Source organism: Nothobranchius furzeri, chromosome 10, assembly GCF_043380555.1.
Source record: "Nothobranchius furzeri strain GRZ-AD chromosome 10, NfurGRZ-RIMD1, whole genome shotgun sequence".
Lineage (NCBI taxonomy): Eukaryota > Metazoa > Chordata > Actinopteri > Cyprinodontiformes > Nothobranchiidae > Nothobranchius > Nothobranchius furzeri.
The window spans coordinates 12541531-12682259 of NC_091750.1; positions in this window are offsets into that span (position 1 = coordinate 12541531).

The following is a 140729-nucleotide window of genomic DNA, read 5'->3' on the forward strand; positions in this document are numbered from 1 at the left end:
ACATGTCAGCACTCGGTCTGACTGAGTGCCTCCAGGAGAGAGGCCAAAGCAAGATGCGCCCCGAGGAGCGTCTTGACACATGTCAACACTGGGTCTGACAGAGGGCCTCCATGAGAGAGGCCCAAGCAAGATGCGCCCCGAGGAGTGTCTTGCCACATGTCAACACTGGGTCTGACTGGGCGCCTCCAGGAGAGAGGCCCAAGCAAGATGCGCCCCGAGGAGCGTCTTGCCACTTGTCACCACTGGGTCTGACTGAGCTCCTCCAGGAGAGAGGCCCAAGCAAGACACGCCCCGAGGAGCGTCTTGACACATGTCAACACTGGGTCTGACGGAGGGCCTCCAGGAGAGAGGCCCAAGCAAGACGCGCCCCGAGGAGTGTCTTGCCACATTTCACCACTGGGTCTGACTGAGCACCTCCAGGAGAGAGGCCCCAGCAAGACGCCCCCCGAGGAGCATCTTGCCACATGTCAACAATGGTTTTGACTGAGGGCCTCCAGGAGAGAGGCCCAAGGAAGACACGCCCCGAGGAGCGTCTTGCCACATGTCAACAATGGGTCTGACTGAGGGCCTCCAGGAGAGAAGCCCAAGCAAGACACGCCCCGAGGAGCGTCTTGACACATGTCAACACTGGGTCTGACGGAGGGCCTCCAGGAGAGAGGCCCAAGCAAGACGCGCCCCGAGGAGTGTCTTGCCACATTTCACCACTGGGTCTGACTGAGCACCTCCAGGAGAGAGGCCCCAGCAAGACGCACCCCGAGGAGCATCTTGCCACATTACAGCACTCGGTCTAACTGAGGGCCTCCAGGAGAGAGGCCCAAGCAAGAAGCGCCCAGAGGAGCATCTTGCCACATGTCAACAATGGGTTTGACTGAGGGCCTCCAGGAGAGAAGCCCAAGCAAGAAGCGCCCAGAGGAGCGTCTTGCCACATGTCAACAATGGGTCTGACTGAGGGCCTCCAGTAGAGAAGCCCAAGCAAGACACGCCCCGAGGAGCGTCTTGACACATGTCAACACTGGGTCTGACGGAGGGCCTCCAGGAGAGAGGTCCAAGCAACACGCGCCCCGAGGAGCGTCTTGCCACATGTCGACACTGGGTCTGACTGAGTGCCTCCATGAGAGAAGCCCCAGCAAGACGCGCCCCGAGGAGTGTCTTGTCACATGTCACTACTCGGTCTGACTGAGCGCCTCCAGGAGAGAGGCCCAAGAAACACGTGCCCCGAGGAGCGTCTTGCCACATGTCAACAATGGGTTTGACTGAGGGCCTCCAGGAGAGAAGCCCAAGCAAGAAGCGCCCCGAGGAGCGTCTTGCCACATGTCCACACTGGGTCTGACTGAGCGCCTCCAGGAGAGAGGCCCAAGAAAGACGCGCCCGGCGGAGCGTCTTGCCACGTGTCAACACTGGGTCTGACTTAGCGCCTCCAGGAGAGAGGCCCAAGCAAGATGCACCCCGAGGAGCGTCTTGCCACTTGTCACCACTGGGTCTGACTGAGCTCCTCCAGGAGAGAGGCCCAAGCAAGACGCGCCCCGAGGAGCGTCTTGCCACGTGTCTACCACTGGGTCTGATTGAGCACCTCCAGGAGAGAGGCCCCAGCAAGAAGTGCCCCGAGGAGCATCTTGCCTTAGGTCAGCACTCGGTCTGACTGAGCGCCTCCAGGAGAGAGGCCAAAGCAAGACGCGCCCCGAGGAGCGTCTTGCCACATGTCACTACTCGGTCTAACTGAACACCTCCAGGAGAGAGGCCCAAGCAAGACGTGCCAGGAGGAGCGTCTTGCCACATGTCAACAATGGGTCTGACTGAGCGCCTCCAGGAGAGAGGCCCAAGCAAGACGCGCCCCGAGGAGCGTCTTGCCACATGTCAGCACTGGGTCTGACTGAGCGCCTCCAGGAGAGAGGCCCAAGCAAGACACGCCCCGAGGAGCGTCTTGCCACATGTCAACAATGGGTCTGACTGAGGGCCTCCAGGAGATAAGCCCAAGCAAGACACGCCCCGAGGAGCGTCTTGACACATGTCAACACTGGGTCTGACGGAGGGCCTCCAGGAGAGAGGCCCAAGCAAGACGCGCCCCGAGGAGTGTCTTGCCACATTTCACCACTGGGTCTGACTGAGCACCTCCAGGAGAGAGGCCCCAGCAAGACGCGCCCCGAGGAGCATCTTGCCACATGTCAGCACTCGGTCTAACTGAGGGCCTCCAGGAGAGAGGCCCAAGCAAGAAGCGCCCAGAGGAGCATCTTGCCACATGTCAACAATGGGTCTGACTGAGGGCCTCCAGGAGAGAAGCCCAAGCAAGACGCGCCCCGAGGAGCGTCTTGCCACATGTCAACACTGGGTCTGACTAAGCGCCTCCAGGAGAGAGGCCCAAGCAAGACGCGCCCCGAGGAGTGTCTTGCCACATGTCACTACTCGGTCTGACTGAGCGCCTCCAGGAGAGAGGTAAAAGCAACACGCGCCCCGAGGAGCGTCTTGCCTCATGTCAACACTGGGTCTGACTGAGTGCCTCCATGAGAGAAGCCCCAGCAAGACGCGCCCCGAGGAGTGTCTTGTCACATGTCACTACTCGGTCTGACTGAGCGCCTCCAGGAGAGAGGCCCAAGCAAGAAGCGCCCCGAGGAGCGTCTTGCCACATGTCAACAATGGGTCTGACTGAGGGCCTCCAGGAGAGAAGCCCAAGCAAGACGCGCCCCGAGGAGCGTCTTGCCACATGTCAACACTGGGTCTGACTGAGCGCCTCCAGGAGAGAGGCCCAAGCAAGACGCGCCCCGAGAAGTGTCTTACCGCATGTCACTACTCGGTCTGACTGAGCGCCTCCAGGAGAGAGGTCCAAGCAACACGCGCCCCGAGGAGCGTCTTGCCACATGTCGACACTGGGTCTGACTGAGTGCCTCCATGAGAGAAGCCCCAGCAAGACGCGCCCCGAGGAGTGTCTTGTCACATGTCACTACTCGGTCTGACTGAGCGCCTCCAGGAGAGAGGCCCAAGCAACACGTGCCCCGAGGAGCGTCTTGCCACATGTCAACAATGGGTTTGACTGAGGGTCTCCAGGAGAGAAGCCCAAGCAAGACACGCCCCGAGGAGATTCTTGCCACATGTCAACACTGGGTCTGACAGAGGGCATCCAGGAGAGAGGCCCAAGCAAAACACGCCCCGAGGAGCGTCTTGCCACATGTCAACAATGGGTCTGACTGAGGGCCTCCAGGAGAGAAGCCCAAGCAAGACGCGCCCCGAGGAGCTTCTTGCCACATGTCAGCACTCGGTCTGACTGAGTGCCTCCAGGAGAGAGGCCAAAGCAAGATGCGCCCCGAGGAGCGTCTTGACACATGTCAACACTGGGTCTGACAGAGGGCCTCCATGAGAGAGGCCCAAGCAAGATGCGCCCCGAGGAGTGTCTTGCCACATGTCAACACTGGGTCTGACTGGGCGCCTCCAGGAGAGAGGCCCAAGCAAGATGCGCCCCGAGGAGCGTCTTGCCACTTGTCACCACTGGGTCTGACTGAGCTCCTCCAGGAGAGAGGCCCAAGCAAGACACGCCCCGAGGAGCGTCTTGACACATGTCAACACTGGGTCTGACGGAGGGCCTCCAGGAGAGAGGCCCAAGCAAGACGCGCCCCGAGGAGTGTCTTGCCACATTTCACCACTGGGTCTGACTGAGCACCTCCAGGAGAGAGGCCCCAGCAAGACGCGCCCCGAGGAGCATCTTGCCACATGTCAACAATGGTTTTGACTGAGGGCCTCCAGGAGAGAGGCCCAAGCAAGACACGCCCCGAGGAGCGTCTTGCCACATGTCAACAATGGGTCTGACTGAGGGCCTCCAGGAGAGAAGCCCAAGCAAGACACGCCCCGAGGAGCGTCTTGACACATGTCAACACTGGGTCTGACGGAGGGCCTCCAGGAGAGAGGCCCAAGCAAGACGCGCCCCGAGGAGTGTCTTGCCACATTTCACCACTGGGTCTGACTGAGCACCTCCAGGAGAGAGGCCCCAGCAAGACGCGCCCCGAGGAGCATCTTGCCACATGACAGCACTCGGTCTAACTGAGGGCCTCCAGGAGAGAGGCCCAAGCAAGAAGCGCCCAGAGGAGCATCTTGCCACATGTCAACAATGGGTTTGACTGAGGGCCTCCAGGAGAGAAGCCCAAGCAAGAAGCGCCCCGAGGAGCGTCTTGCCACATGTCCACACTGGGTCTGACTGAGCGCCTCCAGGAGAGAGGCCCAAGAAAGACGCGCCCGGCGGAGCGTCTTGCCACGTGTCAACACTGGGTCTGACTTAGCGCCTCCAGGAGAGAGGCCCAAGCAAGATGCACCCCGAGGAGCGTCTTGCCACTTGTCACCACTGGGTCTGACTGAGCTCCTCCAGGAGAGAGGCCCAAGCAAGACGCGCCCCGAGGAGCGTCTTGCCACGTGTCTACCACTGGGTCTGATTGAGCACCTCCAGGAGAGAGGCCCCAGCAAGAAGTGCCCCGAGGAGCATCTTGCCTTAGGTCAGCACTCGGTCTGACTGAGCGCCTCCAGGAGAGAGGCCAAAGCAAGACGCGCCCCGAAGAGCGTCTTGCCACATGTCACTACTCGGTCTAACTGAACACCTCCAGGAGAGAGGCCCAAGCAAGACGTGCCACGAGGAGCGTCTTGCCACATGTCAACAATGGGTCTGACTGAGCGCCTCCAGGAGAGAGGCCCAAGCAAGACGCGCCCCGAGGAGCGTCTTGCCACATGTCAGCACTGGGTCTGACTGAGCGCCTCCAGGAGAGAGGCCCAAGCAAGACACGCCCCGAGGAGCGTCTTGCCACATGTCAACAATGGGTCTGACTGAGGGCCTCCAGGAGAGAAGCCCAAGCAAGACACGCCCCGAGGAGCGTCTTGACACATGTCAACACTGGGTCTGACGGAGGGCCTCCAGGAGAGAGGCCCAAGCAAGACGCGCCCCGAGGAGTGTCTTGCCACATTTCACCACTGGGTCTGACTGAGCACCTCCAGGAGAGAGGCCCCAGCAAGACGCGCCCCGAGGAGCATCTTGCCACATGTCAGCACTCGGTCTAACTGAGGGCCTCCAGGAGAGAGGCCCAAGCAAGAAGCGCCCAGAGGAGCATCTTGCCACATGTCAACAATGGGTCTGACTGAGGGCCTCCAGGAGAGAAGCCCAAGCAAGACGCGCCCCGAGGAGCGTCTTGCCACATGTCAACACTGGGTCTGACTAAGCGCCTCCAGGAGAGAGGCCCAAGCAAGACGTGCCCCGAGGAGTGTCTTGCCACATGTCACTACTCGGTCTGACTGAGCGCCTCCAGGAGAGAGGTCAAAGCAACACGCGCCCCGAGGAGCGTCTTGCCTCATGTCAACACTGGGTCTGACTGAGTGCCTCCATGAGAGAAGCCCCAGCAAGACGCGCCCCGAGGAGTGTCTTGTCACATGTCACTACTCGGTCTGACTAAGCGCCTCCAGGAGAGAGGCCCAAGCAAGAAGCGCCCCGAGGAGCGTCTTGCCACATGTCAACAATGGGTCTGACTGAGGGCCTCCAGGAGAGAAGCCCAAGCAAGACGCGCCCCGAGGAGCGTCTTGCCACATGTCAACACTGGGTCTGACTGAGCGCCTCCAGGAGAGAGGCCCAAGCAAGACGCGCCCCGAGAAGTGTCTTGCCGCATGTCACTACTCGGTCTGACTGAGCGCCTCCAGGAGAGAGGTCCAAGCAACACGCGCCCCGAGGAGCGTCTTGCCACATGTCGACACTAGGTCTGACTGAGTGCCTCCATGAGAGAAGCCCCAGCAAGACGCGCCCCGAGGAGTGTCTTGTCACATGTCACTACTCGGTCTGACTGAGCGCCTCCAGGAGAGAGGCCCAAGCAACACGTGCCCCGAGGAGATTCTTGCCACATGTCAACACTGGGTCTGACAGAGGGCATCCAGGAGAGAGGCCCAAGCAAAACACGCCCCGAGGAGCGTCTTGCCACATGTCAACAATGGGTCTGACTGAGGGCCTCCAGGAGAGAAGCCCAAGCAAGACGCGCCCCGAGGAGGTTCTTGCCACATGTCAGCACTCGGTCTGACTGAGTGCCTCCAGGAGAGAGGCCAAAGCAAGATGCGCCCCGAGGAGCGTCTTGACACATGTCAACACTGGGTCTGACAGAGGGCCTCCATGAGAGAGGCCCAAGCAAGATGCGCCCCGAGGAGTGTCTTGCCACATGTCAACACTGGGTCTGACTGGGCGCCTCCAGGAGAGAGGCCCAAGCAAGATGCGCCCCGAGGAGCGTCTTGCCACTTGTCACCACTGGGTCTGACTGAGCTCCTCCAGGAGAGAGGCCCAAGCAAGACACGCCCCGAGGAGCGTCTTGACACATGTCAACACTGGGTCTGACGGAGGGCCTCCAGGAGAGAGGCCCAAGCAAGACGCGCCCCGAGGAGTGTCTTGCCACATTTCACCACTGGGTCTGACTGAGCACCTCCAGGAGAGAGGCCCCAGCAAGACGCGCCCCGAGGAGCATCTTGCCACATGTCAACAATGGTTTTGACTGAGGGCCTCCAGGAGAGAGGCCCAAGCAAGACACGCCCCGAGGAGCGTCTTGCCACATGTCAACAATGGGTCTGACTGAGGGCCTCCAGGAGAGAAGCCCAAGCAAGACACGCCCCGAGGAGCGTCTTGACACATGTCAACACTGGGTCTGACGGAGGGCCTCCAGGAGAGAGGCCCAAGCAAGACGCGCCCCGAGGACTGTCTTGCCACATTTCACCACTGGGTCTGACTGAGCACCTCCAGGAGAGAGGCCCCAGCAAGACGCGCCCCGAGGAGCATCTTGCCACATGACAGCACTCGGTCTAACTGAGGGCCTCCAGGAGAGAGGCCCAAGCAAGAAGCGCCCAGAGGAGCATCTTGCCACATGTCAACAATGGGTTTGACTGAGGGCCTCCAGGAGAGAAGCCCAAGCAAGAAGCGCCCCGAGGAGCGTCTTGCCACATGTCCACACTGGGTCTGACTGAGCGCCTCCAGGAGAGAGGCCCAAGAAAGACGCGCCCGGCGGAGCGTCTTGCCACGTGTCAACACTGGGTCTGACTTAGCGCCTCCAGGAGAGAGGCCCAAGCAAGATGCACCCCGAGGAGCGTCTTGCCACTTGTCACCACTGGGTCTGACTGAGCTCCTCCAGGAGAGAGGCCCAAGCAAGACGCGCCCCGAGGAGCGTCTTGCCACGTGTCTACCACTGGGTCTGATTGAGCACCTCCAGGAGAGAGGCCCCAGCAAGAAGTGCCCCGAGGAGCATCTTGCCTTAGGTCAGCACTCGGTCTGACTGAGCGCCTCCAGGAGAGAGGCCAAAGCAAGACGCGCCCCGAGGAGCGTTTTGCCACATGTCACTACTCGGTCTAACTGAACACCTCCAGGAGAGAGGCCCAAGCAAGACGTGCCACGAGGAGCGTCTTGCCACATGTCAACAATGGGTCTGACTGAGCGCCTCCAGGAGAGAGGCCCAAGCAAGACGCGCCCCGAGGAGCGTCTTGCCACATGTCAGCACTGGGTCTGACTGAGCGCCTCCAGGAGAGAGGCCCAAGCAAGACACGCCCCGAGGAGCGTCTTGCCACATGTCAACAATGGGTCTGACTGAGGGCCTCCAGGAGAGAAGCCCAAGCAAGACACGCCCCGAGGAGCGTCTTGACACATGTCAACACTGGGTCTGACGGAGGGCCTCCAGGAGAGAGGCCCAAGCAAGACGCGCCCCGAGGAGTGTCTTGCCACATTTCACCACTGGGTCTGACTGAGCACCTCCAGGAGAGAGGCCCCAGCAAGACGCGCCCCGAGGAGCATCTTGCCACATGTCAGCACTCGGTCTAACTGAGGGCCTCCAGGAGAGAGGCCCAAGCAAGAAGCGCCCAGAGGAGCATCTTGCCACATGTCAACAATGGGTCTGACTGAGGGCCTCCAGGAGAGAAGCCCAAGCAAGACGCGCCCCGAGGAGCGTCTTGCCACATGTCAACACTGGGTCTGACTAAGCGCCTCCAGGAGAGAGGCCCAAGCAAGACGCGCCCCGAGGAGTGTCTTGCCACATGTCACTACTCGGTCTGACTGAGCGCCTCCAGGAGAGAGGTCCAAGCAACACGCGCCCCGAGGAGCGTCTTGCCACATGTCGACACTGGGTCTGACTGAGTGCCTCCATGAGAGAAGCCCCAGCAAGACGCGCCCCGAGGAGTGTCTTGTCACATGTCACTACTCGGTCTGACTGAGCGCCTCCAGGAGAGAGGCCCAAGCAACACGTGCCCCGAGGAGCGTCTTGCCACATGTCAACAATGGGTTTGACTGAGGGTCTCCAGGAGAGAAGCCCAAGCAAGACACGCCCCGAGGAGATTCTTGCCACATGTCAACACTGGGTCTGACAGAGGGCATCCAGGAGAGAGGCCCAAGCAAAACACGCCTCGAGGAGCGTCTTGCCACATGTCAACAATGGGTCTGACTGAGGGCCTCCAGGAGAGAAGCCCAAGCAAGACGCGCCCCGAGGAGCTTCTTGCCACATGTCAGCACTCGGTCTGACTGAGTGCCTCCAGGAGAGAGGCCAAAGCAAGATGCGCCCCGAGGAGCGTCTTGACACATGTCAACACTGGGTCTGACAGAGGGCCTCCATGAGAGAGGCCCAAGCAAGATGCGCCCCGAGGAGTGTCTTGCCACATGTCAACACTGGGTCTGACTCGGCGCCTCCAGGAGAGAGGCCCAAGCAAGATGCGCCCCGAGGAGCGTCTTGCCACTTGTCACCACTGGGTCTGACTGAGCTCCTCCAGGAGAGAGGCCCAAGCAAGACACGCCCCGAGGAGCGTCTTGACACATGTCAACACTGGGTCTGACGGAGGGCCTCCAGGAGAGAGGCCCAAGCAAGACGCGCCCCGAGGAGTGTCTTGCCACATTTCACCACTGGGTCTGACTGAGCACCTCCAGGAGAGAGGCCCCAGCAAGACGCGCCCCGAGCAGCATCTTGCCACATGTCAGCACTCGGTCTAACTGAGGGCCTCCAGGAGAGAGGCCCAAGCAAGAAGCGCCCAGAGGAGCATCTTGCCACATGTCAACAATGGGTCTGACTGAGGGCCTCCAGGAGAGAAGCCCAAGCAAGACGCGCCCCGAGGAGCGTCTTGCCACATGTCAACACTGGGTCTGACTAAGCGCCTCCAGGAGAGAGGCCCAAGCAAGACGCGCCCCGAGGAGTGTCTTGCCACATGTCACTACTCGGTCTGACTGAGCGCCTCCAGGACAGAGGTCCAAGCAACACGCGCCCCGAGGAGCGTCTTGCCACATGTCAACACTGGGTCTGACTGAGTGCCTCCATGAGAGAAGCCCCAGCAAGACGCGCCCCGAGGAGTGTCTTGTCACATGTCACTACTCGGTCTGACTGAGCGCCTCCAGGAGAGAGGCCCAAGCAAGAAGCGCCCCGAGGAGCGTCTTGCCACATGTCAACAATGGGTCTGACTGAGGGCCTCCAGGAGAGAAGCCCAAGCAAGACGCGCCCCGAGGAGCGTCTTGCCACATGTCAACACTGGGTCTGACTGAGCGCCTCCAGGAGAGAGGCCCAAGCAAGACGCGCCCCGAGAAGTGTCTTGCCGCATGTCACTACTCGGTCTGACTGAGCGCCTCCAGGAGAGAGGTCCAAGCAACACGCGCCCCGAGGAGCGTCTTGCCACATGTCGACACTGGGTCTGACTGAGTGCCTCCATGAGAGAAGCCCCAGCAAGACGCGCCCCGAGGAGTGTCTTGTCACATGTCACTACTCGGTCTGACTGAGCGCCTCCAGGAGAGAGGCCCAAGCAACACGTGCCCCGAGGAGCGTCTTGCCACATGTCAACAATGGGTTTGACTGAGGGCCTCCAGGAGAGAAGCCCAAGCAAGAAGCGCCCCGAGGAGCGTCTTGCCACATGTCCACACTGGGTCTGACAGAGCGCCTCCAGGAGAGAGGCCCAAGAAAGACGCGCCCGGCGGAGCGTCTTGCCACGTGTCAACACTGGGTCTGACTTAGCGCCTCCAGGAGAGAGGCCCAAGCAAGATGCACCCCGAGGAGCGTCTTGCCACTTGTCACCACTGGGTCTGACTGAGCTCCTCCAGGAGAGAGGCCCAAGCAAGACGCGCCCCGAGGAGCGTCTTGCCACGTGTCACCACTGGGTCTGATTGAGCACCTCCAGGAGAGAGGCCCCAGCAAGAAGTGCCCCGAGGAGCATCTTGACTTAGGTCAGCACTCGGTCTGACTGAGCGCCTCCAGGAGAGAGGCCAAAGCAAGACGCGCCCCGAGGAGCGTCTTGCCACATGTCACTACTCGGTCTAACTGAACACCTCCAGGAGAGAGGCCCAAGCAAGACGTGCCACGAGGAGCGTCTTGCCACATGTCAACAATGGGTTTGACTGAGGGTCTCCAGGAGAGAAGCCCAAGCAAGACACGCCCCGAGGAGATTCTTGCCACATGTCAACACTGGGTCTGACAGAGGGCATCCAGGAGAGAGGCCCAAGCAAAACGCGCCCCGAGGAGCGTCTTGCCACATGTCAACAATGGGTCTGACTGAGGGCCTCCAGGAGAGAAGCCCAAGCAAGACGCGCCCCGAGGAGCTTCTTGCCACATGTCAGCACTCGGTCTGACTGAGTGCCTCCGGGAGAGAGGCCAAAGCAAGATGCGCCCGGAGGAGCGTCTTGACACATGTCAACACTGGGTCTGACAGAGGGCCTCCATGAGAGAGGCCCAAGCAAGACGCGCCCCGAGGAGTGTCTTGCCACATGTCAACACTGGGTCTGACTGGGCGCCTCCAGGAGAGAGGCCCAAGCAAGATGCGCCCCGAGGAGCGTCTTGCCACTTGTCACCACTGGGTCTGACTGAGCTCCTCCAGGAGAGAGGCCCAAGCAAGACACGCCCCGAGGAGCGTCTTGACACATGTCAACACTGGGTCTGACGGAGGGCCTCCAGGAGAGAAGCCCAAGCAAGACGCGCCCCGAGGAGCTTCTTGACACATGTCAACACTGGGTCTGACGGAGGGCCTCCGGGAGAGAGGCCAAAGCAAGATGCGCCCGGAGGAGCGTCTTGACACATGTCAACACTGGGTCTGACAGAGGGCCTCCATGAGAGAGGCCCAAGCAAGACGCGCCCCGAGGAGTGTCTTGCCACATGTCAACACTGGGTCTGACTGGGCGCCTCCAGGAGAGAGGCCCAAGCAAGATGCGCCCCGAGGAGCGTCTTGCCACTTGTCACCACTGGGTCTGACTGAGCTCCTCCAGGAGAGAGGCCCAAGCAAGACACGCCCCGAGGAGCGTCTTGACACATGTCAACACTGGGTCTGACGGAGGGCCTCCAGGAGAGAGGCCCAAGCAAGACACGCCCCGAGGAGCGTCTTGACACATGTCAACACTGGGTCTGACGGAGGGCCTCCAGGAGAGAGGCCCAAGCAAGAAGCGTCCCGAGGAGTGTCTTGCCACATTTCACCACTGGGTCTGACTGAGCACCTCCAGGAGAGAGGCCCCAGCAAGACGCGCCCCGAGGAGCATCTTGCCACATGTCAGCACTCGGTCTAACTGAGGGCCTCCAGGAGAGAGGCCCAAGCAAGAAGCGGCCAGAGGAGCATCTTGCCACATGTCAACAATGGGTCTGACTGAGGGCCTCCAGGAGAGAAGCCCAAGCAAGACGCGCCCCGAGGAGCGTCTTGCCACATGTCAACACTGGGCCTGACTAAGCGCCTCCAGGAGAGAGGCCCAAGCAAGACGCTCCCCGGGGAGTGTCTTGCCACATGTCACTACTCGGTCTGACTGAGCGCCTCCAGGAGAGAGGTCCAAGCAACACGCGCCCCGAGGAGCGTCTTGCCACATGTCAACACTGGGTCTGACTGAGTGCCTCCATGAGAGAAGCCCCAGCAAGACGCGCCCCGAGGAGTGTCTTGTCACATGTCACTACTCGGTCTGACTGAGCGCCTCCAGGAGAGAGGCCCAAGCAAGAAGCGCCCCGAGGAGCGTCTTGCCACATGTCAACAATGGGTCTGACTGAGGGCCTCCAGGAGAGAAGCCCAAGCAAGACGCGCCCCGAGGAGCGTCTTGCCACATGTCAACACTGGGTCTGACTGAGCGCCTCCAGGAGAGAGGCCCAAGCAAGACGCGCCCCGAGAAGTGTCTTGCCGCATGTCACTACTCGGTCTGACTGAGCGCCTCCAGGAGAGAGGTCCAAGCAACACGCGCCCCGAGGAGCGTCTTGCCACATGTCGACACTGGGTCTGACTGAGTGCCTCCATGAGAGAAGCCCCAGCAAGACGCGCCCCGAGGAGTGTCTTGTCACATGTCACTACTCGGTCTGACTGAGCGCCTCCAGGAGAGAGGCCCAAGCAACACGTGCCCCGAGGAGCGTCTTGCCACATGTCAACAATGGGTTTGACTGAGGGCCTCCAGGAGAGAAGCCCAAGCAAGAAGCGCCCCGAGGAGCGTCTTGCCACATGTCCACACTGGGTCTGACTGAGCGCCTCCAGGAGAGAGGCCCAAGAAAGACGCGCCCGGCGGAGCGTCTTGCCACGTGTCAACACTGGGTCTGACTTAGCGCCTCCAGGAGAGAGGCCCAAGCAAGATGCACCCCGAGGAGCGTCTTGCCACTTGTCACCACTGGGTCTGACTGAGCTCCTCCAGGAGAGAGGCCCCAGCAAGAAGTGCCCCGAGGAGCATCTTGACTTAGGTCAGCACTCGGTCTGACTGAGCGCCTCCAGGAGAGAGGCCAAAGCAAGACGCGCCCCGAGGAGCGTCTTGCCACATGTCACTACTCGGTCTAACTGAACACCTCCAGGAGAGAGGCCCAAGCAAGACGTGCCACGAGGAGCGTCTTGCCACATGTCAACAATGAGTCTGACTGAGCGCCTCCAGGAGAGAGGCCCAAGCAAGACGCGCCCCGAGGAGCGTCTTGCCACATGTCAGCACTGGGTCTGACTGAGCGCCTCCAGGAGAGAGGCCCAAGCAAGACGCTCCCCGAGGAGCGTCTTGCCACATGTCAACAATGGTTTTGACTGAGGGCCTCCAGGAGAGAGGCCCAAGCAAGACACGCCCCGAGGAGCGTCTTGCCACATGTCAACAATGGGTCTGACTGAGGGCCTCCAGGAGAGAAGCCCAAGCAAGACACGCCCCGAGGAGCGTCTTGACACATGTCAACACTGGGTCTGACGGAAGGCCTCCAGGAGAGAGGCCCAAGCAAGACGCGCCCCGAGGAGTGTCTTGCCACATTTCACCACTGGGTCTGACTGAGCACCTCCAGGAGAGAGGCCCCAGCAAGACGCGCCCCGAGGAGCATCTTGCCACATGTCAGCACTCGGTCTAACTGAGGGCCTCCAGGAGAGAGGCGCAAGCAAGAAGCGCCCAGAGGAGCATCTTGCCACATGTCAACAATGGGTCTGACTGAGGGCCTCCAGGAGAGAAGCCCAAGCAAGACGCGCCCCGAGGAGCGTCTTGCCACATGTCAACACTGGGTCTGACTAAGCGCCTCCAGGAGAGAGGCCCAAGCAAGACGCGCCCCGAGGAGTGTCTTGCCACATGTCACTACTCGGTCTGACTGAGCGCCTCCAGGAGAGAGGTCAAAGCAACACGCGCCCCGAGGAGCGTCTTGCCTCATGTCAACACTGGGTCTGACTGAGTGCCTCCATGAGAGAAGCCCCAGCAAGACGCGCCCCGAGGAGTGTCTTGTCACATGTCACTACTCGGTCTGACTGAGCGCCTCCAGGAGAGAGGCCCAAGCAAGACACGCCCCGAGGAGCGTCTTGCCACATGTCAACAATGGGTCTGACTGAGGGCCTCCAGGAGAGAAGCCCAAGCAAGACACGCCCCGAGGAGCGTCTTGACACATGTCAACACTGGGTCTGACGGAGGGCCTCCAGGAGAGAGGCCCAAGCAAGACGCGCCCCGAGGAGTGTCTTGCCACATTTCACCACTGGGTCTGACTGAGCACCTCCAGGAGAGAGGCCCCAGCAAGACGCGCCCCGAGGAGCATCTTGCCACATGTCAGCACTCGGTCTAACTGAGGGCCTCCAGGAGAGAGGCCCAAGCAAGAAGCGCCCAGAGGAGCATCTTGCCACATGTCAACAATGGGTCTGACTGAGGGCCTCCAGGAGAGAAGCCCAAGCAAGACGCGCCCCGAGGAGCGTCTTGCCACATGTCAACACTGGGTCTGACTAAGCGCCTCCAGGAGAGAGGCCCAAGCAAGACGCGCCCCGAGGAGTGTCTTGCCACATGTCACTACTCGGTCTGACTGAGCGCCTCCAGGAGAGAGGTCAAAGCAACACGCGCCCCGAGGAGCGTCTTGCCTCATGTCAACACTGGGTCTGACTGAGTGCCTCCATGAGAGAAGCCCCAGCAAGACGCGCCCCGAGGAGTGTCTTGTCACATGTCACTACTCGGTCTGACTGAGCGCCTCCAGGAGAGAGGCCCAAGCAAGAAGCGCCCCGAGGAGCGTCTTGCCACATGTCAACAATGGGTCTGACTGAGGGCCTCCAGGAGAGAAGCCCAAGCAAGACGCGCCCCGAGGAGCGTCTTGCCACATGTCAACACTGGGTCTGACTGAGCGCCTCCAGGAGAGAGGCCCAAGCAAGACGCGCCCCGAGAAGTGTCTTGCCGCATGTCACTACTCGGTCTGACTGAGCGCCTCCAGGAGAGAGGTCCAAGCAACACGCGCCCCGAGGAGCGTCTTGCCACATGTCGACACTAGGTCTGACTGAGTGCCTCCATGAGAGAAGCCCCAGCAAGACGCGCCCCGAGGAGTGTCTTGTCACATGTCACTACTCGGTCTGACTGAGCGCCTCCAGGAGAGAGGCCCAAGCAACACGTGCCCCGAGGAGCGTCTTGCCACATGTCAACAATGGGTTTGACTGAGGGTCTCCAGGAGAGAAGCCCAAGCAAGACACGCCCCGAGGAGATTCTTGCCACATGTCAACACTGGGTCTGACAGAGGGCATCCAGGAGAGAGGCCCAAGCAAAACACGCCCCGAGGAGCGTCTTGCCACATGTCAACAATGGGTCTGACTGAGGGCCTCCAGGAGAGAAGCCCAAGCAAGACGCGCCCCGAGGAGCTTCTTGCCACATGTCAGCACTCGGTCTGACTGAGTGCCTCCAGGAGAGAGGCCAAAGCAAGATGCGCCCCGAGGAGCGTCTTGACACATGTCAACACTGGGTCTGACAGAGGGCCTCCATGAGAGAGGCCCAAGCAAGATGCGCCCCGAGGAGTGTCTTGCCACATGTCAACACTGGGTCTGACTGGGCGCCTCCAGGAGAGAGGCCCAAGCAAGATGCGCCCCGAGGAGCGTCTTGCCACTTGTCACCACTGGGTCTGACTGAGCTCCTCCAGGAGAGAGGCCCAAGCAAGACACGCCCCGAGGAGCGTCTTGACACATGTCAACACTGGGTCTGACGGAGGGCCTCCAGGAGAGAGGCCCAAGCAAGACGCGCCCCGAGGAGTGTCTTGCCACATTTCACCACTGGGTCTGACTGAGCACCTCCAGGAGAGAGGCCCCAGCAAGACGCGCCCCGAGGAGCATCTTGCCACATGTCAACAATGGTTTTGACTGAGGGCCTCCAGGAGAGAGGCCCAAGCAAGACACGCCCCGAGGAGCGTCTTGCCACATGTCAACAATGGGTCTGACTGAGGGCCTCCAGGAGAGAAGCCCAAGCAAGACACGCCCCGAGGAGCGTCTTGACACATGTCAACACTGGGTCTGACGGAGGGCCTCCAGGAGAGAGGCCCAAGCAAGACGCGCCCCGAGGACTGTCTTGCCACATTTCACCACTGGGTCTGACTGAGCACCTCCAGGAGAGAGGCCCCAGCAAGACGCGCCCCGAGGAGCATCTTGCCACATGACAGCACTCGGTCTAACTGAGGGCCTCCAGGAGAGAGGCCCAAGCAAGAAGCGCCCAGAGGAGCATCTTGCCACATGTCAACAATGGGTTTGACTGAGGGCCTCCAGGAGAGAAGCCCAAGCAAGAAGCGCCCCGAGGAGCGTCTTGCCACATGTCCACACTGGGTCTGACTGAGCGCCTCCAGGAGAGAGGCCCAAGAAAGACGCGCCCGGCGGAGCGTCTTGCCACGTGTCAACACTGGGTCTGACTTAGCGCCTCCAGGAGAGAGGCCCAAGCAAGATGCACCCCGAGGAGCGTCTTGCCACTTGTCACCACTGGGTCTGACTGAGCTCCTCCAGGAGAGAGGCCCAAGCAAGACGCGCCCCGAGGAGCGTCTTGCCACGTGTCTACCACTGGGTCTGATTGAGCACCTCCAGGAGAGAGGCCCCAGCAAGAAGTGCCCCGAGGAGCATCTTGCCTTAGGTCAGCACTCGGTCTGACTGAGCGCCTCCAGGAGAGAGGCCAAAGCAAGACGCGCCCCGAGGAGCGTCTTGCCACATGTCACTACTCGGTCTAACTGAACACCTCCAGGAGAGAGGCCCAAGCAAGACGTGCCACGAGGAGCGTCTTGCCACATGTCAACAATGGGTCTGACTGAGCGCCTCCAGGAGAGAGGCCCAAGCAAGACGCGCCCCGAGGAGCGTCTTGCCACATGTCAGCACTGGGTCTGACTGAGCGCCTCCAGGAGAGAGGCCCAAGCAAGACACGCCCCGAGGAGCGTCTTGCCACATGTCAACAATGGGTCTGACTGAGGGCCTCCAGGAGAGAAGCCCAAGCAAGACACGCCCCGAGGAGCGTCTTGACACATGTCAACACTGGGTCTGACGGAGGGCCTCCAGGAGAGAGGCCCAAGCAAGACGCGCCCCGAGGAGTGTCTTGCCACATTTCACCACTGGGTCTGACTGAGCACCTCCAGGAGAGAGGCCCCAGCAAGACGCGCCCCGAGGAGCATCTTGCCACATGTCAGCACTCGGTCTAACTGAGGGCCTCCAGGAGAGAGGCCCAAGCAAGAAGCGCCCAGAGGAGCATCTTGCCACATGTCAACAATGGGTCTGACTGAGGGCCTCCAGGAGAGAAGCCCAAGCAAGACGCGCCCCGAGGAGCGTCTTGCCACATGTCAACACTGGGTCTGACTAAGCGCCTCCAGGAGAGAGGCCCAAGCAAGACGCGCCCCGAGGAGTGTCTTGCCACATGTCACTACTCGGTCTGACTGAGCGCCTCCAGGAGAGAGGTCCAAGCAACACGCGCCCCGAGGAGCGTCTTGCCACATGTCGACACTGGGTCTGACTGAGTGCCTCCATGAGAGAAGCCCCAGCAAGACGCGCCCCGAGGAGTGTCTTGTCACATGTCACTACTCGGTCTGACTGAGCGCCTCCAGGAGAGAGGCCCAAGCAACACGTGCCCCGAGGAGCGTCTTGCCACATGTCAACAATGGGTTTGACTGAGGGTCTCCAGGAGAGAAGCCCAAGCAAGACACGCCCCGAGGAGATTCTTGCCACATGTCAACACTGGGTCTGACAGAGGGCATCCAGGAGAGAGGCCCAAGCAAAACACGCCTCGAGGAGCGTCTTGCCACATGTCAACAATGGGTCTGACTGAGGGCCTCCAGGAGAGAAGCCCAAGCAAGACGCGCCCCGAGGAGCTTCTTGCCACATGTCAGCACTCGGTCTGACTGAGTGCCTCCAGGAGAGAGGCCAAAGCAAGATGCGCCCCGAGGAGCGTCTTGACACATGTCAACACTGGGTCTGACAGAGGGCCTCCATGAGAGAGGCCCAAGCAAGATGCGCCCCGAGGAGTGTCTTGCCACATGTCAACACTGGGTCTGACTCGGCGCCTCCAGGAGAGAGGCCCAAGCATGATGCGCCCCGAGGAGCGTCTTGCCACTTGTCACCACTGGGTCTGACTGAGCTCCTCCAGGAGAGAGGCCCAAGCAAGACACGCCCCGAGGAGCGTCTTGACACATGTCAACACTGGGTCTGACGGAGGGCCTCCAGGAGAGAGGCCCAAGCAAGACGCGCCCCGAGGAGTGTCTTGCCACATTTCACCACTGGGTCTGACTGAGCACCTCCAGGAGAGAGGCCCCAGCAAGACGCGCCCCGAGCAGCATCTTGCCACATGTCAGCACTCGGTCTAACTGAGGGCCTCCAGGAGAGAGGCCCAAGCAAGAAGCGCCCAGAGGAGCATCTTGCCACAAGTCAACAATGGGTCTGACTGAGGGCCTCCAGGAGAGAAGCCCAAGCAAGACGCGCCCCGAGGAGCGTCTTGCCACATGTCAACACTGGGTCTGACTAAGCGCCTCCAGGAGAGAGGCCCAAGCAAGACGCGCCCCGAGGAGTGTCTTGCCACATGTCACTACTCGGTCTGACTGAGCGCCTCCAGGACAGAGGTCCAAGCAACACGCGCCCCGAAGAGCGTCTTGCCACATGTCAACACTGGGTCTGACTGAGTGCCTCCATGAGAGAAGCCCCAGCAAGACGCGCCCCGAGGAGTGTCTTGTCACATGTCACTACTCGGTCTGACTGAGCGCCTCCAGGAGAGAGGCCCAAGCAAGAAGCGCCCCGAGGAGCGTCTTGCCACATGTCAACAATGGGTCTGACTGAGGGCCTCCAGGAGAGAAGCCCAAGCAAGACGCGCCCCGAGGAGCGTCTTGCCACATGTCAACACTGGGTCTGACTGAGCGCCTCCAGGAGAGAGGCCCAAGCAAGACGCGCCCCGAGAAGTGTCTTGCCGCATGTCACTACTCGGTCTGACTGAGCGCCTCCAGGAGAGAGGTCCAAGCAACACGCGCCCCGAGGAGCGTCTTGCCACATGTCGACACTGGGTCTGACTGAGTGCCTCCATGAGAGAAGCCCCAGCAAGACGCGCCCCGAGGAGTGTCTTGTCACATGTCACTACTCGGTCTGACTGAGCGCCTCCAGGAGAGAGGCCCAAGCAACACGTGCCCCGAGGAGCGTCTTGCCACATGTCAACAATGGGTTTGACTGAGGGCCTCCAGGAGAGAAGCCCAAACAAGAAGCGCCCCGAGGAGCGTCTTGCCACATGTCCACACTGGGTCTGACTGAGCGCCTCCAGGAGAGAGGCCCAAGAAAGACGCGCCCGGCGGAGCGTCTTGCCACGTGTCAACACTGGGTCTGACTTAGCGCCTCCAGGAGAGAGGCCCAAGCAAGATGCACCCCGAGGAGCGTCTTGCCACTTGTCACCACTGGGTCTGACTGAGCTCCTCCAGGAGAGAGGCCCAAGCAAGACGCGCCCCGAGGAGCGTCTTGCCACGTGTCACCACTGGGTCTGATTGAGCACCTCCAGGAGAGAGGCCCCAGCAAGAAGTGCCCCGAGGAGCATCTTGACTTAGGTCAGCACTCGGTCTGACTGAGCGCCTCCAGGAGAGAGGCCAAAGCAAGACGCGCCCCGAGGATCGTCTTGCCACATGTCACTACTCGGTCTAACTGAACACCTCCAGGAGAGAGGCCCAAGCAAGACGTGCCACGAGGAGCGTCTTGCCACATGTCAACAATGGGTTTGACTGAGGGTCTCCAGGAGAGAAGCCCAAGCAAGACACGCCCCAAGGAGATTCTTGCCACATGTCAACACTGGGTCTGACAGAGGGCATCCAGGAGAGAGGCCCAAGCAAAACGCGCCCCGAGGAGCGTCTTGCCACATGTCAACAATGGGTCTGACTGAGGGCCTCCAGGAGAGAAGCCCAAGCAAGACGTGCCCCGAGGAGCTTCTTGCCACATGTCAGCACTCGGTCTGACTGAGTGCCTCCGGGAGAGAGGCCAAAGCAAGATGCGCCCGGAGGAGCGTCTTGACACATGTCAACACTGGGTCTGACAGAAGGCCTCCATGAGAGAGGCCCAAGCAAGACGCGCCCCGAGGAGTGTCTTGCCACATGTCAACACTGGGTCTGACTGGGCGCCTCCAGGAGAGAGGCCCAAGCAAGATGCGCCCCGAGGAGCGTCTTGCCACTTGTCACCACTGGGTCTGACTGAGCTCCTCCAGGAGAGAGGCCCAAGCAAGACACGCCCCGAGGAGCGTCTTGACACATGTCAACACTGGGTCTGACGGAGGGCCTCCAGGAGAGAAGCCCAAGCAAGACGCGCCCCGAGGAGCTTCTTGACACATGTCAACACTGGGTCTGACGGAGGGCCTCCGGGAGAGAGGCCAAAGCAAGATGCGCCCGGAGGAGCGTCTTGACACATGTCAACACTGGGTCTGACAGAGGGCCTCCATGAGAGAGGCCCAAGCAAGACGCGCCCCGAGGAGTGTCTTGCCACATGTCAACACTGGGTCTGACTGGGCGCCTCCGGGAGAGAGGCCCAAGCAAGATGCGCCCCGAGGAGCGTCTTGCCACTTGTCACCACTGGGTCTGACTGAGCTCCTCCAGGAGAGAGGACCAAGCAAGACAGGCCCCGAGGAGCGTCTTGACACATGTCAACACTGGGTCTGACGGAGGGCCTCCAGGAGAGAGGCCCAAGCAAGACACGCCCCGAGGAGCGTCTTGACACATGTCAACACTGGGTCTGACGGAGGGCCTCCAGGAGAGAGGCCCAAGCAAGGAGCGTCCCGAGGAGTGTCTTGCCACATTTCACCACTGGGTCTGACTGAGCACCTCCAGGAGAGAGGCCCCAGCAAGACGCGCCCCGAGGAGCATCTTGCCACATGTCAGCACTCGGTCTAACTGAGGGCCTCCAGGAGAGAGGCCCAAGCAAGAAGCGCCCAGAGGAGCATCTTGCCACATGTCAACAATGGGTCTGACTGAGGGCCTCCAGGAGAGAAGCCCAAGCAAGACGCGCCCCGAGGAGCGTCTTGCCACATGTCAACACTGGGCCTGACTAAGCGCCTCCAGGAGAGAGGCCCAAGCAAGACGCGCCCCGGGGAGTGTCTTGCCACATGTCACTACTCGGTCTGACTGAGCGCCTCCAGGAGAGAGGTCCAAGCAACACGCGCCCCGAGGAGCGTCTTGCCACATGTCAACACTGGGTCTGACTGAGTGCCTCCATGAGAGAAGCCCCAGCAAGACGCGCCCCGAGGAGTGTCTTGTCACATGTCACTACTCGGTCTGACTGAGCGCCTCCAGGAGAGAGGCCCAAGCAAGAAGCGCCCCGAGGAGCGTCTTGCCACATGTCAACAATGGGTCTGACTGAGGGCCTCCAGGAGAGAAGCCCAAGCAAGACGCGCCCCGAGGAGCGTCTTGCCACATGTCAACACTGGGTCTGACTGAGCGCCTCCAGGAGAGAGGCCCAAGCAAGACGCGCCCCGAGAAGTGTCTTGCCGCATGTCACTACTCGGTCTGACTGAGCGCCTCCAGGAGAGAGGTCCAAGCAACACGCGCCCCGAGGAGCGTCTTGCCACATGTCGACACTGGGTCTGACTGAGTGCCTCCATGAGAGAAGCCCCAGCAAGACGCGCCCCGAGGAGTGTCTTGTCACATGTCACTACTCGGTCTGACTGAGCGCCTCCAGGAGAGAGGCCCAAGCAACACGTGCCCCGAGGAGCGTCTTGCCACATGTCAACAATGGGTTTGACTGAGGGCCTCCAGGAGAGAAGCCCAAGCAAGAAGCGCCCCGAGGAGCGTCTTGCCACATGTCCACACTGGGTCTGACTGAGCGCCTCCAGGAGAGAGGCCCAAGAAAGACGCGCCCGGCGGAGCGTCTTGCCACGTGTCAACACTGGGTCTGACTTAGCGCCTCCAGGAGAGAGGCCCAAGCAAGATGCACCCCGAGGAGCGTCTTGCCACTTGTCACCACTGGGTCTGACTGAGCTCCTCCAGGAGAGAGGCCCCAGCAAGAAGTGCCCCGAGGAGCATCTTGACTTAGGTCAGCACTCGGTCTGACTGAGCGCCTCCAGGAGAGAGGCCAAAGCAAGACGCGCCCCGAGGAGCGTCTTGCCACATGTCACTACTCGGTCTAACTGAACACCTCCAGGAGAGAGGCCCAAGCAAGACGTGCCACGAGGAGCGTCTTGCCACATGTCAACAATGAGTCTGACTGAGCGCCTCCAGGAGAGAGGCCCAAGCAAGACGCGCCCCGAGGAGCGTCTTGCCACATGTCAGCACTGGGTCTGACTGAGCGCCTCCAGGAGAGAGGCCCAAGCAAGACGCTCCCCGAGGAGCGTCTTGCCACATGTCAACAATGGTTTTGACTGAGGGCCTCCAGGAGAGAGGCCCAAGCAAGACACGCCCCGAGGAGCGTCTTGCCACATGTCAACAATGGGTCTGACTGAGGGCCTCCAGGAGAGAAGCCCAAGCAAGACACGCCCCGAGGAGCGTCTTGACACATGTCAACAATGGGTCTGACTAAGCGCCTCCAGGAGAGAGGCCCAAGCAAGACGCGCCCCGAGGAGTGTCTTGCCACATGTCACTACTCGGTCTGACTGAGCGCCTCCAGGAGAGAGGTCAAAGCAACACGCGCCCCGAGGAGCGTCTTGCCTCATGTCAACACTGGGTCTGACTGAGTGCCTCCATGAGAGAAGCCCCAGCAAGACGCGCCCCGAGGAGTGTCTTGTCACATGTCACTACTCGGTCTGACTGAGCGCCTCCAGGAGAGAGGCCCAAGCAACACGTGCCCCGAGGAGCGTCTTGCCACATGTCAACAATGGGTTTGACTGAGGGTCTCCAGGAGAGAAGCCCAAGCAAGACACGCCCCGAGGAGATTCTTGCCACATGTCAACACTGGGTCTGACAGAGGGCATCCAGGAGAGAGGCCCAAGCAAAACGCGCCCCGAGGAGCGTCTTGCCACATGTCAACAATGGGTCTGACTGAGGGCCTCCAGGAGAGAAGCCCAAGCAAGACGCGCCCCGAGGAGCTTCTTGCCACATGTCAGCACTCGGTCTGACTGAGTGCCTCCAGGAGAGAGGCCAAAGCAAGATGCGCCCCGAGGAGCGTCTTGAAACATGTCAACACTGGGTCTGACAGAGGGCCTCCATGAGAGAGGCCCAAGCAAGATGCGCCCCGAGGAGTGTCTTGCCACATGTCAACACTGGGTCTGACTGGGCGCCTCCAGGAGAGAGGCCCAAGCAAGATGCGCCCCGAGGAGCGTCTTGCCACTTGTCACCACTGGGTCTGACTGAGCTCCTCCAGGAGAGAGGCCCAAGCAAGACACGCCCCGAGGAGCGTCTTGACACATGTCAACACTGGGTCTGACGGAGGGCCTCCAGGAGAGAGGCCCAAGCAAGACGCGCCCCGAGGAGTGTCTTGCCACATTTCACCACTGGGTCTGACTGAGCACCTCCAGGAGAGAGGCCCCAGCAAGACGCGCCCCGAGGAGCATCTTGCCACATGTCAACAATGGTTTTGACTGAGGGCCTCCAGGAGAGAGGCCCAAGCAAGACACGCCCCGAGGAGCGTCTTGCCACATGTCAACAATGGGTCTGACTGAGGGCCTCCAGGAGAGAAGCCCAAGCAAGACACGCCCCGAGGAGCGTCTTGACACATGTCAACACTGGGTCTGACGGAGGGCCTCCAGGAGAGAGGCCCAAGCAAGACGCGCCCCGAGGAGTGTCTTGCCACATTTCACCACTGGGTCTGACTGAGCACCTCCAGGAGAGAGGCCCCAGCAAGACGCGCCCCGAGGAGCATCTTGCCACATGTCAGCACTCGGTCTAACTGAGGGCCTCCAGGAGAGAGGCCAAAGCAAGAAGCGCCCAGAGGAGCATCTTGCCACATGTCAACAATGGGTCTGACTGAGGGCCTCCAGGAGAGAAGCCCAAGCAAGACGCGCCCCGAGGAGCGTCTTGCCACATGTCAACACTGGGTCTGACTAAGCGCCTCCAGGAGAGAGGCCCAAGCAAGACGCACCCCGAGGAGTGTCTTGCCACATGTCACTACTTGGTCTGACTGAGCGCCTCCAGGAGAGAGGTCCAAGCAACACGCGCCCCGAGGAGCGTCTTGCCTCATGTCAACACTGGGTCTGACTGAGTGCCTCCATGAGAGAAGCCCCAGCAAGACGCGCCCCGAGGAGTGTCTTGTCACATGTCACTACTCGGTCTGACTGAGCGCCTCCAGGAGAGAGGCCCAAGCAAGAAGCGCCCCGAGGAGCGTCTTGCCACATGTCAACAATGGGTCTGACTGAGGGCCTCCAGGAGAGAAGCCCAAGCAAGACGCGCCCCGAGGAGCGTCTTGCCACATGTCAACACTGGGTCTGACTGAGCGCCTCCAGGAGAGAGGCCCAAGCAAGACGCGCCCCGAGAAGTGTCTTGCCGCATGTCACTACTCGGTCTGACTGAGCGCCTCCAGGAGAGAGGTCCAAGCAACACGCGCCCCGAGGAGCGTCTTGCCACATGTCGACACTGGGTCTGACTGAGTGCCTCCATGAGAGAAGCCCCAGCAAGACGCGCCCCGAGGAGTGTCTTGTCACATGTCACTACTCGGTCTGACTGAGCGCCTCCAGGAGAGAGGCCCAAGCAACACGTGCCCCGAGGAGCGTCTTGCCACATGTCAACAATGGGTTTGACTGAGGGTCTCCAGGAGAGAAGCCCAAGCAAGACACGCCCCGAGGAGATTCTTGCCACATGTCAACACTGGGTCTGACAGAGGGCATCCAGGAGAGAGGCCCAAGCAAAACGCGCCCCGAGGAGCGTCTTGCCACATGTCAACAATAGGTCTGACTGAGGGCCTCCAGGAGAGAAGCCCAAGCAAGACGCGCCCCGAGGAGCTTCTTGCCACATGTCAGCACTCGGTCTGACTGAGTGCCTCCGGGAGAGAGGCCAAAGCAAGATGCGCCCCGAGGAGCGTCTTGACACATGTCAACACTGGGTCTGACAGAGGGCCTCCATGAGAGAGGCCCAAGCAAGACGCGCCCCGAGGAGTGTCTTGCCACATGTCAACACTGGGTCTGACTGGGCGCCTCCAGGAGAGAGGCCCAAGCAAGATGCGCCCCGAGGAGCGTCTTGCCACTTGTCACCACTGGGTCTGACTGAGCTCCTCCAGGAGAGAGGCCCAAGCAAGACACGCCCCGAGGAGCGTCTTGACACATGTCAACACTGGGTCTGACGGAGGGCCTCCAGGAGAGAGGCCCAAGCAAGACGCGCCCCGAGGAGTGTCTTGCCACATTTCACCAATGGGTCTGACTGAGCACCTCCAGGAGAGAGGCCCCAGCAAGACGCGCCCCGAGGAGCATCTTGCCACATGTCAGCACTCGGTCTAACTGAGGGCCTCCAGGAGAGAGGCGCAAGCAAGAAGCGCCCAGAGGAGCATCTTGCCACATGTCAACAATGGGTCTGACTGAGGGCCTCCAGGAGAGAAGCCCAAGCAAGACGCGCCCCGAGGAGCGTCTTGCCACATGTCAACACTGGGTCTGACTAAGCGCCTCCAGGAGAGAGGCCCAAGCAAGACGCGCCCCGAGGAGTGTCTTGCCACATGTCACTACTCGGTCTGACTGAGCGCCTCCAGGAGAGAGGTCAAAGCAACACGCGCCCCGAGGAGCGTCTTGCCTCATGTCAACACTGGGTCTGACTGAGTGCCTCCATGAGAGAAGCCCCAGCAAGACGCGCCCCGAGGAGTGTCTTGTCACATGTCACTACTCGGTCTGACTGAGCGCCTCCAGGAGAGAGGCCCAAGCAACACGTGCCCCGAGGAGCGTCTTGCCACATGTCAACAATGGGTTTGACTGAGGGTCTCCAGGAGAGAAGCCCAAGCAAGACACGCCCCGAGGAGATTCTTGCCACATGTCAACACTGGGTCTGACAGAGGGCATCCAGGAGAGAGGCCCAAGCAAAACGCGCCCCGAGGAGCGTCTTGCCACATGTCAACAATGGGTCTGACTGAGGGCCTCCAGGAGAGAAGCCCAAGCAAGACGCGCCCCGAGGAGCTTCTTGCCACATGTCAGCACTCGGTCTGACTGAGTGCCTCCAGGAGAGAGGCCAAAGCAAGATGCGCCCCGAGGAGCGTCTTGAAACATGTCAACACTGGGTCTGACAGAGGGCCTCCATGAGAGAGGCCCAAGCAAGATGCGCCCCGAGGAGTGTCTTGCCACATGTCAACACTGGGTCTGACTGGGCGCCTCCAGGAGAGAGGCCCAAGCAAGATGCGCCCCGAGGAGCGTCTTGCCACTTGTCACCACTGGGTCTGACTGAGCTCCTCCAGGAGAGAGGCCCAAGCAAGACACGCCCCGAGGAGCGTCTTGACACATGTCAACACTGGGTCTGACGGAGGGCCTCCAGGAGAGAGGCCCAAGCAAGACGCGCCCCGAGGAGTGTCTTGCCACATTTCACCACTGGGTCTGACTGAGCACCTCCAGGAGAGAGGCCCCAGCAAGACGCGCCCCGAGGAGCATCTTGCCACATGTCAACAATGGTTTTGACTGAGGGCCTCCAGGAGAGAGGCCCAAGCAAGACACGCCCCGAGGAGCGTCTTGCCACATGTCAACAATGGGTCTGACTGAGGGCCTCCAGGAGAGAAGCCCAAGCAAGACACGCCCCGAGGAGCGTCTTGACACATGTCAACACTGGGTCTGACGGAGGGCCTCCAGGAGAGAGGCCCAAGCAAGACGCGCCCCGAGGAGTGTCTTGCCACATTTCACCACTGGGTCTGACTGAGCACCTCCAGGAGAGAGGCCCCAGCAAGACGCGCCCCGAGGAGCATCTTGCCACATGTCAGCACTCGGTCTAACTGAGGGCCTCCAGGAGAGAGGCCAAAGCAAGAAGCGCCCAGAGGAGCATCTTGCCACATGTCAACAATGGGTCTGACTGAGGGCCTCCAGGAGAGAAGCCCAAGCAAGACGCGCCCCGAGGAGCGTCTTGCCACATGTCAACACTGGGTCTGACTAAGCGCCTCCAGGAGAGAGGCCCAAGCAAGACGCACCCCGAGGAGTGTCTTGCCACATGTCACTACTTGGTCTGACTGAGCGCCTCCAGGAGAGAGGTCCAAGCAACACGCGCCCCGAGGAGCGTCTTGCCTCATGTCAACACTGGGTCTGACTGAGTGCCTCCATGAGAGAAGCCCCAGCAAGACGCGCCCCGAGGAGTGTCTTGTCACATGTCACTACTCGGTCTGACTGAGCGCCTCCAGGAGAGAGGCCCAAGCAAGAAGCGCCCCGAGGAGCGTCTTGCCACATGTCAACAATGGGTCTGACTGAGGGCCTCCAGGAGAGAAGCCCAAGCAAGACGCGCCCCGAGGAGCGTCTTGCCACATGTCAACACTGGGTCTGACTGAGCGCCTCCAGGAGAGAGGCCCAAGCAAGACGCGCCCCGAGAAGTGTCTTGCCGCATGTCACTACTCGGTCTGACTGAGCGCCTCCAGGAGAGAGGTCCAAGCAACACGCGCCCCGAGGAGCGTCTTGCCACATGTCGACACTGGGTCTGACTGAGTGCCTCCATGAGAGAAGCCCCAGCAAGACGCGCCCCGAGGAGTGTCTTGTCACATGTCACTACTCGGTCTGACTGAGCGCCTCCAGGAGAGAGGCCCAAGCAACACGTGCCCCGAGGAGCGTCTTGCCACATGTCAACAATGGGTTTGACTGAGGGTCTCCAGGAGAGAAGCCCAAGCAAGACACGCCCCGAGGAGATTCTTGCCACATGTCAACACTGGGTCTGACAGAGGGCATCCAGGAGAGAGGCCCAAGCAAAACGCGCCCCGAGGAGCGTCTTGCCACATGTCAACAATAGGTCTGACTGAGGGCCTCCAGGAGAGAAGCCCAAGCAAGACGCGCCCCGAGGAGCTTCTTGCCACATGTCAGCACTCGGTCTGACTGAGTGCCTCCGGGAGAGAGGCCAAAGCAAGATGCGCCCCGAGGAGCGTCTTGACACATGTCAACACTGGGTCTGACAGAGGGCCTCCATGAGAGAGGCCCAAGCAAGACGCGCCCCGAGGAGTGTCTTGCCACATGTCAACACTGGGTCTGACTGGGCGCCTCCAGGAGAGAGGCCCAAGCAAGATGCGCCCCGAGGAGCGTCTTGCCACTTGTCACCACTGGGTCTGACTGAGCTCCTCCAGGAGAGAGGCCCAAGCAAGACACGCCCCGAGGAGCGTCTTGACACATGTCAACACTGGGTCTGACGGAGGGCCTCCAGGAGAGAGGCCCAAGCAAGACGCGCCCCGAGGAGTGTCTTGCCACATTTCACCAATGGGTCTGACTGAGCACCTCCAGGAGAGAGGCCCCAGCAAGACGCGCCCCGAGGAGCATCTTGCCACATGTCAGCACTCGGTCTAACTGAGGGCCTCCAGGAGAGAGGCCCAAGCAAGAAGCGCCCAGAGGAGCATCTTGCCACATGTCAACAATGGGTCTGACTGAGGGCCTCCAGGAGAGAAGCCCAAGCAAGACGCGCCCCGAGGAGCGTCTTGCCACATGTCAACACTGGGTCTGACTAAGCGCCTCCAGGAGAGAGGCCCAAGCAAGACGCGCCCCGAGGAGTGTCTTGCCACATGTCACTACTAGGTCTGACTGAGCGCCTCCAGGAGAGAGGTCCAAGCAACACGCGTCCCGAGGAGCGTCTTGCCACATGTCAACACTGGGTCTGACTGAGTGCCTCCATGAGAGAAGCCCCAGCAAGACGCGCCCCGAGGAGTGTCTTGTCACATGTCACTACTCGGTCTGACTGAGCGCCTCCAGGAGAGAGGCCCAAGCAAGAAGCGCCCCGAGGAGCGTCTTGCCACATGTCAACAATGGGTCTGACTGAGGGCCTCCAGGAGAGAAGCCCAAGCAAGACGCGCCCCGAGGAGCGTCTTGCCACATGTCAACACTGGGTCTGACTGAGCGCCTCCAGGAGAGAGGCCCAAGCAAGACGCGCCCCGAGAAGTGTCTTGCCGCATGTCACTACTCGGTCTGACTGAGCGCCTCCAGGAGAGAGGTCCAAGCAACACGCGCCCCGAGGAGCGTCTTGCCACATGTCGACACTGGGTCTGACTGAGTGCCTCCATGAGAGAAGCCCCAGCAAGACGCGCCCCGAGGAGTGTCTTGTCACATGTCACTACTCGGTCTGACTGAGCGCCTCCAGGAGAGAGCCCCAAGCAACACGTGCCCCGAGGAGCGTCTTGCCACATGTCAACAATGGGTTTGACTGAGGGCCTCCAGGAGAGAAGCCCAAGCAAGAAGCGCCCCGAGGAGCGTCTTGCCACATGTCCACACTGGGTCTGAATGAGCGCCTCCAGGAGAGAGGCCCAAGAAAGACGCGCCCGGCGGAGCGTCTTGCCACGTGTCAACACTGGGTCTGACTTAGCGCCTCCAGGAGAGAGGCCCAAGCAAGATGCACCCCGAGGAGCGTCTTGCCACTTGTCACCACTGGGTCTGACTGAGCTCCTCCAGGAGATAGGCCCAAGCAAGACGCGCCCCGAGGAGCGTCTTGCCACGTGTCACCACTGGGTCTGATTGAGCACCTCCAGGAGAGAGGCCCCAGCAAGAAGTGCCCCGAGGAGCATCTTGACTTAGGTCAGCACTCGGTCTGACTGAGCGCCTCCAGGAGAGAGGCCAAAGCAAGACGCGCCCCGAGGAGCGTCTTGCCACATGTCACTACTCGGTCTAACTGAACACCTCCAGGAGAGAGGCCCAAGCAAGACGTGCCACGAGGAGCGTCTTGCCACATGTCAACAATGAGTCTGACTGAGCGCCTCCAGGAGAGAGGCCCAAGCAAGACGCGCCCCGAGGAGCGTCTTGCCACATGTCAGCACTGGGTCTGACTGAGCGCCTCCAGGAGAGAGGCCCAAGCAAGACGCTCCCCGAGGAGCGTCTTGCCACATGTCAACAATGGTTTTGACTGAGGGCCTCCAGGAGAGAGGCCCAAGCAAGACACGCCCCGAGGAGCGTCTTGCCACATGTCAACAATGGGTCTGACTGAGGGCCTCCAGGAGAGAAGCCCAAGCAAGACACGCCCCGAGGAGCGTCTTGACACATGTCAACACTGGGTCTGACGGAGGGCCTCCAGGAGAGAGGCCCAAGCAAGACGCGCCCCGAGGAGTGTCTTGCCACATTTCACCACTGGGTCTGACTGAGCACCTCCAGGAGAGAGGCCCCAGCAAGATGCGCCCCGAGGAGCATCTTGCCACATGTCAGCACTCGGTCTAACTGAGGGCCTCCAGGAGAGAGGCCCAAGCAAGAAGCGCCCAGAGGAGCATCTTGCCACATGTCAACAATGGGTCTGACTGAGGGCCTCCAGGAGAGAAGCCCAAGCAAGACGCGCCCCGAGGAGCGTCTTGCCACATGTCAACACTGGGTCTGACTAAGCGCCTCCAGGAGAGAGGTCCAAGCAACACGCGCCCCGAGGAGCGTCTTGCCACATGTCAACACTGGGTCTGACTGAGTGCCTCCATGAGAGAAGCCCCAGCAAGACGCGCCCCGAGGAGTGTCTTGTCACATGTCACTACTCGGTCTGACTGAGCGCCTCCAGGAGAGAGGCCCAAGCAAGAAGCGCCCCGAGGAGCGTCTTGCCACATGTCAACAATGGGTCTGACTGAGGGCCTCCAGGAGAGAAGCCCAAGCAAGACGCGCCCCGAGGAGCGTCTTGCCACATGTCAACACTGGGTCTGACTGAGCGCCTCCAGGAGAGAGGCCCAAGCAAGACGCGCCCCGAGAAGTGTCTTGCCGCATGTCACTACTCGGTCTGACTGAGCGCCTCCAGGAGAGAGGTCCAAGCAACACGCGCCCCGAGGAGCGTCTTGCCACATGTCGACACTGGGTCTGACTGAGTGCCTCCATGAGAGAAGCCCCAGCAAGACGCGCCCCGAGGAGTGTCTTGTCACATGTCACGACTCGGTCTGACTTAGTGCCTCCAGGAGAGAGGCCCAAGCAAGACGCGCCCCGAGGAGCATCTTGCCACATGTCAGCACTCGGTCTAACTGAGGGCCTCCAGGAGAGAGGCCCAAGCAAGAAGCGCCCAGAGGAGCATCTTGCCACATGTCAACAATGGGTCTGACTGAGGGCCTCCAGGAGAGAAGCCCAAGCAAGACGCGCCCCGAGGAGCGTCTTGCCACATGTCAACACTGGGTCTGACTAAGCGCCTCCAGGAGAGAGGCCCAAGCAAGACGCGCCCCGAGGAGTGTCTTGCCACATGTCACTACTCGGTCTGACTGAGCGCCTCCAGGAGAGAGGTCCAAGCAACACGCGCCCCGAGGAGCGTCTTGCCACATGTCACTACTCGGTCTAACTGAACACCTCCAGGAGAGAGGCCCAAGCAAGACGTGCCACGAGGAGCGTCTTGCCACATGTCAACAATGAGTCTGACTGAGCGCCTCCAGGAGAGAGGCCCAAGCAAGACGCGCCCCGAGGAGCGTCTTGCCACATGTCAGCACTGGGTCTGACTGAGCGCCTCCAGGAGAGAGGCCCAAGCAAGACGCTCCCCGAGGAGCGTCTTGCCACATGTCAACAATGGTTTTGACTGAGGGCCTCCAGGAGAGAGGCCCAAGCAAGACACGCCCCGAGGAGCGTCTTGCCACATGTCAACAATGGGTCTGACTGAGGGCCTCCAGGAGAGAAGCCCAAGCAAGACACGCCCCGAGGAGCGTCTTGACACATGTCAACACTGGGTCTGACGGAGGGCCTCCAGGAGAGAGGCCCAAGCAAGACGCGCCCCGAGGAGTGTCTTGCCACATTTCACCACTGGGTCTGACTGAGCACCTCCAGGAGAGAGGCCCCAGCAAGACGCGCCCCGAGGAGCATCTTGCCACATGTCAGCACTCGGTCTAACTGAGGGCCTCCAGGAGAGAGGCCCAAGCAAGAAGCGCCCAGAGGAGCATCTTGCCACATGTCAACAATGGGTCTGACTGAGGGCCTCCAGGAGAGAAGCCCAAGCAAGACGCGCCCCGAGGAGCGTCTTGCCACATGTCAACACTGGGTCTGACTAAGCGCCTCCAGGAGAGAGGCCCAAGCAAGACGCGCCCCGAGGAGTGTCTTGCCACATGTCACTACTCGGTCTGACTGAGCGCCTCCAGGAGAGAGGTCAAAGCAACACGCGCCCCGAGGAGCGTCTTGCCTCATGTAAACACTGGGTCTGACTGAGTGCCTCCATGAGAGAAGCCCCAGCAAGACGCGCCCCGAGGAGTGTCTTGTCACATGTCACTACTCGGTCTGACTGAGCGCCTCCAGGAGAGAGGCCCAAGCAAGAAGCGCCCCGAGGAGCGTCTTGCCACATGTCAACAATGGGTCTGACTGAGTGCCTCCAGGAGAGAAGCCCAAGCAAGACGCGCCCCGAGGAGCGTCTTGCCACATGTCAACACTGGGTCTGACTGAGCGCCTCCAGGAGAGAGGCCCAAGCAAGACGCGCCCCGAGAAGTGTCTTGCCGCATGTCACTACTCGGTCTGACTGAGCGCCTCCAGGAGAGAGGTCCAAGCAACACGCGCCCCGAGGAGCGTCTTGCCACATGTCGACACTGGGTCTGACTGAGTGCCTCCATGAGAGAAGCCCCAGCAAGACGCGCCCCGAGGAGTGTCTTGTCACATGTCACTACTCGGTCTGACTGAGCGCCTCCAGGAGAGAGGCCCAAGCAACACGTGCCCCGAGGAGCGTCTTGCCACATGTCAACAATGGGTTTGACTGAGGGTCTCCAGGAGAGAAGCCCAAGCAAGACACGCCCCGAGGAGATTCTTGCCACATGTCAACACTGGGTCTGACAGAGGGCATCCAGGAGAGAGGCCCAAGCAGAACGCGCCCCGAGGAGCGTCTTGCCACATGTCAACAATGGGTCTGACTGAGGGCCTCCAGGAGAGAAGCCCAAGCAAGACGCGCCCCGAGGAGCTTCTTGCCACATGTCAGCACTCGGTCTGACTGAGTGCCTCCAGGATAGAGGCCAAAGCAAGATGCGCCCCGAGGAGCGTCTTGACACATGTCAACACTGGGTCTGACAGAGGGCCTCCATGAGAGAGGCCCAAGCAAGATGCGCCCCGAGGAGTGTCTTGCCACATGTCAACACTGGGTCTGACTGGGCGCCTCCAGGAGAGAGGCCCAAGCAAGATGCGCCCCGAGGAGCGTCTTGCCACTTGTCACCACTGGGTCTGACTGAGCTCCTCCAGGAGAGAGGCCCAAGCAAGACACGCCCCGAGGAGCGTCTTGACACATGTCAACACTGGGTCTGACGGAGGGCCTCCAGGAGAGAGGCCCAAGCAAGACGCGCCCCGAGGAGTGTCTTGCCACATTTCACCACTGGGTCTGACTGAGCACCTCCAGGAGAGAGGCCCCAGCAAGACGCGCCCCGAGGAGCATCTTGCCACATGTCAGCACTCGGTCTAACTGAGGGCCTCCAGGAGAGAGGCCCAAGCAAGAAGCGCCCAGAGGAGCATCTTGCCACATGTCAACAATGGGTCTGACTGAGGGCCTCCAGGAGAGAAGCCCAAGCAAGACGCGCCCCGAGGAGCGTCTTGCCACATGTCAACACTGGGTCTGACTAAGCGCCTCCAGGAGAGAGGCCCAAGCAAGACGCGCCCCGAGAAGTGTCTTGCCGCATGTCACTACTCGGTCTGACTGAGCGCCTCCAGGAGAGAGGTCCAAGCAACACGCGCCCCGAGGAGCGTCTTGCCACATGTCGACACTGGGTCTGACTGAGTGCCTCCATGAGAGAAGCCCCAGCAAGACGCGCCCCGAGGAGTGTCTTGTCACATGTCACTACTCGGTCTGACTGAGCGCCTCCAGGAGAGAGGCCCAAGCAACACGTGCCCCGAGGAGCGTCTTGCCACATGTCAACAATGGGTTTGACTGAGGGCCTCCAGGAGAGAAGCCCAAGCAAGAAGCGCCCCGAGGAGCGTCTTGCCACATGTCCACACTGGGTCTGACTGAGCTCCTCCAGGAGAGAGGCCCAAGAAAGACGCGCCCGGCGGAGCGTCTTGCCACGTGTCAACACTGGGTCTGACTTAGCGCCTCCAGGAGAGAGGCCCAGGCAAGATGCACCCCGAGGAGCGTCTTGCCACTTGTCACCACTGGGTCTGACTGAGCTCCTCCAGGAGATAGGCCCAAGCAAGACGCGCCCCGAGGAGCGTCTTGCCACGTGTCACCACTGGGTCTGATTGAGCACCTCCAGGAGAGAGGCCCCAGCAAGAAGTGCCCCGAGGAGCATCTTGACTTAGGTCAGCACTCGGTCTGACTGAGCGCCTCCAGGAGAGAGGCCAAAGCAAGACGCGCCCCGAGGAGCGTCTTGCCACATGTCACTACTCGGTCTAACTGAACACCTCCAGGAGAGAGGCCCAAGCAAGACGTGCCACGAGGAGCGTCTTGCCACATGTCAACAATGAGTCTGACTGAGCGCCTCCAGGAGAGAGGCCCAAGCAAGACGCGCCCCGAGGAGCGTCTTGCCACATGTCAGCACTGGGTCTGACTGAGCGCCTCCAGGAGAGAGGCCCAAGCAAGACACGCCCCGAGGAGCGTCTTGACACATGTCAACACTGGGTCTGACGGAGGGCCTCCAGGAGAGAGGCCCAAGCAAGACGCGCCCCGAGGAGTGTCTTGCCACATTTCACCACTGGGTCTGACTGAGCACCTCCAGGAGAGAGGCCCCAGCAAGATGCGCCCCGAGGAGCATCTTGCCACATGTCAGCACTCGGTCTAACTGAGGGCCTCCAGGAGAGAGGCCCAAGCAAGAAGCGCCCAGAGGAGCATCTTGCCACATGTCAACAATGGGTCTGACTGAGGGCCTCCAGGAGAGAAGCCCAAGCAAGACGCGCCCCGAGGAGCGTCTTGCCACATGTCAACACTGGGTCTGACTAAGCGCCTCCAGGAGAGAGGTCCAAGCAACACGCGCCCCGAGGAGCGTCTTGCCACATGTCAACACTGGGTCTGACTGAGTGCCTCCATGAGAGAAGCCCCAGCAAGACGCGCCCCGAGGAGTGTCTTGTCACATGTCACTACTCGGTCTGACTGAGCGCCTCCAGGAGAGAGGCCCAAGCAAGAAGCGCCCCGAGGAGCGTCTTGCCACATGTCAACAATGGGTCTGACTGAGGGCCTCCAGGAGAGAAGCCCAAGCAAGACGCGCCCCGAGGAGCGTCTTGCCACATGTCAACACTGGGTCTGACTGAGCGCCTCCAGGAGAGAGGCCCAAGCAAGACGCGCCCCGAGAAGTGTCTTGCCGCATGTCACTACTCGGTCTGACTGAGCGCCTCCAGGAGAGAGGTCCAAGCAACACGCGCCCCGAGGAGCGTCTTGCCACATGTCGACACTGGGTCTGACTGAGTGCCTCCATGAGAGAAGCCCCAGCAAGACGCGCCCCGAGGAGTGTCTTGTCACATGTCACTACTCGGTCTGACTTAGTGCCTCCAGGAGAGAGGCCCAAGCAAGACGCGCCCCGAGGAGCATCTTGCCACATGTCAGCACTCGGTCTAACTGAGGGCCTCCAGGAGAGAGGCCCAAGCAAGAAGCGCCCAGAGGAGCATCTTGCCACATGTCAACAATGGGTCTGACTGAGGGCCTCCAGGAGAGAAGCCCAAGCAAGACGCGCCCCGAGGAGCGTCTTGCCACATGTCAACACTGGGTCTGACTAAGCGCCTCCAGGAGAGAGGCCCAAGCAAGACGCGCCCCGAGGAGTGTCTTGCCACATGTCACTACTCGGTCTGACTGAGCGCCTCCAGGAGAGAGGTCCAAGCAACACGCGCCCCGAGGAGCGTCTTGCCACATGTCACTACTCGGTCTAACTGAACACCTCCAGGAGAGAGGCCCAAGCAAGACGTGCCACGAGGAGCGTCTTGCCACATGTCAACAATGAGTCTGACTGAGCGCCTCCAGGAGAGAGGCCCAAGCAAGACGCGCCCCGAGGAGCGTCTTGCCACATGTCAGCACTGGGTCTGACTGAGCGCCTCCAGGAGAGAGGCCCAAGCAAGACGCTCCCCGAGGAGCGTCTTGCCACATGTCAACAATGGTTTTGACTGAGGGCCTCCAGGAGAGAGGCCCAAGCAAGACACGCCCCGAGGAGCGTCTTGCCACATGTCAACAATGGGTCTGACTGAGGGCCTCCAGGAGAGAAGCCCAAGCAAGACACGCCCCGAGGAGCGTCTTGACACATGTCAACACTGGGTCTGACGGAGGGCCTCCAGGAGAGAGGCCCAAGCAAGACGCGCCCCGAGGAGTGTCTTGCCACATTTCACCACTGGGTCTGACTGAGCACCTCCAGGAGAGAGGCCCCAGCAAGACGCGCCCCGAGGAGCATCTTGCCACATGTCAGCACTCGGTCTAACTGAGGGCCTCCAGGAGAGAGGCCCAAGCAAGAAGCGCCCAGAGGAGCATCTTGCCACATGTCAACAATGGGTCTGACTGAGGGCCTTCAGGAGAGAAGCCCAAGCAAGACGCGCCCCGAGGAGCGTCTTGCCACATGTCAACACTGGGTCTGACTAAGCGCCTCCAGGAGAGAGGCCCAAGCAAGACGCGCCCCGAGGAGTGTCTTGCCACATGTCACTACTCGGTCTGACTGAGCGCCTCCAGGAGAGAGGTCAAAGCAACACGCGCCCCGAGGAGCGTCTTGCCTCATGTAAACACTGGGTCTGACTGAGTGCCTCCATGAGAGAAGCCCCAGCAAGACGCGCCCCGAGGAGTGTCTTGTCACATGTCACTACTCGGTCTGACTGAGCGCCTCCAGGAGAGAGGCCCAAGCAAGAAGCGCCCCGAGGAGCGTCTTGCCACATGTCAACAATGGGTCTGACTGAGTGCCTCCAGGAGAGAAGCCCAAGCAAGACGCGCCCCGAGGAGCGTCTTGCCACATGTCAACACTGGGTCTGACTGAGCGCCTCCAGGAGAGAGGCCCAAGCAAGACGCGCCCCGAGAAGTGTCTTGCCGCATGTCACTACTCGGTCTGACTGAGCGCCTCCAGGAGAGAGGTCCAAGCAACACGCGCCCCGAGGAGCGTCTTGCCACATGTCGACACTGGGTCTGACTGAGTGCCTCCATGAGAGAAGCCCCAGCAAGACGCGCCCCGAGGAGTGTCTTGTCACATGTCACTACTCGGTCTGACTGAGCGCCTCCAGGAGAGAGGCCCAAGCAACACGTGCCCCGAGGAGCGTCTTGCCACATGTCAACAATGGGTTTGACTGAGGGTCTCCAGGAGAGAAGCCCAAGCAAGACACGCCCCGAGGAGATTCTTGCCACATGTCAACACTGGGTCTGACAGAGGGCATCCAGGAGAGAGGCCCAAGCAAAACGCGCCCCGAGGAGCGTCTTGCCACATGTCAACAATGGGTCTGACTGAGGGCCTCCAGGAGAGAAGCCCAAGCAAGACGCGCCCCGAGGAGCTTCTTGCCACATGTCAGCACTCGGTCTGACTGAGTGCCTCCAGGATAGAGGCCAAAGCAAGATGCGCCCCGAGGAGCGTCTTGACACATGTCAACACTGGGTCTGACAGAGGGCCTCCATGAGAGAGGCCCAAGCAAGATGCGCCCCGAGGAGTGTCTTGCCACATGTCAACACTGGGTCTGACTGGGCGCCTCCAGGAGAGAGGCCCAAGCAAGATGCGCCCCGAGGAGCGTCTTGCCACTTGTCACCACTGGGTCTGACTGAGCTCCTCCAGGAGAGAGGCCCAAGCAAGACACGCCCCGAGGAGCGTCTTGACACATGTCAACACTGGGTCTGACGGAGGGCCTCCAGGAGAGAGGCCCAAGCAAGACGCGCCCCGAGGAGTGTCTTGCCACATTTCACCACTGGGTCTGACTGAGCACCTCCAGGAGAGAGGCCCCAGCAAGACGCGCCCCGAGGAGCATCTTGCCACATGTCAACAATGGTTTTGACTGAGGGCCTCCAGGAGAGAGGCCCAAGCAAGACACGCCCCGAGGAGCGTCTTGCCACATGTCAACAATGGGTCTGACTGAGGGCCTCCAGGAGAGAAGCCCAAGCAAGACACGCCCCGAGGAGCGTCTTGACACATGTCAACACTGGGTCTGACGGAGGGCCTCCAGGAGAGAGGCCCAAGCAAGACGCGCCCCGAGGAGTGTCTTGCCACATTTCACCACTGGGTCTGACTGAGCACCTCCAGGAGAGAGGCCCCAGCAAGACGCGCCCCGAGGAGCATCTTGCCACATGTCAGCACTCGGTCTAACTGAGGGCCTCCAGGAGAGAGGCCCAAGCAAGAAGCGCCCAGAGGAGCATCTTGCCACATGTCAACAATGGGTCTGACTGAGGGCCTCCAGGAGAGAAGCCCAAGCAAGACGCGCCCCGAGGAGCGTCTTGCCACATGTCAACACTGGGTCTGACTAAGCGCCTCCAGGAGAGAGGCCCAAGCAAGACGCACCCCGAGGAGTGTCTTGCCACATGTCACTACTTGGTCTGACTGAGCGCCTCCAGGAGAGAGGTCCAAGCAACACGCGCCCCGAGGAGCGTCTTGCCTCATGTCAACACTGGGTCTGACTGAGTGCCTCCATGAGAGAAGCCCCAGCAAGACGCGCCCCGAGGAGTGTCTTGTCACATGTCACTACTCGGTCTGACTGAGCACCTCCAGGAGAGAGGCCCAAGCAAGAAGCGCCCCGAGGAGCGTCTTGCCACATGTCAACAATGGGTCTGACTGAGGGCCTCCAGGAGAGAAGCCCAAGCAAGACGCGCCCCGAGGAGCGTCTTGCCACATGTCAACACTGGGTCTGACTGAGCGCCTCCAGGAGAGAGGCCCAAGCAAGACGCGCCCCGAGAAGTGTCTTGCCGCATGTCACTACTCGGTCTGACTGAGCGCCTCCAGGAGAGAGGTCCAAGCAACACGCGCCCCGAGGAGCGTCTTGCCACATGTCGACACTGGGTCTGACTGAGTGCCTCCATGAGAGAAGCCCCAGCAAGACGCGCCCCGAGGAGTGTCTTGTCACATGTCACTACTCGGTCTGACTGAGCGCCTCCAGGAGAGAGGCCCAAGCAACACGTGCCCCGAGGAGCGTCTTGCCACATGTCAACAATGGGTTTGACTGAGGGTCTCCAGGAGAGAAGCCCAAGCAAGACACGCCCCGAGGAGATTCTTGCCACATGTCAACACTGGGTCTGACAGAGGGCATCCAGGAGAGAGGCCCAAGCAAAACGCGCCCCGAGGAGCGTCTTGCCACATGTCAACAATGGGTCTGACTGAGGGCCTCCAGGAGAGAAGCCCAAGCAAGACGCGCCCCGAGGAGCTTCTTGCCACATGTCAGCACTCGGTCTGACTGAGTGCCTCCGGGAGAGAGGCCAAAGCAAGATGCGCCCCGAGGAGCGTCTTGACACATGTCAACACTGGGTCTGACAGAGGGCCTCCATGAGAGAGGCCCAAGCAAGACGCGCCCCGAGGAGTGTCTTGCCACATGTCAACACTGGGTCTGACTGGGCGCCTCCAGGAGAGAGGCCCAAGCAAGATGCGCCCCGAGGAGCGTCTTGCCACTTGTCACCACTGGGTCTGACTGAGCTCCTCCAGGAGAGAGGCCCAAGCAAGACACGCCCCGAGGAGCGTCTTGACACATGTCAACACTGGGTCTGACGGAGGGCCTCCAGGAGAGAGGCCCAAGCAAGACGCGCCCCGAGGAGTGTCTTGCCACATTTCACCACTGGGTCTGACTGAGCACCTCCAGGAGAGAGGCCCCAGCAAGACGCGCCCCGAGGAGCATCTTGCCACATGTCAGCACTCGGTCTAACTGAGGGCCTCCAGGAGAGAGGCCCAAGCAAGAAGCGCCCAGAGGAGCATCTTGCCACATGTCAACAATGGGTCTGACTGAGGGCCTCCAGGAGAGAAGCCCAAGCAAGACGCGCCCCGAGGAGCGTCTTGCCACATGTCAACACTGGGCCTGACTAAGCGCCTCCAGGAGAGAGGCCCAAGCAAGACGCGCCCCGAGGAGTGTCTTGCCACATGTCACTACTCGGTCTGACTGAGCGCCTCCAGGAGAGAGGTCCAAGCAACACGCGCCCCGAGGAGCGTCTTGCCACATGTCAACACTGGGTCTGACTGAGTGCCTCCATGAGAGAAGCCCCAGCAAGACGCGCCCCGAGGAGTGTCTTGTCACATGTCACTACTCGGTCTGACTGAGCGCCTCCAGGAGAGAGGCCCAAGCAAGAAGCGCCCCGAGGAGCGTCTTGCCACATGTCAACAATGGGTCTGACTGAGGGCCTCCAGGAGAGAAGCCCAAGCAAGACGCGCCCCGAGGAGCGTCTTGCCACATGTCAACACTGGGTCTGACTGAGCGCCTCCAGGAGAGAGGCCCAAGCAAGACGCGCCCCGAGAAGTGTCTTGCCGCATGTCACTACTCGGTCTGACTGAGCGCCTCCAGGAGAGAGGTCCAAGCAACACGCGCCCCGAGGAGCGTCTTGCCACATGTCGACACTGGGTCTGACTGAGTGCCTCCATGAGAGAAGCCCCAGCAAGACGCGCCCCGAGGAGTGTCTTGTCACATGTCACTACTCTGTCTGACTGAGCGCCTCCAGGAGAGAGGCCCAAGCAACACGTGCCCCGAGGAGCGTCTTGCCACATGTCAACAATGGGGTTGACTGAGGGCCTCCAGGAGAGAAGCCCAAGCAAGAAGCGCCCCGAGGAGCGTCTTGCCACATGTCCACACTGGGTCTGACTGAGCGCCTCCAGGAGAGAGGCCCAAGAAAGACGCGCCCGGCGGAGCGTCTTGCCACGTGTCAACACTGGGTCTGACTTAGCGCCTCCAGGAGAGAGGCCCAAGCAAGATGCACCCCGAGGAGCGTCTTGCCACTTGTCACCACTGGGTCTGACTGAGCTCCTCCAGGAGAGAGGCCCAAGCAAGACGCGCCCCGAGGAGCGTCTTGCCACGTGTCACCACTGGGTCTGATTGAGCACCTCCAGGAGAGAGGCCCCAGCAAGAAGTGCCCCGAGGAGAACCTTGACTTAGGTCAGCACTCGGTCTGACTGAGCGCCTCCAGGAGAGAGGCCAAAGCAAGACGCGCCCCGAGGAGCGTCTTGCCACATGTCACTACTCGGTCTAACTGAACACCTCCAGGAGAGAGGCCCAAGCAAGACGTGCCACGAGGAGCGTCTTGCCACATGTCAACAATGAGTCTGACTGAGCGCCTCCAGGAGAGAGGCCCAAGCAAGACGCGCCCCGAGGAGCGTCTTGCCACATGTCAGCACTGGGTCTGACTGAGCGCCTCCAGGAGAGAGGCCCAAGCAAGACGCTCCCCGAGGAGCGTCTTGCCACATGTCAACAATGGTTTTGACTGAGGGCCTCCAGGAGAGAGGCCCAAGCAAGACACGCCCCGAGGAGCGTCTTGCCACATGTCAACAATGGGTCTGACTGAGGGCCTCCAGGAGAGAAGCCCAAGCAAGACACGCCCCGAGGAGCGTCTTGACACATGTCAACACTGGGTCTGACGGAGGGCCTCCAGGAGAGAGGCCCAAGCAAGACGCGCCCCGAGGAGTGTCTTGCCACATTTCACCACTGGGTCTGACTGAGCACCTCCAGGAGAGAGGCCCCAGCAAGACGCGCCCCGAGGAGCATCGTGCCACATGTCAGCACTCGGTCTAACTGAGGGCCTCCAGGAGAGAGGCCCAAGCAAGAAGCGCCCAGAGGAGCATCTTGCCACATGTCAACAATGGGTCTGACTGAGGGCCTCCAGGAGAGAAGCCCAAGCAAGACGCGCCCCGAGGAGCGTCTTGCCACATGTCAACACTGGGTCTGACTAAGCGCCTCCAGGAGAGAGGCCCAAGCAAGACGCGCCCCGAGGAGTGTCTTGCCACATGTCACTACTCGGTCTGACTGAGCGCCTCCAGGAGAGAGGTCCAAGCAACACGCGCCCCGAGGAGCGTCTTGCCACATGTCAACACTGGGTCTGACTGAGTGCATCCATGAGAGAAGCCCCAGCAAGACGCGCCCCGAGGAGTGTCTTGTCACATGTCACTACTCGGTCTGACTGAGCGCCTCCAGGAGAGAGGCCCAAGCAAGAAGCGCCCCGAGGAGCGTCTTGCCACATGTCAACAATGGGTCTGACTGAGGGCCTCCAGGAGAGAAGCCCAAGCAAGACGCGCCCCGAGGAGCATCTTGCCACATGTCAACACTGGGTCTGACTGAGCGCCTCCAGGAGAGAGGCCCAAGCAAGACGCGCCCCGAGAAGTGTCTTGCCGCATGTCACTACTCGGTCTGACTGAGCGCCTCCAGGAGAGAGGTCCAAGCAACACGCGCCCCGAGGAGCGTCTTGCCACATGTCGACACTGGGTCTGACTGAGTGCCTCCATGAGAGAAGCCCCAGCAAGACGCGCCCCGAGGAGTGTCTTGTCACATGTCACTACTCGGTCTGACTGAGTGCCTCCAGGAGAGAGGCCCAAGCAACACGTGCCCCGAGGAGTGTCTTGCCACATGTCAACAATGGGTTTGACTGAGGGTCTCCAGGAGAGAAGCCCAAGCAAGAAGCGCCCCGAGGAGCGTCTTGCCACATGTCCACACTGGGTCTGACTGAGCGCCTCCAGGAGAGAGGCCCAAGAAAGACGCGCCCGGCGGAGCGTCTTGCCACGTGTCAACACTGGGTCTGACTTAGCGCCTCCAGGAGAGAGGCCCAAGCAAGATGCGCCCCGAGGAGCGTCTTGCCACTTGTCACCACTGGGTCTGACTGAGCTCCTCCAGGAGAGAGGCCCAAGCAAGACGCGCCCCGAGGAGTGTCTTGCCACGTGTCACCACTGGGTCTGATTGAGCACCTCCAGGAGAGAGTCCCCAGCAAGAAGTGCCCCGAGGAGCATCTTGCCTTAGGTCAGCACTCGGTCTGACTGAGCGCCTCCAGGAGAGAGGCCCAAGCAAGACGCGCCCCGAGGAGCGTCTTGCCACATGTCACTACTCGGTCTAACTGAACACCTCCAGGAGAGAGGCCCAAGCAAGACGTGCCCCGAGGAGCATCTTGCCACATGTCAACAATGGGTCTGACTGAGGGCCTCCAGGAGAGAAGCCCAAGCAAGACGCGCCCCGAGGAGCGTCTTGCCACATGTCACTACTCGGTCTAACTGAGCACCTCCAGGAGAGAGGCCCATGCAAGACGTGCCCCGAGGAGCGTCTTGCCACATGTCAACAATGGGTCTGACTGAGGGCCTCCAGGAGAGAAGCCCAAGCAAGACGCGCCCCGAGAAGTGTCTTGCCGCATGTCACTACTCGGTCTGACTGAGCGCCTCCAGGAGAGAGGTCCAAGCAACACGCGCCCCGAGGAGCGTCTTGCCACATGTCGACACTGGGTCTGACTGAGTGCCTCCATGAGAGAAGCCCCAGCAAGACGCGCCCCGAGGAGTGTCTTGTCACATGTCACTACTCGGTCTGACTGAGCGCCTCCAGGAGAGAGGCCCAAGCAACACGTGCCCCGAGGAGCGTCTTGCCACATGTCAACAATGGGTTTGACTGAGGGCCTCCAGGAGAGAAGCCCAAGCAAGAAGCGCCCCGAGGAGCGTCTTGCCACATGTCCACACTGGGTCTGACTGAGCGCCTCCAGGAGAGAGGCCCAAGAAAGACGCGCCCGGCGGAGCGTCTTGCCACGTGTCAACACTGGGTCTGACTTAGCGCCTCCAGGAGAGAGGCCCAAGCAAGATGCACCCCGAGGAGCGTCTTGCCACTTGTCACCACTGGGTCTGACTGAGCTCCTCCAGGAGAGAGGCCCAAGCAAGACGCGCCCCGAGGAGCGTCTTGCCACGTGTCACCACTGGGTCTGATTGAGCACCTCCAGGAGAGAGGCCCCAGCAAGAAGTGCCCCGAGGAGCATTTTGACTTAGGTCAGCACTCGGTCTGACTGAGCGCCTCCAGGAGAGAGGCCAAAGCAAGACGCGCCCCGAGGAGCGTCTTGCCACATGTCACTACTCGGTCTAACTGAACACCTCCAGGAGAGAGGCCCAAGCAAGACGTGCCACGAGGAGCGTCTTGCCACATGTCAACAATGAGTCTGACTGAGCGCCTCCAGGAGAGAGGCCCCAGCAAGACGCGCCCCGAGGAGCATCTTGTCACATGTCAACACTGGGTCTGACTGAGCGCCTCCAGGAGAGAGGCCCAAGCAAGAAACGCCCGGGGAGCGTCTTGACACATGTCAACACTGGGTCTGACTGAGCGCCTCCAGAAGGGAGGTCCAAGCAAGACGGGCCCCGAGGAGCGTCTTGCCACATGTCACTACTCGGCCTAACTGAGCGCCTCCAGGAGAGAGGTCCAAGCAAGACGGGCCCCGAGGAGCGTCTTGCCACATGTCACTACTCGGTCTGACTGAGCGCCTCCAGAAGGGAGGTCCAAGCAAGACGTGCCCCGAGGAGCGTCTTGCCACATGTCACTACTCGGTCTGACTGAGCGCCTCCAGGAGACAGGCCCAAGCAAGACGTGCCCCGAGGAGCGTCTTGCCACATGTCAACAATGGGTCTGACTGAGGGCCTCCAGGAGAGAAGCCCAAGCAAGACGCGCCCAGAGGAGCGTCTTGACACATGTCAACACTGGGTCTGACTGAGCGCCACCAGGAGAGAGGCCCAAGCAAGACACGCCCCGAGGAGCGTCTTGACACATGTCAACACTGGGTCTGACTGAGGGCCTCCACGAGAGAAGCCCAAGCAAGAAGCGCCCCGAGGAGCGTCTTGCCACATGTCCACACTGGGTCTGACTGAGCGCCTCCAGGAGAGAGGCCCAAGAAAGACGCGCCCGGCGGAGCGTCTTGCCACGTGTCAACACTGGGTCTGACTTAGCGCCTCCAGGAGAGAGGCCCAAGCAAGACGCGCCCCGAGGAGCGTTTTGCCACGTGTCACCAATGGGTCTGACTGAGCTCCTCCAGGAGAGAGGCCCAAGCAAGACGCGCCCTGAGGAGCGTCTTGCCACGTGTCACCACTGGGTCTTATTGAGCACCTCCAGGAGAGAGGCCCCAGCAAGACGTGCCCCGAGGAGCATCTTGCCTTAGGTCAGCACTCGGTCTGACTGAGCGCCTCCAGGAGAGAGGCCCAAGCAAGACGCGCCCCGAGGAGCGTCTTGCCACATGTCACTACTCGGTCTAACTGAGCACCTCCAGGAGAGAGGCCCAAGCAAGACGTGCCCCGAGGAGCGTCTTGCAACATGTCAACAATGGGTCTGACTGAGGGCCTCCAGGAGAGAAGCCCAAGCAAGACGCGCCCCGAGGAGCTTCTTGCCACATGTCAGCACTCGGTCTGACTGAGTGCCTCCAGGAGAGAGGCCAAAGCAAGATGCGCCCCGAGGAGCGTCTTGACACATGTCAACACTGGGTCTGACAGAGGGCCTCCATGAGAGAGGCCCAAGCAAGACGCGCCCCGAGGAGTGTCTTGCCACATGTCAACACTGGGTCTGACTGAGCTCCTCCAGGAGAGAGGCCCAAGCAAGACGCGCCCCGAGGAGCTTCTTGCCACGTGTCAACACTGGGTCTGACTGAGCGCCTCTAGGAGTGAGGCCCAAGCAAGACACGCCCCGAGGAGCGTCTTGACACATGTCAACACTGGGTCTGACTGAGGGACTCCATGAGAGAAGCCCAAGCAAGACACGCCCCGAGGAGATTCTTGCCACATGTCAACACTGGGTCTGACAGAGGGCCTCCATGAGAGAGGCCCAAGCAAGACGCGCCCCGAGGAGTGTCTTGCCACATGTCAACACTGGGTCTGACTGGGCGCCTCCAGGAGAGAGGCCCAAGCAAGATGCGCCCCGAGGAGCGTCTTGCCACTTGTCACCACTGGGTCTGACTGAGCTCCTCCAGGAGAGAGGCCCAAGCAAGACGCGCCCCGAGGAGCGTCTTGCCACGTGTCACCACTGGGTCTGATTGAGCACCTCCAGGAGAGAGGCCCCAGCAAGACGTGCCCCCAGGAGCATCTTGCCTTAGGTCAGCACTCGGTCTGACTGAGCGCCTCCAGGAGAGAGGCCCAAGCAAGACGCGCCCCGAGGAGCGTCTTGCCACATGTCACTACTCGGTCTAACTGAACACCTCCAGGAGAGAGGCCCAAGCAAGGCGTGCCCCGAGGAGCGTCTTGCCACATGTCAACAATGGGTCTGACTGAGGGCCTCCAGGAGAGAAGACCAAGCAAGACGCGCCCCGAGGAGCGTCTTGCCACATGTCACTACTCGGTCTAACTGAGCACCTTCAGGAGAGAGGCCCAAGCAAGACGTGCCCCGAGGAGCGTCTTGCCACATGTCAACAATGGTTCTGACTGAGGGCCTCCAGGAGAGAGGCCCAAGAAAGACGCGCCCGGCGGAGCGTCTTGCCACATGTCAACACTGGGTCTGACTGAGCACCTCCAGGAGAGAGGCCCAAGCAAGACGCGCCCAGAGGAGCATCTTGCCACATGTCAACACTGGTTCTGACTGAGCGCCTCCAGGAGAGAGGCACGAGGAGCGTCTTGCCACATGTCACCTCTGGGTCTGACTGAGTGCCTCCAGGAGAGAGGCCCAAGCAAGACGCGCCCCGAGGAGCGTCTTGTCACATGTCAACACTGGGTCTGACTGAGCGCCTCCAGGAGAGAGGCCCAAGCAAGAAACGCCCGGGGAGCGTCTTGACACATGTCAACACTGGGTCTTACTGAGCGCCTCCAGGAGAGAGGCCCCAGCAAGGCGCGCCCCGACGAGCGTCCTGCCACGTGTCAACACTGGGTCTGACTTAGCGCCTCCAGGAGAGAGGCCCAATCAAGACGCGCCCCGAGGAGCGTCTTGCCTTATGTCAGCACTCGGTCTGACTGAGCGCCTCCAGGAGAGAGGCCCAAGCAAGACGCACCCCGAGGAGCATCTTGCCACCTGTCACTACTCGGTCTAACTGAGCGCCTCCAGGAGAGAGGTCCAAGCAAGACGCGCCCCGAGGAGCGTCTTGCCACATGTCACTACTCGGTCCGACTGAGCGCCTCCAGAAGGGAGGTCCAAGCAAGACGTGCCCCGAGAAGCGTCTTGCCACATGTCACTACTCGGTCTGACTGAGCGCCTCCAGGAGACAGGCCCAAGCAAGACGTGCCCCGAGGAGCGTCTTGCCACATGTCACTACTCGGTCTAACTGAGCGCCTCCAGGAGAGAGGTCCAAGCAAGACGCGCCCCGAGGAGCGTCTTGCCACATGTCACTACTCGGTCTGACTGAGCGCCTCCAGAAGGGAGGTCCAAGCAAGACGTGCCCCGAGGAGCGTCTTGCCACATGTCACTACTCGGTCTGACTGAGCGCCTCCAGGAGACAGGCCCAAGCAGGACGTGCCCCGAGGAGCGTCTTGCCACATGTCAACAATGGGTCTGACTGAGGGCCTCCAGGAGAGAAGCCCAAGCAAGACGCGCCCAGAGGAGCGTCTTGCCACATGTCAACACTGGGTCTGACTGAGCGCCACCAGGAGAGAGGCCCAAGCAAGACACGCCCCGAGGAGCGTCTTGACACATGTCAACACTGGGTCTGACTGAGGGCCTCCACGAGAGAAGCCCAAGCAAGAAGCGCCCCGAGGAGCGTCTTGCCACATGTCCACACTGGGTCTGACTGAGCGCCTCCAGGAGAGAGGCCCAAGCAAGACGCGCCCCGAGGAGCGTCTTGCCACGTGTCACCACTGGGTCTGACTGAGCTCCTCCAGGAGAGAGGCCCAAGCAAGACGCGCCCCGAGGAGCGTCTTGCCACGTGTCACCACTGGGTCTGATTGAGCACCTCCAGGAGAGAGGCCCCAGCATGACGTGCCCCGAGGAGCATCTTGCCTTAGGTCAGCACTCGGTCTGACTGAGCGCCTCCAGGAGAGAGGCCCAAGCAAGACGCGCCCCGAGGAGCGTCTTGCCACATGTCACTACTCGGTGTAACTGAGCACCTCCAGGAGAGAGGCCGAAGCAAGACGTGCCCCGAGGAGCGTCTTGCCACATGTCAACAATGGGTCTGTCTGAGGGCCTCCAGGAGAGAAGCCCAAGCAAGACGCGCCCCGAGGAGCGTCTTGACACATGTCAACACTGGGTCTGACAGAGGGCCTCCAGGAGAGAGGCCCAAGCAAGACGCGCCCCGAGGAGTGTCTTGCCACATGGCACCACTGGGTTTGACTGAGCACCTCCAGAAGAGAGGCCCCAGCAAGACGCGCCCCGAGGAGCGTCTTGCCACATGTCAGCACTCGGTCTAACTGAGCGCCTCCAGGAGAGAGGCCCAAGCAAGAAGCGCCCAGAGGAGCATCTTGCCACATGTAAACAATGGGTCTGACTGAGGGCCTCCAGGAGAGAAGCCCAAGCAAGACGCGCCCCGAGGAGCGTCTTGCCACATGTCAACACTGGGTCTGACTGAGCGCCTCCAGGAGAGAGGCCCAAGCAAGACGCGCCCCGAGGAGTGTCTTGTCACATGTCACTACTCGGTCTGACTGAGCGCCTCCAGGAGAGAGGCCCAAGCAAGAAGCACCCCGAGGAGCGTCTTGCCACATGTCAACACTGGGTCTGACTGAGCGCCTCCAGGAGAGAAGCCCAAGCAACACGCGCCCCGAGGAGCGTCTTGCCACATGTCGACACTGGGTCTGACTGAGTGCCTCCATGAGAGAAGCCCCAGCAAGACGCGCCCCGAGGAGTGTCTTGTCACATGTCACTACTCGGTCTGACTGAGCACCTCCAGGAGAGAGGCCCAAGCAAGACGTGCCCCAAGGAGCGTCTTGCCACATGTCAACAATGGGTCTGACTGAGGGCCTCCAGGAGAGAAGCCCAAGAAAGAAGCGCCCCGAGGAGCGTCTTGCCACATGTCAACACTGGGTCTGACTGAGCGCCTCCAGGAGAGAGGCCCAAGCAAGACGCGCCCGGCGGAGCATATTGCCACGTGTCAACACTGGGTCTGACTTAGCGCCTCCAGGAGAGAGGCCCAAGCAAGATGCGCCCCGAGGAGCGTCTTGCCACGTGTCACCACTGGGTCTGACTGAGCTCCTCCAGGAGAGAAGCCCAAGCAAGACGCGCCCCGAGGAGCTTCTCTCCACATGTCAACAATGGGTCTTACTGAGGGCCTCCAGGAGAGAAGCCCAAGCAATACGCGCCCCGAGGAGCTTCTTGCCACATGTCAGCACTCGGTCTGACTGAGCGCCTCCAGGAGAGAGGCCAAAGCAAGACGCGCCCCGAGGAGCGTCTTGACACATGTCAACACTGGGTCTGACAGAGGGCCTCCATGAGAGAGGCCCAAGCAAGACACGCCCCGAGGAGTGTCTTGCCACATGTCAACACTGGGTCTGACTTAGCGCCTCCAGGAGAGAGGCCCAAGCAAGATGCGCCCCGAGGAGCGTCTTGCCACGTGTCACAACTGGGTCTGACTGAGCTCCTCCAGGAGAGAGGCCCAAGCAAGACGCGCCCCGAGGAGCGACTTGCCACGTGTCACCACTGGGTCTGATTGAGCACCTCCAGGAGAGAGGCCCCAGCATGACGTGCCCCGAGGAGCATCTTGCCTTAGGTCAGCACTCGGTCTGACTGAGCGCCTCCAGGAGAGAGGCCCAAGCAAGACGCGCCCCGAGGAGCGTCTTGCCACATGTCACTACTCGGTGTAACTGAGCACCTCCAGGAGAGAGGCCGAAGCAAGACGTGCCTCGAGGAGCGTCTTGCCACATGTCAACAATGGGTCTGTCTGAGGGCCTCCAGGAGAGAAGCCCAAGCAAGACGCGCCCCGAGGAGCGTCTTGACACATGTCAACACTGGGTCTGACAGAGGGCCTCCAGGAGAGAGGCCCAAGCAAGACGCGCCCCGAGGAGTGTCTTGCCACATGGCACCACTGGGTTTGACTGAGCACCTCCAGAAGAGAGGCCCCAGCAAGACGCGCCCCGAGGAGCGTCTTGCCACATGTCAGCACTCGGTCTAACTGAGCGCCTCCAGGAGAGAGGCCCAAGCAAGAAGCGCCCAGAGGAGCATCTTGCCACATGTAAACAATGGGTCTGACTGAGGGCCTCCAGGAGAGAAGCCCAAGCAAGACGCGCCCCGAGGAGCGTCTTGCCACATGTCAACACTGGGTCTGACTGAGCGCCTCCAGGAGAGAGGCCCAAGCAAGACGCGCCCCGAGGAGTGTCTTGTCACATGTCACTACTCGGTCTGACTGAGCGCCTCCAGGAGAGAGGCCCAAGCAAGAAGCGCCCCGAGGAGCGTCTTGCCACATGTCAACACTGGGTCTGACTGAGCGCCTCCAGGAGAGAAGCCCAAGCAACACGCGCCCCGAGGAGCGTCTTGCCACATGTCGACACTGGGTCTGACTGAGTGCCTCCATGAGAGAAGCCCCAGCAAGACGCGCCCCGAGGAGTGTCTTGTCACATGTCACTACTCGGTCTGACTGAGCACCTCCAGGAGAGAGGCCCAAGCAAGACGTGCCCCAAGGAGCGTCTTGCCACATGTCAACAATGGGTCTGACTGAGGGCCTCCAAGAGAGAAGCCCAAGAAAGAAGCGCCCCGAGGAGCGTCTTGCCACATGTCAACACTGGGTCTGACTGAGCGCCTCCAGGAGAGAGGCCCAAGCAAGACGCGCCCGGCGGAGCATATTGCCACGTGTCAACACTGGGTCTGACTTAGCGCCTCCAGGAGAGAGGCCCAAGCAAGATGCGCCCCGAGGAGCGTCTTGCCACGTGTCAACAATGGGTCTTACTGAGGGCCTCCAGGAGAGAAGCCCAAGCAATACGCGCCCCGAGGAGCTTCTTGCCACATGTCAGCACTCGGTCTGACTGAGCGCCTCCAGGAGAGAGGCCAAAGCAAGACGCGCCCCGAGGAGCGTCTTGACACATGTCAACACTGGGTCTGACAGAGGGCCTCCATGAGAGAGGCCCAAGCAAGACACGCCCCGAGGAGTGTCTTGCCACATGTCAACACTGGGTCTGACTTAGCGCCTCCAGGAGAGAGGCCCAAGCAAGATGCGCCCCGAGGAGCGTCTTGCCACGTGTCACAACTGGGTCTGACTGAGCTCCTCCAGGAGAGAGGCCCAAGCAAGACGCGCCCCGAGGAGCGACTTGCCACATGTCACTACTCGGTCTGACTGAGCGCCTCCAGGAGAGAGGCCCAAGCAAGACGTGCCCCGAGGAGCGTCTTGCCACATGTGAACAATGGGTCTGACTGAGGGCCTCCAGGAGAGAAGCCCAAGCAAGACACGCCCCGAGGAGAGTCTTGCCACATGTCAACACTTGGTCTGACATAGGGCAACCAGGAGAGAGGCCCAAGCAAGATGTGCCCCGAGGAGCGTCTTGCTACATGTCAGCACTGGGTCTGACTGAGCGCCTCCAGGAGAGAGGCCCAAGCAAGACGCGACCCGAGGAGCGTCTTGCCACATGTCAGCACTGGGTCTGACTGAGCGCCTCCAGGAGAGAGGCCAGAGCAAGACGCGCCCCGAGGAGCGTCTTGCCACATGTCAACAATGGGTTTGACTGAGGGCCTCCAGGAGAGAGGCCCAAGCAAGACGCGCCCCGAGGAGCGTCTTGCCACATGTCAACAATGGGTCTGACTGAGGGCCTCCAGGAGAGAAGCCCAAGCAAGACGCGCCCCGAGGAGCGTCTTGACACATGTCAACACTGGGTCTGACAGAGGGCCTCCAGGAGAGAGGCCCAAGCAAGACGCGCCCCGAGGAGTGTCTTGCCACATGGCACCACTGGGTCTGACTGAGCACCTCCAGAAGAGAGGCCCCAGCAAGACTCGCCCCGAGGAGCGTCTTGCCACATGTCAGCACTCTGTCTAACTGAGCGCCTCCAGGAGAGAGGCCCAAGCAAGAAGCGCCCAGAGGAGCGTCTTGCCACATGTCAACAATGGGTCTGACTGAGGGCCTCCAGGAGAGAAGCCCAAGCAAGACGCGCCCCGAGGAGCGTCTTGCCACATGTCAACACTGGGTCTGACTGAGCGCCTCCAGGAGAGAGGCCCAAGCAAGACGCGCCCCGAGGAGTGTCTTGCCACATGTCACTACTCGGTCTGACTGAGCGCCTCCAGGAGAGAGGTCCAAGCAACACGCGCCCCGAGGAGCGTCTTGCCACATGTCAACACTGGGTCTGACTGAGTGCCTCCATGAGAGAAGCCCCAGCAAGACGCGCCCCGAGGAGTGTCTTGTCACATGTCACTACTCGGTCTGACTGAGCACCTCCAGGAGAGAGGCCCAAGCAAGAAGCGCCCCGGGGAGCGTCTTGCCACTTGTCAACACTGGGTCTGACTGAGCGCCTCCAGGAAAGAAGCCCAAGCAACACGCGCCCCGAGGAGCGTCTTGCCACATGTCGACACTGGGTCTGACTGAGTGCCTCCATGAGAGAAGCCCCAGCAAGACGCGCCCCGAGGAGTGTCTTGTCACATGTCACTACTCGGTCTGACTGAGCGCCTCCAGGAGAGAGGCCCAAGCAAGACGTGCCCCAAGGAGCGTCTTGCCACATGTCAACAATGGGTCTGACTGAGGGCCTCCAGGAGAGAAGCCCAAGCAAGAAGCGCCCCGAGGAGCGTCTTGCCACATGTCAACACTGGGTCTGACTGAGCGCCTCCAGGAGAGAGGCCCAAGCAAGACGCGCCCGGCGGAGCGTCTTGCCACGTGTCAACACTGGGTCTGACTGAGCGCCTCCAGGAGAGAGGCCCAAGCAAGACGCGCCCGGCGGAGCGTCTTGCCACGTGTCACCACTGGGTCTGACTGAGCTCCTCCAGGAGAGAGGCCCAAGCAAGACGCGCCCCGAGGAGCGTCTTGCCACGTGTCACCACTGGGTCTGATTGAGCACCTCCAGGAGAGAGGTCCCAGCAAGACGTGCCCCGAGGAGCATCTTGCCTAAGGTCAGCACTCGGTCTGACTGAGCGGCTCCAGGAGAGAGGCCCAAGCAAGACGCGCCCCGAGGAGCGTCTTGCCACATGTCACTACTCGGTCTAACTGAGCGCCTCCAGGAGAGAGGCCCAAGCAAGAAGTGCCCCGAGGAGCGTCTTGCCACATGTCAACAATGGGTCTGACTGAGGGCCTCCAGGAGAGAAGCCCAAGCAAGACGCGCCCCGAGGAGCGTCTTGCCACATGTCAACACTGGGTCTGACTGAGGGCCTCCAGGAGAGAGGCCCAAATAAGACGCGCCCCGAGGAGCGTCTTGCCACATGTCAACAATGGGTCTGACTGAGGGCCTCCAGGAGAGAAGCCCAAGCAAGACGCGCCCCGAGGAGCGTCTTGCCACATGTCAACACTGGGTCTGACTGAGCACCTCCAGGAGAGAGGCCCAAGCAAGACGCGCCCCGAGGAGCGTCTTGCCACATGTCAACACTGGGTCTGACTGAGTGCCTCCAGGAGAGAGGCCCAAGCAAGACGCGCCCCGAGGAGCGTCTTGTCACATGTCAACACTGGGCCTGACTGAGCGCCTCCAGGAGAGAGGCCCAAGCAAGAAACGCCCGGGGAGCGTCTTGAAGCATGTCAACACTGGGTCTGACTGAGCGCCTCCAGGAGAGAGGCCCCAGCAAGACGCGCCCCGACGAGCGTCTTGCCACGTGTCAACACTGGGTCTGACTTAGCGCCTCCAGGAGAGAGGCCCAAGCAAGATGCACCCCGAGGAGCGTCTTGCCACGTGTCACCACTGGGTCTGACTGAGCTCCTCCAGGATAGAGGCCCAAGCAAGACGCGCCCCGAGGAGCGTCTTGGCTTATGTCAGCACTCGGTCTGACTGAGCGCCTCCAGGAGAGAGGCCCAAGCAAGACGTGCCCCGAGGAGCGTCTTGCCACATGTCAACAATGGGTCTGACTGAGGGCCTCCAGGAGAGAAGCCCAAGCAAGAAGCGCCCCGAGGAGCGTCTTGCCACATGTCAACACTGGGTCTGAGTGAGCGCCTCCAGGAGAGAGGCCCAAGCAAGACGCGCCCCGAGGAGCGTCTTGCCACGTGTCAACACTGGGTCTGACTTAGCGCCTCCAGGAGAGAGGCCCAAGCAAGATGCGCCCCGAGGAGCGTCTTGCCACGTGTCACCACTGGGTCTGACTGAGCTCCTCCAGGAGAGAGGCCCAAGCAAGACGCGCCCCGAGGAGCGTCTTGCCACGTGTCACCAATGGGTCTGATTGAGCACCTCCAGGAGAGAGGCCCCAGCAAGACGTGCCCCAAGGAGCATCTTGCCTTAGGTCAGCACTCGGTCTGACTGAGCGCCTCCAGGAGAGAGGCCCAAGCAAGACGCGCCCCGAGGAGCGTCTTGCCACATGTCACTACTCGGTCTAACTGAGCGCCTCCAGGAGAGAGGTCCAAGCAAGACACGCCCCGAGGAGCGTCTTGCCACATGTCACTACTCGGTCTGACTGAGCGCCTCCAGGAGAGAGGCCCAAGCAAGACGTGCCCCGAGGAGCGTCTTGCCACATGTCAACAATGGGTCTGACTGAGGGCCTCCAGGAGAGAAGCCCAAGCAAGACGCGCCCCGAGGAGCGTCTTGCCACATGTCAACACTGGGTCTGACTGAGGGCCTCCAGGAGAGAGGCCCAAATAAGACGCGCCCCGAAGAGCGTCTTGCCACATGTCAACAATGGGTCTGACTGAGGGCCTCCAGGAGAGAAGCCCAAGCAAGACGTGCCCCGAGGAGCGTCTTGCCACATGTCAACACTGGGTCTAACTGAAGGCCTCCAGGAGAGAGGCCCGAGGAGCGTCTTGCCACATGTCAGCTCTGGGTCTGACTGAGTGCCACCAGGAGAGAGGCCCAAGCAAGACGCACCCCGAGGAGCATCTTGTCACATGTCAACACTGGGTCTGACTGAGCGCCTCTAGGAGAGAGGCCCAAGCAAGAAACGCCCGGGGAGAGTCTTGACACATGTCAACACTGGGTCTGACTGAGCGCCTCCAGGAGAGAGGCCCAAGCAATACGCGCCCGAGGAGCGGCTTGCCACATGTCACCACTGGGTCTGAATGATTGCCTCCAGGAGAGAGGCCCAACCAAGAAGCGCCCCGAGGAGCGTCTTGCCACATGCCAACACTGGGTCTGAGAGGCCCAAGCAAGACGCGCCCCGACGAGCGTCTTGCAACGTCTCAACACTGGGTCTGACTGAGCGCCTCCAGGAGAGAGGCCCAAATAAGACGCGCCCCGAGGAGCGTCTTGCCACATGTCAACAATGGGTCTGACTGAGGGCCTCCAGGAGAGAAGCCCAAGCAAGACGCGCCCCAAGGAGCTTCTTGCCACATGTCAACACTGGGTCTGACTGAGCACCTCCAGGAGAGAGTCCCAAGCAAGACGCGCCCCGAGGAGCGTCTTGCCACATGTCAACACTGGGTCTGACTGAGCGCCTCCAGGAGAGAGGCCCGAGGAGCGTCTTGCCACATGTCAGCTCTGGGTCTGACTGAGTGCCACCAGGAGAGAGGCCCAAGCAAGACGCGCCCCGACGAGCGCCTTGTCACGTGTCAACACTGGGTCTGACTTAGCGCCTCCAGGAGAGAGGCCCAAGCAAGACGCGCCCCGAGGAGCGTCTTGCCACATGTCAACACTGGGTCTGACTGAGCGCCTCCAGGAGAGAGGCCCAAGCAAGACGCGCCCCGACGAGCGTCTTGTCACGTGTCACCACTGGGTCTGATTGAGCACCTCCAGGAGAGAGGCCCCAGCAAGACGCGCCCCGAGGAGCGTCTTGCCACATGTCACTACTCGGTCTAACTGAGCGCCTCCAGGAGAGAGGTCCAAGCAAGACGCGCCCCGAGGAGCGTCTTGCCACATGTCACTACTCGGTCTGACTGAGCGCCTCCAGAAGGGAGGTCCAAGCAAGACGTGCCCCGAGGAGCGTCTTGCCACATGTCACTACTCGGTCTGACTGAGCGCCTCCAGGAGACAGGCCCAAGCAAGACGTGCCCTGAGGAGCGTCTTAACACATGCAAACAATGGGTCTGACTGAGGGCCTCCAGGAGAGAAGCCCAAGCAAAACGCGCCCCGAGGAGCGTCTTGCCACATGTCAACACTGGGTCTGACTGAGCGCCTCCAGGAGAGAGGCCCAAGCAAGACGCGCCCCGACGAGCGTCTTGCCACATGTCACTACTCGGTCTAACTGAGCGCCTCCAGGAGAGAGGTCCAAGCAAGAAGCGCCCCGAGGAGCGTCTTGCCACATGTCACTACTCGGTCTGACTGAGCGCCTCCAGAAGGGAGGTCCAAGCAAGACGTGCCCCGAAGAGCGTCTTGCCACATGTCACTACTCGGTCTGACTGAGCGCCTCCAGGAGACAGGCCCAAGCAAGACGTGCCCCGAGGAGCGTCTTGCCACATGTCAACAATGGGTCTGACTGAGGGCCTCCAGGAGAGAAGCCCAAGAAAGACGCGCCCAAAGGAGCGTCTTGACACATGTCAACACTGGGTCTGACTGAGCGCCTCCAGGACAGAGGCCCAAGCAAGACATGCCCCGAGGAGCGTCTTGACACATGTCAACACTGGGTCTGACTGAGGGCCTCCACGAGAGAAGCCCAAGCAAGACGCACCCCGAGGAGAGTCTTGCCACATGTCAACACTCGGTCTGACAGAGGACATCCAGGAGAGAGGCCCAAGCAATACGCGCCCCGAGGAGCGGCTTGCCACATGTCACCACTGGGTCTGAATGATTGCCTCCAGGAGAGAGGCCCAACCAAGAAGCGCCCCGAGGAGCGTCTTGCCACATGCCAACACTGGGTCTGAGAGGCCCAAGCAAGTCGCGCCCCGAGGAGCGTCTTTCCACGTGTCAACACCGGGTCTGACTGAGCGCCTCCAGGAGAGAGGCCCAAGCAAGACGCGCCCCAAGGAGCGTCTTGCCACATGTCAACACTGGGTCTGACTGAGCGCCTCCAGGAGAGAGGCCCAAGCAAGACGCGCCCCGAGGAACGTCTTGCCACATGTCAACAATGGGTCTGACTGAGGGCCTCCAGGAGAGAAGCCCAAGCAAGACGCGCCCCGAGGAGCTTCTTGCCACATGTCAGCACTCGGTCTGACTGAGCGCCTCCATGAGAGAAGCCCCAGCAAGACGCGCCCCGAGGAGCGTCTTGTCACATGTCACTACTCGGTCTGACTGAGCGCCTCCAGGAGAGAGGCCCAAGCAAGACGCGCCCCGAGGAGCGTCTTGGCACATGTCAACAATGGGTCTTACTGAGGGCCTCCAGGAGAGAAGCCCAAGCAAGAAGCGCCCCGAGGAGCGTCTTGCCACACGTCAACACTGGGTCTGACTGAGCGCCTCCAGGAGAGAGGCTCAAGCAAGACACGCCCCGAGGAGTGTCTTGACACATGTCAACACTGGGTCTGACTGAGGGCCTCCATGAGAGAAGCCCAAGCAAGACGCGCCCCGAGGAGCTTCTTGCCACATGTCAGCACTCGGTCTGACTGAGCGCCTCCAGGAGAGAGGCCAAAGCAAGATGCGCCCCGAGGAGCGTCTTGACACATGTCAACACTGGGTCTGACAGAGGCCTCCATGAGAGAGGCCCAAGCAAGACGCGCCCCGAGGATCGTCTTGCCACATGTCACTACTCGGTCTGACTGAGCGCCTCCAGAAGGGAGGTCCAAGCAAGACGTGCCCCGAGGAGCGTCTTGCCAAATGTCACTACTCGGTCTGACTGAGCGCCTCCAGGAGACAGGCCCAAGCAAGACGTGCCCCGAGGAGCGTCTTGCCACATGCAAACAATGGGTCTGACTGAGGGCCTCCAGGAGAGAAGCCCAAGCAAAACGCGCCCCGAGGAGCGTCTTGCCACATGTCAACACTTGGTCTGACTGAGCGCCTCCAGGAGAGAGGCCCAAGCAAGACGCGCCCCGACGAGCGTCTTGCCACATGTCACTACTCGGTCTAACTGAGCGCCTCCAGGAGAGAGGTCCAAGCAAGAAGCGCCCCGAGGAGCGTCTTGCCACATGTCACTACTCGGTCTGACTGAGCGCCTCCAGAAGGGAGGTCCAAGCAAGACGTGCCCCGAAGAGCGTCTTGCAACATGTCACTACTCGGTCTGACTGAGCGCCTCCAGGAGACAGGCCCAAGCAAGACGTGCCCCGAGGAGCGTCTTGCCACATGTCAACAATGGGTCTGACTGAGGGCCTCCAGGAGAGAAGCCCAAGCAAGACGCGCCCAGAGGAGCGTCTTGCCACATGTCAACACTGGGTCTGACTGAGCGCCTCCAGGAGAGAGGCCCAAGCAAGACATGCCCTGAGGAGCGTCTTGACACATGTCAACACTGGGTCTGACTGAGGGCCTCCACGAGAGAAGCCCAAGCAAGACGCACCCCGAGGAGAGTCTTGCCACATGTCAACATTCGGTCTGACAGAGGGCATCCAGGAGAGAGGCCCAAGCAATACGCGCCCCGAGGAGCGGCTTGCCACATGTCACCACTGGGTCTGAATGATTGCCTCCAGGAGAGAGGCCCAACCAAGAAGCGCCCCGAGGAGCGTCTTGCCACATGCCAACACTGGGTCTGAGAGGCCCAAGCAAGACGCGCCCCGACGAGCGTCTTGCAACGTCTCAACACTGGGTCTGACTGAGCGCCTCCAGGAGAGAGGCCCAAATAAGACGCGCCCCGAGGAGCGTCTTGCCACATGTCAACAATGGGTCTGACTGAGGGCCTCCAGGAGAGAAGCCCAAGCAAGACGCGCCCCAAGGAGCTTCTTGCCACATGTCAACACTGGGTCTGACTGAGCGCCTCCAGGAGAGAGGCCCGAGGAGCGTCTTGCCACATGTCAGCTCTGGGTCTGACTGAGTGCCACCAGGAGAGAGGCCCAAGCAAGACGCGCCCCGACGAGCGCCTTGTCACGTATCAACACTGGGTCTGACTTAGCGCCTCCAGGAGAGAGGCCCAAGCAAGACGCGCCCCGAGGAGCGTCTTGCCACATGTCAACACTGGGTCTGACTGAGCGCCTCCAGGAGAGAGGCCCAAGCAAGACGCGCCCCGACGAGCGTCTTGTCACGTGTCACCACTGGGTCTGATTGAGCACCTCCAGGAGAGAGGCCCCAGCAAGACGCGCCCCGAGGAGCGTCTTGCCACATGTCACTACTCGGTCTAACTGAGCGCCTCCAGGAGAGAGGTCCAAGCAAGACGCGCCCCGAGGAGCGTCTTGCCACATGTCACTACTCGGTCTGACTGAGCGCCTCCAGAAGGGAGGTCCAAGCAAGACGTGCCCCGAGGAGCGTCTTGCCACATGTCACTACTCGGTCTGACTGAGCGCCTCCAGGAGACAGGCCCAAGCAAGACGTGCCCTGAGGAGCGTCTTAACACATGCAAACAATGGGTCTGACTGAGGGCCTCCAGGAGAGAAGCCCAAGCAAAACGCGCCCCGAGGAGCGTCTTGCCACATGTCAACACTGGGTCTGACTGAGCGCCTCCAGGAGAGAGGCCCAAGCAAGACGCGCCCCGACGAGCGTCTTGCCACATGTCACTACTCGGTCTAACTGAGCGCCTCCAGGAGAGAGGTCCAAGCAAGAAGCGCCCCGAGGAGCGTCTTGCCACATGTCACTACTCGGTCTGACTGAGCGCCTCCAGAAGGGAGGTCCAAGCAAGACGTGCCCCGAAGAGCGTCTTGCCACATGTCACTACTCGGTCTGACTGAGCGCCTCCAGGAGACAGGCCCAAGCAAGACGTGCCCCGAGGAGCGTCTTGCCACATGTCAACAATGGGTCTGACTGAGGGCCTCCGGGAGAGAAGCCCAAGAAAGACGCGCCCAGAGGAGCGTCTTGACACATGTCAACACTGGGTCTGACTGAGCGCCTCCAGGAGAGAGGCCCAAGCAAGACATGCCCCGAGGAGCGTCTTGACACATGTCAACACTGGGTCTGACTGAGGGCCTCCACGAGAGAAGCCCAAGCAAGACGCACCCCGAGGAGAGTCTTGCCACATGTCAACACTCGGTCTGACAGAGGACATCCAGGAGAGAGGCCCAAGCAATACGCGCCCCGAGGAGCGGCTTGCCACATGTCACCACTGGGTCTGAATGATTGCCTCCAGGAGAGAGGCCCAACCAAGAAGCGCCCCGAGGAGCGTCTTGCCACATGCCAACACTGGGTCTGAGAGGCCCAAGCAAGTCGCGCCCCGAGGAGCGTCTTTCCACGTGTCAACACCGGGTCTGACTGAGCGCCTCCAGGAGAGAGGCCCAAGCAAGACGCGCCCCAAGGAGCGTCTTGCCACATGTCAACACTGGGTCTGACTGAGCGCCTCCAGGAGAGAGGCCCAAGCAAGACGCGCCCCGAGGAACGTCTTGCCACATGTCAACAATGGGTCTGACTGAGGGCCTCCAGGAGAGAAGCCCAAGCAAGACGCGCCCCGAGGAGCTTCTTGCCACATGTCAGCACTCGGTCTGACTGAGCGCCTCCATGAGAGAAGCCCCAGCAAGACGCGCCCCGAGGAGCGTCTTGTCACATGTCACTACTCGGTCTGACTGAGCGCCTCCAGGAGAGAGGCCCAAGCAAGACGCGCCCCGAGGAGCGTCTTGGCACATGTCAACAATGGGTCTTACTGAGGGCCTCCAGGAGAGAAGCCCAAGCAAGAAGCGCCCCGAGGAGCGTCTTGCCACACGTCAACACTGGGTCTGACTGAGCGCCTCCAGGAGAGAGGCTCAAGCAAGACACGCCCCGAGGAGTGTCTTGACACATGTCAACACTGGGTCTGACTGAGGGCCTCCATGAGAGAAGCCCAAGCAAGACGCGCCCCGAGGAGCTTCTTGCCACATGTCAGCACTCGGTCTGACTGAGCGCCTCCAGGAGAGAGGCCAAAGCAAGATGCGCCCCGAGGAGCGTCTTGACACATGTCAACACTGGGTCTGACAGAGGCCTCCATGAGAGAGGCCCAAGCAAGACGCGCCCCGAGGAGTGTCTTGCCACATGTCACTACTCGGTCTGACTGAGCGCCTCCAGGAGACAGGCCCAAGCAAGACGTGCCCCGAGGAGCGTCTTGCCACATGTCAACAATGGGTCTGACTGAGGGCCTCCAGGAGAGAAGCCCAAGACAGACGCGCCCAGAGGAGCGTCTTGACACATGTCAACACTGGGTCTGACTGAGCGCCTCCAGGAGAGAGGCCCAAGCAAGACTTGCCCCGAGGAGCGTCTTGACACATGTCAACACTGGGTCTGACTGAGGGCCTCCACGAGAGAAGCCCAAGCAAGACGCACCCCGAGGAGAGTCTTGCCACATGTCAACACTCGGTCTGACAGAGGACATCCAGGAGAGAGGCCCAAGCAATACGCGCCCCGAGGAGCGGCTTGCCACATGTCACCACTGGGTCTGAATGATTGCCTCCAGGAGAGAGGCCCAACCAAGAAGCGCCCCGAGGAGCGTCTTGCCACATGCCAACACTGGGTCTGAGAGGCCCAAGCAAGTCGCGCCCCGAGGAGCGTCTTTCCACGTGTCACCACTGGGTCTGACTGAGCGCCTCCAGGAGAGAGGCCCAAGCAAGACGCGCCCCAAGGAGCGTCTTGCCACATGTCAACACTGGGTCTGACTGAGCGCCTCCAGGAGAGAGGCCCAAGCAAGACGCGCCCCGAGGAACGTCTTGCCACATGTCAACAATGGGTCTGACTGAGGGCCTCCAGGAGAGAAGCCCAAGCAAGACGCGCCCCGAGGAGCTTATTGCCACATGTCAGCACTCGGTCTGACTGAGCGCCTCCATGAGAGAAGCCCCAGCAAGACGCGCCCCGAGGAGCGTCTTGTCACATGTCACTACTCGGTCTGACTGAGCGCCTCCAGGAGAGAGGCCCAAGCAAGACGCGCCCCGAGGAGCGTCTTGCCACATGTCAACAATGGGTCTTACTGAGGGCCTCCAGGAGAGAAGCCCAAGCAAGAAGCGCCCCGAGGAGCGTCTTGCCACACGTCAACACTGGGTCTGACTGAGGGCCTCCATGAGAGAAGCCCAAGCAAGACGCGCCCCGAGGAGCTTCTTGCCACATGTCAGCACTCGGTCTGACTGAGCGCCTCCAGGAGAGAGGCCAAAGCAAGATGCGCCCCGAGGAGCGTCTTGGCACATGTCAACACTGGGTCTGACAGAGGCCTCCATGAGAAAGGCCCAAGCAAGACGCGCCCCGAGGAGTGTCTTGCCACGTGTCAACACTGGGTCTGACTTAGCGCCTCCAGGAGAGAGGCCCAAGCAAGATGCGCCCCGAGGAGCGTCTTGCCACGTGTCACCACTGGGTCTGACTGAGCTCCTCCAGGAGAGAGGCCCAAGCAAGACGCGCCCCGAGGAGCGTCTTGCCACGTGTCACCACTGGGTCTGATTGAGCACCTCCAGGAGAGAGGCCCCAGCAAGACCCGCCCTGAGGAGCATCTTGCCTTATGTCAGCACTCGGTCTGACTGAGCGCCTCCAGGAGAGAGGCCCAAGCAAGACGCGCCCCGAGGAGCGTCTTGCCACATGTCACTACTCGGTCTAACTGAGCGCCTCCAGGAGAGAGGTCCAAGCAAGACGCGCCCCGAGGAGCGTCTTGCCACATGTCACTACTCGGTCTGACTGAGCGCCTCCAGGAGAGAGGCCCAAGCAAGACGTGCCCCGATGAGCGTCTTGCCACATATCAACAATGGGTCTGACTGAGGGCCTCCAGGAGAGAAGCCCAAGCAAGACGCGCCCCGAGGAGCGTCTTGCCACATGTCAACACTGGGTCTGACTGAGGGCCTCCAGGAGAGAGGCCCAAAAAAGACGCGCCCCGAGGAGCATCTTGCCACATGTCAACAATGGGTCTGACTGAGGGCCTCCAGGAGAGAAGCCCAAGCAAGACGCGCCCCGAGGAGCGTCTTGCCACATGTCAACACTGGGTCTGACTGAGGGCCTCCAGGAGAGAGGCCCAAAAAAGACGCGCCCCGAGGAGCATCTTGCCACATATCAACAATGGGTCTGACTGAGGGCCTCCAGGAGAGAAGCCCAAGCAAGACGCGCCCCGAGGAGCGTCTTGCCACATGTCAGCACTCGGTCTGACTGAGCGCCTCCAGGAGAGAGGCCCAAGCAAGACGCGCCCCGAGGAGCGTCTTGCCACATGTCAACACTGGGTCTGACTGAGTGCCTCCAGGAGAGAGGCCCAAGCAAGACGCGCCCGGAGGAGCGTCTTGCCACATGTCAGCACTCGGTCTGACTGAGCGCCTCCAGGAGAGAGGCCCAAGCAAGACGCGCCCCGAGGAGTGTCTTGCCACATGTCACCACTGGGTCTGACTGAGCGCCTCCAGGAGAGAAGCCCAAGCAAGACGCGCCCCGAGAAGCGTCAGGCCACATGTCACTACTCAGTCTGACTGAGCGCCTCCAGGAGAGAGGCCCAAGCAAGACGCACCCCGAGGAGCGTCTTGCCACATGTCAACAATGGGTCTTACTGAGGGCCTCCAGGAGAGAAGCCCAAGCAAGACGCGCCTCGAGGAGTGTCTTGCCACGTGTCAACACTGGGTCTGATTGAGGGCCTTCTGGAGAGAGGCCCAAGCAAGACGCGCCCCGAGGAGTACCTTGCCATATGTCAACACTGGGTCTGACTGAGCGCCTCCAGGAGAGAGGCCCAAGCAAGATGCGCACCGACGAGCGTCTTGCCACGTGTCAACACTGGGTCTGACTGAGCGCCTACAGGAGAGAGGCCCAAGCAAGATGCGCCCCGAGGAGCGTCTTGCCACGTGTCACCACTGGGTCTGACTGAGCGCCTCCAGGAGAGAGGCCCAAGCAAGACACGCCCCGAGGAGCGTCTTGACACATGTCAACACTGGGTCTGACTGAGGGCCTCCATGAGAGAAGCCCAAGCAAGACGCGCCCCAAGGAGAGTCTTGCCACATGTCAACACTCGGTCTGACAGAGGGTATCCAGGAGAGAGGCCCAAGCAATACTCGCCCCGAGGAGCGTCTTGCTACATGTCACCACTGGGTCTGACTGAGCGCCTCCAGGAGAGAGGCCCAACCAAGACGCGCCCCGAGGAGCGTCTTGCCACATGCCAACACTGGGTCTGACTGAGCGCCTCCAGGAGAGAGGCCCAAGCAAGACGCGCCCCGAGGAGCTTCTTGCCACGTGTCAACACTGGGTCTGACTGAGCGCCTCCAGGAGAGAGGCCCAAGCAAGACGCGCCCCGAGGAGCGTCTTGCCACATGTCAGCACTGGGTCTGACTGAGCGCCTCCAGGAGAGAGTCCCCAGCAAGACGCGCCCCGAGGAGCTTCTTGCCACGTGTCAACACTGGGTCTGACTGAGCGCCTCCAGGAGAGAGGCCCAAGCAAGACGCGCCCCGAGGAGCTTCTTGCCACGTGTCAACACTGGGTCTGACTGAGCGCCTCCAGGAGAGAGGCCCAACCAAGACGCGCCCCGAGGAGCGTCTTGCCACATGCCAACACTGGGTCTGACTGAGCGCCTCCAGGAGAGAGGCCCAAGCAAGACGCGCCCTGAGGAGCTTCTTGCCACGTGTCAACACTGGGTCTGACTGAGCGCCTCCAGGAGGGAGGCCCAAGCAAGACGCGCCCCAAGGAGCGTCTTGCCACATGTCAGCACTGGGTCTGACTGAGCGCCTCCAGGAGAGAGTCCCCAGCAAGATGCGCCCCGAGGAGCGTCTTGCCTTATGTCAGCACTCGGTCTGACTGAGCGCCTCCAGGAGAGAGGCCCAAGCAAGACGCGCCCCGAGGAGCTTCTTGCCACGTGTCAACACTGGGTCTGACTGAGCGCCTCCAGGAGAGAGGCCCAAGCAAGACGCGCCCCGAGGAGCGTCTTGCCACGTGTCACCACTGGGTCTGACTGAGCTTCTCCAGGAGAGAGGCCCAAGCAAGACGCGCCCCGAGGAGCGTCTTGCCACATGTCAATACTGGGTCTGACTGAGCGCCTCCAGGAGAGAGGCCCAAGCAAGACGCGCCCCGAGGAGCGTCTTGCCACATGTCAACACTGGGTCTGACTGAGGGCCTCCATGAGAGAAGCCCAAGCAAGACGCGCCCCAAGGAGAGTCTTGCCACATGTCAACACTCGGTCTGACAGAGGGCATCCAGGAGAGAGGCCCAAGCAATACGCGCCCCGAGGAGCGTCTTGCTACATGTCACCACTGGGTCTTTCTGAGCGCCTCCAGGAGAGAGGCCCAACCAAGACGCGCCCCGAGGAGCGTCTTGCCACATGCCAACACTGGGTCTGACTGAGCGCCTCCAGGAGAGAGGCCCAAGCAAGACGCGCCCCGAGGAGCTTCTTGCCACGTGTCACCACTGGGTCTGACTGAGCTTCTCCAGGAGAGAGGCCCAAGCAAGACGCGCCCCGAGGAGCGTCTTGCCACATGTCAATACTGGGTCTGACTGAGCGCCTCCAGGAGAGAGGCCCAAGCAAGACGCGCCCCGAGGAGTGTCTTGCCACATGTCAGCACTGGGTCTGACTGAGCGCCTCCAGGAGAGAGTCCCCAGCAAGACGCGCCCCGAGGAGCGTCTTGCCTTATGTCAGCACTCGGTCTGACTGAGCGCCTCCAGGAGAGAGGCCCAAGCAAGACGCGCCCCGAGGAGCGTTTTGCCTTATGTCAGCACTCGGTCTGACTGCGCGCCTCCAGGAGAGAGGCCCAAGCAAGACGCGCCCCGAGGAGCGTCTTGCCACATGTCACTTCTCGGTCTAAATGAGCGCCTCCAGGAGAGAGGTCCAAGCAAGACGCGCCCCGAGGAGCGTCTTGCCACATGTGAACACTGGGTCTGACTGAGTGCCTCCATGAGAGAGGTCCAAGCAAGACGCGCCCCGAGGAGCGTCTTGCCACATGTCACTACTCGGTCTTACTGAGCGCCTCCAGGAGAGAGGCCAAAGCAAGACGCGCCCCGAGGAGCTTCTTGCCACGTGTCAACACTGGGTCTGACTGAGCGCCTCCAGGAGAGAGGCCCAAGCAAGACGCGCCCCGAGGAGCTTCTTGCCACGTGTCAACACTGGGTCTGACTGAGCGCCTCCAGGAGAGAGGCCCAACCAAGACGCGCCCCGAGGAGCGTCTTGCCACATGCCAACACTGGGTCTGACTGAGCGCCTCCAGGAGAGAGGCCCAAGCAAGACGCGCCCCGAGGAGCTTCTTGCCACGTGTCAACACTGGGTCTGACTGAGCGCCTCCAGGAGAGAGGCCCAAGCAAGACGCGCCCCGAGGAGCGTCTTGCCACATGTCAGCACTGGGTCTGACTGAGCGCCTCCAGGAGAGAGTCCCCAGCAAGACGCGCCCCGAGGAGCGTCTTGCCTTATGTCAGCACTCTGTCTGACTGAGCGCCTCCAGGAGAGAGGCCCAAGCAAGACGCGCCCCGAGGAGCTTCTTGCCACGTGTCAACACTGGGTCTGACTGAGCGCCTCCAGGAGAGAGGCCCAAGCAAGACGCGCCCCGAGGAGCGTCTTGCCACGTGTCACCACTGGGTCTGACTGAGCTTCTCCAGGAGAGAGGCCCAAGCAAGACGCGCCCCGAGGAGCGTCTTGCCACATGTCAATACTGGGTCTGACTGAGCGCCTCCAGGAGAGAGGCCCAAGCAAGACGCGCCCCGAGGAGCGTCTTGCCACATGTCAACACTGGGTCTGACTGAGGGCCTCCATGAGAGAAGCCCAAGCAAGACGCGCCCCAAGGAGAGTCTTGCCACATGTCAACACTCGGTCTGACAGAGGGCATCCAGGAGAGAGGCCCAAGCAATACGCGCCCCGAGGAGCGTCTTGCTACATGTCACCACTGGGTCTTTCTGAGCGCCTCCAGGAGAGAGGCCCAACCAAGACGCGCCCCGAGGAGCGTCTTGCCACATGCCAACACTGGGTCTGACTGAGCGCCTCCAGGAGAGAGGCCCAAGCAAGACGCGCCCCGAGGAGCTTCTTGCCACGTGTCACCACTGGGTCTGACTGAGCTTCTCCAGGAGAGAGGCCCAAGCAAGACGCGCCCCGAGGAGCGTCTTGCCACATGTCAATACTGGGTCTGACTGAGCGCCTCCAGGAGAGAGGCCCAAGCAAGACGCGCCCCGAGGAGTGTCTTGCCACATGTCAGCACTGGGTCTGACTGAGCGCCTCCAGGAGAGAGTCCCCAGCAAGACGCGCCCCGAGGAGCGTCTTGCCTTATGTCAGCACTCGGTCTGACTGAGCGCCTCCAGGAGAGAGGCCCAAGCAAGACGCGCCCCGAGGAGCGTTTTGCCTTATGTCAGCACTCGGTCTGACTGCGCGCCTCCAGGAGAGAGGCCCAAGCAAGACGCGCCCCGAGGAGCGTCTTGCCACATGTCACTTCTCGGTCTAAATGAGCGCCTCCAGGAGAGAGGTCCAAGCAAGACGCGCCCCGAGGAGCGTCTTGCCACATGTGAACACTGGGTCTGACTGAGTGCCTCCATGAGAGAGGTCCAAGCAAGACGCGCCCCGAGGAGCGTCTTGCCACATGTCACTACTCGGTCTTACTGAGCGCCTCCAGGAGAGAGGCCAAAGCAAGACGTGCCCCGAGGAGCGTCTTGCCACATGTCAACAATGGGTCTGACTGAGGGCCTCCAGGAGAGAAGCCCAAGCAAGACGCGCCCCGAGGAGCGTCTTGCCACATGTCAACACTGGGTCTGACTGAGCGCCTCCAGGAGAGAGGCCCTAGCAAGACACGCCCCGAGGAGCGTCTTGACACATGTCAACACTGGGTCTGACTGAGGGCCTCCATGAGAGAAGCCCAAGCAAGACGCGCCCCGAGGAGAGTCTTGCCACATGTCAACACTTGGTCTGACAGAGGGCATCCAGGAGAGAGCCCCAAGCAATACACGCCCCGAGGAGCGTCTTGTCACGTGTCAACACTGGGTCTGCCTTAGCGCCTCCAGGAGAGAGGCCCAAGCAAGACGCGCCCCGAGGAGCGTCTTGCCACATGTCAACACTGGGTCTGACTGAGCGCCTCCAGGAGAGAGGCCCAAGCAAGACGCGCCCCGACGAGCGTCTTGTCACGTGTCACCACTGGGTCTGATTGAGCACCTCCAGGAGAGAGGCCCAAGCAAGACGCGCCCCGACGAGCGTCTTGCCACATGTCACTACTCGGTCTAACTGAGCGCCTCCAGGAGAGAGGTCCAAGCAAGACACGCCCCGAGGAGCGTCTTGCCACATGTCACTACTCGGACTGACTGAGCGCCTCCAGAAGGGAGGTCCAAGCAAGACGTGCCCCGAGGAGCGTCTTGCCACATGTCACTACTCGGTCTGACTGAGCGCCTCCAGGAGACAGGCCCAAGCAAGACGTGCCCCGAGGAGCGTCTTGCCACATGCAAACAATGGGTCTGACTGAGGGCCTCCAGGAGAGAAGCCCAAGCAAAACGCGCCCCGAGGAGCGTCTTGCCACATGTCAACACTTGGTCTGACTGAGCGCCTCCAGGAGAGAGGCCCAAGCAAGACGCGCCCCGACGAGCGTCTTGCCACATGTCACTACTCGGTCTAACTGAGCGCCTCCAGGAGAGAGGTCCAAGCAAGAAGCGCCCCGAGGAGCGTCTTGCCACATGTCACTACTCGGTCTGACTGAGCGCCTCCAGAAGGGAGGTCCAAGCAAGACGTGCCCCGAAGAGCGTCTTGCCACATGTCACTACTCGGTCTGACTGAGCGCCTCCAGGAGACAGGCCCAAGCAAGACGTGCCCCGAGGAGCGTCTTGCCACATGTCAACAATGGGTCTGACTGAGGGCCTCCAGGAGAGAAGCCCAAGCAAGACGCGCCCAGAGGAGCGTCTTGCCACATGTCAACACTGGGTCTGACTGAGCGCCTCCAGGAGAGAGGCCCAAGCAAGACGCGCCCAGAGGAGCGTCTTGACACATGTCAACACTGGGTCTGACTGAGCGCCTCCAGGAGAGAGGCCCAAGCAAGACATGCCCTGAGGAGCGTCTTGACACATGTCAACACTGGGTCTGACTGAGGGCCTCCACGAGAGAAGCCCAAGCAAGACGCACCCCGAGGAGAGTCTTGCCACATGTCAACATTCGGTCTGACAGAGGGCATCCAGGAGAGAGGCCCAAGCAATACGCGCCCCGAGGAGCGGCTTGCCACATGTCACCACTGGGTCTGAATGATTGCCTCCAGGAGAGAGGCCCAACCAAGAAGCGCCCCGAGGAGCGTCTTGCCACATGCCAACACTGGGTCTGAGAGGCCCAAGCAAGACGCGCCCCGACGAGCGTCTTGCAACGTCTCAACACTGGGTCTGACTGAGCGCCTCCAGGAGAGAGGCCCAAATAAGACGCGCCCCGAGGAGCGTCTTGCCACATGTCAACAATGGGTCTGACTGAGGGCCTCCAGGAGAGAAGCCCAAGCAAGACGCGCCCCAAGGAGCTTCTTGCCACATGTCAACACTGGGTCTGACTGAGCACCTCCAGGAGAGAGGCCCAAGCAAGACGCGCCCCGAGGAGCGTCTTGCCACATGTCAACACTGGGTCTGACTGAGCGCCTCCAGGAGAGAGGCCCGAGGAGCGTCTTGCCACATGTCAGCTCTGGGTCTGACTGAGTGCCACCAGGAGAGAGGCCCAAGCAAGACGCGCCCCGACGAGCGCCTGTCACGTGTCAACACTGGGTCTGACTTAGCGCCTCCAGGAGAGAGGCCCAAGCAAGACGCGCCCCGAGGAGCGTCTTGCCACATGTCAACACTGGGTCTGACTGAGCGCCTCCAGGAGAGAGGCCCAAGCAAGACGCGCCCCGACGAGCGTCTTGTCACGTGTCACCACTGGGTCTGATTGAGCACCTCCAGGAGAGAGGCCCCAGCAAGACGCGCCCCGAGGAGCGTCTTGCCACATGTCACTACTCGGTCTAACTGAGCGCCTCCAGGAGAGAGGTCCAAGCAAGACGCGCCCCGAGGAGCGTCTTGCCACATGTCACTACTCGGTCTGACTGAGCGCCTCCAGAAGGGAGGTCCAAGCAAGACGTGCCCTGAGGAGCGTCTTGCCACATGTCACTACTCGGTCTGACTGAGCGCCTCCAGGAGACAGGCCCAAGCAAGACGTGCCCTGAGGAGCGTCTTAACACATACAAACAATGGGTCTTACTGAGGGCCTCCAGGAGAGAAGCCCAAGCAAAACGCGCCCCGAGGAGCGTCTTGCCACATGTCAACACTGGGTCTGACTGAGCGCCTCCAGGAGAGAGGCCCAAGCAAGACGCGCCCCGACGAGCGTCTTGCCACATGTCACTACTCGGTCTAACTGAGCGCCTCCAGGAGAGAGGTCCAAGCAAGAAGCGCCCCGAGGAGCGTCTTGCCACATGTCACTACTCGGTCTGACTGAGCGCCTCCAGAAGGGAGGTCCAAGCAAGACGTGCCCCGAAGAGCGTCTTGCCACATGTCACTACTCGGTCTGACTGAGCGCCTCCAGGAGACAGGCCCAAGCAAGACGTGCCCCGAGGAGCGTCTTGCCACATGTCAACAATGGGTCTGACTGAGGGCCTCCAGGAGAGAAGCCCAAGAAAGACGCGCCCAGAGGAGCGTCTTGACACATGTCAACACTGGGTCTGACTGAGCGCCTCCAGGAGAGAGGCCCAAGCAAGACATGCCCCGAGGAGCGTCTTGACACATGTCAACACTGGGTCTGACTGAGGGCCTCCACGAGAGAAGCCCAAGCAAGACGCACCCCGAGGAGAGTCTTGCCACATGTCAACACTCGGTCTGACAGAGGACATCCAGGAGAGAGGCCCAAGCAATACGCGCCCCGAGGAGCGGCTTGCCACATGTCACCACTGGGTCTGAATGATTGCCTCCAGGAGAGAGGCCCAACCAAGAAGCGCCCCGAGGAGCGTCTTGCCACATGCCAACACTGGGTCTGAGAGGCCCAAGCAAGTCGCGCCCCGAGGAGCGTCTTTCCACGTGTCAACACCGGGTCTGACTGAGCGCCTCCAGGAGAGAGGCCCAAGCAAGACGCGCCCCAAGGAGCGTCTTGCCACATGTCAACACTGGGTCTGACTGAGCGCCTCCAGGAGAGAGGCCCAAGCAAGACGCGCCCCGAGGAACGTCTTGCCACATGTCAACAATGGGTCTGACTGAGGGCCTCCAGGAGAGAAGCCCAAGCAAGACGCGCCCCGAGGAGCTTCTTGCCACATGTCAGCACTCGGTCTGACTGAGCGCCTCCATGAGAGAAGCCCCAGCAAGACGCGCCCCGAGGAGCGTCTCGTCACATGTCACTACTCGGTCTGACTGAGCGCCTCCAGGAGAGAGGCCCAAGCAAGACGCGCCCCGAGGAGCGTCTTGGCACATGTCAACAATGGGTCTTACTGAGGGCCTCCAGGAGAGAAGCCCAAGCAAGAAGCGCCCCGAGGAGCGTCTTGCCACACGTCAACACTGGGTCTGACTGAGCGCCTCCAGGAGAGAGGCTCAAGCAAGACACGCCCCGAGGAGTGTCTTGACACATGTCAACACTGGGTCTGACTGAGGGCCTCCATGAGAGAAGCCCAAGCAAGACGCGCCCCGAGGAGCTTCTTGCCACATGTCAGCACTCGGTCTGACTGAGCGCCTCCAGGAGAGAGGCCAAAGCAAGATGCGCCCCGAGGAGCGTCTTGACACATGTCAACACTGGGTCTGACAGAGGCCTCCATGAGAGAGGCCCAAGCAAGACGCGCCCCGAGGAGTGTCTTGCCACATGTCACTACTCGGTCTGACTGAGCGCCTCCAGGAGACAGGCCCAAGCAAGACGTGCCCCGAGGAGCGTCTTGCCACATGTCAACAATGGGTCTGACTGAGGGCCTCCAGGAGAGAAGCCCAAGACAGACGCGCCCAGAGGAGCGTCTTGACACATGTCAACACTGGGTCTGACTGAGCGCCTCCAGGAGAGAGGCCCAAGCAAGACATGCCCCGAGGAGCGTCTTGACACATGTCAACACTGGGTCTGACTGAGGGCCTCCACGAGAGAAGCCCAAGCAAGAAGCACCCCGAGGAGAGTCTTGCCACATGTCAACACTCGGTCTGACAGAGGATATCCAGGAGAGAGGCCCAAGCAATACGCGCCCCGAGGAGCGGCTTGCCACATGTCACCACTGGGTCTGAATGATTGCCTCAAGGAGAGAGGCCCAACCAAGAAGCGCCCCGAGGAGCGTCTTGCCACATGCCAACACTGGGTCTGAGAGGCCCAAGCAAGTCGCGCCCCGAGGAGCGTCTTTCCACGTGTCACCACTGGGTCTGACTGAGCGCCTCCAGGAGAGAGGCCCAAGCAAGACGCGCCCCAAGGAGCGTCTTGCCACATGTCAACACTGGGTCTGACTGAGCGCCTCCAGGAGAGAGGCCCAAGCAAGACGCGCCCCGAGGAACGTCTTGCCACATGTCAACAATGGGTCTGACTGAGGGCCTCCAGGAGAGAAGCCCAAGCAAGACGCGCCCCGAGGAGCTTCTTGCCACATGTCAGCACTCGGTCTGACTGAGCGCCTCCATGAGAGAAGCCCCAGCAAGACGCGCCCCGAGGAGCGTCTTGTCACATGTCACTACTCGGTCTGACTGAGCGCCTCCAGGAGAGAGGCCAAAGCAAGACGCGCCCCGAGGAGCGTCTTGCCACATGTCAACAATGGGTCTTACTGAGGGCCTCCAGGAGAGAAGCCCAAGCAAGAAGCGCCCCGAGGAGCGTCTTGCCACACGTCAACACTGGGTCTGACTGAGCGCCTCCAGGAGAGAGGCTCAAGCAAGACACGCCCCGAGGAGTGTCTTGACACATGTCAACACTGGGTCTGACTGAAGGCCTCCATGAGAGAAGCCCAAGCAAGACGCGCCCCGAGGAGCTTCTTGCCACATGTCAGCACTCGGTCTGACTGAGCGCCTCCAGGAGAGAGGCCAAAGCAAGATGCTCCCCGAGGAGCGTCTTGACACATGTCAACACTGGGTCTGACAGAGGCCTCCATGAGAGAGGCCCAAGCAAGACGCGCCCCGAGGAGTGTCTTGCCACATGTCAACACTGGGTCTGACTGAGCGCCTCCAGGAGAGAGGCCCAAGCAAGACGCGCCCCGAGGAGCGTCTTGCCACGTGTCAACACTGGGTCTGACTTAGCGCCTCCAGGAGAGAGGCCCAAGCAAGATGCGCCCTGAGGAGCGTCTTGCCACGTGTCACCACTGGGTCTGACTGAGCTCCTCCAGGAGAGAGGCCCAAGCAAGACGAGCCCCGAGGAGCGTCTTGCCACGTGTCACCACTGGGTCTGATTGAGCACCTCCAGGAGAGAGGCCCCAGCAAGACCCGCCCTGAGGAGCATCTTGCCTTATGTCAGCACTCGGTCTGACTGAGCGCCTCCAGGAGAGAGGCCCAAGCAAGACGCGCCCCGAGGAGCGTCTTGCCACATGTCACTACTCGGTCTAACTGAGCGCCTCCAGGAGAGAGGTCCAAGCAAGACGCGCCCCGAGGAGCGTCTTGCCACATGTCACTACTCGGTCTGACTGAGCGCCTCCAGGAGAGAGGCCCAAGCAAGACGTGCCCCGATGAGCGTCTTGCCACATATCAACAATGGGTCTGACTGAGGGCCTCCAGGAGAGAAGCCCAAGCAAGACGCGCCCCGAGGAGCGTCTTGCCACATGTCAACACTGGGTCTGACTGAGGGCCTCCAGGAGATAGGCCCAAAAAAGACGCGCCCCGTGGAGCATCTTGCCACATATCAACAATGGGTCTGACTGAGGGCCTCCAGGAGAGAAGCCCAAGCAAGACGCGCCCCGAGGAGCGTCTTGCCACATGTCAGCACTCGGTCTGACTGAGCGCCTCCAGGAGAGAGGCCCAAGCAAGACGCGCCCCGAGGAGCGTCTTGCCACATGTCAACACTGGGTCTGACTGAGTGCCTCCAGGAGAGAGGCCCAAGCAAGACGCGCCCGGAGGAGCGTCTTGCCACATGTCAGCACTCGGTCTGACTGAGCGTCTCCAGGAGAGAGGCCCAAGCAAGACGCGCCCCGAGGAGTGTCTTGCCACATGTCACCACTGGGTCTGACTGAGCGCCTCCAGGAGAGAAGCCCAAGCAAGACGCTCCCCGAGAAGCGTCAGGCCACATGTCACTACTCAGTCTGACTGAGCGCCTCCAGGAGAGAGGCCCAAGCAAGACGCGCCCCGAGGAGCGTCTTGCCACGTGTCAACACTGGTTTTGATTGAGCGCCTTCTGGAGAGAGGCCCAAGCAAGTCGCACCCCGAGGAGCGTCTTGCCACATGTCAACAATGGGTCTTACTGAGGGCCTCCAGGAGAGAAGCCCAAGCAAGACGCGCCCCGAGGAGCTTCTTGCCACATGTCAGCACTCGGTCTTACTGAGCGCCTCCAGGAGAGAGGCCCAAGCAAGACGCGCCCCGAGGAGCGTCTTGCCACGTGTCACCACTGGGTCGGACTGAGCGCCTCCAGGAGAGAGGCCCAAGCAAGACGCGCACCGAGGAGCGTCTTGCCACGTGTCACCACTGGGTCTGATTGAGCGCCTCCAGGAGAGAGGCCCAAGCAAGACGCGCCCCGAGGAGTGTCTTGCCACGTGTCAACACTGGGTCTGATTGAGGGCCTTCTGGAGAGAGGCCCAAGCAAGACGCGCCCCGAGGAGTGTCTTGCCATATGTCAACACTGGGTCTGACTGAGCGCCTCCAGGAGAGAGGCCCAAGCAAGACGCGCCCCGAGGAGCGTCTTGCCACATGTCAACAATGGGTCTTACTGAGGGCCTCCAGGAGAGAAGCCCAAGCAAGAAGCGCCCCGAGGAGCGTCTTGCCACACGTCAACACTGGGTCTGACTGAGCGCCTCCAGGAGAGAGGCTCAAGCAAGACACGCCCCGAGGAGTGTCTTGACACATGTCAACACTGGGTCTGACTGAAGGCCTCCATGAGAGAAGCCCAAGCAAGACGCGCCCCGAGGAGCTTCTTGCCACATGTCAGCACTCGGTCTGACTGAGCGCCTCCAGGAGAGAGGCCAAAGCAAGATGCGCCCCGAGGAGCGTCTTGACACATGTCAACACTGGGTCTGACAGAGGCCTCCATGAGAGAGGCCCAAGCAAGACGCGCCCCGAGGAGTGTCTTGCCACATGTCAACACTGGGTCTGACTGAGCGCCTCCAGGAGAGAGGCCCAAGCAAGACGCGCCCCGAGGAGCGTCTTGCCACGTGTCAACACTGGGTCTGACTTAGCGCCTCCAGGAGAGAGGCCCAAGCAAGATGCGCCCTGAGGAGCGTCTTGCCACGTGTCACCACTGGGTCTGACTGAGCTCCTCCAGGAGAGAGGCCCAAGCAAGACGAGCCCCGAGGAGCGTCTTGCCACGTGTCACCACTGGGTCTGATTGAGCACCTCCAGGAGAGAGGCCCCAGCAAGACCCGCCCTGAGGAGCATCTTGCCTTATGTCAGCACTCGGTCTGACTGAGCGCCTCCAGGAGAGAGGCCCAAGCAAGACGCGCCCCGAGGAGCGTCTTGCCACATGTCACTACTCGGTCTAACTGAGCGCCTCCAGGAGAGAGGTCCAAGCAAGACGCGCCCCGAGGAGCGTCTTGCCACATGTCACTACTCGGTCTGACTGAGCGCCTCCAGGAGAGAGGCCCAAGCAAGACGTGCCCCGATGAGCGTCTTGCCACATATCAACAATGGGTCTGACTGAGGGCCTCCAGGAGAGAAGCCCAAGCAAGACGCGCCCCGAGGAGCGTCTTGCCACATGTCAACACTGGGTCTGACTGAGGGCCTCCAGGAGATAGGCCCAAAAAAGACGCGCCCCGTGGAGCATCTTGCCACATATCAACAATGGGTCTGACTGAGGGCCTCCAGGAGAGAAGCCCAAGCAAGACGCGCCCCGAGGAGCGTCTTGCCACATGTCAGCACTCGGTCTGACTGAGCGCCTCCAGGAGAGAGGCCCAAGCAAGACGCGCCCCGAGGAGCGTCTTGCCACATGTCAACACTGGGTCTGACTGAGTGCCTCCAGGAGAGAGGCCCAAGCAAGACGCGCCCGGAGGAGCGTCTTGCCACATGTCAGCACTCGGTCTGACTGAGCGTCTCCAGGAGAGAGGCCCAAGCAAGACGCGCCCCGAGGAGTGTCTTGCCACATGTCACCACTGGGTCTGACTGAGCGCCTCCAGGAGAGAAGCCCAAGCAAGACGCTCCCCGAGAAGCGTCAGGCCACATGTCACTACTCAGTCTGACTGAGCGCCTCCAGGAGAGAGGCCCAAGCAAGACGCGCCCCGAGGAGCGTCTTGCCACGTGTCAACACTGGTTTTGATTGAGCGCCTTCTGGAGAGAGGCCCAAGCAAGTCGCACCCCGAGGAGCGTCTTGCCACATGTCAACAATGGGTCTTACTGAGGGCCTCCAGGAGAGAAGCCCAAGCAAGACGCGCCCCGAGGAGCTTCTTGCCACATGTCAGCACTCGGTCTTACTGAGCGCCTCCAGGAGAGAGGCCCAAGCAAGACGCGCCCCGAGGAGCGTCTTGCCACGTGTCACCACTGGGTCGGACTGAGCGCCTCCAGGAGAGAGGCCCAAGCAAGACGCGCACCGAGGAGCGTCTTGCCACGTGTCACCACTGGGTCTGATTGAGCGCCTCCAGGAGAGAGGCCCAAGCAAGACGCGCCCCGAGGAGTGTCTTGCCACGTGTCAACACTGGGTCTGATTGAGGGCCTTCTGGAGAGAGGCCCAAGCAAGACGCGCCCCGAGGAGTGTCTTGCCATATGTCAACACTGGGTCTGACTGAGCGCCTCCAGGAGAGAGGCCCTAGCAAGACACGCCCCGAGGAGCGTCTTGACACATGTCAACACTGGGTCTGACTGAGGGCCTCCATGAGAGAAGCCCAAGCAAGACGCGCCCCGAGGAGAGTCTTGCCACATGTCAACACTCGGTCTGACAGAGGGCATCCAGGAGAGAGCCCCAAGCAATACACGCCCCGAGGAGCGTCTTGCCACATGTCACCACTGGGTCTGACTGAGCGCCTCCAGGAGAGAGGCCCAACCAAGACGCGCCCTGAGGAGCGTCTTGCCACATGCCAACACTGGGTCTGACTGAGCGCCTCCAGGAGAGAGGTCCAAGCAAGACGCGCCCCGAGGAGCGTATTGCCACGTGTCACCACTGGGTCTGACTGAGCTTCTCCAGGAGAGAGGCCCAAGCAAGACATGCCCCGAGGAGCGTCTTGCCACATGTCAACAATGGGTCTGACTGAGGGCCTCCAGGAGAGAAGCCCAAGCAAGACGCGCCCCGAGGAGCGTCTTGCCACATGTCAACACTGGGTCTGACTGAGCGCCTCCAGGAGAGGGGCCCAAGCAAGACACGCCCCGAGGAGCGTCTTGACACATGTCAACACTGGGTCTGACTGAGGGCCTCCATGAGAGAAGCCCAAGGAAGACGCGCCCCGAGGAGAGTCTTGCCACATGTCAACACTCGGTCTGACAGACGGCATCCAGGAGAGAGGCCCAAGCAATACACGCCCTGAGGAGCGTCTTGCCACATGCCAACACTGGGTCTGACTGAGCGCCTCCAGGAGAGAGGCCCAAGCAAGACACGCCCCGAGGAGCGTCTTGCCACGTGTCACCACTGGGTCTGACTGAGCTTCTCCAGGAGAGAGGCCCAAGCAAGACGCGCCCCGAGGAGCGTCTTGTCACATGTCAACACTGGGTCTGTCTGAGCGCCTCCAGGAGAGAAGCCCAAGCAAGACCCGCCCCGAGGAGCGTCTTGCCACGTGTCAACACTGGGTCTGACTGAGCGCCTCCAGGAGAGAGGCCCAAGCAAGACGCGCCCCGAGGAGCGTCTTGCCACGTGTCACCACTGGGTCTGACTGAGCATCTCCAGGAGAGAGGCCCAAGCAAGACGCGCCCCGAGGAGCGTCTTGCCACATGTGAATACTGGGTCTGACTGAGCGCCTCCAGGAGAGAGGCCCAAGCAAGACGCGCCCCGAGGAGCGTCTTGCCACATGTCAGCACTGGGTCTGACTGAGCGCCTCCAGGAGAGAGGCCCCAGCAAGACGCGCCCCGAGGAGCGTCTTGCCTTATGTCAGCACTCGGTCTGACTGAGCGCCTCCAGGAGAGAGGCCCAGGGAGCGTCTTGCCACGTGTCAACACTGGGTCTGATTGAGGGCCTTCTGGAGAGAGGCCCAAGCAAGACGCGCCCCGAGGAGTGTCTTGCCATATGTCAACACTGGGTCTGACTGAGCGCCTCCAGGATAGAGGCCCAAGACAGATGCGCCCCGAGGAGCGTCTTGCCACGTGTCACCACTGGGTCTGACTGAGTGCCTCCAGGAGAGAGCCCGAAGCAAGACGCGCCCCGAGGATCGTCTTGCCTTATGTCAGCACTCGGTCTGACTGAGCGCCTCCAGGAGATAGGCCCAAGCAAGACAAGCCCCGAGGAGCGTCTTGCCACATGTCACTTCTCAGTCTAACTGAGCGCCTCCAGGAGAGAGGTCCAAGCAAGACGCGCCCCGAGGAGCGTCTTGCCACATGTCAACAATGGGTCTGACTGAGGGCCTCCAGGAGAGAAGCCCAAGCAAGACGCGCCCCGAGGAGTGTCTTTCCACATGTCAACACTGGGTCTGACTGAGCGCCTCCAGATGAGAGGCCCAAGCAAGACACGCCCCGAGGAGCGTCTTGACACATGTCAACACTATGTCTGACTGAGGGCCTCCATGAGAGAAGCCCAAGCAAGACGCGCCCCGAGGAGAGTCTTGCCACATGTCAACACTCGGTCTGACAGAGGGCATCCAGGAGAGAGGCCCAAGCAATACACGCCCCGAGGAGCGTCTCGCCACATGTCACCACTGGGTCTGACTGAGCGCCTCCAGGAGAGAGGCCCAACCAAGACGCGCCCTGAGGAGCGTCTTGCCACATGTCAACACTGGGTCTGACTGAGCGCCTCCAGGAGAGAGGCCCAAGCAAGACACGCCCCGAGGAGCGTCTTGCCACGTGTCACCACTGGGTCTGACTGAGCTTCTCCAGGAGAGAGGCCCAAGCAAGACGCGCCCCGAGGAGCGTCTTGTCACATGTCAACACTGGGTCTGTCTGAGCGCCTCCAGGAGAGAAGCCCAAGCAAGACCCGCCTCAAGGAGCGTCTTGCCACGTGTCAACACTGGGTCTGACTGAGCGCCTCCAGGAGAGAGGCCCAAGCAAGACGCGCCCCGAGGAGCGTCTTGCCACGTGTCACCACTGGGTCTGACTGAGCTTCTCCAGGAGAGAGGCCCAAGCAAGACGCGCCCCGAGGAGCGTCTTGCCACATGTGAATACCGGGTCTGACTGAGCGCCTCCAGGAGAGAGGCCCAAGCAAGACGCGCCCCGAGGAGCGTCTTGCCACATGTCAGCACTGGGTCTGACTGAGCGCCTCCAGGAGAGAGGCCCCAGCAAGACGCGCCCCGAGGAGCGTCTTGCCTTATGTCAGCACTCGGTCCGACTGAGCGCCTCCAGGAGAGAGGACCAAGGAGCGTCTTGCCACGTGTCAACACTGGGTCTGATTGAGGGCCTTCTGGAGAGAGGCCCAAGCAAGACGCGCCCCGAGGAGTGTCTTGCCATATGTCAACACTGGGTCTGACTGAGCGCCTCCAGGATAGAGGCCCAAGACAGATGCGCCCCGAGGAGCGTCTTGCCACGTGTCACCACTGGGTCTGACTGAGTGCCTCCAGGAGAGAGCCCGAAGCAGGACGCGCCCCGAGGATCGTCTTGCCTTATGTCAGCACTCGGTCTGACTGAGCGCCTCCAGGAGATAGGCCCAAGCAAGACAAGCCCCGAGGAGCGTCTTGCCACATGTCACTTCTCAGTCTAACTGAGCGCCTCCAGGAGAGAGGTCCAAGCAAGACGCGCCCCGAGGAGCGTCTTGCCACATGTCACTACTCGGTCTGACTGAGCACCTCCAGGAGAGAGGTCCAAGCAAGACGCGCCCCGAGGAGCGTCTTGCCACATGTCAACACTGGGTCTGACTGAGTGCCTCCATGAGAGAAGCCCCAGCAAGACGCGCCCCGAGGAGCGTCTTGCCACATGTCACTACTCGGTCTGACTGAGCGCCTCCAGGAGAGAGGCCCAAGCAAGACGTGCCCCGAGGAGCGTCTTGCCACATGTCAACACTGGGTCTGACTGAGCGCCTCCAGGAGAGAGGCCCAAGCAAGACACGCCCCGAGGAGCGTCTTGACACATGTCAACACTGGGTCTGACTGAGGGCCTCCATGAGAGAAACCCAAGCAAGACGCGCCCCGAGGAGAGTCTTGCCACATGTCAACACTCGGTCTGACAGAGGTCATCCAGGAGAGAGGCCCAAGCAATACACGCCCCGAGGAAAGTCTTGCCACATGTCACCACTGGGTCTGACTGAGCGCCTCCAGGAGAGAGGCCCAACCAAGACGCGCCCTGAGGAGCGTCTTGCCACATGTCAACACTGGGTCTGACTGAGCGCCTCCAGGAGAGAGGCCCAAGCAAGACACGCCCCGAGGAGCGTCTTGCCACGTGTCACCACTGGGTCTGACTGAGCTTCTCCAGGAGAGAGGCCCAAGCAAGACGCGCCCTGAGGAGCATCTTGCCTTATGTCAGCACTCGGTCTGACTGAGCACCTCCAGGAGACAGGCCCAAGCAAGACGCGCCCCGAGGAGCGTCTTGCCACATGTCAACAATGGGTCTGACTGAGGGCCTCCAGGAGAGAAGCCCAAGCAAGACGCGCCCCAAGGAGCATCTTGCCACGTGTCACCACTGGGTCTGACTGAGCTTCTCCAGGAGAGAGGCCCAAGCAAGACATGCCCCGAGGAGCGTCTTGCCACATGTCAACAATGGGTCTGACTGAGGGCCTCCAGGAGAGAAGCCCAAGCAAGACGCGCCCCGAGGAGCGTCTTGCCACATGTCAACACTGGGTCTGACTGAGCGCCTCCAGGAGAGAGGCCCAAGCAAGACACGCCCCGAGGAGCGTCTTGACACATGTCAACACTGGGTCTGACTGAGGGCCTCCATGAGAGAAGCCCAAGGAAGACGCGCCCCGAGGAGAGTCTTGCCACATGTCAACACTCGGTCTGACAGACGGCATCCAGGAGAGAGGCCCAAGCAATATACGCCCTGAGGAGCGTCTTGCCACATGCCAACACTGGGTCTGACTGAGCGCCTCCAGGAGAGAGGCCCAAGCAAGACACGCCCCGAGGAGCGTCTTGCCACGTGTCACCACTGGGTCTGACTGAGCTTCTCCAGGAGAGAGGCCCAAGCAAGATGCGCCCCGAGGAGCGTCTTGTCACATGTCCACACTGGGTCTGTCTGAGCGCCTCCAGGAGAGAAGCCCAAGCAAGACGCGCCCCGAGGAGCGTCTTGCCACATGTCAACAATGGGTCTGACTGAGGGCCTCCAGGAGAGTAGCCCAAGCAAGACGCGCGCCGAGCAGCGTCTTGCCACATGTCAACACTGGGTCTGACTGAGCGCCTCCAGGAGAGAGGCCCAAGCAAGACTCGCCCCGAGGAGAGTCTTGCCACATGTCAACACTCGGTCTGACAGAGGGCATCCAGGAGAGAGGCCCAAGCAATACGCGCCCCGAGGAGCGTCTTGCTACATGTCACCACTGGGTCTGACTGAGCGCCTCCAGGAGAGAGGCCCAACCAAGATGCGCCCTGAGGAGCGTCTTGCCACATGCCAACACTGGGTCTGACTGAGTGCCTCCAGGAGAGAGGCCCAAGCAAGACGCGCCCCGAGGAGCGTCTTGCCACGTGTCAACACTGGGTCTGACTGAGCGCCTCCAGGAGAGAGGCCCAAGCAAGACGCGCCCCGAGGAGCGTCTTGCCACGTGTCACCACTGGGTCTGACTGAGCTTCTCCAGGAGAGAGGCCCAAGCAAGACGCGCCCCGAGGAGCGTCTTGCCACATGTCAGCACTGGGTCTGACTGAGCGCCTCCAGGAGAGAGGCCCCAGCAAGACGCGCCCCGAGGAGCGTCTTGCCTTATGTCAGCACTCGGTCTGACTGAGCGCCTCCAGGAGAGAGGCCAAAGGAGCGTCTTGCCACGTGTCAACACTGGGTCTGACTGAGCGCCTCCAGGAGAGAGGCCCAAGCAAGACGCACCCAGAGGAGCGTCTTGCCACGTGTCACCACTGGGTCTGACTGAGCTTCTCCAGGAAAGAGGCCCAAGGAAGACGCGCCCCGAGGAGCGTCTTGCCACATGTCAGCACTGGGTCTGACTGAGCGCCTCCCGGAGAGAGGCCCCAGCAAGACGCGCCCCGAGGAGCGTCTTGCCTTATGTCAGCACTCGGTCTGACTGAGCGCCTCCAGGAGAGAGGCCCAAGGAGCGTCTTGCCACGTGTCAACACTGGGTCTGATTGAGGGCCTTCTGGAGAGAGGCCCAAGCAAGACGCGCCCCGAGGAGTGTCTTGCCATATGTCAACACTGGGTCTGACTGAGCGCCTCCAGGATAGAGGCCCAAGACAGATGCGCCCCGAGGAGCGTCTTGCCACGTGTCACCACTGGGTCTGACTGAGTGCCTCCAGGAGAGAGCCCGAAGCAAGACGCGCCCCGAGGATCGTCTTGCCTTATGTCAGCACTCGGTCTGACTGAGAGCCTCCAGGAGATAGGCCCAAGCAAGACATGACCCGAGGAGCGTCTTGCCACATGTCACTTCTCAGTCTAACTGAGCGCCTCCTGGAGAGAGGTCCAAGCAAGACGCGCCCCGAGGAGCGTCTTGCCACATGTCACTACTCGGTCTGACTGAGCACCTCCAGGAGAGAGGTCCAAGCAAGACGCGCCCCGAGGAGCGTCTTGCCACATGTCAACACTGGGTCTGACTGAGTGCCTCCATGAGAGAAGCCCCAGCAAGACGCGCCCCGAGGAGCGTCTTGCCACATATCACTACTCGGTCTGACTGAGCACCTCCAGGAGAGAGGCCCAAGCAAGACGTGCCCCGAGGAGCGTCTTGCCACATGTCAACAATGGGTCTGACTGAGGGCCTCCAGGAGAGAAGCCCAAGCAAGACGCGCCCCGAGGAGTGTCTTTCCACATGTCAACACTGGGTCTGACTGAGCGCCTCCAGGAGAGAGGCCCAAGCAAGACACGCCCCGAGGAGCGTCTTGACACATGTCAACACTGGGTCTGACTGAGGGCCTCCATGAGAGAAGCCCAAGCAAGACGCGCCCCGAGGAGAGTCTTGCCACATGTCAACACTCGGTCTGACAGAGGGCATCCAGGAGAGAGGCCCAAGCAATACACGCCCCGAGGAGCGTCTTGCCACATGTCACCACTGGGTCTGACTGAGCGCCTCCAGGAGAGAGGCCCAACCAAGACGCGCCCTGAGGAGCGTCTTGCCACATGTCAACACTGGGTCTGACTGAGCGCCTCCAGGAGAGAGGCCCAAGCAAGACACGCCCCGAGGAGCGTCTTGCCACGTGTCACCACTGGGTCTGACTGAGCTTCTCCAGGAGAGAGGCCCAAGCAAGACGCGCCCTGAGGAGCATCTTGCCTTATGTCAGCACTCGGTCTGACTGAGCGCCTCCAGGAGACAGGCCCAAGCAAGACACGCCCCGAGGAGCGTCTTGCCACATGTCAACAATGGGTCTGACTGAGGGCCTCCAGGAGAGAAGCCCAAGCAAGAAGCGCCCCGAGGAGCGTCTTGCCACACGTCAACACTGGGTCTGACTGAGCGCCTCCAGGAGAGAGGCCCAAGCAAGACACGCCCTGAGGAGCGTCTTGACACATGTCAACACTGGGTCTCACTGAGGGCCTCCATGAGAGAAGCCCAAGCAAGACGCGCCCCGAGGAGCTTCTTGCCACATGTCAGCACTCGGTCTGACTGAGCGCCTCCAGGAGAGAGGCCAAAGCAAGATGCTCCCCGAGGAGCGTCTTGACACATGTCAACACTGGGTCTGACAGAGGCCTCCATGAGAGAGGCCCAAGCAAGACGCGCCCCGAGGAGCGTCTTGCCACATGTCAACACTGGGTCTGACTGAGCGCCTCCAGGAGAGAGGCCCAAGCAAGATTCGCCCCGAGGAGCGTCTTGCCACGTGTCAACACTGGGTCTGACTGAGCTCCTCCAGGAGAGAGGCCCAAGCAAGACGCGCCCCGAGGAGCGTCTTGCCACGTGTCACCACTGGGTCTGATTGAGCACCTGCAGGAGAGAGGCCCCAGCAAGACGCACCCAGAGGAGCATCTTGCCTTATGTCAGCACTCGGTCTGACTGAGCGCCTCCAGGAGAGAGGCCCAAGCAAGACGTGCCCCGAGGAGCGTCTTGCCACATGTCACTACTCGGTCTAACTGAGCGCCTCCAGGAGAGAGGTCCAAGCAAGACGCGCCCCGAGGAGCGTCTTGCCACATGTCACTACTCGGTCTGACTGAGCGCCTCCAGGAGAGAGGCCCAAGCAAGACGTGCCCCGAGGAGCGTCTTGCCACATGTCAACAATGGGTCTGACTGAGGGCCTCCAGGAGAGAAGCCCAAGCAAGACGCGCCCCGAGGAGAGTCTTGCCACATGTCAACACTAGGGTCTGACTGAGTGCCTCCATGAGAGAAGCCCCAGCAAGACGCGCCCCGAGGAGCGTCTTGCCACATATCACTACTCGGTCTGACTGAGCACCTCCAGGAGAGAGGCCCAAGCAAGACGTGCCCCGAGGAGCGTCTTGCCACATGTCAACAATGGGTCTGACTGAGGGCCTCCAGGAGAGAAGCCCAAGCAAGACGCGCCCCGAGGAGTGTCTTTCCACATGTCAACACTGGGTCTGACTGAGCGCCTCCAGGAGAGAGGCCCAAGCAAGACACGCCCCGAGGAGCGTCTTGACACATGTCAACACTGGGTCTGACTGAGGGCCTCCATGAGAGAAGCCCAAGCAAGACGCGCCCCGAGGAGAGTCTTGCCACATGTCAACACTCGGTCTGACAGAGGGCATCCAGGGGAGAGGCCCAAGCAATACACGCCCCGAGGAGCGTCTTGCCACATGTCACAACTGGGTCTGACTGAGCGCCTCCAGGAGAGAGGCCCAACCAAGACGCGCCCTGAGGAGCGTCTTGCCACATGTCAACACTGGGTCTTACTGAGCGCCTCCAGGAGAGAGGCCCAAGCAAGACACGCCCCGAGGAGCGTCTTGCCACGTGTCACCACTGGGTCTGACTGAGCTTCTCCAGGAGAGAGGCCCAAGCAAGACGCGCCCTGAGGAGCATCTTGCCTTATGTCAGCACTCGGTCTGACTGAGCGCCTCCAGGAGACAGGCCCAAGCAAGACACGCCCCGAGGAGCGTCTTGCCACATGTCAACAATGGGTCTGACTGAGGGCCTCCAGGAGAGAAGCCCAAGCAAGAAGCGCCCCGAGGAGCGTCTTGCCACACGTCAACACTGGGTCTGACTGAGCGCCTCCAGGAGAGAGGCCCAACCAAGACGCGCCCTGAGGAGCGTCTTGCCACATGTCAACACTGGGTCTTACTGAGCGCCTCAAGGAGAGAGGCCCAAGCAAGACACGCCCCGAGGAGCGTCTTGCCACGTGTCACCACTGGGTCTGACTGAGCTTCTCCAGGAGAGAGGCCCAAGCAAGACGCGCCCTGAGGAGCATCTTGCCTTATGTCAGCACTCGGTCTGACTGAGCGCCTCCAGGAGACAGGCCCAAGCAAGACACGCCCCGAGGAGCGTCTTGCCACATGTCAACAATGGGTCTGACTGAGGGCCTCCAGGAGAGAAGCCCAAGCAAGAAGCGCCCCGAGGAGCGTCTTGCCACACGTCAACACTGGGTCTGACTGAGCGCCTCCAGGAGAGAGGCCCAAGCAAGACACGCCCTGAGGAGCGTCTTGACACATGTCAACACTGGGTCTGACTGAGGGCCTCCATGAGAGAAGCCCAAGCAAGACGCGCCCCGAGGAGCTTCTTGCCACATGTCAGCACTCGGTCTGACTGAGCGCCTCCAGGAGAGAGGCCAAAGCAAGATGCTCCCCGAGGAGCGTCTTGACACATGTCAACACTGGGTCTGACAGAGGCCTCCATGAGAGAGGCCCAAGCAAGATTCGCCCCGAGGAGCGTCTTGCCACGTGTCAACACTGGGTCTGACTTAGCGCCTCCAGGAGAGAGGCCCAAGCAAGATGCGCCCCGAGGAGCGTCTTGCCACGTGTCACCACTGGGTCTGACTGAGCTCCTCCAGGAGAGAGGCCCAAGCAAGACGCGCCCCGAGGAGCGTCTTGCCACGTGTCACCACTGGGTCTGATTGAGCACCTCCAGGAGAGAGGCCCCAGCAAGACGCACCCAGAGGAGCATCTTGCCTTATGTCAGCACTCGGTCTGACTGAGCGCCTCCAGGAGAGAGGCCCAAGCAAGACGCGCCCCGAGGAGCGTCTTGCCACATGTCACTACTCGGTCTAACTGAGCGCCTCCAGGAGAGAGGTCCAAGCAAGACGCGCCCCGAGGAGCGTCTTGCCACATGTCACTACTCGGTCTGACTGAGCGCCTCCAGGAGAGAGGCCCAAGCAAGACGTGCCCCGAGGAGCGTCTTGCCACATGTCAACAATGGGTCTGACTGAGGGCCTCCAGGAGAGAAGCCCAAGCAAGACGCGCCCCGAGGAGCGTCTTGCCACATGTCAACACTGGGTCTGACTGAGGGCCTCCAGGAGAGAGGCCCAAATAAGACGCGCCCCGAGGAGCGTCTTGCCACATGTCAGCACTCGGTCTGACTAAGCGCCTCCAGGAGAGAGGCCCAAGCAAGACGAGCCCCGAGGAGTGTCTTGCCACATGTCACCACTGGGTATGACTGAGCGCCTCCAGGAGAGAGGCCCAAGCAAGACGCGCCCCGAGGAGCGTCAGGCCACATGTCACTACTCAGTCTGACTGAGCGCCTCCAGGAGAGAGGCCCAAGCAAGACGCGCCCCGAGGAGCGTCTTGCCACGTGTCAACACTGGGTCTGATTGAGGGCCTTCTGGAGAGCGGCCCAAGCAAGTCGCACCCCGAGGAGCGTCTTGCCACATGTCAACAATGGGTCTTACTGAGGGCCTCCAGGAGAGAAGCCCAAGCAAGACGCGCCCCGAGGAGCTTCTTGCCACATGTCAGCACTCGGTCTGACTGAGCGCCTCCAGGAGAGAGGCCCAAGCAAGACGCGCCCCGAGGAGTGTCTTGCCACATGTCAACACTGGGTCTGACTGAGCGCCTCCAGGAGAAAGGCCCAAGCAAGACGTGCCCCGACGAGCATCTTGCCACGTGTCAACACTGGGTCTGACTGAGCGCCTCCAGGAGAGAGGCCCAAGCAAGACGCGCCCCGAGGAGCGTCTTGCCACGTGTCACCACTGGGTCGGACTGAGCGCCTCCAGGAGAGAGGCCCAAGCAAGACACGTCCCGAGGAGCGTCTTGCCACGTGTCACCACTGGGTCTGATTGAGCGCCTCCAGGAGAGAGGCCCCAGCAAGCCGCGCCCCGAGGAGCGTCTTGCCTTATGTCAGCAATCGGTCTGACTGAGCGCCTCCAGGAGAGAGGCCCAAGCAAGACGCGCCCCGAGGAGTGTCTTGCCACATATCACTACTCGGTCTGACTGAGCACCTCCAGGAGAGAGGCCCAAGCAAGACGTGCCCCGAGGAGCGTCTTGCCACATGTCAACAATGGGTCTGACTGAGGGCCTCCAGGAGAGAAGCCCAAGCAAGACGCGCCCCGAGGAGTGTCTTTCCACATGTCAACACTGGGTCTGACTGAGGGCCTCCATGAGAGAAGCCCAAGCAAGACGCGCCCCGAGGAGAGTCTTGCCACATGTCAACACTCGGTCTGACAGAGGGCATCCAGGAGAGAGGCCCAAGCAATACACGCCCCGAGGAGCGTCTTGCCACATGTCACCACTGGGTCTGACTGAGCGCCTCCAGGAGAGAGGCCCAACCAAGACGCGCCCTGAGGAGCGTCTTGCCACATGTCAACACTGGGTCTGACTGAGCGCCTCCAGGAGAGAGGCCCAAGCAAGACACGCCCCGAGGAGCGTCTTGCCACGTGTCACCACTGGGTCTGACTGAGCTTCTCCAGGAGAGAGGCCCAAGCAAGACGCGCCCTGAGGAGCATCTTGCCTTATGTCAGCACTCGGTCTGACTGAGCGCCTCCAGGAGACAGGCCCAAGCAAGACACGCCCCGAGGAGCGTCTTGCCACATGTCAACAATGGGTCTGACTGAGGGCCTCCAGGAGAGAAGCCCAAGCAAGAAGCGCCCCGAGGAGCGTCTTGCCACACGTCAACACTGGGTCTGACTGAGCGCCTCCAGGAGAGAGGCCCAAGCAAGACACGCCCTGAGGAGCGTCTTGACACATGTCAACACTGGGTCTGACTGAGGGCCTCCATGAGAGAAGCCCAAGCAAGACGCGCCCCGAGGAGCTTCTTGCCACATGTCAGCACTTGGTCTGACAGAGCGCCTCCAGGAGAGAGGCCAAAGCAAGATGCTCCCCGAGGAGCGTCTTGACACATGTCAACACTGGGTCTGACAGAGGCCTCCATGAGAGAGGCCCAAGCAAGACGCGCCCCGAGGAGCGTCTTGCCACATGTCAACACTGGGTCTGACTGAGCGCCTCCAGGAGAGAGGCCCAAGCAAGATTCGCCCCGAGGAGCGTCTTGCCACGTGTCAACACTGGGTCTGACTTAGCGCCTCCAGGAGAGAGGCCCAAGCAAGATGCGCCCCGAGGAGCGTCTTGCCACGTGTCACCACTGGGTCTGACTGAGCTCCTCCAGGAGAGAGGCCTAAGCAAGACGCGCACCGAGGAGCGTCTTGCCACGTGTCACCACTGGGTCTGATTGAGCACCTCCAGGAGAGAGGCCCCAGCAAGACGCACCCAGAGGAGCATCTTGCCTTATGTCAGCACTCGGTCTGACTGAGCGCCTCCAGGAGAGAGGCCCAAGCAAGACGCGCCCCGAGGAGCGTCTTGCCACATGTCACTACTCGGTCTAACTGAGCGCCTTCAGGAGAGAGGTCCAAGCAAGACGCGCCCCGAGGAGCTTCTTGCCACATGTCACTACTCGGTTTGACTGAGCGCCTCCAGGAGAGAGGCCCAAGCAAGACGTGCCCCGAGGAGCGTCTTGCCACATGTCAACAATGGGTCTGACTGAGGGCCTCCAGGAGAGAAGCCCAAGCAAGACGCGCCCCGAGGAGCGTCTTGCCACATGTCAACACTGGGTCTGACTGAGGGCCTCCAGGAGAGAGGCCCAAATAAGACGCGCCCCGAGGAGCGTCTTGCCACATGTCAGCACTCGGTCTGACTGAGCGCCTCCAGGAGAGAGGCCCAAGCAAGACGCGCCCGGAGGAGCGTCTTGCCACATGCCAGCACTCGGTCTGACTAAGCGCCTCCAGGAGAGAGGCCCAAGCAAGACGCGCCCCGAGGAGCGTCTTGCCACGTGTCAACACTGGGTCTGATTGAGGGCCTTCTGGGGAGCGGCCCAAGCAAGTCGCACCCCGTGGAGCGTCTTGCCACATGTCAACAATGGGTCTTACTGAGGGCCTCCAGGAGAGAAGCCCAAGCAAGACGCGCCCCGAGGAGCTTCTTGCCACATGTCAGCACTCGGTCTGACTGAGCGCCTCCAGGAGAGAGGCCCAAGCAAGACGCGCCCCGAGGAGTGTCTTGCCACATGTCAACACTGGGTCTGACTGAGCGCCTCCAGGAGAGAGGCCCAAGCAAGACGTGCCCCGACGAGCGTCTTGCCACGTGTCAACACTGGGTCTGACTGAGCGCCTCCAGGAGAGAGGCCCAAGCAAGACGCGCCCCGAGGAGCGTCTTGCCACGTGTCACCACTGGGTCGGACTGAGCGCCTCCAGGAGAGAGGCCCAAGCAAGACACGTCCCGAGGAGCGTCTTGCCACGTGTCACCACTGGGTCTGACTGAGCGCCTCCAGGAGAGAGGCCCCAGCAAGACGCGCCCCGAGGAGCGTCTTGCCTTATGTCAGCAATCGGTCTGACTGAGCGCCTCCAGGAGAGAGGCCCAAGCAAGACGCGCCCCGTGGAGCGTCTTGCCACATGTCACTTCTCGGTCTAACTGAGCGCCTCCAGGAGAGAGGTCCAAGCAAGACGCACCCCGAGGAGCGTCTTGCCACATGTCACTACTCGGTCTGACTGAGCGCCTCCATGAAAGATGCCCCAGCAAGACGCGCCCCGAGGAGCGTCTTGCCACATGTCACTACTCGGTCTGACTAAGCGCCTCCAGGAGAGAGGCCCAAGCAAGACATGCCCCGAGGAGCGTCTTGCCACATGTCAACAATGGGTCTGACTGAGGGCCTCCAGGAGAGAAGCCCAAGCAAGACGGGCCGCAGGAGCGTCTTGCCACATGTCAACACTGGGTCTGACTGAGCACCTCCAGGAGAGAGGCCCAAGCAAGACACGCCCCGAGGAGCGTCTTGACACATGTCAACACTGGGTCTGACTGAGGGCCTCCATGAGAGAAGCCCAAGCAAGACGCGCCCCGAGGAGAGTCTTGCCACATGTCAACACTCGGTCTGACTGAGCACCTCCAGGAGAGAGGCCCAACCAAGACGCGCCCTGAGGAGCGTCTTGCGACATGCCAACCCTGGGTCTGACTGAGCGCCTCCAGGAGAGAGGCCCAAGCAAGACGCGCCCCGAGGAGCGTCTTGCCACGTGTCAACACTGGGTCTGACTGGGCGCCTCCAGGAGAGAGGCCCAACCAAGACGCGCCCTGAGGAGCGTCTTGCGACATGCCAACACTGGGTCTGACTGAGCGCCTCCAGGAGAGAGGCCCAAGCAAGACGCGCCCCGAGGAGCGTCTTGCCACGTGTCAACACTGGGTCTGACTGAGCGCCTCCAGGAGAGAGGCCCAAGCAAGACGCGCCCCGAGGAGCATCTTGCCACGTGTCACCACTGGGTCTGACTGAGCTTCTCCAGGAGAGAGGCCCAAGCAAGACGCGCCCCGAGGAGCGTCTTGCCACATGTCAATACTGGGTCTGACTGAGCGCCTCCAGGAGAGAGGCCCAAGCAAGACGCGCCCCGAGGAGAGTCTTGCCACATGTCAACACTCGGTCTGACTGAGCGCCTCCAGGAGAGAGGCCCAACCAAGACGCGCCCTGAGGAGCGTCTTGCGACATGCCAACACTGGGTCTGACTGAGCGCCTCCAGGAGAGAGGCCCAACCAAGACGCGCCCTGAGGAGCGTCTTGCGACATGCCAACACTGGGTCTGACTGAGCGCCTCCAGGAGAGAGGCCCAACCAAGACGCGCCCTGAGGAGCGTCTTGCGACATGCCAACACTGGGTCTGACTGAGCGCCTCCAGGAGAGAGGCCCAACCAAGACGCGCCCTGAGGAGCGTCTTGCGACATGCCAACACTGGGTCTGACTGAGCGCCTCCAGGAGAGAGGCCCAACCAAGACGCGCCCTGAGGAGCGTCTTGCGACATGCCAACACTGGGTCTGACTGAGCGCCTCCAGGAGAGAGGCCCAAGCAAGACGCGCCCCGAGGAGCGTCTTGCCACGTGTCACCACTGGGTCTGACTGAGCTTCTCCAGGAGAGAGGCCCAAGCAAGACGCGCCCCGAGGAGAGTCTTGCCACATGTCAATACTGGGTCTGACTGAGCGCCTCCAGGAGAGAGGCCCAAGCAAGACGCGCCCCGAGGAGCGTCTTGCCACATGTCAGCACTGGGTCTTACTGAGCGCCTCCAGGAGAGAGGCCCCAGCAAGACGCGCCCCCGAGGAGCGTCTTGCCTTATGTCAGCACTCGGTCTGACTGAGCGCCTCCAGGAGAGAGGCCCAAGCAAGACGCGCCCCGAGGAGCGTCTTGCCACGTGTCAACACTGGGTCTGATTGAGGGCCTTCTGGAGAGTGGCCCAAGCAAGACGCGCCCCGAGGAGTGTCTTGCCATATGTCAACACTGGGTCTAACTGAGCGCCTCCAGGAGAGAGGCCCAAGCAAGATGCGCACCGACGAGCGTCTTGCCACGTGTCAACACTGGGTCTGACTGAGCGCCTCCAGGAGAGAGGCCCAAGCAAGATGCGCCCCGAGGAGCGTCTTGCCACGTGTCACCACTGGGTCTGACTGAGCGCCTCCAGGAGAGAGGCCCAAGCAAGACACTCCCCGAGGAGCGTCTTGACACATGTCAACACTGGGTCTGACTGAGCGCCTCCAGGAGAGAGGCCCCAGCAAGACGCGCCCCGAGGAGCGTCTTGCCTTATGTCAGCAATCGGTCTGACTGAGCGCCTCCAGGAGAGAGGCCCAAGCAAGACGCGCCCCGTGGAGCGTCTTGCCACATGTCACTTCTCGGTCTAACTGAGCGCCTCCAGGAGAGAGGTCCAAGCAAGACGCACCCCGAGGAGCGTCTTGCCACATGTCACTACTCGGTCTGACTGAGCGCCTCCATGAAAGATGCCCCAGCAAGACGCGCCCCGAGGAGCGTCTTGCCACATGTCACTACTCGGTCTGACTAAGCGCCTCCAGGAGAGAGGCCCAAGCAAGACATGCCCCGAGGAGCGTCTTGCCACATGTCAACAATGGGTCTGACTGAGGGCCTCCAGGAGAGAAGCCCAAGCAAGACGGGCCCCAGGAGCGTCTTGCCACATGTCAACACTGGGTCTGACTGAGCACCTCCAGGAGAGAGGCCCAAGCAAGACACGCCCCGAGGAGCGTCTTGACACATGTCAACACTGGGTCTGACTGAGGGCCTCCATGAGAGAAGCCCAAGCAAGACGCGCCCCGAGGAGAGTCTTGCCACATGTCAACACTCGGTCTGACTGAGCACCTCCAGGAGAGAGGCCCAACCAAGACGCGCCCTGAGGAGCGTCTTGCGACATGCCAACCCTGGGTCTGACTGAGCGCCTCCAGGAGAGAGGCCCAAGCAAGACGCGCCCCGAGGAGCGTCTTGCCACGTGTCAACACTGGGTCTGACTGGGCGCCTCCAGGAGAGAGGCCCAACCAAGATGCGCCCTGAGGAGCGTCTTGCGACATGCCAACACTGGGTCTGACTGAGCGCCTCCAGGAGAGAGGCCCAAGCAAGACGCGCCCCGAGGAGCGTCTTGCCACGTGTCAACACTGGGTCTGACTGAGCGCCTCGAGGAGAGAGGCCCAAGCAAGACGCGCCCCGAGGAGCGTCTTGCCACGTGTCACCACTGGGTCTGACTGAGCTTCTCCAGGAGAGAGGCCCAAGCAAGACGCGCCCCGAGGAGCGTCTTGCCACATGTCAATACTGGGTGTGACTGAGCGCCTCCAGGAGAGAGGCCCAAGCAAGACGCGCCCCGAGGAGAGTCTTGCCACATGTCAACACTCGGTCTGACTGAGCGCCTCCAGGAGAGAGGCCCAACCAAGACGCGCCCTGAGGAGCGTCTTGCGACATGCCAACACTGGGTCTGACTGAGCGCCTCCAGGAGAGAGGCCCAACCAAGACGCGCCCTGAGGAGCGTCTTGCGACATGCCAACACTGGGTCTGACTGAGCGCCTCCAGGAGAGAGGCCCAACCAAGACGCGCCCTGAGGAGCGTCTTGCGACATGCCAACACTGGGTCTGACTGAGCGCCTCCAGGAGAGAGGCCCAACCAAGACGCGCCCTGAGGAGCGTCTTGCGACATGCCAACACTGGGTCTGACTGAGCGCCTCCAGGAGAGAGGCCCAACCAAGACGCGCCCTGAGGAGCGTCTTGCGACATGCCAACACTGGGTCTGACTGAGCGCCTCCAGGAGAGAGGCCCAAGCAAGACGCGCCCCGAGGAGCGTCTTGCCACGTGTCACCACTGGGTCTGACTGAGCTTCTCCAGGAGAGAGGCCCAAGCAAGACGCGCCCCGAGGAGCGTCTTGCCACATGTCAATACTGGGTCTGACTGAGCGCCTCCAGGAGAGAGGCCCAAGCAAGACGCGCCCCGAGGAGCGTCTTGCCACATGTCAGCACTGGGTCTGACTGAGCGCCTCCAGGAGAGAGGCCCCAGCAAGACGCGCCCCCGAGGAGCGTCTTGCCTTATGTCAGCACTCGGTCTGACTGAGCGCCTCCAGGAGAGAGGCCCAAGCAAGACGCGCCCCGAGGAGCGTCTTGCCACGTGTCAACACTGGGTCTGATTGAGGGCCTTCTGGAGAGTGGCCCAAGCAAGACGCGCCCCGAGGAGTGTCTTGCCATATGTCAACACTGGGTCTAACTGAGCGCCTCCAGGAGAGAGGCCCAAGCAAGATGCGCACCGACGAGCGTCTTGCCACGTGTCAACACTGGGTCTGACTGAGCGCCTCCAGGAGAGAGGCCCAAGCAAGATGCGCCCCGAGGAGCGTCTTGCCACGTGTCACCACTGGGTCTGACTGAGCGCCTCCAGGAGAGAGGCCCAAGCAAGACACTCCCCGAGGAGCGTCTTGACACATGTCAACACTGGGTCTGACTGAGGGCCTCCATGAGAGATGCCCAAGCAAGACGCGCCCCTAGGAGATTCTTGCCACATGTCAACACTCGGTCTGACAGAGGGCATCCAGGAGAGAGGCCCAAACAATACGCGCCCCGAGGAGCGTCTTGCTACATGTCACCACTGGGTCTGACTGAGCGCCTCCAGGAGAGAGGCCCAACCAAGACGCGCCCTGAGGAGCGTCTTGCCACATGCCAACACTGGGTCTGACTGAGCGCCTCCAGGAGAGAGGCCCAAGCAAGACGCGCCCCGAGGAGCTTCTTGCCACGTGTCAACACTGGGTCTGACTGAGCGCCTCCAGGAGAGAGGCCCAAGCAAGACGCGCCCCGAGGAGCGTCTTGCCACGTGTCACCACTGGGTCTGACTGAGCTTCTCCAGGAGAGAGGCCCAAGCAAGACGCACCCCGAGGAGCGTCTTGCCACATGTCAATACTGGGTCTGACTGAGCGCCTCCAGGAGAGAGGCCCAAGCAAGACGCACCCCGAGGAGCGTCTTGCCACATGTCAGCACTGGGTCTGACTGAGCGCCTCCAGGAGAGAGTCGCCAGCAAGACGCGCCCCGAAGAGCGTCTTGCCTTATGTCAGCACTCGGTCTGACTGAGCGCCTCCAGGAGAGAGGCCCAAGCAAGACACGCCCCGAGGAGCGTCTTGCCTTATGTCAGCACTCGGTCTGACTGAGCGCCTCCAGGAGAGAGGCCCAAGCAAAACGTGCCCCGAGGAGCGTCTTGCCACATGTCAACAATGGGTCTGACTGAGGGCCTCCAGGAGAGAAGCCCAAGCAAGACGCGCCCCGAGGAGCGTCTTGCCACATGTCAACACTGGGTCTGACTGAGCGCCTCCAGGAGAGAGGCCCAAGCAAGACAAGCCCCGAGGGGCTTCTTGACACATGTCAACAGTGGGTCTGACTGAGGGCCTCCATGAGAGAAGCCCAAGCAAGACGCGCCCCGAGGAGAGTCTTGCCACATGTCAACACTCGGTCTGACAGAGGGCATCCAGGAGAGAGGCCCAAGCAATACACGCCCCGAGGAGCGTCTTTCCACATGTCACCACTGGGTCTGACTGAGCGCCTCCAGGAGAGACGCCCAACCAAGACGCGCCCTGAGGAGCGTCTTGCCACATGTCAACACTGGGTCTGACTGAGCCCCTCCAGGAGAGAGTCCCAAGCAAGACACGCCCCGAGGAGCGTCTTGCCACGTGTCACCACTGGGTCTGACTGAGCTTCTCCAGGAGAGAGGCCCAAGCAAGACGCGCCCTGAGGAGCATCTTGCCTTATGTCAGCACTCGGTCTGACTGAGCGCCTCCAGGAGACAAGCCCAAGCAAGACGCGCCCCGAGGAGCGTCTTGCCACATGTCAACAATGGGTCTGACTGAGGGCCTCCAGGAGAGAAGCCGAAGCAAGACGTGCCCCGAGGAGCTTCTTGCCACATGTCAGCACTCGGTCTGACTGAGCGCCTCCATGAGAGAAGCCCCAGCAAGACGCGCCCCGAGGAGCGTCTTGTCACATGTCACTACTCGGTCTAACTGAGCGCCTCCAGGAGAGAGGCCCAAGCAAGACGCGCCCCGAGGAGCGTCTTGCCACATGTCAACAATGGGTCTAACTGAGGGCCTCCAGGAGAAAAGCCCAAGCAAGAAGCGCCCCGAGGAGCGTCTTGCCACACGTCAACATTGGGTCTGACTGAGCGCCTCCAGGAGAGAGGCCCAAGCAAGACACGCCCCGAGGAGCGTCTTGACACATGTCACTACTCGGTCTAACTGAGCGCCTCCAGGAGAGAGGTCCAAGCAAGACGCGCCCCGAGGAGCGTCGTGCCACATGTCACTACTCGGTCTGACTGAGCGCCTCCAGGAGAGAGGCCCAAGCAAGACGTGCCCCGAGGAGCGTCTTGCCACATGTCAACAATGGGTCTGACTGAGGGCCTCCAGGAGAGAAGCCCAAGCAAGACGCGCCCCGAGGAGCGTCTTGCCACATGTCAACACTGGGTCTGACTGAGGGCCTCCAGGAGAGAGGCCCAAATAAGACGCGCCCCGAGGAGCGTCTTGCCACATGTCAACAATGGGTCTGACTGAGGGCCTCCAGGAGAGAAGCCCAAGCAAGACGCGCCCCGAGGAGCGTCTTGCCACATGTCAGCACTCTGTCTGACTGAGCGCCTCCAGGAGAGAGGCCCAAGCAAGACGCGCCCGGAGGAGCATCTTGCCACATGTCAGCACTCGGTCTGACTGAGCGCCTCCAGGAGAGAGGCCCAAGCAAGACGAGCCCCGAGGAGTGTCTTGCCACATGTCACCACTGGGTCTGACTGAGCGCCTCCAGGAGAGAGGCCCAAGCAAGACGCGCCCCGAGGAGCGTCAGGCCACATGTCACTACTCAGTCTGACTGAGCGCCTCCAGGATAGAAGCCCAAGCAAGACGCGCCCCGAGGAGAGTCTTGCCACATGTCAACACTCGGTCTGACTGAGCACCTCCAGCAGAGAGGCCCAACCAAGATGCGCCCTGAGGAGCGTCTTGCGACATGCCAACCCTGGGTCTGACTGAGCGCCTCCAGGAGAGAGGCCCAAGCAAGACGCGCCCCGAGGAGCGTCTTGCCACGTGTCAACACTGGGTCTGACTGAGCGCCTCCAGGAGAGAGGCCCAACCAAGACGCGCCCTGAGGAGCGTCTTGCGACATGCCAACACTGGGTCTGACTGAGCGCCTCCAGGAGAGAGGCCCGAGCAAGACGCGCCCCAAGGAGCGTCTTGCCACGTGTCAACACTGGGTCTGACTGAGCGCCTCCAGGAGAGAGGCCCAAGCAAGACGCGCCCCGAGGAGCGTCTTGCCACGTGTCACCACTGGGTCTGACTGAGCTTCTCCAGGAGAGAGGCCCAAGCAAGACGCGCCCCGAGGAGCGTCTTGCCACATTTCAATACTGGGTCTGACTGAGCGCCTCCAGGAGAGAGGCCCAAGCAAGACGCGCCCCGAGGAGAGTCTTGCCACATGTCAACACTCGTTCTGACTGAGCGCCTCCAGGAGAGAGGCCCAACCAAGACGCGCCCTGAGGAGCGTCTTGCGACATGCCAACACTGGGTCTGACTGAGCGCCTCCAGGAGAGAGGCCCAACCAAGACGCGCCCTGAGGAGCGTCTTGCGACATGCCAACACTGGGTCTGACTGAGCGCCTCCAGGAGAGAGGCCCAAGCAAGACGCGCCCCGAGGAGCGTCTTGCCACGTGTCACCACTGGGTCTGACTGAGCTTCTCCAGGAGAGAGGCCCAAGCAAGACGCGCCCCGAGGAGCGTCTTGCCACATGTCAATACTGGGTCTGACTGAGCGCCTCCAGGAGAGAGGCCCAAGCAAGACGCGCCCCGAGGAGCGTCTTGCCACATGTCAGCACTGGGTCTGACTGAGCGCCTCCAGGAGAGAGGCCCCAGCAAGACGTGCCCCCGAGGAGCGTCTTGCCTTATGTCAGCACTCGGTCTGACTGAGCGCCTCCAGGAGAGAGGCCCAAGCAAGACGCGCCCCGAGGAGCGTCTTGCCACGTGTCAACACTGGGTCTGATTGAGGGCCTTCTGGAGAGTGGCCCAAGCAAGACGCGCCCCGAGGAGTGTCTTGCCATATGTCAACACTGGGTCTGACTGAGCGCCTCCAGGAGAGAGGCCCAAGCAAGATGCGCACCGACGAGCGTCTTGCCACGTGTCAACACTGGGTCTGACTGAGCGCCTCCAGGAGAGAGGCCCAAGCAAGATGCGCCCCGAGGAGCGTCTTGCCACGTGTCACCACTGGGTCTGACTGAGCGCCTCCAGGAGAGAGGCCCAAGCAAGACACTCCCCGAGGAGCGTCTTGACACATGTCAACACTGGGTCTGACTGAGGGACTCCATGAGAGAAGCCCAAGCAAGACGCGCCCCAAGGAGATTCTTGCCACATGTCAACACTCGGTCTGACAGAGGGCATCCAGGAGAGAGGCCCAAACAATACGCGCCCCGAGGAACGTCTTGCTACATGTCACCACTGGGTCTGACTGAGCGCCTCCAGGAGAGAGGCCCAACCAAGACGCGCCCTGAGGAGCGTCTTGCCACATGCCAACACTGGGTCTGACTGAGCGCCTCCAGGAGAGAGGCCCAAGCAAGACGCGCCCCGAGGAGCTTCTTGCCACGTGTCAACACTGGGTCTGACTGAGCGCCTCCAGGAGAGAGGCCCAAGCAAGACGGGCCCCGAGGAGCGTCTTGCCACGTGTCACCACTGGGTCTGACTGAGCTTCTCCAGGAGAGAGGCCCAAGCAAGACGCACCCCGAGGAGCGTCTTGCTTCATGTCAATACTGGGTCTGACTGAGCGCCTCCAGGAGAGAGGCCCAAGCAAGACGCGCCCCGAGGAGCGTCTTGCCACATGTCAGCACTGGGTCTGACTGAGCGCCTCCAGGAGAGAGTCCCCAGCAAGACGCGCCCCGAGGAGCGTCTTGCCTTATGTCAGCACTCGGTCTGACTGAGCGCCTCCAGGAGAGAGGCCCAAGCAAGACGCGCCCCGAGGAGCGTCTTGCCTTATGTCAGCACTCGGTCTGACTGAGCGCCTCCAGGAGAGAGGCCCAAGCAAAACGTGCCCCGAGGAGCGTCTTGCCACATGTCAACAATGGGTCTGACTGAGGGCCTCCAGGAGAGAAGCCCAAGCAAGACGCGCCCCGAGGAGCGTCTTGCCACATGTCAACACTGGGTCTGACTGAGCGCCTCCAGGAGAGAGGCCCAAGCAAGACAAGCCCCGAGGAGCTTCTTGACACATGTCAACAGTGGGTCTGACTGAGGGCCTCCATGAGAGAAGCCCAAGCAAGACGCGCCCCGAGGAGAGTCTTGCCACATCTCAACACTCGGTCTGACAGAGGGCATCCAGGAGAGAGGCCCAAGCAATACACGCCCCGAGGAGCGTCTTTCCACATGTCACCACTGGGTCTGACTGAGCGCCTCCAGGAGAGACGCCCAACCAAGACGCGCCCTGAGGAACGTCTTGCCACATGTCCACACTGGGTCTGACTGAGACCCTCCAGGAGAGAGTCCCAAGCAAGACACGCCCCGAGGAGCGTCTTGCCACGTGTCACCACTGGGTCTGACTGAGCTTCTCCAGGAGAGAGGCCCAAGCAAGACGCGCCCTGAGGAGCATCTTGCCTTATGTCAGCACTCGGTCTGACTGAGCGCCTCCAGGAGACAAGCCCAAGCAAGACGCGCCCCGAGGAGCGTCTTGCCACATGTCAACAATGGGTCTGACTGAGGGCCTCCAGGAGAGAAGCAGAAGCAAGACTTGCCCCGAGGAGCTTCTTGCCACATGTCAGCACTCGGTCTGACTGAGCGCCTCCATGAGAGAAGCCCCAGCAAGACGCGCCCCGAGGAGCGTCTTGTCACATGTCACTACTCGGTCTAACTGAGCGCCTCCAGGAGAGAGGCCCAAGCAAGACGCGCCCCGAGGAGCGTCTTGCCACATGTCAACAATGGGTCTAACTGAGGGCCTCCAGGAGAAAAGCCCAAGCAAGAAGCGCCCCGAGGAGCGTCTTGCCACACGTCAACACTGGGTCTGACTGAGCGCCTCCAGGAGAGAGGCCCAAGCAAGACACGCCCCGAGGAGCGTCTTGACACATGTCACTACTCGGTCTAACTGAGCGCCTCCAGGAGAGAGGTCCAAGCAAGACGCGCCCCGAGGAGCGTCTTGCCACATGTCACTACTCGGTCTGACTGAGCGCCTCCAGGAGAGAGGCCCAAGCAAGACGTGCCCCGAGGAGCGTCTTGCCACATGTCAACAATGGGTCTGACTGAGGGCCTCCAGGAGAGAAGCCCAAGCAAGACGCGCCCCGAGGAGCGTCTTGCCACATGTCAACACTGGGTCTGACTGAGGGCCTCCAGGAGAGAGGCCCAAATAAGACGCGCCCCGAGGAGCGTCTTGCCACATGTCAACAATGGGACTGACTGAGGGCCTCCAGGAGAGAAGCCCAAGCAAGACGCGCCCCGAGGAGCGTCTTGCCAAATGTCAGCACTCTGTCTGACTGAGCGCCTCCAGGAGAGAGGCCCAAGCAAGACGCGCCCGGTGGAGTGTCTTGCCACATGTCACCACTGGGTCTGACTGAGCGCCTCCAGGAGAGAGGCCCAAGCAAGACGCGCCCCGAGGAGCGTCAGGCCACATGTCACTACTCAGTCTGACTGAGCGCCTCCAGGATAGAAGCCCAAGCAAGACGCTCCCCGAGGAGCGTCTTGCCACGTGTCAACACTGGGTCTGATTGAGGGCCTTCTGGAGAGAGGCCCAAGCAAGTCGCACCCCGAGGAGCGTCTTGCCACATGTCAACAATGGGTCTTACTGAGGGCCTCCAGGAGAGAGGCCCAAGCAAGACGCGCCCCGAGGAGTGTCTTGCCACATGTCAACACTGGGTCTGACTGAGCGCCTCCAGGAGAGAGGCCCAAGCAAGACGCGCCCCGACGAGCGTCTTGACACGTGTCAACACTGGGTCTGACTGAGCTTCTCCAGGAGAGAGGCCCAAGCAAGACGCGCCCCGAGGAGCGTCTTGCCACGTGTCACCACTGGGTCGGACTGAGCGCCTCCAGGAGAGAGGCCCAAGCAAGACGCGTCCCGAGGAGCTTCTTGCCACGTGTCACCACTGGGTCTGATTGAGCGCCTCCAGGAGAGAGGCCCCAGCAAGACGCGCCCCGTGGAGCGTCTTGCCACATGTCACTTCTCGGTCTAACTGAGCGCCTCCAGGAGAGAGGTCCAAGCAAGACGCGCCCCGAGGAGCGTCTTGCCACATGTCACTACTCGGTCTGACTGAGCGCCTCCATGAAAGATGCCCAAGCAAGACACGCCCCGAGGAGCGTCTTGACACATGTCAACACTGGTTCTGACTGAGGGCCTCCATGAGAGAAGCCCAAGCAAGACGCGCCCCGAGGAGAGTCTTGCCACATGTCAACACTCGGTCTGACAGAGGGCATCCAGGAGAGAGGCCCAAGCAATACACGCCCCGAGGAGCGTCTTGCTACATGTCACCACTGGGTCTGACTGAGCGCCTCCAGGAGAGAGGCCCAACCAAGACGCGCCCTGAGGAGCGTCTTGCGACATGCCAACACTGGGTCTGACTGAGCGCCTCCAGGAGAGAGGCCCAAGCAAGACGCGCTCCGAGGAGCGTCTTGCCACGTGTCAACACTGGGTCTGACTGAGCGCCTCCAGGAGAGAGGCCCAAGCAAGACGCGCCCCGAGGAGCGTCTTGCCACGTGTCACCACTGGGTCTGACTGAGCTTCTCCAGGAGAGAGGCCCAAGCAAGACGCGCCCCGAGGAGCGTCTTGCCACATGTCAATACTGGGTCTGACTGAGCGCCTCCAGGACAGAGGCCCAAGCAAGACGCGCCCCGAGGAGCGTCTTGCCACATGTAAGCACTGGGTCTGACTGAGCGCCTCCAGGAGAGAGGCCCCAGCAGGACGCGCCCCAAGGAGCGTCTTGCCTTATGTCAGCACTCGGTCTGACTGAGCGCCTCCAGGAGAGAGGCCCAAGCAAGACGCGCCCCGAGGAGCGTCTTGCCACGTGTCAACACTGGGTCTGATTGAGGGCCTTCTGGAGAGAGGCCCAAGCAAGACGCGCCTCGAGGAGTGTCTTGCCATATTTCAACACTGGGTCTGACTGAGCGCCTCCAGGAGAGAGGCCCAAGCAAGACGCGCACCGACAAGCGTCTTGCCACATGTCAACACTGGGTCTGACTGAGCGCCTCCAGGAGAGAGGCCAAAGCAAGATGCGCCCAGAGGAGCGTCTTGCCACGTGTCACCACTGGGTCTGACTGAGCGCCTCCAGGAGAGAGGCCCAAGCAAGACACTCCCTTAGGAGCGTCTTGACACATGTCAACACTGGGTCTGACTGAGGGCCTCCATGAGAGAAGCCCAAGCAAGACGCGCCCCAAGGAGAGTCTTGCCACATGTCAACACTCGGTCTGACAGAGGGCATCCAGGAGAGAGGCCCAAGCAATACTTACCCCGAGGAGCGTCTTGCTACATGTCACCACTGGGTCTGACTGAGCGCCTCCAGGAGAGAGGCCCAACCAAGACGCGCCCTGAGGAGCGTCTTGCCACATGCCAACACTGGGTCTGACTGAGCGCCTCCAGGAGAGAGGCCCAAGCAAGACGCGCCCCGAGGAGCTTCTTGCCACGTGTCAACACTGGGTCTGACTGAGCGCCTCCAGGAGAGAGGCCCAAGCAAGACGCGCCCCGAGGAGCGTCTTGCCACGTGTCACCACTGGGTCTGACTGAGCTTCTCCAGGAGAGAGGCCCAAGCAAGACGCGCCCCGAGGAGCGTCTTGCCACATGTGAATACTGGGTCTGACTGAGCGCCTCCAGGAGAGAGGCCCAAGCAAGACGCGCCACGAGGAGCGTCTTGCCACATGTCAACACTGGGTCGGACTGAGCGCCTCCAGGAGAGAGTCCCCAGCAAGACGCGCCCCAAGGAGCGTCTTGCCTTATGTCAGCACTCGGTCTGACTGAGCGCCTCCAGGAGAGAGGCCCAAGCAAGAGCCGCCCCGAGGAGCGTCTTGCCACATGTCACTTCTCGGTCTAACTGAGCGCCTCCAGGAGAGAGGTCCAAGCAAGACGCGCCCCGAGGAGCGTCTTGCCACATGTCACTACTCGGTCTGACTGAGCGCCTCCAGGAGAGAGGTCCAAGCAAGACGCGCCCCGAGGAGCGTCTTGCCACATGTCAATACTGGGTCTGACTGAGCGCCTCCAGGAGAGAGGCCCAAGCAAGACGCGCCACGAGGAGCGTCTTGCCACATGTCAACACTGGGTCTGACTGAGCGCCTCCAGGAGAGAGTCCCCAGCAAGACGCGCCCCGAGGAGCGTCTTGCCACATGTCACTACTCGGTCTCACTGAGCGCCTCCAGGAGAGAGGCCCAAGCAAGACGTGCCCCGAGGAGCGTCTTGCCACATGTCAACAATGGGTCTGACTGAGGGCCTCCAGGAGAGAAGCCCAAGCAAGACGCGCCCCGAGGAGAGTCTTGCCACATGTCAACACTCGGTCTGACAGAGGGCATCCAGGAGAGAGGCCCAAGCAATACACGCCCCGAGGAGCGTCTTGACACATGTCACCACTGGGTCTGACTGAGCGCCTCCAGGAGAGAGGCTCAACCAAGACGCGCCCTGAGGAGCGTCTTGCCACATGCCAACACTGGGTCTGACTGAGCGCCTCCAGGAGAGAGGCCCAAGCAAGACGCGCCCCGAGGAGCGTCTTGCCACGTGTCAACACTGGGTCTGACTGAGCGCCTCCAGGAGAGAGGCCCAAGCAAAACACGCCCCGAGGAGCGTCTTGCCACATGTCACCACTGGGTCTGACTGAGCTTCTCCAGGAGAGAGGCCCAAGCAAGACATGCCCCGAGGAGCGTCTTGCCACATGTCAACAATGGGTCTGACTGAGGGCCTCCAGGAGAGAAGCCCAAGCAAGACGCGCCCCGAGGAGCGTCTTGCCACATGTCAACACTGGGTCTGACTGAGCGCCTCCAGGAGAGAGGCCCAAGCAAGACACGCCCCGAGGAGCGTCTTGACACATGTCAACACTGGGTCTGACTGAGGGCCTCCATGAGAGAAGCCCAAGCAAGACGCGCCCCGAGGAGAGTCTTGCCACATGTCAACAATCGGTCTGACAGAGGGCATCCAGGAGAGAGGCCCAACCAAGACGCGCCCTGAGGAGCGTCTTGCCACATGTCACCACTGGGTCTGACTGAGCGCCTCCAGGAGAGAGGCCCAAGCAAGACGCGCCCCGAGGAGCGTCTTGCCACGTGTCAACACTGGGTCTGACTGAGCTTCTCCAGGAGAGAGGCCCAAGCAAGATGCGGCTTGAGGAGCATCTTGCCTTATGTCAGCACTCGGTCTGACTGAGCGCCTCCAGGAGAGAGGCCCAAGCAAGACGCGCCCCGAGGAGCGTCTTGCCATGTGTCACCACTGGGTCTGATTGAGCACCTCCAGGAGAGAGGCCCCAGCAAGACGCGGCTTGAGGAGCATCTTGCCTTATGTCAGCACTCGGTCTGACTGAGCGCCTCCAGGAGAGAGGCCCAAGCAAGACGCGCCCCGAGGAGCGTCTTGCCACATGTCACTACTCGGTCTAACTGAGCGCCTCCAGGAGAGAGGTCCAAGCAAGACGCGCCCCGAGGAGCGTCTTGCCACATGTCACTACTCGGTCTGACTGAGCGCCTCCAGGAGAGAGGCCCAAGCAAGACGTGCCCCGAGGAGGGTCTTGCCACATGTCAACAATGGGTCTGACTGAGGGCCTCCAGGAGAGAAGTCCAAGCAAGACGCGCCCCGAGGAGCGTCTTGCCACATGTCAATACTGGGTCTGACTGAGGGCCTCCAGGAGAGAGGCCCAAATAAGACACGCCCCGAGGAGCGTCTTGCCACATGTCAACAATGGGTCTGACTGAGGGCCTCCAGGAGAGAAGCCCAAGCAAGACGCGCCCCGAGGAGCGTCTTGCCACATGTCAGCACTCGGTCTGACTGAGCGCCTCCAGGAGAGAGGCCCAAGCAAGATGCGCCCGGAGGAGCGTCTTGCCACATGTCAGCACTCGGTCTGACAGAGCGCCTCAAGGAGAGAGGCCCAAGCAAGACGAGCCCCGAGGAGTGTCTTGCCACATGTCACCACTGGGTCTGACTGAGCGCCTCCAGGAGAGAGGCCCAAGCAAGACGCGCCCCGAGGAGCGTCAGGCCACATGTCACTACTCAGTCTGACTGAGCGCCTCCAGGAGAGAGGCCCAAGCAAGACGCGCCCCGAGGAGCGTCTTGCCACGTGTCAACACTGGGTCTGATTGAGGGCCTTCTGGAGAGAGGCCCAAGCAAGTCGCGCCCCGAGGAGCGTCTTGCCACATGTCACTACTCGGTCTGACTGAGCGCCTCCAGGAGAGAGGCCCAAGCAAGACATGCCCCGAGGAGCGTCTTGCCACATGTCAACAATGGGTCTGAGTGAGGGCCTTCAGGAGAGCAGCCCAAGCAAGAGGGGCCCCAGGAGCGTCTTGCCACATGTCAACACTGGGTCTGACTGAGCACCTCCAGGAGAGAGGCCCAAGCAAGACACGCCCCGAGGAGCGTCTTGACACATGTCAACACTGGTTCTGACTGAGGGCCTCCATGAGAGAAGCCCAAGCAAGACAGGCCCCGAGGAGAGTCTTGCCACATGTCAACACTCGGTCTGACAGAGGGCATCCAGGAGAGAGGCCCAAGCAATACGCGCCCCGAGGAGCGTCTTGCTACATGTCACCACTGGGTCTGACTGAGCGCCTCCAGGAGAGAGGCCCAACCAAGACGCGCCCTGAGGAGCGTCTTGCGACATGCCAACACTGGGTCTGACTGAGCGCCTCCAGGAGAGAGGCCCAAGCAAGACGCGCCCCGAGGAGTGTCTTGCCACGTGTCAACACTGGGTCTGACTGAGCGCCTCTAGGAGAGAGGCCCAAGCAAGACGCGCCCCGAGGAGCGTCTTGCCACGTGTCACCACTGGGTCTGACTGAGCTTCTCCAGGAGAGAGGCCCAAGCAAGACGCGCACCGAGGAGCGTCTTGCCACATGTCAATACTGGGTCTGACTGAGCGCCTCCAGGAGAGAGGCCCAAGCAAGACGCGCCCCGAGGAGCGTCTTGCCACATGTCAGCACTGGGTCTGAATGAGCGCCTCCAGGAGAGCGGCCCCAGCAAGACGCGCCCCGAGGAGCGTCTTGCCTTATGTCAGCACTCGGTCTGACTGAGCGCCTCCAGGAGAGAGGCCCAAGCAAGACGAGCCGCGAGGTGTGTCTTGCCACGTGTCAACACTGGGTCTTATTGAGGGCCTTCTGGAGAGAGGCCCAAGCAAGACGCGCCCCGAGGAGTGTCTTGCCATATTTCAACACTGGGTCTGACTGAGCGCCTCCCGGAGAGAGGCCCAAGCAAGACGCGCACCGACGAGCGTCTTGCCACGTGTCAACACTGGGTCTGACTGAGCGCCTCCAGGAGAGAGGCCCAAGCAAGATGCGCCCCGTGGAGCGTCTTGCCACGTGTCACCACTGGGTCTGACTGAGCGCCTCCAGGAGAGAGGCCCAAGCAAGACACTCCCCGAGGAGCGTCTTGACACATGTCAACACTGGGTCTGACTGAGGGCCTCCATGAGAGAAGCCCAAGCAAGACGCGCCCCAAGGAGAGTCTTGCCACATGTCAACACTCGGTCTGACAGAGGGCATCCAGGAGAGAGGCCCAAGCAATACGCGCCCCGAGGAGCGTCTTGCTACATGTCACCACTGGGTCTGACTGAGCGCCTCCAGGAGAGAGGCCCAACCAAGACGCGCCCCGAGGAGAGTCTTGCCACATGTCAACACTCGGTCCGACAGAGGGCATCCAGGAGAGAGGCCCAAGCAATACGCGCCCCGAGGAGCGTCTTGCCACGTGTCAACACTGGGTCTGACTGAGCGCCTCCAGGAGAGAGTCCCCAGCAAGACGCGCCCCGAGGAGCGTCTTGCCTTATGTCAGCACTCGGTCTGACTGAGCGCCTCCAGGAGAGAGGCCCAAGCAAGACGCACCCCGAGGAGCGTCTTGCCTTATGTCAGCACTCGGTCTGACTGAGCGCCTCCAGGAGAGAGGCCCAAGCAAGACGCGCCCCGAGGAGCGTCTTATCACATGTCATTTCTCGGTCTAACTGAGCGCCTCCAGGAGAGAGGTCCAAGCAAGACGCCCCCCGAGGAGCGTCTTGCCACATGTCACTACTCGGTCTGACTGAGCGCCTCCAGGAGAGAGGTCCAAGCAAGACGCGCCCCGAGGAGCGTCTTGCCACATGTCAACACTGGGTCTGACTGAGTGCCTCCATGAGAGAAGCCCCAGCAAGACGCGCCCCGAGGAGCGTCTTGCCACATGTCACTACTCGGTCTGACTGAGCGCCTCCAGGAGAGAGGCCCAAGCAAGACGTGCCCCGAGGAGCGTCTTGCCACATGTCAACAATGGGTCTGACTGAGGGCCTCCAGGAGAGAAGCCCAAGCAAGACGCGCCCCGAGGAGAGTCTTGCCACATGTCAACACCCGGTCTGACAGAGGGCATCCAGGAGAGAGGCCCAAGCAATACACGCCCCGAGGAGCGTCTTGCCACATGTCACCACTGGGTCTGACTGAGCGCCTCCAGGAGAGAGGCCCAACCAAGACGCGCCCAGAGGAGCGTCTTGCCACATGCCAACACTGAGTCTGACTGAGCGCCTCCAGGAGAGAGGCCCAAGCAAGACGCGCCCCGAGGAGCGTCTTGCAACGTGTCAACACTGGGTCTGACTGAGCGCCTCCAGGAGAGAGGCCCAAGCAAGACGCGCCCCGAGGAGCGTCTTGCAACGTGTCAACACTGGGTCTGACTGAGCGCCTCCAGGAGAGAGGCCCAAGCAAAACACACCCCGAGGAGCGTCTTGCCACGTGTCAACACTGGGTCTGATTGAGGGCCTTCTGGAGAGAGGCCCAAGCAAGTCGCACCCCGAGGAGCGTCTTGCCACATGTCAACAATGGGTCTTACTGAGGGCCTCCAGGAGAGAAGCCCAAGCAAGACGTGCCCCGAGGAGCTTCTTGCCACATGTCAGCACACGGTCTGACTGAGCGCCTCCAGGAGAGAGGCCCAAGCAAGACGCGCCCCGAGGAGTGTCTTGCCACATGTCAACACTGGGTCTGACTGAGCGCCTCCAGGAGAGAGGCCCAAGCAAGACGCGCCCCGACGAGCGTCTTGCCACGTGTCACCACTGGGTCGGACTGAGCGCCTCCAGGAGAGAGGCCCAAGCAAGACGCGTCCCGAGGAGCTTCTTGCCACGTGTCACCACTGGGTCTGATTGAGCGCCTCCAGGAGAGAGGCCCCAGCAAGACGCGCCCCGTGGAGCGTCTTGCCACATGTCACTTCTCGGTCTAACTGAGCGCCTCCAGGAGAGAGGTCCAAGCAAGACGCGCCCCGAGGAGCGTCTTGCCACATGTCACTACTCGGTCTGACTGAGCGCCTCCATGAAAGATGCCCAAGCAAGACACGCCCCGAGGAGCGTCTTGACACATGTCAACACTGGTTCTGACTGAGGGCCTCCATGAGAGAAGCCCAAGCAAGACGCGCCCCGAGGAGAGTCTTGCCACATGTCAACACTCGGTCTGACAGAGGGCATCCAGGAGAGAGGCCCAAGCAATACACGCCCCGAGGAGCGTCTTGCTACATGTCACCACTGGGTCTGACTGAGCGCCTCCAGGAGAGAGGCCCAACCAAGACGCGCCCTGAGGAGCGTCTTGCGACATGCCAACACTGGGTCTGACTGAGCGCCTCCAGGAGAGAGGCCCAAGCAAGACGCGCTCCGAGGAGCGTCTTGCCACGTGTCAACACTGGGTCTGACTGAGCGCCTCCAGGAGAGAGGCCCAAGCAAGACGCGCCCCGAGGAGCGTCTTGCCACGTGTCACCACTGGGTCTGACTGAGCTTCTCCAGGAGAGAGGCCCAAGCAAGACGCGCCCCGAGGAGCGTCTTGCCACATGTCAATACTGGGTCTGACTGAGCGCCTCCAGGACAGAGGCCCAAGCAAGACGCGCCCCGAGGAGCGTCTTGCCACATGTAAGCACTGGGTCTGACTGAGCGCCTCCAGGAGAGAGGCCCCAGCAGGACGCGCCCCAAGGAGCGTCTTGCCTTATGTCAGCACTCGGTCTGACTGAGCGCCTCCAGGAGAGAGGCCCAAGCAAGACGCGCCCCGAGGAGCGTCTTGCCACGTGTCAACACTGGGTCTGATTGAGGGCCTTCTGGAGAGAGGCCCAAGCAAGACGCGCCTCGAGGAGTGTCTTGCCATATTTCAACACTGGGTCTGACTGAGCGCCTCCAGGAGAGAGGCCCAAGCAAGACGCGCACCGACAAGCGTCTTGCCACATGTCAACACTGGGTCTGACTGAGCGCCTCCAGGAGAGAGGCCAAAGCAAGATGCGCCCAGAGGAGCGTCTTGCCACGTGTCACCACTGGGTCTGACTGAGCGCCTCCAGGAGAGAGGCCCAAGCAAGACACTCCCTTAGGAGCGTCTTGACACATGTCAACACTGGGTCTGACTGAGGGCCTCCATGAGAGAAGCCCAAGCAAGACGCGCCCCAAGGAGAGTCTTGCCACATGTCAACACTCGGTCTGACAGAGGGCATCCAGGAGAGAGGCCCAAGCAATACTTACCCCGAGGAGCGTCTTGCTACATGTCACCACTGGGTCTGACTGAGCGCCTCCAGGAGAGAGGCCCAAGCAAGACGCGCCCCGAGGAGCGTCTTGCCACATGTGAATACTGGGTCTGACTGAGCGCCTCCAGGAGAGAGGCCCAAGCAAGACGCGCCACGAGGAGCGTCTTGCCACATGTCAACACTGGGTCGGACTGAGCGCCTCCAGGAGAGAGTCCCCAGCAAGACGCGCCCCAAGGAGCGTCTTGCCTTATGTCAGCACTCGGTCTGACTGAGCGCCTCCAGGAGAGAGGCCCAAGCAAGAGCCGCCCCGAGGAGCGTCTTGCCACATGTCACTTCTCGGTCTAACTGAGCGCCTCCAGGAGAGAGGTCCAAGCAAGACGCGCCCCGAGGAGCGTCTTGCCACATGTCACTACTCGGTCTGACTGAGTGCCTCCAGGAGAGAGGTCCAAGCAAGACGCGCCCCGAGGAGCGTCTTGCCACATGTCAATACTGGGTCTGACTGAGCGCCTCCAGGAGAGAGGCCCAAGCAAGACGCGCCACGAGGAGCGTCTTGCCACATGTCAACACTGGGTCTGACTGAGCGCCTCCAGGAGAGAGTCCCCAGCAAGACGCGCCCCGAGGAGCGTCTTGCCACATGTCACTACTCGGTCTCACTGAGCGCCTCCAGGAGAGAGGCCCAAGCAAGACGTGCCCCGAGGAGCGTCTTGCCACATGTCAACAATGGGTCTGACTGAGGGCCTCCAGGAGAGAAGCCCAAGCAAGACGCGCCCCGAGGAGAGTCTTGCCACATGTCAACACTCGGTCTGACAGAGGGCATCCAGGAGAGAGGCCCAAGCAATACACGCCCCGAGGAGCGTCTTGACACATGTCACCACTGGGTCTGACTGAGCGCCTCCAGGAGAGAGGCTCAACCAAGACGCGCCCTGAGGAGCGTCTTGCCACATGCCAACACTGGGTCTGACTGAGCGCCTCCAGGAGAGAGGCCCAAGCAAGACGCGCCCCGAGGAGCGTCTTGCCACGTGTCAACACTGGGTCTGACTGAGCGCCTCCAGGAGAGAGGCCCAAGCAAAACACGCCCCGAGGAGCGTCTTGCCACATGTCACCACTGGGTCTGACTGAGCTTCTCCAGGAGAGAGGCCCAAGCAAGACATGCCCCGAGGAGCGTCTTGCCACATGTCAACAATGGGTCTGACTGAGGGCCTCCAGGAGAGAAGCCCAAGCAAGACGCGCCCCGAGGAGCGTCTTGCCACATGTCAACACTGGGTCTGACTGAGCGCCTCCAGGAGAGAGGCCCAAGCAAGACACGCCCCGAGGAGCGTCTTGACACATGTCAACACTGGGTCTGACAGAGGGCCTCCATGAGAGAAGCCCAAGCAAGACGCGCCCCGAGGAGAGTCTTGCCACATGTCAACAATCGGTCTGACAGAGGGCATCCAGGAGAGAGGCCCAACCAAGACGCGCCCTGAGGAGCGTCTTGCCACATGTCACCACTGGGTCTGACTGAGCGCCTCCAGGAGAGAGGCCCAAGCAAGACGCGCCCCGAGGAGCGTCTTGCCACGTGTCAACACTGGGTCTGACTGAGCTTCTCCAGGAGAGAGGCCCAAGCAAGATGCGGCTTGAGGAGCATCTTGCCTTATGTCAGCACTCGGTCTAACTGAGCGCCTCCAGGAGAGAGGCCCAAGCAAGACGCTCCCCGAGGAGCGTCTTGCCATGTGTCACCACTGGGTCTGATTGAGCACCTCCAGGAGAGAGGCCCCAGCAAGACGCGGCTTGAGGAGCATCTTGCCTTATGTCAGCACTCGGTCTGACTGAGCGCCTCCAGGAGAGAGGCCCAAGCAAGACGCGCCCCGAGGAGCGTCTTGCCACATGTCACTACTCGGTCTAACTGAGCGCCTCCAGGAGAGAGGTCCAAGCAAGACGCGCCCCGAGGAGCGTCTTGCCACATGTCACTACTCGGTCTGACTGAGCGCCTCCAGGAGAGAGGCCCAAGCAAGACGTGCCCCGAGGAGGGTCTTGCCACATGTCAACAATGGGTCTGACTGAGGGCCTCCAGGAGAGAAGCCCAAGCAAGACGCGCCCCGAGGAGCGTCTTGCCACATGTCAATACTGGGTCTGACTGAGGGCCTCCAGGAGAGAGGCCCAAATAAGACACGCCCCGAGGAGCGTCTTGCCACATGTCAACAATGGGTCTGACTGAGGGCCTCCAGGAGAGAAGCCCAAGCAAGACGCGCCCCGAGGAGCGTCTTGCCACATGTCAGCACTCGGTCTGACTGAGCGCCTCCAGGAGAGAGGCCCAAGCAAGATGCGCCCGGAGGAGCGTCTTGCCACATGTCAGCACTCGGTCTGACAGAGCGCCTCCAGGAGAGAGGCCCAAGCAAGACATGCCCCGAGGAGCGTCTTGCCACATGTCAACAATGGGTCTGAGTGAGGGCCTCCAGGAGAGCAGCCCAAGCAAGAGGGGCCCCAGGAGCGTCTTGCCACATGTCAACACTGGGTCTGACTGAGCACCTCCAGGAGAGAGGCCCAAGCAAGACACGCCCCGAGGAGTGTCTTGCCACATGTCACCACTGGGTCTGACTGAGCGCCTCCAGGAGAGAGGCCCAAGCAAGACGCGCCCCGAGGAGCGTCAGGCCACATGTCACTACTCAGTCTGACTGAGCGCCTCCAGGAGAGAGGCCCAAGCAAGACGCGCCCCGAGGAGCGTCTTGCCACGTGTCAACACTGGGTCTGATTGAGGGCCTTCTGGAGAGAGGCCCAAGCAAGTCGCGCCCCGAGGAGCGTCTTGCCACATGTCACTACTCGGTCTGACTGAGCGCCTCCAGGAGAGAGGCCCAAGCAAGACATGCCCCAAGGAGCGTCTTGCCACATGTCAACAATGGGTCTGAGTGAGGGCCTCCAGGAGAGCAGCCCAAGCAAGAGGGGCCCCAGGAGCGTCTTGCCACATGTCAACACTGGGTCTGACTGAGCACCTCCAGGAGAGAGGCCCAAGCAAGACACGCCCCGAGGAGCGTCTTGACACATGTCAACACTGGTTCTGACTGAGGGCCTCCATGAGAGAAGCCCAAGCAAGACAGGCCCCGAGGAGAGTCTTGCCACATGTCAACACTCGGTCTGACAGAGGGCATCCAGGAGAGAGGCCCAAGCAATACGCGCCCCGAGGAGCGTCTTGCTACATGTCACCACTGGGTCTGACTGAGCGCCTCCAGGAGAGAGGCCCAACCAAGACGCGCCCTGAGGAGCGTCTTGCGACATGCCAACACTGGGTCTGACTGAGCGCCTCCAGGAGAGAGGCCCAAGCAAGACGCGCCCCGAGGAGTGTCTTGCCACGTGTCAACACTGGGTCTGACTGAGCGCCTCTAGGAGAGAGGCCCAAGCAAGACGCGCCCCGAGGAGCGTCTTGCCACGTGTCACCACTGGGTCTGACTGAGCTTCTCCAGGAGAGAGGCCCAAGCAAGACGCGCACCGAGGAGCGTCTTGCCACATGTCAATACTGGGTCTGACTGAGCGCCTCCAGGAGAGAGGCCCAAGCAAGACGCGCCCCGAGGAGCGTCTTGCCACATGTCAGCACTGGGTCTGAATGAGCGCCTCCAGGAGAGAGGCCCCAGCAAGACGCGCCCCGAGGAGCGTCTTGCCTTATGTCAGCACTCGGTCTGACTGAGCGCCTCCAGGAGAGAGGCCCAAGCAAGACGCGCCGCGAGGTGCGTCTTGCCACGTGTCAACACTGGGTCTTATTGAGGGCCTTCTGGAGAGAGGCCCAAGCAAGACGCGCCCCGAGGAGTGTCTTGCCATATTTCAACACTGGGTCTGACTGAGCGCCTCCCGGAGAGAGGCCCAAGCAAGACGCGCACCGACGAGCGTCTTGCCCCGTGTCAACACTGGGTCTGACTGAGCGCCTCCAGGAGAGAGGCCCAAGCAAGATGCGCCCCGTGGAGCGTCTTGCCACGTGTCACCACTGGGTCTGACTGAGCGCCTCCAGGAGAGAGGCCCAAGCAAGACACTCCCCGAGGAGCGTCTTGACACATGTCAACACTGGGTCTGACTGAGGGCCTCCATGAGAGAAGCCCAAGCAAGACGCGCCCCAAGGAGAGTCTTGCCACATGTCAACACTCGGTCTGACAGAGGGCATCCAGGAGAGAGGCCCAAGCAATACGCGCCCCGAGGAGCGTCTTGCTACATGTCACCACTGGGTCTGACTGAGCGCCTCCAGGAGAGAGGCCCAACCAAGACGCGCCCCGAGGAGAGTCTTGCCACATGTCAACACTCGGTCCGACAGAGGGCATCCAGGAGAGAGGCCCAAGCAATACGCGCCCCGAGGAGCGTCTTGCCACGTGTCAACACTGGGTCTGACTGAGCGCCTCCAGGAGAGAGTCCCCAGCAAGACGCGCCCCGAGGAGCGTCTTGCCTTATGTCAGCACTCGGTCTGACTGAGCGCCTCCAGGAGAGAGGCCCAAGCAAGACGCACCCCGAGGAGCGTCTTGCCTTATGTCAGCACTCGGTCTGACTGAGCGCCTCCAGGAGAGAGGCCCAAGCAAGACGCGCCCCGAGGAGCGTCTTATCACATGTCATTTCTCGGTCTAACTGAGCGCCTCCAGGAGAGAGGTCCAAGCAAGACGCCCCCCGAGGAGCGTCTTGCCACATGTCACTACTCGGTCTGACTGAGCGCCTCCAGGAGAGAGGTCCAAGCAAGACGCGCCCCGAGGAGCGTCTTGCCACATGTCAACACTGGGTCTGACTGAGTGCCTCCATGAGAGAAGCCCCAGCAAGACGCGCCCCGAGGAGCGTCTTGCCACATGTCACTACTCGGTCTGACTGAGCGCCTCCAGGAGAGAGGCCCAAGCAAGACGTGCCCCGAGGAGCGTCTTGCCACATGTCAACAATGGGTCTGACTGAGGGCCTCCAGGAGAGAAGCCCAAGCAAGACGCGCCCCGAGGAGTGTCTTGCCACATATCAACACTGGGTCTGACTGAGGGCCTCCATGAGAGAAGCCCAAGCAAGACGCGCCCCGAGGAGAGTCTTGCCACATGTCATTACCCGGTCTGACAGAGGGCATCCAGGAGAGAGGCCCAAGCAATACACGCCCCGAGGAGCGTCTTGCCACATGTCACCACTGGGTCTGACTGAGCGCCTCCAGGAGAGAGGCCCAACCAAGACGCGCCCAGAGGAGCGTCTTGCCACATGCCAACACTGGGTCTGACTGAGCGCCTCCAGGAGAGAGGCCCAAGCAAGACGCGCCCCGAGGAGCGACTTGCAACGTGTCAACACTGGGTCTGACTGAGCGCCTCCAGGAGAGAGGCCCAAGCAAGACGCGCCCCGAGGAGCGTCTTGCAACGTGTCAACACTGGGTCTGACTGAGCGCCTCCAGGAGAGAGGCCCAAGCAAAACACGCCCCGATGAGCGTCTTGCCACATGTCAACAATGCGTCTGACTGAGGGCCTCCAGGAGAGAAGCCCAAGCAAGACACGCCCCGAGGAGCGTCTTGACACATGTCAACACTGGGTCTGACTGAGGGCCTCCATGAGAGAAGCCCAAGCAAGACGCGACCCGAGGAGAGTCTTGCCACATGTCAACACTCGGTCTGACAGAGGGCATCCAGGAGAGAGGCCCAAGCAATACACGCCCCGAGGAGCGTCTTGCCACATGTCACCACTGGGTCTGACTGAGCGCCTCCAGGAGAGAGGCCCAACCAAGACGCGCCCTGAGGAGCGTCTTGCCACATGCCAACACTGGGTCTGACTGAGCGCCTCCAGGAGAGAGGCCCAAGCAAGACGCGCCCCGAGGAGCGTCTTGCCACGTGTCAACACTGGGTCTGACTGAGCGCCTCCAGGAGAGAGGCCCAAGCAAGACACCCCCCGAGGAGCGTCTTGCCACGTGTCACCACTGGGTCTGACTGAGCTTCTCCAGGAGAGAGGCCCAAGCAAGATGCGCCACGAGGAGAGTCTTGCCACATGTCAACACTGGGTCTGACTGAGCGCCTCCAGGAGAGAGGCCCAAGCAAGACGCGCCCCGAGGAGCGTCTTGCCACATGTCAACAATGGGTCTGACTGAGGGCCTCCAGGAGAGAGTCCCAAGCAAGATGCGCTCGGAGGAGTGTCTTGCTACATGTCAAAACTGGGTCTGACAGAGGGCCTCCAGTAGAGAGGCCCAAGGAAGACGCGCCCCGAGGAGCGTCTTGTCACATGTCAACACTGGGTCTGTCTGAGCGCCTCCAGGAGAGAAGCCCAAGCAAGACGAGCCCCGAGGAGCGTCTTGCCACATGTCAACAATGGGTCTGACTGAGGGCCTCCAGGAGAGAAGCCCAAGCAAGACGCGCCCCGAGGAGCGTCTTGCCACATGTCAACAATGTGTCTGACTGAGGGCCTCCAGGAGAGAAGCCCAAGCAAGACGCGCCCGGAGGAGCGTCTTGCCACATGTCAACAATGTGTCTGACTGAGGGCCTCCAGGAGAGAAGCCCAAGCAAGACGCGCCCCGAGGAGCGTCAGGCCACATGTCTTTACTCAGTCTGACTGAGCGCCTCCAGGAGAGAGGCCCAAGCAAGACGCGCCCCGAGGAGCGTCTTGCCACGTGTCAACACTGGGTCTGATTGAGGGCCTTCTGGAGAGAGGCCCAAGCAAGACGCGCCCCGAGGAGCGTCTTGCCACATGTCAACAATGGGTCTGACTGAGGTCCTCCAGGAGAGAAGCCCAAGCAAGACGCGCCCCGAGGAGCGTCTTGCCACATGTCAACAATGGGTCTTACTGAGGGCCTCCAGGAGAGAAGCCCAAGCAAGACGCGCCCCGAGGAGCTTCTTGCCACATGTCAGCACTCGGTCTGACTGAGCGCCTCCAGGAGAGAGGCCAAAGCAAGATGCGCTTGGAGGAGCTTCTTGCCACATGTTAACACTGGGTCTGACAGAGGGCCTCCAGGAGAGAGGCCCAAGCAAGACGCGCCCCGAGGAGCGTCTTGCCACGTGTCAACACTGGGTCTGATTGAGGGCCTTCTGGAGAGAGGCCAAAGCAAGACGCGCCCCGAGGAGCGTCTTGCCACATGTCAACAATGGGTCTGACTGAGGGCCTCCCGGAGAGAAGCCCAAGCAAGACGCGCCCCGAGGAGCGTCTTGCCACATGTCACCACTGGGTCTGACTGAGCGCCTCCAGGAGAGAGGCCCAACCAAGACGCGCCCTGAGGAGCGTCTTGCCACATGCCAACACTGGGTCTGACTGAGCGCCTCCAGGAGAGAGGCCCAAGCAAGACGCGCCCCGAGGAGCGTCTTGCCACGTGTCAACACTGGGTCTGACTGAGCGCCTCCAGGAGAGAGGCCCAAGCAAGACACGCCCCGAGGAGCGTCTTGCCACGTGTCACCACTGGGTCTGACTGAGCTTCTCCAGGAGAGAGGCCCAAGCAAGATGCGCCACGAGGAGAGTCTTGCCACATGTCAACACTGGGTCTGACTGAGCGCCTCCAGGAGAGAGGCCCAAGCAAGACGCGCCCCGAGGAGCGTCTTGCCACATGTCAACAATGGGTCTGACTGAGGGCCTCCAGGAGAGAGTCCCAAGCAAGATGCGCTCGGAGGAGCGTCTTGCCACATGTCAAAACTGGGTCTGACAGAGGGCCTCCAGGAGAGAGGCCCAAGCAAGACGCGCCCCGAGGAGCGTCTTGCCACATGTCACCTCTGGTTCTGACTGAGCGCCTCCAGGAGAGAGGCCCAAGCAAGACGCGCCCCGAGGAGCGTCTTGCCACATGTCAACAATGGGTCTGACTGAGGGCCTCCAGGAGAGAGGCCCAAGCAAGACGCGCCCCGAGGAGCGTCTTGCCACGTGTCAACACTGGGTCTGATTGAGGGCCTTCTGGAGAGAGGCAAAAGCAAGACGCGCCCCGAGGAGCGTCTTGCCACATGTCAACAATGGGTCTGACTGAGGGCCTCCAGGAGAGAAGCCCAAGCAAGACGCGCCCCGAGGAGCGTCAGGCCACATGTCACTACTCAGTCTGACTGAGCGCCTCCAGGAGAGAGGCCCAAGCAAGACGCGCCCCGAGGAGCGTCTTGCCACGTGTCACCACTGGGTCTGACTGAGCTTCTCCAGGAGAGAGGCCCAAGCAAGATGCGCCACGAGGAGAGTCTTGCCACATGTCAACACTGGGTCTGACTGAGCGCCTCCAGGAGAGAGGCCCAAGCAAGACGCGCCCCGAGGAGCTTCTTGCCACATGTAAACAATGGGTCTGACTGAGGGCCTCCAGGAGAGAGTCCCAAGCAAGATGCGCTCGGAGGAGCGTCTTGCCACATGTCAAAACTGGGTCTGACAGAGGGCCTCCAGGAGAGAGGCCCAAGCAAGACGCGCCCCGAGGAGCGTCTTGCCACATGTCACCTCTGGTTCTGACTGAGCGCCTCCAGGAGAGAGGCCCAAGCAAGACGCGCCCCGAGGAGCGTCTTGCCACATGTCAACAATGGGTCTGACTGAGGGCCTCCAGGAGAGAGGCCCAAGCAAGACGCGCCCCGAGGAGCGTCTTGCCACGTGTCAACACTGGGTCTGATTGAGGGCCTTCTGGAGAGAGGCCCAAGCAAGACGCGCCCCGAGGAGCGTCTTGCCACATGTCAACAATGGGTCTGACTGAGGGCCTCCAGGAGAGAAGCCCAAGCAAGACGCGCCCCGAGGAGCGTCTTGCCACATGTCAACAATGGGTCTTACTGAGGGCCTCCAGGAGAGAAGCCCAAGTAAGACGCGCCCCGAGGAGCTTCTTGCCACATGTCAGCACTCGGTCTGACTGAGCGCCTCCAGGAGAGAGGCCCAAGCAAGACGCGCCCCGAGGAGTGTCTTGACACATGTCAACAATGGGTCTGACTGAGGGCCTCCAGGAGAGAAGCGCAAGCAAGACGCGCCCCGAGGAGCGTCTTGCCACATGTCAACACTGGGTCTGACTGAGTGCCTCCATGAGAGAAGCCCCAGCAAGACACGCCCCGAGGAGCGTCTTGCCACATGTCACTACTCGGTCTGACTGAGCGCCTCCAGGAGAGAGAACCAAGCAAGACGTGCCCCGAGGAGCGTCTTGCCACATGTCAACAATGGGTCTGACTGAGGGCCTCCAGGAGAGAAGCCCAAGCAAGAAGCGCCCCGAGGAGCATCTTGCCACATGTCAACACTGGGTCTGACTGAGCGCCTCCAGGAGAGAGCCCCAAGCAAGACACACCCCGAGGAGCGTCTTGACACGTCAACACTGGGTCTGACTAAGGGCCTCCATGAGAGAAGCCCAAGCAAGACGCGCCCCGAGGAGAGTCTTGCCACATGTCAACACTCGGTCTGACAGAGGGCATCCAGGAGAGAGGCCCAAGCAATACACGCCCCGAGGAGCGTCTTGCCACATGTCAGCACTGGGTCTGACTGAGCGCCTCCAGGAGAGAAGCCCAACCAAGACGCACCCTGAGGAGCGTCTTGCCACGTGTCAACACTGGGTCTGACTGAGCGCCTCCAGGAGAGAGGCCCATGCAAGACAACCCGAGGAGCGTCTTGCCACATGTCACCACTGGGTCTGACTGAGCTTCTCCAGGAGAGAGGCCCAAGCAAGACGCGCCACGAGGAGCGTCTTGCCACATGTCACCACTGGGTCTGACTGAGCGCCTCCAGGAGAGAGGCCCAAGCAAGACGCGCCCCGAGGAGCGTCAGGCCACATGTCACTACTCAGTCTGACTGAGCGCCTCCAGGAGAGAGGCCCAAGCAAGACGCGCCCCGAGGAGCGTCTTGCCACGTGTCAACACTGGGTCTGATTGATGGCTTTCTGGAGAGAGGCCCAAGCAAGACGCGCCCCGAGGAGAATCTTGCCACATGTTAACAATGGGTCTGACTGAGGGCCTCCAGGAGAGAAGCCCAAGCAAGACGCGCCCCGAGGAGCGTCTTGCCACATGTTAACAATGGGTCTGACTGAGGGCCTCCAGGAGAGAAGCCCAAGCAAGACGCGCCCCGAGGAGCGTCTTGCCACATGTCAACAATGGGTCTTACTGAGGGCCTCCAGGAGAGAAGCCCAAGTAAGACGCGCCCCGAGGAGCTTCTTGCCACATGTCAGCACTCGGTCTGACTGAGCGCCTCCAGGAGAGAGGCCCAAGCAAGACGCGCCCCGAGGAGTGTCTTGACACATGTCAACAATGGGTCTGACTGAGGGCCTTCAGGAGAGAGTCCCAAGCAAGATGCGCTCGGAGGAGCGTCTTGCCACATGTCAACACTGGGTCTGACAGAGGGCCTCCAGGAGAGAGGCACAAGCAAGACGTGCCCCGAGGAGCGTCTTGCCACATGTCACCTCTGGTTCTGACTGAGCGCCTCCAGGAGAGAGGCCTAAGCAAGACGCGCCCCGAGGAGCGTCTTGTCACATGTCAACACTGGGTCTGTCTGAGCGCCTCCAGGAGAGAAGCCCAAGCAAGACGCGCCCCGAGGAGCGTCTTGCCACATGTCAACACTGGGTCTGACTGAGCGCCTCCAGGAGAGAGGCCCAAGCAAGACACGCCCCGAGGAGCGTCTTGACACATGTCAACACTGGGTCTGACTGAGGGCCTCCATGAGAGAAGCCCAAGCAAGACGCGCCCCGGGGAGAGTCTTGCCACATGTCAACACTCGGTCTGACTGAGCGCCTCCAGGAGAGAAGCCCAAGCAAGACGCGCCCCGAGGAGCGTCTTGCCACATGTCAACACTGGGTCTGACTGAGCGCCTCCAGGAGAAAGGCCCAAGCAAGACACGCCCCGAGGAGTGTCTTGACACATGTCAACACTGGGTCTGACTGAGGGCCTCCATGAGAAAAGCCCAAGCAAGACGCGCCCCGAGGAGAGTCTTGCCACATGTCAACACTCGGTCTGACAGAGGGCATCCAGGAGAGAGGCCCAAGCAATACACGCCCCGAGGAGCGTCTTGCCACATGTCACCACTGGGTCTGACTGAGCACCTCCAGGAGAGAGGCCCAACCAAAACGCGCCCTGAGGAGCGTCTTGCCACGTGTCAACACTGGGTCTGACTGAGCGCCTCCAGGAGAGAGGCCCAAGTAAGACACGCCCCGAGGAGCGTCTTGCCACGTGTCACCACTGGGTCTGACTGAGCGTCTCCAGGAGAGAGGCCCAAGCAAGACGCGCCACGAGGAGCGTCTTGCCACATGTCAACACTGGGTCTGACTGAGCGCCTCCAGGAGAGAGGCCCAAGCAAGACGCGCCCCGAGGAGCGTCTTGCCACATGTCAACAATGGGTCTGACTGAGGGCCTCCAGGAGAGAGTCCCAAGCAAGATGCGCTCGGAGGAGCGTCTTGCCAAATGTCAACACTGGGTCTGACAGAGGGCCTCCAGGAGAGAGGCCCAAGCAAGACGCGCCCCGAGGAGCGTCTTGTCACATGTCAACACTGGGTCTGTCTGAGCGCCTCCAGGAGAGAAGCCCAAGCAAGACGCGCCCCGAGGAGCGTCCTGCCACATGTCAACAATGGGTCTGACTGAGGGCCTCCAGGAGAGAAGCCCAAGCCAGACGCGCCCCGAGGAGCGTCTTGACACATGTCAACACTGGGTCTGACAGAGGGCCTCCAGGAGAGAGGCCCAAGCAAGATGCGCCCCGAGGAGTTTCTTGCCACATGTCACCACTGGGTCTGACTGAGCGCCTCCAGGAGAGAGGCCCAAGCAAGACGCGCCCCGAGGAGCGTCAGGCCACATGTCTTTACTCAGTCTGACTGAGCGCCTCCAGGAGAGAGGCCCAAAAAAGACGCGCCCCGAGGAGCGTCTTGCCACGTGTCAACACTGGGTCTGATTGAGGGCCTTCTGGAGAGAGGCCCAAGCAAGACGCGCCCCGAGGAGCGTCTTGCCACATGTCAACAATGGGTCTGACTGAGGTCCTCCAGGAGAGAAGCCCAAGCAAGACGCGCCCCGAGGAGCGTCTTGCCACATGTCAACAATGGGTCTTACTGAGGGCCTCCAGGAGAGAAGCCCAAGCAAGACGCGCCCCGAGGAGCTTCTTGCCACATGTCAGCACTCGGTCTGACTGAGCGCCTCCAGGAGAGAGGCCAAAGCAAGATGCGCTCGGAGGAGCTTCTTGCCACATGTTAACACTGGGTCTGACAGAGGGCCTCCAGGAGATTGGCCCAAGCAAGACGCGCCCCAGGGAACGTCTTGCCACATGTCACCTCTGGTTCTGACTGAGCGCCTCCAGGAGAGAGGCCCAAGCAAGACGCGCCCTGAGGAGCGTCTTGCCACATGTCAACAATGGGTCTGACTGAGGGCCTCCAGGAGAGAAGCCCAAGCAAGACGCGCCCCGAGGAGCGTCTTGACAAATGTCAACACTGGGTCTGACAGACGGCCTCCAGGAGAGAAACCCAAGAAAGACGCGCCCCGAGGAGCTTCTTGCCACATGTCAGCACTCGGTCTGACTGAGCACCTCCAGGAGAGAGGCCCAAGCAAGACGCGCCCCGAGGAGTGTCTTGCCACATGTCACCACTGGGTCTGACTGAGCGCCTCCAGGAGAGAGGCCCAACCAAGATGCGCCCTGAGGAGCGTCTTGCCACATGCCAACACTGGGTCTGACTGAGCGCCTCCAGGAGAGAGGCCCAAGCAAGATGTGCCCCGAGGAGCGTCTTGCCACGTGTCAACACTGGGTCTGACTGAGCGCCTCCAGGAGAGAGGCCCAAGCAAGACGCACCCCGAGGAGCGTCTTGCCACGTGTCACCACTGGGTCTGACTGAGCTTCTTCAGGAGAGAGGCCCAAGCAAGACGCGCCCCGCTGAGCGTCTTGCCACATGTGAATACTGGGTCTGACTGAGCACCTCCAGGAGAGAGGCCCAAGCAAGATGTGCCCCGAGGAGCGTCTTGCCACGTGTCAACACTGGGTCTGATTGAGGGCCTTCTGGAGAGAGGCCTAAACAAGATGCGCCCCGAGGAGCGTCTTGCCACGTGTCACCACTGGGTCTGACTGAGTGCCTCCAGGAGAGAGCCCGAAGCAAGACGCGCCCCGAGGATCGTCTTGCCTTATGTCAGCACTTGGTCTGACTGAGCGCCTCCAGGAGAGAGGCCCAAGCAAGACGCGCCCCGAGGAGCGTCTTGCCACATGTCACTTCTCAGTCTAACTGAGCGCCTCCAGGAGAGAGGTCCAAGCAAGACGCGCCCCGAGGTGTGTCTTGCCACATGTCAACACTGGGTCTGACTGAGTGCCTCCATGAGAGAAGCCCCAGCAAGACGCGCCCCGAGGAGCGTCTTGCCACATGTCACTACTCGGTCTGACTGAGCGCCTCCAGGAGAGAGGCCCAAGCAAGACGTGCCCCGAGGAGCGTCTTGCCACATGTCAACAATGGGTCTGACTGAGGGCCTCCAGGAGAGAAGCCCAAGCAAGACGCGCCCCGAGGAGCGTCTTGCCACATGTCAACACTGGGTCTGACTGAGCGCCTCCAGGAGAAAGGCCCAAGCAAGACACGCCCCGAGGAGCGTCTTGACACATGTCAACACTGGGTCTGACTTAGGGCCTCCATGAGAAAAGCCCAAGCAAGACGCGCCCCGAGGAGAGTCTTGCCACATGTCAACACTCGGTGTGACAGAGGGCATCCAGGAGAGAGGCCCAAGCTATACATGCCCCGAGGAGCGTCTTGCCACATGTCACCACTGGGTCTGACTGAGCGCCTCCAGGAGAGAGGCCCAACCAAGACGCGCCCTGAGGAGCGTCTTGCCACATGTCAACACTGGGTCTGACTGAGCGCCTCCAGGAGAGAGGCCCAAGCAAGACACGCCCCGAGGAGCGTCTTGCCACGTGTCACCACTGGGTCTGACTGAGCGTCTCCAGGAGAGAGGCCCAAGCAAGACGCGCCACGAGGAGCGTCTTGCCACATGTCAACACTGGGTCTGACAGAGGGCCTCCAGGAGAGAGGCCCAAGCAAAACGCGCCCCGAGGAGCGTCTTGTCACATGTCAACACTGGGTCTGTCTGAGCGCCTCCAGGAGAGAAGCCCAAGCAAGACGAGCCCCGAGGAGCGTCTTGCCACATGTCAACAATGGGTCTGACAGAGGGCCTCCAGGAGAGAAGCCCAAGCAAGACGCGCCCCGAGGAGCGTCTTGACACATGTCAACACTGGGTCTGACAGAGGGCCTCCAGGAGAGAGGCCCAAGCAAGATGCGCCCCGAGGAGTGTCTTGCCACATGTCACCACTGGGTCTGACTGAGCGCCTCCAGGAGAGAGGCCCAAGCAAGACGCGCCCCGAGGAGCGTCAGGCCACATGTCTTTACTCAGTCTGACTGAGCGCCTCCAGGAGAGAGGCCCAAGCAAGACGCGCCCCGAGGAGCGTCTTGCCACGTGTCAACACTGGGTCTGATTGAGGGCCTTCTGGAGAGAGGCCCAAGCAAGACGCGCCCCGAGGAGCGTCTTGCCACATGTCAACAATGGGTCTGACTGAGGTCCTCCAGGAGAGAAGCCCAAGCAAGACGCGCCCCAAGGAGCGTCTTGCCACATGTCAACAATGGGTCTTACTGAGGGCCTCCAGGAGAGAAGCCCAAGCAAGACGCGCCCCGAGGAGCTTCTTGCCACATGTCACCTCTGGTTCTGACTGAGCGCCTCCAGGAGAGAGGCCCAAGCAAGATGCGCCCCGAGGAGCGTCTTGCCACGTGTCACCACTGGGTCTGACTGAGTGCCTCCAGGAGAGAGCCCGAAGCAAGACGCGCCCTGAGGATCGTCTTGCCTTATGTCAGCACTCGGTCTGACTGAGCGCCTCCAGGAGAGAGGACCAAGCAAGACGCGCCCCGAGGATCGTCTTGCCACATGTCACTTCTCAGTCTAACTGAGCGCCTCCAGGAGAGAGGTCCAAGCAAGACGCGCCCCGAGGAGCGTCTTGCCACATGTCACTACTCGGTCTGACTGACCACCTCCAGGAGAGAGGTCCAAGCAAGACGCGCCCCGAGGAGCGTCTTGCCACATGTCAACACTGGGTCTGACTGAGTGCCTCCATGAGAGAAGCCCCAGCAAGACGCGCCCCGAGGAGCGTCTTGCCACATGTCACTACTCGGTCTGACTGAGCGCCTCCAGGAGAGAGAACCAAGCAAGACGTGCCCCGAGGAGCGTCTTGCCACATGTCAACAATGGGTCTGACTGAGGGCCTCCAGGAGAGAAGCCCAAGCAAGAAGCGCCCCGAGGAGCATCTTGCCACATGTCAACACTGGGTCTGACTGAGCGCCTCCAGGAGAGAGCCCCAAGCAAGACACACCCCGAGGAGCGTCTTGACACGTCAACACTGGGTCTGACTAAGGGCCTCCATGAGAGAAGCCCAAGCAAGACGCGCCCCGAGGAGAGTCTTGCCACATGTCAACACTCGGTCTGACAGAGGGCATCCAGGAGAGAGGCCCAAGCAATACACGCCCCGAGGAGCGTCTTGCCACATGTCACCACTGGGTCTGACTGAGCGCCTCCAGGAGAGAGGCCCAACCAAGACGCACCCTGAGGAGCGTCTTGCCACGTGTCAACACTGGGTCTGACTGAGCGCCTCCAGGAGAGAGGCCCATGCAAGACACGCCCCGAGGAGCGTCTTGCCACGTGTCACCACTGGGTCTGACTGAGCTTCTCCAGGAGAGAGGCCCAAGCAAGACGCGCCACGAGGAGCGTCTTGCCACATGTCACCACTGGGTCTGACTGAGCGCCTCCAGGAGAGAGGCCCAAGCAAGACGCGCCCCGAGGAGCGTCAGGCCACATGTCACTACTCAGTCTGACTGAGCGCCTCCAGGAAAGAGGCCCAAGCAAGACGCGCCCCGAGGAGCGTCTTGCCACGTGTCAACACTGGGTCTGATTGAGGGCCTTCTGGAGAGAGGCCCAAGCAAGACGCGCCCCGAGGAGCGTCTTGCCACATGTCAACAATGGGTCTGACTGAGGGCCTCCAGGAGAGAAGTCCAAGCAAGACGCGCCCCGAGGAGCGTCTTGCCACATGTCAACAATGGGTCTTATTGAGGGCCTCCAGGAGAGAAGCCCAAGTAAGACGCGCCCCGAGGAGCTTCTTGCCACATGTCAGCACTCGGTCTGACTGAGCGCCTCCAGGAGAGAGGCCCAAGCAAGACGCGCCCCGAGGAGTGTCTTGACACATGTCAACAATGGGTCTGACTGAGGGCCTCCAGGAGAGAGTCCCAAGCAAGATGCGCTCGGAGGAGCGTCTTGCCACATGTAAACACTGGGTCTGACAGAGGGCCTCCAGGAGAGAGGCACAAGCAAGACGCGCCCCGAGGAGCGTCTTGCCACATGTCACCTCTGGTTCTGACTGAGCGCCTCCAGGAGAGAGGCCCAAGCAAGACGCGCCCCGAGGAGCGTCTTGTCACATGTCAAAACTGGGTCTGTCTGAGCGCCTCCAGGAGAGAAGCCCAAGCAAGACGCGCCCCGAGGAGCGTCTTGCCACATGTCAACAATGGGTCTGACTGAGGGCCTCCAGGAGAGAAGCCCAAGCAAGACGCGCCCCGAGGAGCGTCTTGCCACATGTCAACACTGGGTCTGACTGAGCGCCTCCAGAAGAGAGGCCCAAGCAAGACACGCCCCGAGGAGCGTCTTGACACATGTCAACACTGGGTCTGACTGAGGGCCTCCATGAGAGAAGCCCAAACAAGACGCGCCCCGGGGAGAGTCTTGCCACATGTCAACACTCGGTCTGACTGAGCGCCTCCAGGAGAGAGGCCCAAGCAAGACGTGCCCCGGGGAGCGTCTTGCCACATGTCAACAATGGGTCTGACTGAGGGCCTCCAGGAGAGAAGCCCAAGCAAGACGCGCCCCGAGGAGCGTCTTGCTATATGTCAACACTGGGTCTGACTGAGCGCCTCCAGGAGAAAGGCCCAAGCAAGACACGCCCCGAGGAGCGTCTTGACACATGTCAACACTGGGTCTGACTGAGGGCCTCCATGAGAAAAGCCCAAGCAAGACGCGCCCCGAGGAGAGTCTTGCCACATGTCAACACTCGGTCTGACAGAGGGCATCCAGGAGAGAGGCCCAAGCAATACACGCCCCGAGGAGCGTCTTGCCACATGTCACCACTGGGTCTGACTGAGCGCCTCCAGGAGAGAGGCCCAACCAAGACGCGCCCTGAGGAGCGTCTTGCCACATGTCAACAATGGGTCTGACTGAGGGCCTCCAGGAGAAAGTCCCAAGCAAGATGCGCTCGGAGGAGCGTCTTGCCACATGTCAACACTGGGTTTGACAGAGGGCCTCCAGGAGAGAGGCCCAAGCAAGACGCGCCCCGAGGAGCGTCTTGTCACATGTCAACACTGGGTCTGTCTGAGCGCCTCCAGGAGAGAAGCCCAAGCAAGACGCGCCCCGAGGAGCGTCTTGCCACATGTCAACAATGGGTCTGACTGAGGGCCTCCAGGAGAGAAGCCCAAGCAAGACGCGCCCCGAGGAGCGTCTTGACACATGTCAACACTGGGTCTGACAGAGGGCCTCCAGGAGAGAGGCCCAAGCAAGATGCGCCCCGAGGAGTGTCTTGCCACATGTCACCACTGGGTCTGACTGAGCGCCTCCAGGAGAGAGGCCCAAGCAAGACGCGCCCCGAGGAGCGTCAGGCCACATGTCTTTACTCAGTCTGACTCAGCGCCTCCAGGAGAGAGGCCCAAGCAAGACGCGCCCCGAGGAGCGTCTTGCCACATGTCAGCACTCGGTCTGACTGAGCGCCTCCAGGAGAGAGGCCAAAGCAAGAAGCGCTCGGAGGAGCTTCTTGCCACATGTTAACACTGGGTCTGACAGAGGGCCTCCAGGAGAGAGGCCCAAGCAAGACGCGCCCCGAGGAACGTCTTGCCAAATGGCACCTCTGGTTCTGACTGAGCGCCTCCAGGAGAGAGGCCCAAGCAAGACGCGCCCTGAGGAGCGTCTTGCCACATGTCAACAATGGGTCTGACTGAGGGCCTCCAGGAGAGAAGCCCAAGCAAGACGCGCCTCGAGGAGCGTCTTGACAAATGTCAACACTGGGTCTGACAGACGGCCTCCAGGAGAGAGGCCCAAGCAAGAAGCGCCCCGAGGAGCGTCTTGCCACATGTCACCACTGGGTCTGACTGAGCGCCTCCAGGAGAGAGGCCCAAGCAAGACGCGCCCCGAGGAGCGTCAGGCCACATGTCACTACTCAGTCTGACTGAGCTCCTCCAGGAGAGAGGCCCAAGCAAGACGCGCCCCGAGGAGCGTCTTGCCACATGTCAACAATGGGTCTGACTGAGGGCCTCCAGGAGAGAAGCCCAAGCAAGACGCTCCCCGAGGGCAAGACGCTCCCCGAGGAGCGTCTTGCCACATGTCAACAATTGGTCTTACTGAGGGCCTCCAGGAGAGAAACCCAAGAAAGACGCGCCCCGAGGAGCTTCTTGCCACATGTCAGCACTCGGTCTGACTGAGCGCCTCCAGGAGAGAGGCCCAAGCAAGACGCGCCTCGAGGAGTGTCTTGCCACATGTCAACAATGGGTCTGACTGAGGGCCTCCAGGAGAGAGTTCCAAGCAAGATGCGCTCAGAGGAGCGTCTTGCCACATGTCAACACTCGGTCTGACAGAGGGCATCCAGGAGAGAGGCCCAAGCAATACGCGCCCCGAGGAGCGTCTTGCTACATGTCACCACTGTGTCTGACACGTGCGCCTCCAGGAGAGAGGCCCAAGCAAGACGCGCCCCGCTGAGCGTCTTGCCACATGTGAATACTGGGTCTGACTGAGCACCTCCAGGAGAGAGCTCCAAGCAAGACGCGCCCCGAGGAGCGTCTTGCCACCTGTCAACACTGGGTCTGATTGAGGGCCTTCTGGAGAGAGGCCCAAGCAAGACGCGCCCCGAGGAGTGTCTTTCCATATGTCAAAACTGGGTCTGACTGAGCGCCTCCAGGAGAGAGGCCCAAGCAAGATGCGCCCCGAGGAGCGTCTTGCCACGTGTCACCACTGGGTCTGACTGAGTGCCTCCAGGAGAGAGCCCGAAGCAACACGCGCCCTGAGGATCGTCTTGCCTCATGTCAGCACTCGGTCTGACTGAGCGCCTCCAGGAGAGTGGCCCAAACAAGATGCGCCCCGAGGATCGTCTTGCCACATGTCACTTCTCAGTCTAACTGAGCGCCTCCAGGAGAGAGGTCCAAGAAAGACGCGCCCCGAGGAGCGTCTTGCCACATGTCACTACTCGGTCTTACTGAGCACCTCCAGGAGAGAGGTCCAAGCAAGACGCGCCCCGAGGAGCATCTTGCCACATGTCAACACTGGGTCTGACTGAGTGCCTCCATGAGAGAAGCCCCAGCAAGACGCGCCCCGAGGAGCGTCTTGCCACATGTCACTACTCGGTCTGACTGAGCGCCTCCAGGAGAGAATACCAAGCAAGACGTGCCCCGAGGAGCGTCTTGCCACATGTCAGCAATGGGTCTGACTGAGGGCCTCCAGGAGAGAAGCCCAAGCAAGAAGCGCCCCGAGGAGCGTCTTGCCACATGTCAACACTGGGTCTGACTGAGGGCCTCCAGGAGAGAGTCCCAAGCAAGATGCGCTCGGAGGAGCGTCTTGCCACATGTCACTACTCGGTCTGACTGAGCACCTCCAGGAGAGAGGTCCAAGCAAGACGCGCCCCGAGGAGCGTCTTGCCACATGTCAACACTGGGTCTGACTGAGTGCCTCCATGAGAGAAGCCCCAGCAAGACGCGCCCCGAGGAGCGTCTTGCCACATGTCACTACTCGGTCTGACTGAGCGCCTCCAGGAGAGAGAACCAAGCAAGACGTGCCCCGAGGAGCGTCTTGCCACATGTCAACAATGGGTCTGACTGAGGGCCTCCAGGAGAGAAGCCCAAGCAAGAAGCACCCCGAGGAGCGTCTTGCCACATGTCAACACTGGGTCTGACTGAGCGCCTCCAGGAGAGAGGCCCAAGCAAGACGCGCCCCGAGGAGTGTCTTGACACATGTCAACAATGGGTCTGACTGAGGGCCTCCAGGAGAGAGTCCCAAGCAAGATGCGCTCGGAGGAGCGTCTTGCCACATGTCAACACTTGGTCTGACAGAGGGCCTCCAGGAGAGAGGCACAAGCAAGACGCGCCCCGAGGAGCGTCTTGCCACATGTCACCTCTGGTTCTGACTGAGCGACTCCAGGAGAGAGGCCCAAGCAAGACGCGCCCCGAGGAGCGTCTTGTCACATGTCAACACTGGGTCTGTCTGAGCGCCTCCAGGAGAGAAGCCCAAGCAAGACGCGCCCCGAGGAGCGTCTTGCCACATGTCAACAATGGGTCTGACTGAGGGCCTCCAGGAGAGAAGCCCAAGCAAGACGCGCCCCGAGGAGCTTCTTGCCACATGTCAACACTGGGTCTGACTGAGCGCCTCCAGGAGAGAGGCCCAAGCAAGACACGCCCCGAGGAGCGTCTTGACACATGTCAACACTGGGTCTGACTGAGGGCCTCCATGAGAGAAGCCCAAGCAAGACGCGCCCGGAGGAGAGTCTTGCCACATGTCAACACTCGGTCTGACTGAGCGCCTCCAGGAGAGAGGCCCAAGCAAGACGTGCCCCGAGGAGCGTCTTGCAACATGTCAACAATGGGTCTGACTGAGGGCCTCCAGGAGAGAAGCCCAAGGAAGACGCGCCCCGAGGAGCGTCTTGCCACATGTCAACACTGGGTCTGACTGAGCGCCTCCAGGAGAAAGGCCCAAGCAAGACATGCCCCGAGGAGCGTCTTGACACATGTCAACACTGGGTCTGACTGAGGGCCTCCATGAGAAAAGCCCAAGCAAGACGTGCCCCGAGGAGAGTCTTGCCACATGTCAACACTGGGTCTGACTGAGCGCCTCCAGGAGAGAGGCCCAACCAAGACGCGCCCTGAGGAGCGTCTTGCCACGTGTCAACACTGGGTCTGACTGAGCGCCTCCAGGAGAGAGGCCCAAGCAAGACACGCCCCGAGGAGCGTCTTGCCACGTGTCACCACTGGGTCTGACTGAGCATCTCCAGGAGAGAGGCCCAAGCAAGACGCGCAACGAGGAGCGTCTTGCCACATGTCAACACTGGGCCTGACTGAGCGGCTCCAGGAGAGAGGCCCAAGCAAGACGCGCCCCGAGGAGCGTCTTGCCACATGTCAACAATGGGTCTGACTGAGGGCCTCCAGGAGAGAGTCCCAAGCAAGATGCGCTCGGAGGAGCGTCTTGCCACATGTCAACACTGGGTCTGACAGAGGGCCTCCAGGAGAGAGGCCCAAGCAAGACGCGCCCCGAGGAGCGTCTTGTCACATGTCAACACTGGGTCTGTCTGAGCGCCTCCAGGAGAGAAGCCCAAGCAAGACGCGCCCCGAGGAGCGTCTTGCCACATGTCAACAATGGGTCTGACTGAGGGCCTCCAGGAGAGAAGCCCAAGCAAGACGCGCCCCGAGGAGCGTCTTGACACATGTCAACACTGGGTCTGACAGAGGGCCTCCAGGAGAGAGGCCCAAGCAAGATGTGCCCCGAGGAGTGTCTTGCCACATGTCACCACTGGGTCTGACTGAGCGCCTCCAGGAGAGAGGCCCAAGCAAGACGAGCCCCGAGGAGCGTCAGGCCACATGTCTTTACTCAGTCTGACTGAGCGCCTCCAGGAGAGAGGCCCAAGCAAGACGCGCCCCGAGGAGCGTCTTGCCACGTGTCAACACTGGGTCTGATTGAGGGCCTTCTGGAGAGAGGCCCAAGCAAGACGCGCCCCGAGGAGCGTCTTGCCACATGTCAACAATGGGTCTGACTGAGGTCCTCCAGGAGAGAAGCCCAAGCAAGACGCGCCCCGAGGAGCGTCTTGCCACATGTCAACAATGGGTCTTACTGAGGGCCTCCAGGAGAGAAGCCCAAGCAAGACGCGCCCCGTGGAGCTTCTTGCCACATGTCAGCACTCGGTCTGACTGAGCGCCTCCAGGAGAGAGGCCAAAGCAAGATGCGCTCGGAGGAGCTTCTTGCCACATGTTAACACTGGGTCTGACAGAGGGCCTCCAGGAGAGAGGCCCAAGCAAGACGCGCCCCGAGGAACGTCTTGCCACATGTCACCTCTGGTTCTGACTGAGCGCCTCCAGGAGAGAGGCCCATGCAAGACGCGCCCCGAGGAGCGTCTTGACACATGTCAACACTGGGTCTGACAGAGGGCCTCCAGGAGAGAGGCCCAAGCAAGATGCGCCCCGAGGAGTGTCTTGCCACATGTCACCACTGGGTCTGACTGAGCGCCTCCAGGAGAGAGGCCCAAGCAAGACGCGCCCCGAGGAGTGTCAGGCCACATGTCTTTATTCAGTCTGACTGAGCGCCTCAAGGAGAGAGGCCCAAGCAAGACGCGCCCCGAGGAGCGTCTTGCCACATGTCAACAATGGGTCTGACTGAGGGCCTCCAGGAGAGAAGCCCAAGCAAGAAGCACCCCGCGGAGCGTCTTGCCACATGTCAACACTGGGTCTGACTGAGCGCCTCCAGGAGAGAGGCCCAAGCAAGACGCGCCCCGAGGAGTGTCTTGACACATGTCAACAATGGGTCTGACTGAGGGCCTCCAGGAGAGAGTCCCAAGCAAGATGCGCTCGGAGGAGCGTCTTGCCACATGTCAACACTTGGTCTGACAGAGGGCCTCCAGGAGAGAGGCACAAGCAAGACGCGCCCCGAGGAGCGTCTTGCCACATGTCACCTCTGGTTCTGACTGAGCGACTCCAGGAGAGAGGCCCAAGCAAGACGCGCCCCGAGGAGCGTCTTGTCACATGTCAACACTGGGTCTGTCTGAGCGCCTCCAGGAGAGAAGCCCAAGCAAGACGCGCCCCGAGGAGCGTCTTGCCACATGTCAACAATGGGTCTGACTGAGGGCCTCAAGGAGAGAAGCCCAAGCAAGACGCGCCCCGAGGAGCTTCTTGCCACATGTCAACACTGGGTCTGACTGAGCGCCTCCAGGAGAGAGGCCCAAGCAAGACACGCCCCGAGGAGCGTCTTGACACATGTCAACACTGGGTCTGACTGAGGGCCTCCATGAGAGAAGCCCAAGCAAGACACGCCCCGAGGAGAGTCTTGCCACATGTCAACACTCGGTCTGACTGAGCGCCTCCAGGAGAGAGGCCCAAGCAAGACGTGCCCCGAGGAGCGTCTTGCAACATGTCAACAATGGGTCTGACTGAGGGCCTCCAGGAGAAAAGCCCAAGGAAGACGCGCCCCGAGGAGCGTCTTGCCACATGTCAACACTGGGTCTGACTGAGCGCCTCCAGGAGAAAGGCCCAAGCAAGACACGCCCCGAGGAGCGTCTTGACACATGTCAACACTGGGTCTGACTGAGGGCCTCCATGAGAAAAGCCCAAGCAAGACGTGCCCCGAGGAGAGTCTTGCCACATGTCAACACTCTGTCTGACAGAGGGCATCCAGGAGAGAGGCCCAAGCAATACACGCCCCGAGGAGCGTCTTGCCACATGTCACCACTGGGTCTTACTGAGCGCCTCCAGGAGAGAGGCCCAACCAAGACGCGCCCTGAGGAGCGTCTTGCCACGTGTCAACACTGGGTCTGACTGAGCGCCTTCAGGAGAGAGGCCCAAGCAAGACACGCCCCGAGGAGCGTCTTGCCACGTGTCACCACTGGGTCTGACTGAGCGTCTCCAGGAGAGAGGCCCAAGCAAGACGCGCCACGAGGAGCGTCTTGCCACATGTCAACACTGGGTCTGACTGAGCGCCTCCAGGAGAGAGGCCCAAGCAAGACGCGCCCCGAGGAGCGTCTTGCCACATGTCAACAATGGGTCTGACTGAGGGCCTCCAGGAGAGAGTCCCAAGCAAGATGCGCTCGGAGGAGCGTCTTGCCACATGTCAACACTGGGTCTGACAGAGGGCCTCCAGGAGAGAGGCCCAAGCAAGACGCGCCCCGAGGAGCGTCTTGTCACATGTCAACACTGGGTCTGTCTGAGCGCCTCCAGGAGAGAAGCCCAAGCAAGACGCGCCCCGAGGAGCGTCTTGCCACATGTCAACAATGGGTCTGACTGAGGGCCTCCAGGAGAGAAGCCCAAGCAAGACGCGCCCCGAGGAGCGTCTTGACACATGTCAACACTGGGTCTGACAGAGGGCCTCCAGGAGAGAGGCCCAAGCAAGATGTGCCCCGAGGAGTGTCTTGCCACATGTCACCACTGGGTCTGACTGAGCGCCTCCAGGAGAGAGGCCCAAGCAAGACGCGCCCCGAGGAGCGTCAGGCCACATGTCTTTACTCAGTCTGACTGAGCGCCTCCAGGAGAGAGGCCCAAGCAAGACGCGCCCCGAGGAGCGTCTTGCCACGTGTCAACACTGGGTCTGATTGAGGGCCTTCTGGAGAGAGGCCCAAGCAAGACGCGCCCCGAGGAGCGTCTTGCCACATGTCAACAATGGGTCTGACTGAGGTCCTCCAAGAGAGAAGCCCAAGCAAGACGCGCCCCGAGGAGCGTCTTGCCACATGTCAACAATGGGTCTTACTGAGGGCCTCCAGGAGAGAAGCCCAAGCAAGACGCGCCCCGTGGAGCTTCTTGCCACATGTCAGCACTCGGTCTGACTGAGCGCCTCCAGGAGAGAGGCCAAAGCAAGATGCGCTCGGAGGAGCTTCTTGCCACATGTTAACACTGGGTCTGACAGAGGGCCTCCAGGAGAGAGGCCCAAGCAAGACGCGCCCCGAGGAACGTCTTGCCACATGTCACCTCTGGTTCTGACTGAGCGCCTCCAGGAGAGAGGCCCAAGCAAGACGCGCCCCGAGGAGCGTCTTGACACATGTCAACACTGGGTCTGACAGAGGGCCTCCAGGAGAGAGGCCCAAGCAAGATGCGCCCCGAGGAGTGTCTTGCCACATGTCACCACTGGGTCTGACTGAGCGCCTCCAGGAGAGAGGCCCAAGCAAGACGCGCCCCGAGGAGCGTCAGGCCACATGTCTTTACTCAGTCTGACTGAGCGCCTCAAGGAGAGAGGCCCAAGCAAGACGCGCCCCGAGGAGCGTCTTGCCACGTGTCAACACTGGGTCTGATTGAGGGCCTTCTGGAGAGAGGCCCAAGAAAGACGCGCCCCGAGGAGCGTCTTGCCACATGTCAACAATGGGTCTGACTGAGGTCCTCCAGGAGAGAAGCCCAAGCAAGACGCGCCCCGAGGAGCGTCTTGCCACATGTCAACAATGGGTCTTACTGAGGGCCTCCAGGAGAGAAGCCCAAGCAAGACGCGCCCCGAGGAGCTTCTTGCCACATGTCAGCACTCGGTCTGACTGAGCGCCTCCAGGAGAGAGGCCAAAGCAGGATGCGCTCGGAGGAGCTTCTTGCCACATGTTAACACTGGGTCTGACAGAGGGCCTCCAGGAGAGAGGCCCAAGCAAGACGCGCCCCGAGGAACGTCTTGCCACATGTCACCTCTGGTTCTGACTGAGCGCCTCCAGGAGAGAGGCCCAAGCAAGACGCACCCTGAGGAGCGTCTTGCCACATGTCAACAATGGGTCTGACTGAGGGCCTCCAGGAGAGAAGCCCAAGCAAGACGCGCCCCGAGGAGCGTCTTGACACATGTCAACACTGGGTCTGACAGAGGGCCTCCAGGAGAGAGGCCACAGCAAGAAGCGCCCCGAGGAGCGTCTTGCCACATGTCACCACTGGGTCTGACAGAGGGCCTCCAGGAGAGAGGCCCAAGCAAGAAGCGCCCCGAGGAGCGTCTTGCCACATGTCACCACTGGGTCTGACTGAGCGCCTCCAGGAGAGAGGCCCAAGCAAGACGCGCCCCGAGGAGCGTCAGGCCACATGTCACTACTCAGTCTGACTGAGCGCCTCCAGGAGAGAGGCCCAAGCAAGACGCGCCCCGAGGAGCGTCTTGCCACGTGTCAACACTGGGTCTGATTGAGGGCCTTCTGGAGAGAGGCCAAAGCAAGACGCGCCCCGAGGAGCGTCTTGCCACATGTCACCACTGGGTCTGACTGAGCGCCTCCAGGAGAGAGGCCCAAGCAAGACGCGCCCCGAGGAGCGTCAGGCCACATGTCACTACTCAGTCTGACTGAGCGCCTCCAGGAGAGAGGCCCAAGCAAGACGCGCCCCAAGGAGCGTCTTGCCACGTGTCAACACTGGGTCTGATTGAGGGCCTTCTGGAGAGAGGCCAAAGCAAGACGCGCCCCGAGGAGCGTCTTGCCACATGTCAACAATGGGTCTTACTGAGGGCCTCCAGGAGAGAAGCCCAAGAAAGACGCGCCCCGAGGAGCTTCTTGCCACATGTCAGCACTCGGTCTGACTGAGCGCCTCCAGGAGAGAGGCCCAAGCAAGACGCGCCCCGTGGAGTGTCTTGCCACATGTCAACAATGGGTCTGACTGAGGGCCTCCAGGAGAGAGTTCCAAGCAAGATGCGCTCGGAGGAGCGTCTTGCCACAAGTCAACTCTGGTTCTGACTGAGCGCCTCCAGGAGAGAGGCCCAAGCAAGACGCGCCCAGAGGAGCGTCTTGTCACATGTCAACACTGGGTCTGTCTGAGCGCCTCCAGGAGAGAAGCCCAAGCAAGACGCGCCCCGAGGAGCGTCTTGCCACATGTCAACAATGGGTCTGACTGAGGGCCTCCAGGAGAGAGGCCCAAGCAAGACGCGCCCCGAGGAGCGTCTTGCCACATGTGAATACTGGGTCTGACTGAGCGCCTCCAGGAGAGAGGCCCAAGCAAGACGCGCCCCGAGGAGCGTCTTGCCACATGTCAGCACTGGGTCTGACTGAGCGCCTCCAGGAGAGAGGCCCAAGCAAGATGAGCCCCGAGGAGCGTCTTGCCACGTGTTACCACTGGGTCTGACTGAGTGCCTCCAGGAGAGAGCCCGAAGCAAGACGCGCCCCGAGGATCGTCTTGCCTTATGTCAGCACTCGGTCTGACTGAGCGCCTCCAGGAGAGAGGCCCAAGCAAGACGCGCCCCGAGGATCGTCTTGCCACATGTCACTTCTCAGTCTAACTGAGCGCCTCCAGGAGAGAGGTCCAAGCAAGACGCGCCACGAGGAGCGTCTTGCCACATGTCACTACTCGGTCTGACTGAGCACCTCCAGGAGAGAGGTCCAAGCAAGACGCGCCCCGAGGAGCGTCTTGCCACATGTCAACACTGGGTCTGACTGAGTGCCTCCATGAGAGAAGCCCCAGCAAGACGCGCCCCGAGGAGCGTCTTGCCACATGTAACTACTCGGTCTGACTGAGCTCCTCCAGGAGAGAGGCCCAAGCAAGACGCGCCCCGAGGAGCGTCTTGCCACATGTCAACAATGGGTCTGACTGAGGGCCTCCAGGAGAGAAGCCCAAGCAAGACGCTCCCCGAGGGCAAGACGCTCCCCGAGGAGTGTCTTGCCACATGTCAACAATTGGTCTTACTGAGGGCCTCCAGGAGAGAAACCCAAGAAAGACGCGCCCCGAGGAGCTTCTTGCCACATGTCAGCACTCGGTCTGACTGAGCGCCTCCAGGAGAGAGGCCCAAGCAAGACGCGCCCCGAGGAGTGTCTTGCCACATGTCAACAATGGGTCTGACTGAGGGCCTCCAGGAGAGAGTTCCAAGCAAGATGCGCTCAGAGGAGCGTCTTGCCACATGTCAACACTCGGTCTGACAGAGGGCATCCAGGAGAGAGGCCCAAGCAATACGCGCCCCGAGGAGCGTCTTGCTACATGTCACCACTGGGTCTGACTGAGCGCCTCCAGGAGAGAGGCCCAAGCAAGACGCGCCCCGCTGAGCGTCTTGCCACATGTGAATACTGGGTCTGACTGAGCACCTCCAGGAGAGAGCTCCAAGCAAGACGCGCCCCGAGGAGCGTCTTGCCACCTGTCAACACTGGGTCTGATTGAGGGCCTTCTGGAGAGAGGCCCAAGCAAGACGCGCCCCGAGGAGTGTCTTTCCATATGTCAAAACTGGGTCTGACTGAGCGCCTCCAGGAGAGAGGCCCAAGCAAGATGCGCCCCGAGGAGCGTCTTGCCACGTGTCACCACTGGGTCTGACTGAGTGCCTCCAGGAGAGAGCCCGAAGCAACACGCGCCCTGAGGATCGTCTTGCCTCATGTCAGCACTCGGTCTGACTGAGCGCCTCCAGGAGAGTGGCCCAAACAAGATGCGCCCCGAGGATCGTCTTGCCACATGTCACTTCTCAGTCTAACTGAGCGCCTCCAGGAGAGAGGTCCAAGAAAGACGCGCCCCGAGGAGCGTCTTGCCACATGTCAACACTGGGTCTGACTGAGCGCCTCCAGGAGAGAGGCCCAAGCAAGACGCGCCCCGAGGAGTGTCTTGACACATGTCAACAATGGGTCTGACTGAGGGCCTCCAGGAGAGAGTCCCAAGCAAGATGCGCTCAGAGGAGCGTCTTGCCACATGTCAACACTTGGTCTGACAGAGGGCCTCCAGGAGAGAGGCACAAGCAAGACGCGCCCCGAGGAGCGTCTTGCCACATGTCACCTCTGGTTCTGACTGAGCGACTCCAGGAGAGAGGCCCAAGCATGACGCGCCCCGAGGAGCGTCTTGTCACATGTCAACACTGGGTCTGTCTGAGCGCCTCCAGGAGAGAAGCCCAAGCAAGACGCGCCCCGAGGAGCGTCTTGCCACATGTCAACAATGGGTCTGACTGAGGGCCTCCAGGAGAGAAGCCCAAGCAAGACGCGCCCCGAGGAGCTTCTTGCCACATGTCAACACTGGGTCTGACTGAGCGCCTCCAGGAGAGAGGCCCAAGCAAGACACGCCCCGAGGAGCGTCTTGACACATGTCAACACTGGGTCTGACTGAGGGCCTCCATGAGAGAAGCCCAAGCAAGACGCGCCCCGAGGAGAGTCTTGCCACATGTCAACACTCGGTCTGACTGAGCGCCTCCAGGAGAGAGGCCCAAGCAAGACGTGCCCCGAGGAGCGTCTTGCAACATGTCAACAATGGGTCTGACTGAGGGCCTCCAGGAGAGAAGCCCAAGGAAGACGCGCCCCGAGGAGCGTCTTGCCACATGTCAACACTGGGTCTGACTGAGCGCCTCCAGGAGAAAGGCCCAAGCAAGACACGCCCCGAGGAGCGTCTTGACACATGTCAACACTGGGTCTGACTGAGGGCCTCCATGAGAAAAGCCCAAGCAAGACGTGCCCCGAGGAGAGTCTTGCCACATGTCAACACTCTGTCTGACAGAGGGCATCCAGGAGAGAGGCCCAAGCAATACACGCCCCGAGGAGCGTCTTGCCACATGTCACCACTGGGTCTGACTGAGCGCCTCCAGGAGAGAGGCCCAACCAAGACGCGCCCTGAGGAGCGTCTTGCCACGTGTCAACACTGGGTCTGACTGAGCGCCTCCAGGAGAGAGGCCCAAGCAAGACACGCCCCGAGGAGCGTCTTGCCACGTGTCACCACTGGGTCTGACTGAGCGTCTCCAGGAGAGAGGCCCAAGCAAGACGCGCAACGAGGAGCGTCTTGCCACATGTCAACACTGGGTCTGACTGAGCGCCTCCAGGAGAGAGGCCCAAGCAAGACGCGCCCCGAGGAGCGTCTTGCCACATGTCAACAATGGGTCTGACTGAGGGCCTCCAGGAGAGAGTCCCAAGCAAGATGCGCTCGGAGGAGCGTCTTGCCACATGTCAACACTGGGTCTGACAGAGGGCCTCCAGGAGAGAGGCCCAAGCAAGACGCGCCCCGAGGAGCGTCTTGTCACATGTCAACACTGGGTCTGTCTGAGCGCCTCCAGGAGAGAAGCCCAAGCAAGACGCGCCCCGAGGAGCGTCTTGCCACATGTCAACAATGGGTCTGACTGAGGGCCTCCAGGAGAGAAGCCCAAGCAAGACGCGCCCCGAGGAGCGTCTTGACACATGTAACTACTCGGTCTGACTGAGCTCCTCCAGGAGAGAGGCCCAAGCAAGACGCGCCCCGAGGAGCGTCTTGCCACATGTCAACAATGGGTCTGACTGAGGGCCTCCAGGAGAGAAGCCCAAGCAAGACGCTCCCCGAGGGCAAGACGCTCCCCGAGGAGCGTCTTGCCACATGTCAACAATTGGTCTTACTGAGGGCCTCCAGGAGAGAAACCCAAGAAAGACGCGCCCCGAGGAGCTTCTTGCCACATGTCAGCACTCGGTCTGACTGAGCGCCTCCAGGAGAGAGGCCCAAGCAAGACGCGCCCCGAGGAGTGTCTTGCCACATGTCAACAATGGGTCTGACTGAGGGCCTCCAGGAGAGAGTTCCAAGCAAGATGCGCTCAGAGGAGCGTCTTGCCACATGTCAACACTCGGTCTGACAGAGGGCATCCAGGAGAGAGGCCCAAGCAATACGCGCCCCGAGGAGCGTCTTGCTACATGTCACCACTGGGTCTGACTGAGCGCCTCCAGGAGAGAGGCCCAAGCAAGACGCGCCCCGCTGAGCGTCTTGCCACATGTGAATACTGGGTCTGACTGAGCACCTCCAGGAGAGAGCTCCAAGCAAGACGCGCCCCGAGGAGCGTCTTGCCACCTGTCAACACTGGGTCTGATTGAGGGCCTTCTGGAGAGAGGCCCAAGCAAGACGCGCCCCGAGGAGTGTCTTTCCATATGTCAAAACTGGGTCTGACTGAGCGCCTCCAGGAGAGAGGCCCAAGCAAGATGCGCCCCGAGGAGCGTCTTGCCACGTGTCACCACTGGGTCTGACTGAGTGCCTCCAGGAGAGAGCCCGAAGCAACACGCGCCCTGAGGATCGTCTTGCCTCATGTCAGCACTCGGTCTGACTGAGCGCCTCCAGGAGAGTGGCCCAAACAAGATGCGCCCCGAGGATCGTCTTGCCACATGTCACTTCTCAGTCTAACTGAGCGCCTCCAGGAGAGAGGTCCAAGAAAGACGCGCCCCGAGGAGCGTCTTGCCACATGTCAACACTGGGTCTGACTGAGCGCCTCCAGGAGAGAGGCCCAAGCAAGACGCGCCCCGAGGAGTGTCTTGACACATGTCAACAATGGGTCTGACTGAGGGCCTCCAGGAGAGAGTCCCAAGCAAGATGCGCTCGGAGGAGCGTCTTGCCACATGTCAACACTTGGTCTGACAGAGGGCCTCCAGGAGAGAGGCACAAGCAAGACGCGCCCCGAGGAGCGTCTTGCCACATGTCACCTCTGGTTCTGACTGAGCGACTCCAGGAGAGAGGCCCAAGCAAGACGCGCCCCGAGGAGCGTCTTGTCACATGTCAACACTGGGTCTGTCTGAGCGCCTCCAGGAGAGAAGCCCAAGCAAGACGCGCCCCGAGGAGCGTCTTGCCACATGTCAACAATGGGTCTGACTGAGGGCCTCCAGGAGAGAAGCCCAAGCAAGACGCGCCCCGAGGAGCTTCTTGCCACATGTCAACACTGGGTCTGACTGAGCGCCTCCAGGAGAGAGGCCCAAGCAAGACACGCCCCGAGGAGCGTCTTGACACATGTCAACACTGGGTCTGACTGAGGGCCTCCATGAGAGAAGCCCAAGCAAGACGCGCCCCGAGGAGAGTCTTGCCACATGTCAACACTCGGTCTGACTGAGCGCCTCCAGGAGAGAGGCCCAAGCAAGACGTGCCCCGAGGAGCGTCTTGCAACATGTCAACAATGGGTCTGACTGAGGGCCTCCAGGAGAGAAGCCCAAGGAAGACGCGCCCCGAGGAGCGTCTTGCCACATGTCAACACTGGGTCTGACTGAGCGCCTCCAGGAGAAAGGCCCAAGCAAGACACGCCCCGAGGAGCGTCTTGACACATGTCAACACTGGGTCTGACTGAGGGCCTCCATGAGAAAAGCCCAAGCAAGACGTGCCCCGAGGAGAGTCTTGCCACATGTCAACAATCTGTCTGACAGAGGGCATCCAGGAGAGAGGCCCAAGCAATACACGCCCCGAGGAGCGTCTTGCCACATGTCACCACTGGGTCTGACTGAGCGCCTCCAGGAGAGAGGCCCAACCAAGACGCGCCCTGAGGAGCGTCTTGCCACGTGTCAACACTGGGTCTGACTGAGCGCCTCCAGGAGAGAGGCCCAAGCAAGACACGCCCCGAGGAGCGTCTTGCCACGTGTCACCACTGGGTCTGACTGAGCGTCTCCAGGAGAGAGGCCCAAGCAAGACGCGCAACGAGGAGCGTCTTGCCACATGTCAACACTGGGTCTGACTGAGCGCCTCCAGGAGAGAGGCCCAAGCAAGACGCGCCCCGAGGAGCGTCTTGCCACATGTCAACAATGGGTCTGACTGAGGGCCTCCAGGAGAGAGTCCCAAGCAAGATGCGCTCGGAGGAGCGTCTTGCCACATGTCAACACTGGGTCTGACAGAGGGCCTCCAGGAGAGAGGCCCAAGCAAGACGCGCCCCGAGGAGCGTCTTGTCACATGTCAACACTGGGTCTGTCTGAGCGCCTCCAGGAGAGAAGCCCAAGCAAGACGCGCCCCGAGGAGCGTCTTGCCACATGTCAACAATGGGTCTGACTGAGGGCCTCCAGGAGAGAAGCCCAAGCAAGACGCGCCCCGAGGAGCG